The sequence below is a fragment of the Ranitomeya variabilis genome, chromosome 4 (assembly GCF_051348905.1).
Source record: "Ranitomeya variabilis isolate aRanVar5 chromosome 4, aRanVar5.hap1, whole genome shotgun sequence".
In the NCBI taxonomy this organism is placed as follows: Eukaryota; Metazoa; Chordata; class Amphibia; order Anura; family Dendrobatidae; genus Ranitomeya; species Ranitomeya variabilis.
The window spans coordinates 676,111,056-676,255,234 of NC_135235.1; the positions used below are offsets into that span (position 1 = coordinate 676,111,056).

At 45.3% G+C, this 144,179-nt stretch overlaps 3 protein-coding genes across 4 annotated transcripts in view; all 3 read left to right on the forward strand.

Annotated features, from left to right (window-relative positions):
• Positions 1-30,913: 30,913 nt before the first annotated feature.
• LOC143766318 (uncharacterized) lies at positions 30,914-43,121 on the forward strand. Its single transcript, XM_077253905.1, has 4 exons — positions 30,914-31,257; positions 31,341-31,438; positions 32,616-32,706; positions 41,296-43,121. Exons 1-4 carry the CDS (start codon positions 31,173-31,175, stop codon positions 42,891-42,893), a joined length of 1,872 nt encoding a protein of 623 aa, XP_077110020.1. The 5' UTR covers positions 30,914-31,172; the 3' UTR covers positions 42,894-43,121.
• Positions 43,122-58,965: 15,844 nt separating this feature from the next.
• Positions 58,966-98,941, forward strand: LOC143766314 (uncharacterized). Its single transcript, XM_077253898.1, has 7 exons — positions 58,966-58,999; positions 86,386-86,535; positions 86,665-86,844; positions 86,928-87,051; positions 87,135-87,232; positions 88,412-88,502; positions 97,087-98,941. Exons 2-7 carry the CDS (start codon positions 86,458-86,460, stop codon positions 98,655-98,657), a joined length of 2,142 nt encoding a protein of 713 aa, XP_077110013.1. The 5' UTR covers positions 58,966-58,999; positions 86,386-86,457; the 3' UTR covers positions 98,658-98,941.
• A 39,830-nt stretch (positions 98,942-138,771) lies between these two features.
• Positions 138,772-144,179, forward strand: part of LOC143766316 (uncharacterized) — a 49,682-nt gene continuing 44,274 nt past the window's right edge. The window contains exons 1-6 of one of the 2 annotated variants that reach the window (XM_077253901.1): positions 138,778-138,923; positions 139,053-139,232; positions 139,316-139,439; positions 139,523-139,620; positions 140,823-140,913; positions 142,334-142,387. In XM_077253901.1, coding sequence (XP_077110016.1) covers positions 138,843-138,923; positions 139,053-139,232; positions 139,316-139,439; positions 139,523-139,620; positions 140,823-140,913; positions 142,334-142,387 — 628 coding nt within the window. In that variant the 5' untranslated portion in view covers positions 138,778-138,842. Of the gene's footprint in view, positions 138,924-139,052; positions 139,233-139,315; positions 139,440-139,522; positions 139,621-140,822; positions 140,914-142,333; positions 142,388-144,179 lie in introns of both variants that reach the window. The other variant, XM_077253903.1, reaches the window with a different exon arrangement.

The window sequence follows — 144,179 nt, forward strand, 5'->3', positions numbered from 1 at the left end:
AGTACTGTATTTACAGCCCATCTTTGTGGGTTTTAGTTTTGTGGCAGCGATGGAAGGTGTTCTTGGGAGGATTGCTAGTTTGGTTACCGACGTTATCTTTGAGACGAATCGCCTGGATATCATAGTGCGGGAGAAGGAGGCGGCAGCGGAAAGGCGTAGGATGCTTCTGCAGCAACGGAGACGGAGACGACTGTGGATTCATCCGATTAATCAACTACGGATGACCCGGGGTGTCCAGTCCACTCTCTACCTGGAGTTGCGGCACAATCCACACAAATTCCACAACTACGTGCGGATGAGGATTGAACATTTCGATTTTTTGCTTGCAAAAATGGAGGATGTCATCCGAAGACAGGATACAAGGATGAGGCTTGCCATCACACCGGCGGCTGATGGTGACCCTGCGGTAAGCCTCTTTTTTTAATTTCATTGCTGATATTGGATGTTATATTACACGCTGCAGACAATACTGCGCTGCCATATTGCGCACTATTTTCTGCAGCATGTAGTTTTGGTTTTCTTGGCGGACATTCCACTGCTTTATTTAAATGTCATTGCTGATATTGAATGTTTTTCTGCATTTTTTTTTTTTTTTGGGGTTTTTTGGGTTTGATGACATGCAACTGCTTTTTTTCTGTCATTGGTCATTTTGAATGTTATATTACACGCTGCAGACAATACTGCGCTGCCATATTGCGCACTATTTTCTGCAGCATGTAGTTTTGGTTTTCTTGGCGGACATTCCACTGCTTTATTTAAATGTCATTGCTGATATTGAATGTTAGATAACAGACTGCAGAAAATACTGCGCTGAAATATTGCGTTGCATTTTCTGCATTTTTTTTTTTTTGTTTTGTTTTTTGGGTTTGATGACATGCAACTGCTTTTTTTCTGTCATTGGTCATTTTGAATGTTATACAGGTCCTTCTCAAAAAATTAGCATATAGTGTTAAATTTCATTATTTACCATAATGTAATGATTACAATTAAACTTTCATATATTATAGATTCATTATCCACCAACTGAAATTTGTCAGGTCTTTTATTGTTTTAATACTGATGATTTTGGCCTACAACTCCTGATAACCCAAAAAACCTGTCTCAATAAATTAGCATATCAAGAAAAGGTTCTCTAAACGACCTATTACCCTAATCTTCTGAATCAACTAATTAACTCTAAACACATGCAAAAGATACCTGAGGCTTTTAAAAACTCCCTGCCTGGTTCATTACTCAAAACCCCCATCATGGGTAAGACTAGCGACCTGACAGATGTCAAGAAGGCCATCATTGACACCCTCAAGCAAGAGGGTAAGACCCAGAAAGAAATTTCTCAACAAATAGGCTGTTCCCAGAGTGCTGTATCAAGGCACCTCAATGGTAAGTCTGTTGGAAGGAAACAATGTGGCAGAAAACGCTGTACAACGAGAAGAGGTGACCGGACCCTGAGGAAGATTGTGGAGAAGGACCAATTCCAGACCTTGGGGAACCTGAGGAAGCAGTGGACTGAGTCTGGTGTGGAAACATCCAGAGCCACCGTGCACAGGCGTGTGCAGGAAATGGGCTACAGGTGCCGCATTCCCCAGGTAAAGCCACTTTTGAACCATAAACAGCGGCAGAAGCGCCTGACCTGGGCTACAGAGAAGCAGCACTGGACTGTTGCTAAGTGGTCCCAAGTACTTTTTTCTGATGAAAGCAAATTTTGCATGTCATTCGGAAATCAAGGTGCCAGAGTCTGGAGGAAGACTGGGGAGAAGGAAATGCCAAAATGCCTGAAGTCCAGTGTCAAGTACCCAGTCAGTGATGGTGTGGGGTGCCATGTCAGCTGCTGGTGTTGGTCCACTGTGTTTCATCAAGGGCAGGGTCAATGCAGCTAGCTATCAGGAGATTTTGGAGCACTTCATGCTTCCTGGCACCTGCTCACAGTGCCAAAACCACTGGTAAATGGTTTACTGACCATGGTATTACTGTGCTCAATTGGCCTGCCAACTCTCCTGACCTGAACCCCATAGAGAATCTGTGGGATATTGTGAAGAGAAAGTTGAGAGACGCAAGACCCAACACTCTGGATGAGCTTAAGGCCGCTATTGAAGCATCCTGGGCCTCCATAACATCTCAGCAGTGTCACAGGCTGATTGCCTCCATGCCACGCCGCATTGAAGCAGTCATTTCTGCCAAAGGATTCCCGACCAAGTATTGAGTGCATAACTGAACATTATTATTTGATGGTTTTTTTGTTTGTTATTAAAAAACACTTTTATTTGATTGGACGGTTGAAATATGCTAATTTATTGAGACAGGTTTTTTGGGTTATCAGGAGTTGTAGGCCAAAATCATCAGTATTAAAACAATAAAAGACCTGACAAATTTCAGTTGGTGGATAATGAATCTATAATATATGAAAGTTTAATTGTAATCATTACATTATGGTAAATAATGAAATTTAACACTATATGCTAATTTTTTGAGAAGGACCTGTATTACACGCTGCAGACAATACTGCGCTGCCATATTGCGCACTATTTTCTGCAGCATGTAATTTGGGTTTTCTTGGCGGACATTCCACTGTTTTTTTACACTGGTTTCATGCTGGTTTTATTGGGTGTCCCGTCCTTAAAAAAAAAATAACAGTGCCATATTAAAACTTGTTGGTCTGTGCAATTTTTTCTAACATTTTTTTTTTTTTTTTTTTTAAAGTTTCCTAGCTACGGGTGAATCTATGACTTCGCTCCATTATCAGTTCAGGCTGGGCATTTCAACTATCTCTGGAATAGTGAAGGACACATGTCGGGCTGTTTGGACCACTTTGCAACCAGAGTATATCCCCCAACCATCCATGGAAATCTGGTTGCGAAGTGCTGAAGAGTTTCTGCAAATTTGCAATTTCCCTAATTGTGTGGGTGCAGTTGACGGGAAACATATAAGGATTGCGAAACCGGCAGGAACAGGATCGGAGTATTATAATTATAAGAAGTATTTCTCCATCGTCCTTATGGCTATTGCAGACGCCAACTGCAGGTTCCTTGCCGTGGACATCGGAGCATATGGACGGTCCAACGATTCGCAAGTTCTTAAAAACTCACCAATGGGTCGTTGTCTTTATGGAGAGAGCTACGATTTCCAGCCAGACCACTGCCAGGAACAAATGACCCAGCCCTGGAATATGTTTTTGTAGGTGATGAAGCCTTTCAACTGTCGCCGCACCTACTGAAACCGTACAGTAGCCGGAACTTAAACCATACCAAGCGGGTCTTTAATTACCGGCTTACTAGAGCACGAAGAGTAGTGGAGTGTTCCTTTGGCATATTGACGGCGAAGTGGCGAGTTCTGCTGACGGCTATCAAGCTGAAAACAACAACTATAGACGAGGTAGTTAAAGCCTGTGTGGTGCTCCACAACTTTGTCCTGTCAAAGGAGCCCGTTTCTTTGGATGATGAAGAGTTGGAGACCACCTTGTGGGACTACCGCAGCAGCTCGGTTCGCTCTACAAGTTCAGTTACAAGGATGAGGGACCAGTTTGCCGATTATTTTGTCTCACCTGTCGGGCGGATCCCGTGGCAAGACATGATTGTGTAACCTGTTTCCCATGTGTAACCTGTTTCCCATGTGTTTTGTTTATGTAAAAAAAGTGTTTCAGCCCCCCCCCAAAAAAAGGCCCAAAAGCGTGGTTTTCTTGCTAGTAAAACCATTATGTTATACCTTTTACATGTCTGGTGTTTGTTTTTATTAAACCTTTTTTTATTATATTACCTTATTAAATCCACACACACACAAAGAGTAGAATTGTAATCAGAAATTTATTTTATCTCTTTTTTTTTTTTTTGTTTTGCAAAAAAAATATATTTTTATTTTCCAACTTTTTTTTTGAAAAATTTGAACATTTTTTATAATATTATTTACATTAATAACACTTTACAAATTTTCAAAGTGTTGGGTGGAGATATGAGAGGAGGAGGGGCAGGAAGGTTGGACCACGTCGATAGGTGGGGAAACCCTACTTGTTTGGGGTGCAGTGGAAGGGGGGGTTAAACCAAGAGGCTGACCAGAGGGGGGTGGTGTTGGGGTAGGGGGAAGAGAAAAGTTGAGTAAGGAAAACATTGAGGAAGTAATTTGGTCTGGGGGCCGGGATTGTTGTGGGGACTGGGTCGGGTATTGTGACTGGGTAGGGTAGTGGGACTGGCGTGGGGTTTGGTAATGGTGCTGGTGTGGGGATTGGAGCTGGGTTTGGTAATGGTGCTGGTGTGGGTATTGGGGCTGGGTTTGGTAATGGGGGGTATGGTGTGGAAATGGGGCCTGGGGTGGAATTGGAGTGGAGGTGTGGGGAGGTGTGTGGGTCGATTCATTAATGGCCTGCAGTGCAGCATTATGGCAGGTATTCATTACCCGCATCTGTTGCTCAAAAGAAAGCTTCTCCATGCTCATGAGCATGGATTGGAAAAAAAGGTTGGCCGGATCGGGACTTACAGCTGAATGCAGCCTATCCAAGCGACTGCTGGTTTCACGGCTTGTTTCACTGATGCGTGATTGCACCATGTTGAAACCAGCAGTCACTTGCTCTCCCAAAGCATAGCTCCTTTCCTGACCCCTCTGTCGCTGCCGCCACGAACCTAATGGTGGTGTCGAGGTGGCAGGATCAGAGGGGTGGGGTAAAGGGAACGCTAACTGTTCAGCATCAGATGCGAGCAATGAAGCCTGCAATAATGCTCCACTGCTTGGGGCGGATGAAGTGGAGGGGACAGAGGGGTCAGAGGAGGGGACAGAGGGGTCAGAGGAGGGGACAGAGGTGTGGGGCCTACCGACGTGGCCCTCAGTGGCGGACTCAGGAGGGATCGCTCCAGAGGGAGCAGAGGAAGATGCAGGCGCCCGGTGGCTGGAGAAGGTGCTGTGAAAGAAAAAAAAAAAAAATTAATACATTGGAATGAAAAAGCCCTGACTGAAAGCAAACTAAGTAGACAGGTTAACATGGTTATTAGTGGGCTGTAGAATACTTACACTCTGCTTAGCATGGTTCGCCTCAGGAAGGAGAGGGCCTGGCCATATTTATATTTGCTCCTCTTCCTTCCTGCAGAGCCACTCGGGGCCTGCATCTCATCGTTGAATTCCCTCTTAAAGCGATCCCTCAGTGACCGCCACCGCTTCCTAATCTTTCCAACTGTGAAGACAAGAATCAAAAGAAAAAACAAAAAATTGGTAAATGCAATACATTACAGTCAGCTCAAAACATCACTGGAAAGTGAATACTTACCTAGTTTGCTCTGCTGCTGAGGATGAAGGCTCTCCCGCCTTGGAAACAGGTTGCGACACACTTCGTCCCAGAGCCGACGGGTGACACCGGTATCAGCATGCCTGCGGTCAGCCATGTTCCACAGCGGCTCCCGCTCGCGAACCTCCTCAATTACCGTATTTTACGCTTTGTAAGACGCACTTTATTTCCCCCAAATTTGGGGGGGAAATGTGGGTGCGTCTAACAAAGCGGATATACCGCTTACCATTGCAGGCTGGGATGAGGGGGTGTCCGCCGCCGCTACCGCCCGCCGCCGCTGTCGCCCGCCGCCGCTGTCGCCCGCCGCCGCTGCCGGGGATGTCCGCTGCTGCCCCGGGTGATGCTGGAGGCTCCGGTGCTGCGGGGGGCTCTGGCGACATTTTGTGAAAGAGCAGAGCCCCCCCGGCAGTTCGTCCATGCATTCCAGTATGACTAACTCCGGGAAAATGGCCGCCGGAATCTCGGGAGATGAGATTTCAGCACTGAGATCTCATCTCTCGAGATTCCGGCGGCCATTTTCCCGGAGTCAGTCATATAGGAACGCATGGACGAACTGCTGGGGGCTCTGGTCTTTCACAAAATGTCGCCAGAGCCCCCCGCAGCACCAGAGACAGCCCTGGAGACAGCCCTGCAGCACCAGAGCCCCCTGCAGCACCAGAGCCAGCCCTGCAGCGCCAGAGCCAGCCCTGCAGCGCCAGAGCCAGCCCTGCAGCGCCAGAGCCAGCCCTGCAGCACCAGAGCCAGCCCTGCAGCACCCCTCATCCCAGCCTGCAGCACAGCAGCCCTCATGCAGCACCGAAGCCCCCCTGCAGACCCCATCATCCCAGCCTGCAGCAATGCTCCACTCCTGCCTCCAGCAACGACCCTGGGACCCTGATCCACCGCAGCCACAACCCCTGGTAAGTAATAAGACGCATGGATTATAAGACGCCCCACCAATTTATTAAAAAAAGTTTTTTCCTATTTTTCTCCTCAAAATTTGGGGTGCGTCTTATAATCCGGAGCGTCTTACAAAGCGAAAAATACGGTAGATTATCAATGTCGATGTCATCGTCTTCATCGTCATCTACTGCGGGAGCACGCTGTGAAGCCTGTGCCAAAAAAAAGGAAGAAGAAAAACAAACTTATTAGTACACTGAAACACTAAGTACCAATAGAATCCCCCTCCCAAAAAAAAAACAAAAAAAAAACTCACTGATGGCCGACCGCGGCGACGAGTCCGCCGACTCTGGGATTGTCTGGGAGAACCTTCAGCGGCAGCAGCAGGAGCAGCAGCAGCAGCAGCCTGAAATAAAGGAAACAAATTCTCAGTAATGTAGGCATATATTTTCTGTGTTTAGTTATGTATGAAAATCTGTTTTGTGTATGGTGCAGTGTGATGTGCGAAAAAACTGTTTCACCACTACTTACACTTGGTTCCTCCTCCACTAGCATCTCTCCACCCGTCTCGCCCCCTTCTGACAGCTCCTCATCTGATTCAGCTTCCTGTTGAAACATAATTTATGCATGTGGTTAGACATCAAAATGTAATTTTAAAAAACCAAAAAAAAATAAACCCATTTTTTGCGTTAACTTTTACCGATACACGCTGTTGCTGTGGAGGAGGGCTGTCAGAAGAGGACATTGTTTTGTGGTCCTGGTGGGCAGCGGCTGTGGTCCTGGTGGGCAGCGGCTGTGGTCCTGGTGGGCAGCGGCTGTGGTCCTGGTGTTTCTGTAAGTTAAAGAGACACTTGCAATCTGCTCGACACATTGAAGTAGCAGATTGTGGGTCTTCAAAACTTACTTCTAACACTTAGCTGTGGTCCTGGTGGGCAGCGGCTGTGGTCCTGGTGGGCAGCGGCTGTGGTCCTGGTGGGCAGCGGCTGTGGTCCTGGTGGGCAGCAGCTGTGGTCCTGGTGTTTCTGTAAGTTAAAGAGACACTTGCAATCTGCTCGACACATTGAAGTAGCAGATTGTGGGTCTTCAAAACTTACTTCTAACACTTAGCTGTGGTCCTGGTGGGCAGCGGCTGTGGTCCTGGTGGGCAGCGGCTGTGGTCCTGGTGGGCAGCGGCTGTGGTCCTGGTGGGCAGCGGCTGTGGTCCTGGTGTTTCTGTAAGTTAAAGAGACACTTGCAATCTGCTCGACACATTGAAGTAGCAGATTGTGGGTCTTCAAAACTTACTTCTAACACTTAGCTGTGGTCCTGGTGGGCAGCGGCTGTGGTCCTGGTGGGCAGCGGCTGTGGTCCTGGTGGGCAGCGGCTGTGGTCCTGGTGTTTCTGTAAGTTAAAGAGACACTTGCAATCTGCTCGACACATTGAAGTAGCAGATTGTGGGTCTTCAAAACTTACTTCTAACACTTAGCTGTGGTCCTGGTGGGCAGCGGCTGTGGTCCTGGTGGGCAGCGGCTGTGGTCCTGGTGGGCAGCGGCTGTGGTCCTGGTGGGCAGCGGCTGTGGTCCTGGTGTTTCTGTAAGTTAAAGAGACACTTGCAATCTGCTCGACACATTGAAGTAGCAGATTGTGGGTCTTCAAAACTTACTTCTAACACTTAGCTGTGGTCCTGGTGGGCAGCGGCTGTGGTCCTGGTGGGCTGGTCAGTGGCTGCGGTCCTGGTTTATCTGTTAATATGTATAATGGATCTATAGTTAGACCACCCCCTGAACTAGGTAATGTTCAATGATAAACACCCTACTGAAATGATGTCAGAAATGTTCATACAGGTGAACAACAAAAACCCCCAAAAAGTTGCACGTTATACCATTCATTTCCATGTCCCAAAAAATAAAATTTTAAAATGTTAACACTATGAAAAAATATATTTGACACATTTTATTTAAAAAAAATAACCTCCCCCCCCCCCCCCAAAAAAAAACAAAACAAAAAACTTTACAAGTTAACCTTTATTAAAAAAATGAGCCCTCAACCAACCCTGTATTGCATGTGTAACCATTGGTACATACACCAGTTTTAAATTTACCTTTATGAAATAATACTACGGACATTTTTTTAAAACACATTTTATTATTATTTTTTTTTTTCTCTCTTTTTTTAAAAATCACAATTAGGAGCTGACATGCTCTTTATTTTAAATACAAGTACTTCAACTGCTAATGGTTATAACAGTAATTAAAATAAAATCAACACTTTTATTAAATAGAAAAACCCCACACTCACACATTCAAACCACAAGCTGCAGACCGCTAGACTTTTTTAAAAAACACATCAGATTTAAAAAAAAAAAAAAAAAAAACACATTTAAACCACATGCTGCACAGACCACTATACAGTCCATACATCAGAAAAAGGCAAATAACCAATTACAGCATGGACAAATGCACATGCAATCAACAAGACGTACACAAAAAACATGCATGGTATGTTTCCACATTCCGGATTGCATCAGAATTTGGTCAGGATTTCCCATCAGTATTTGTAAGCCAAAACCAGGAGTGTAAAAATTAGGTAAAGTATAATAGGAAAACAGGCACACTTTTGCTTTTATCACCCACTCCTGATTTTGGCGTACAAATACTGATGGAAAATCCTGACCACATCCTGATGCAATCCTGCACATGGACACATACCCTCCCACATGAACAGGCATAAAATTGGCAAAGGCATAATATGGTGCAGGCACATGATACAAAATCACACAGCCGTAAAAAAATACACACATACACATGCACGCACATAGCTTTATGCAAATACACATATGTACAACAAAGGCAGAAAGGTGAACCCAATCAGAAGACGCATACACACACACACATACAAAAGGCTGACAATCCTTTGGCTGAAGCAGCAGGTCTTCACAGTGGCTGGAATCAGGCTGCATCTGGACTCTAGCATGGCACTGGCTGGTGCAGGACGATGGCAGGCCTCAGGTTCTCTTCAGGTTTTAAGCTCTTTCTGTAGTCAGTACCTCATATACACACACAAATGCACAGGCACACAGATGCACACAAAAATTGCAATACTCACACTGGCTCTATGGTGGCTGGCTCCTGTGGCTGGAGTCCTGTGGCTGGCTCGGGTCTTGTGGCTGGCTGGGGTCCTATGTCTGTCTCCTGTGGCTGGCTCTATGGTGGCTGGCTCCTGTGGCTGGCTGGGGTCTTGTGGCTGGCTGGGGTCCTGTTGCTGGCTGGGCTCTTGCTGGCAGTCTTCTCTCTGGCTCTTGCTGGCAGTCTTCTCTCTGGATCTTGCTGGCATATGTGGGGTTGAAGGCCCAGGCCAGGTTTATATAGATTTGGGGGTGTCTGACCAATTGGCAACAAAATACTTCTTCTGAGCATGCTCAGTGTAAAAAAAACGTATTGCAGCGCTGTATTGCGTCGTACGACGTGTCCCGACGCATCCGTCGCTCATAGGCTTCCATTGCAGCCAACGACGTATGCCGCAGGATGCGTCGCGACACGTTTTTTAGGCGGAGACAAAAAACGTTACAATCTACGTTTTTTTGAGACGACGTGTCGCCAAATTTCGACGCATCCGTCGTAAAACGTACACGACGTATGCCAATCCGTCGCCATATGTCGCCAATACAAGTCTATGGGAAAAAAACGCATCCAGCAAAAAGTTTTGCTGGATGCGTTTTTTCTGAAAAAAGACGTTTTGAAACGTAATGCAGTTAACGCTAGTGTGAAAGTAGCCTTAGACTTTTACTTTTGGGGTTATTTGAAGCAACATGTGTACATTGAACGTATCAACGACATTAATCACTTAAAACAGAGAATCACAGATGTTATTCACTCTGTTACACCAGACATCCTTACCCGTGTGTGGCAAGAACTTCACTATCGTTTGGATGTGTGTAGGGCAATAAATGGAGCCCTCATCAAATTGCACTGAATATGTATGAAAGTGGGAGAGTTTTTCTTTAATTTGGAGCAGATTTCACACTTCTATCGTCTTTTGTTGCTTTCCATTGTCTGGTCAAAAGTGCACCATGACTTTATGGACACACTGTATATGAATTTCATTTTTTGTATTGAAGAACTGAAGTAAATTAACTTTTTGATGATATCACTTGTAGGATGGGTCCCATATATTGTTCCGTACAGTATAAGTCCCATATAATGCTCTATACAGTATAATGAGTCCCATATATTGCTCCATATACAATGGGCCCCATATGATCCAGTATATGATGGGCTCCATATATGATGTGCCAGTGTGTGATGGTCCCCATATATTGCTCCATACACACGCAAAAAAATGAAATACCACTTCTCGCTAGCTGCTGCTCTGCTTCGGACTCCTTGGCTTCTTCTGGCTCTCTGCACTGTTCAGGCAGAGGGCGCACAGACTTGACGTCATCGCGCCCTTTGACCTGAATGTAACAGTCAGAGGACATGGAAGATGCCACAGCGGTAGAGCAGGGAGAGGAAAGTATCGCAAATGCCGGGGCCCTGAGCAAGCGGAAAGGCTCACTTGCGGGTTCTGGCACATGCACCAGGACTCCATAGTCCGCCAGTGTTCCCAATGGCAAGTGAGCCCCCCTGCCTGCTCAGGGCTCCAGCACTTGCCCGGGTGCTGATGCCGGCCATTGTTTCCACAATACCGTCATGCCCCTTACGCAATATGTTCTTACAATACTGCCATCCCCTCCACACAGTATAATGTTCTCACAGTACTGTCATCCCCTCGCAGGCAGTATAATCTCACAGTACCTGCATTACTTCCATACAGTATAATGTTCCCACAGTACCGCCATCAGCCCATACACAGTATAATGTTCCGAAAATACCGCCATTCCACACTGCAGAGTGTAATGCTCCCACAGTAGCACCATCCTTTCCACACAGTATATAGTTGCTAAAAAACTGTCAGCCCCCACACACAGCATAAATAATGTTCTTACAGTACTGTCACACACATTATAATAATTTCACAGTACTGCCATCCTCCCACACACAGTATAACATTCCAACATTACCACCATTCCGCCATATACAGTATTATGTTCCCACAGTACCATAATTACACCATGCATGGTATAATATTCCCACAATACCACCAAGCACCCCCCACACAGTATACAGTATACTCTTCACCACAAACAATATAATGTTCCCACAATACCGCCATTCCCACACACTGCACACCCATTCCCCCACATACAGTATAATGTTCCCACAGTGTCGTCATCCCCCACGCACAGTGTAAAGTGTTGTGAATTCTGCTCTTGGGCTCCCTCCGGTGGTTATAAGTGGTACTGCTGCTGTCTTTGGATCGCAGCAGTTATCAGGTGTGTCCACTCATTGCAATTTTGACTGGGCTATTTAGTCTTGCTGGATCCTTCAGTCAGTGCCAGTTGTCCATTGTTTTTGGAGGATTCACATCTCTGCCTGGTTTCTCCTGCTATGCTGTCCAAATCAACAAAGATAAGTTCTGGCCTTGTTTTTGCAGTCCACATGCTGTGGGCCTTATAGTTCAGTGCATTTCTATGTTTTTTCTTGTCCAGCTTTGTCTGTGTAAGGATTTATTCAGCCAAGCTGGAATCTCTGGAGATGCAGATTTACCCTCCATATCTTTAGTTAGATGTGGAGATTTTGTATTTTCTGTGGTGGATATTTTCTAGTGTTTTAATACTGACCGCACAGTACTCTGTCCTGTCCTTTCTATTTAGCTAGAGTGGCCTCCTTTGCTAAATCCTGTTTTCAGTCTGCGTATGTTATTTCCCTCTCCTCTCACAATCAATATCCGTGGGGGGCTGTCTATTCTTTGGGGATTTTCTCTGAGGCAAGATAGTTTTCCCGTTTCTATCTTTAGGGGTATTTAGTCCTCCGGCTGTGTCGAGGTGTCTAGGCCGTGTTAGGAACATCCCACGGCTACTTCTAGTTGCGGTGTTAAGTTCAGGGTCTGCGGTCAGTACAGGTACCATCTTCTCCAGAGTTCGTCTCATGCTGCTCCTAGGCCACCAGATCATAACAGTAAAGTTACTATAGCACCACTATCCTTTCACACACAGTATAATGTTTCTATAAGACTATCTCCCACAAATAATATAATATTCCCACTGTGCCACCATTCCCTACACACAATATAATGTTCTCACAATACTGCGATCCCCCACACATAATAAAATGCTTTACAGTACCGTGATCTGCTTCCCACAGTATAATGTTCCCACAATACTGCCATCATGACAACATTGGGTCACCATGGCAACGATGGGGACCCCGTGTCACGCCGCGGGGTCTCTGATCCAAACGCGGCCCTCTGCCAGCTCCCAAAATGCTGCGTTCAGTCGCAGAATTTAGGGGGTTAAAGTGCCGGGAGCGGTGCATGACCGCTCCTGGCACTTAGTGCTGGGTGTCAGCTGTCAGAATCAGCTGACACGGCGGCGTTCACCTGCGTACCCCTCGTGTGCACGGGCAATCGCAATGACGTAATAATCAGTTCCTGGTCAGATAGGCACAGGGTCGCATTATTATGACAAATGTTAGAAAGGGGTTAACCAAAATGGTTTAGAATATAGATATGGTCATTTATTTTTTTAAAAATTGACTTCCAACACTTTTGCATATACTACTTTTTCATCACAACTGTGACAGTCACTGGTAATGTAATAGAGGGGAGATATGTTTCACCACGCCTAATGACATCAGTGTTATAAAATCCAGAGTTGTATTTCCTCCAGCACAGTAAGTATTGCGAGGGCTAAGTTATGTTATTGGGTGGTTTTTAGGGGGATATTCATAGAGCGGGTGGGAGAGTGCCCCCCATATCTCCCGCTACAGAGCTAGCACCATGGTGTGCTGACAGGACCTTGGTGAGGTCACAGTTGTGATCAGTCAGTGGAGGAGTCACATGGTCCGGGCTTAAATGACCGGAGGAGAGAGCTTTCAGTGTGTGGGCCTGGAGAAGGATCACTGCAGGAAAGTGCTCCATGGACTCCAGAAACTGAGCTGTGTGTGTTCGGTCAGCCGTGAGCAGGAGTGACCCTGCTCACAGATGGACAGTGTTTGTTCTGCCACCATTTTGTTTTGTTTCCTGTTTTGCTCAGTGGGCTGTGTTTTCTTTACTACCCCCCTTGGCTTATGCTGCCTGTAATAAATCAAAGGAAGTTCTTAAAGCTGCAGTGTACCCATGTCTACCTCCAAGTGCAGCCGAGAAAGCCACTCTACCACACATCATCGAGTGTATTTAAAGGGAACCTGTCACCTCCCCCCAGGCATTTTTAACTAAAAGAGCCACCTTGTGCAGCAGTAATACTGCATTCTGTCAAGGTGGCTCTTTTATTTGGGGTCCCTTCCAACGCTGCAATATTCGTTTTTAGAATTTGCCCCTCATACCTGCAGTTTTTTAGAGGGGCATGTCTTTTCCCCCCTGACACAAATGCCTCCCAGCCATCACTCAGGGCCTCCAGGCTCCGCCTCCATTTCCTTCCTCAACGTCCCCGGCGCCTACGCTGTAAGTTCCCATCATGTTATGGGAGTCGAAGGGCAGCGCAAACTACGCATGCCAGAAATAAAAACTTACAGCACAGCCCTGAGTGACGGCTGGGAGGCGTATGTGTCAGGGGGAAAAGACATGCCTCCCCTGACAAATTGCAGGTATGAGGGGCATATTCTAAAAACGAATATTGCAGCGTTGGAAGGGACCCAAAATAAAAGAGCCACCTTGACAGAATGCAGCATTAGTGCTGCACAAGGTGGCTCTTTTAGTTAAAACCGCCTTGGGGGGTGACAGGTTCCCTTTAATTGTTTACAATGCCATAGCTTAGTATCCTCTAGCATAACCTCTTGCTTTAATTACAGCATCACACCAATCGGGCATTGAAGGTACTAGGGCATTCAAGACATCTTGAGGGATCTTGCTCCATTCCATTTAAAAAGCTGCGAACAATCTTTATTGCTGTGGGTGCAGGTCCCAAATCGTCACTCTAACTCATTACAAAGGTGCTCTATTGGGTTTAAATCAGGTGTTTGGCATGACCATAGCAACAGGCGAATGTCTTTCTTTGCTAGTTTGTAAGCTTGCGAGCAGGGCCCTCACTCCTCCTGGTATCTGTTTTGAACTGTGATTTCTGTTATGCTGTAATGTCTATTGTCTGTACAAGTCCCCTCTATAAGTTGTAAAGCGCTGCGGAATATGTTGGCGCTATATAAATAAAAATTATTTTTATTATTATTATTGCTATCCAATTTTGTGTGTGCGTAGGATCATTGTCTTGCTGGAATTTCCAGCCTTTGCCTACTTTGTTTTTACCATGTGGCAGTATTACATTCTCCAGTATATCCTTGTACTTAGTATCTTTCTTATTTCCATCAATTCTATGCAAATTCAATGGCAAATGCAGAAAAGCAGCCTGAAGCCATGGCATTGCCACCACCATGCTTCACTTTAGGTGTTTAGTGCCTTACATCATTACATTTTCCAATTTTGTGGTATATATAGTGCTTGTCATCACTACCAAACAGACTGAACTTGGATTCATCCGACCACAACACCTAAGACCAATCTGTCTCTTTCCATTGGCTGTGTTCTTTGGCAGTCTCAAGTCGGACCTTTCGGTTCTTTGCAGAGATGAAAGGCTTCTTGACTGTAACTCGTGCATTCAACCCTACTGCTGTTAGCCATCGCACCACAGTTAGGCAACTTACTTTGACCCCATAGTCTTCATTCATTTTGTGCAAAATCTGTACAGCACTTTTATGGACATCAGATACTGACTTTTTCTTAATAATGTGATCAACTTTGGACTAAGTTTTCCATGGTCATCCACCTCTAAATTTGTCAGCTGCTTTATAACCTTCTTTTCTCTAGTCACATTACAGCATAGGAGGATGTCTCCATTCCCTAATGGGGGACAGGACGCACGAGAGGTTAAAAGCCCCTCCTCCCTCTAAATCGCCAGTGTCTTTCCTGTCCCCCATAGGGCATGGATAGGTTCTCGTATGCTGCGTGGCCGGCGACTGCAGTGTGCCTGGTTTTTCCTGTCGGTCAGTGGTGGTCGGGGCTCTGCATTCCTCCTCTTCATGCTACTCCCGTCTCCCCTGGACTCGGGACCTTCCTGGCCCACCTGCGCCTCTGTGGAGGTAAAGCAGGCCAGTGATCCCCGGAGGTGGCCTCCATGAGCTCACCGCCTCATCCTCCTCTCCTGTGCGGCTTTCGGCGTCCCGGAAGTGACGTCATTGTTGCACGCGCATCACTTCCGGTCCTGCGCCCTCTGCTGAAACGCACGCTAGAGCGCATCGACTTCCTGGTCTGGCATCCTAGCGCCCCAGGACTACCGATGCCGCACAGATCTTGCCTTTCCACTTGGAGGCCTGCTCCAGGACCCGGGGAGGATGAGGGGAACCTGATTCACCTGCGCTGGGGGCTGGATTTATTCCTATATAAACCAGCCTGAAGACACCTCCAGGAAAGACTGATCCCTGTCACAATGGATGGTGCATCTGCAGAGCCCAGTGCTGCCCCTGCTCCAGTAAGTCCGTTGCGGGGTGGGTCCGAGGCTAGGATTAGTGGGGCCCTTCTGATCCTTACACCACTCTCCCTCTCTTTTCAGGGAGACAAGTCGGCCCAGAAAATCCCGCCCAAAAAGACGCCTAAATGTGCAATCTGCAATGTAAAGCTTCCCTCTCTATGGGAGAAGAAGCTGTGTCAGGGATGCACGGATAAAGTTGTCAGAGCCGAGCAGCCTTCCCTCCTTGACAAAATCCAGGCCTTAGTCAAGCATAAATACAAACTTCTCTAGCTGCCTTCAATCCTCCTCCACAGCTGCAGGGTCCTTCTCCTTCTTAAAAAAGAAAAATACAATTTCAGGACTCGGCCTCCGAATCCAATCACTCTTTTTCATCCTCTTCTGAAAAATAGGGTGAATCTTCATCTCCTAAATTTACGGAAGCAAGAAAATATTATTTCTCCTCTGATTATACTGAAGAGTTGACTATGGCTGTACGTAACACGATGGGGTTACAAGAGGAATCTATTCCTCAATCTATACAGGACGAAATGTTTTGAGGATTGAGGTCAGAGAGACAAATGGGTTTTCCGGTACATAAAAATGTCCTGGATTTAATTTCTCAGGAGTGGGAGCTCCCCGAGAAACGCCTATTCACCCCCTCTGAAATGAAACACAGGTTTCCCCCTAGAGGCAGGTTCCCTTTCATGGGACATACCTAAAGTGGACATTCAGGTGGCGAGGGTTGCAATGAAAACCTCTCTCCCCTTTGAGGACTCCTCACAATTGAGAGATCCGCTAGACAGAAAGATTGAAAGCTTATTAAAAAAGTCATGGGAAACTTCCACCTCGGGGTTAAAATCTAATATTGCTGCCACCTTTGTTGCCAGAGCCCTGTCTCGTTGGATGGACGAGCTGGAAAAGCACATTGCTCAGGGTACCTCCAGAGGGGAACTATTGGACTCTCTTCCCATGCTCCAAAAAGCCTCAGCTTTCTTAGCGGACGCCTCTATGGAGTCTATTAGAATTGCGACAAGATCTTTAGTTCAATCTAATTCTGCCCGCAGGGCCCTCTGGCTTAAAATGTGGAGTGGCGACGTCACCTCCAAAATTAAACTATGCTCAATTCCCTTTAAAGGTGGTTATCTTTTCGGGCCTGCTCTGGATGAAATTCTGGAAAAGGCCACAGATAGAAAAAAGGCCCGTCCAGAACAGAAGCCGGTCAGAAGAGGGTTTTTTCGTGCCCCCCAGTCTTAATACCCCTCAATCAAGAGGTAAAGGGAAAACTGGGCGATGGAGTTATGCTAAGGGCAAAGGGAAAAATATCCTCATTCCCCAGCAGCAGCAACAGCAGCAGCCACAGCAGGATAAATGATTCCGTTCCGGTGGGGGGAGGCTCGCAAACTTCATCCATCATTGGTGGCCATTACCAACTGTCAGTGGGTTCTCAGTGTTATTCAGGAGGGCCTTCTCATAGAATTCATATCTTCCCCCCTCAGAATCTGAGGATTACTTCTCTGACCTCTCAGGGAGCACATACAATGATGATGACAGGCCTGAGGGACCTCCTAAAATCAAATGCGATCTCCCCAGCACCCCCCGAAGAATGGGGTTCAGGCCACTACTCTTGTCTATTCCTGGTAAAAAAAAAGCATCAGGCGAGGCGCGAGTCATAATAAACCTAAAAGATCTCAACCGTCATATCCTTTACCGCCATTTCAAAATGGAATCGGTGAAATCTGCTATCCCCCTGATAGGTCAAAATTATTTCATGGCAACTATCGACCTAAAGGATGCTTACTTTCATGTGCCGATTCATCCCCGACACAGAAAGTATCTCAGGTTTGCAATACAGTTCCACCAAGGAGTGAATTATTTTCAATTCAACGTCCTCCCTAATTTTGCATACTTCCTTCCAGGGATGCTGGAATCAAGCAGCAACCACCAGATCCTCCAATTTCAGGGAGTTGAAAGCAGTGGAGGAAGCCCTCCTAGCCGCAAGCGGCCTAATATCGGGGAATCACGTAAAAATTTACTCGGACAACACGACAGCTGTTGCTCACCTCCAACATCAGGGGAGCTCAAAGTTCAACAGTTTAAAAAACATCTCAAGCCAAATATTCTGTTGGGCAGAAAAACACCTTCTCTCTCTCTCTCTCACAGCCGTCCACTTTAAAGGGTCTTCCAACCTGAAGGCGGACATTCAGCCAGGAGAATTGAGCCTGAACAGAAGAATCTTCAGGATGTTGGTAGACAGATGGGGTCTACCAGAGGTAGATTAATTCGCCTCAGACTAAAATTCACAGGTCAAAGCCTTTTTTTCCCTGAACCCCAGGGACAATTCCAAAGGAGTGGATGCTGTGGTCCAGGCATGGAACTTCTGATTGGCCTACGCCTTCCCGCCGATCCCAATATAAGCGAAAACCCTTTGAAAGATCCGAGAGGAACAGGTGCCAACCATCCTAGTTGCTCCGGTATGGTCAAAGAGAAGCTGGTACAATCTTATTATCGAACTACAGGTAGTTGGTCCAGTTCCCGCCGATCCCAATATAAGCAAAAACCCTTTGAAAGATCCGAGAGGAACAGGTGCCAACCATCCTAGTTGCTCCGGTATGGTCAAAGAGAAGCTGGTACAATCTTATTATCGAACTACAGGTAGTTGGTCCAGTTCACCTGCCAGTAGATGCCGACCTTCTCCTCCAGGGGCCCTTCCAGCACCAGAATTCCCAAAAATTGAACATAGCGGCCAGGTTACTGAGGCCTAGGTCCTAAGGGCTACAGGGCTGTCGGGTGCTGTAATCTCTACTTTGCAAAAATCCAGGAAGCTTGTCACTAATGCAATCTATGCTAAAGTGTGGAAGACATTCTCGGCTTTCTGTCTACCTAATAAACCAGATCCACTCCATCCGAATATATCTCAAATATTGGACTTCCTTCAGCGTGGGTTAGAGTTGGGCCTTAGGCCCAGCACGCTAAAGGTTCAAGTGTCTGCTCTCAGCGCCGTTTGTGACCAGGATGTGGCCAATCACCGTTGGATCAGAATATTCATGGTATCATCTCTAAGATGGCAGCCTAGCAAACAGCCCATGATACCCTCATGGGACTTGAATCTAGTCCTCAGGGGACTCACACAAGCACCGTTTGAGCCTTTAACTTCCTGTTCTCCGCAACACCTGTCATACAAAGCTGCCTTCCTGGTAGCAATTACCACAGCAAGACGTGTGGGGGAGCTGCAAGCCTTATCGGTTAGAGAACCCTACTTGATAATAACAGATGACTCTATAATTCTCCGGCTTGATCCATCTTTTCTGCCGAAGGTGGTGTCTGATTTTCACCGTTCTCAGAACATTATTCTTCCTTCCTTCCTTCTGCCAGAACCTGGCAAACCCAAGAGAAAGAAGAGTTCCATTCTCTCGGTTAGACGGACCATTTTACACTATCTTGAACAAACTAGCTCTTTCAGACTTGATCAAAACCTGTTTGTCCATCTGTCGGGTCAGAATAAAGGAAGGAACGTGGCAAAAAGTACTATTTCTAGTTGGATCAAAAGAGCCATACATGAAACCTATCTGGCCCAGAACTTGACTCCTCCAATCAAGGTCAAAGCCCTTTCTACAAGGTCTACTTCAGTGTCATGGGCAGAAAGAGCAGGTGCTTCCATCGAGCAGATCTGCAGGGCCGCAACATGGCCTTCACCACATACCTTTACCAAACACTACAGATTGGACTTATTGTCCAATAGGGATCTAGTCTTTGGGCGGAAAGTTCTCCAGGCTATTGTTCCCCCATAGTGCAGAATTGGTTGGTACTCCTCCTATGCTGTCGTGGAAGGTGACTAGAGAAAATAGAATTAGACTTACCGGTAATTCGGTTTCTAGGAACCTTTCACGACAGCACTAATTCCCTCCCTTTCCTTGGATTAATCCTGGGTTCATTAAGGTAGCTAGTGCTATGGTATCCATTGTAAGTCACTGGCGATTTGGAGGGAAGAGGGGCTGTTGTGGAAGGTTCCTAGAAACCGAATTACCGGTAAGTCTAATTCTATTTTTCTTTTTTTATTATACGTGATACTTGACTCTGAGAACAGTTGTATTCCATAGCTACTTCTTTTTGGCCTGACCACTCTCAAAATAATAAGCTTTCTGACATCTGGTGATAAATTTGGCTTTGCTTTTCCATGTTTTAACCTAAAAACACACAAACAAAAAAAATTTTTCGACTGCCCAAGACAAAATGTGGAAAACATTTGGCCAACAAATATTGAAAACTAACACATACAAAGATAAAACAATGTCAAACTTGATTTTTTATCCTTATAGCTGACAACCATTTGTAAAATCACCAGGAAAATGGCATCACGACAGCCAGACAGACGTGATCACACTTTAAAAAGATGCAAAACTTTTGGTCGCTACTGTGTGTATATATATGTACATATATATATTGCCTTGCAAAAGTATTCGGCCCCCTGGAACTTTTCAACCTCTTCCCACATATCATGCTTCAAACATAAAGATACCAAATGTAAATTTTATTTTTGGTGAAGCGTCAACAACAAGTGGAACACAATTGTGAAGTTGAACGAAATTTATTGGTTATTTAAAATTTTTGTGGAAATTCAAAAACTCTAAAGTGGGGCGTGCAATATTATTTGGCCCCTTTATCTTTTTGCTGGGATTACAGCTGCAAGTCGCTTGGGGTATGTCTCTATCAGTTTTGCACATCGAGAGACTGAATTTCTTGCCCATTCTTTCTTGGCAAACAGCTCGAGCTCAGTGAGGTTTGATGAAGATCGTTTGTGCTTTCACACTCGTGGTAGCATGAGACGGACTCTACAACCCACACAAGTGGCTCAGGTAGTGCAGCTCATCCAGGATGGCACATCAATGCGAGCTGTGGCAAGAAGGTTTGCTGTGTCTGTCAGCGTAATGTTCAGAGGATGAAGGCGCTTCCAGGAGACAGGTCAGTACACCAGGAGGTGTAGGAGGGCAACAACCCAGCAGCAGGACTGCTACCTCAGCCTTTGTACAAGGAGCAACAGGAGCAGCACTGCCAGAGCCCTGCAAAATGATCTCCAGCAGGCCACAAATGTGCATGTGTCTGCACAAATGGTTAGAAACCAACTCCATGAGGATGGTCTGAGTGCCTGATGTCCACAGATGTGGGTTTTGCAGCCCAACACCGTGCAGGACATTTGGCATTTGCCACAGAACACCAGATTTGGCAAATTCACCACAGGCGCCCTGTGGTCTTCACCAATGAAAGCAGGTTCACACTGCGCACATGTGACAGAGTCTGGAGACACTGTGGAGAGCAATCTGCTGCCTGCAACATCCCTCAGCATGACCGGTTTGGCAGTGGGTCAGTAATGGTGCGGGGTGGCATTTCTTTGGAGTGAAGCACAGCCCTCCATGTGCTCGCCAGAGGTAGCCTGACTGCCATTAGGTATCGAGATGGGATCATCAGACCCCTTGTGAGACCATATGCTGGTGCGGTTGGCCCTGGGTTCCTCCTAATTCAGGACAATGCCAGACCTCATGTGGATGGAGTGTGTCAGCAGTTCCTGCAAGATGAAGGCATTGAAGCTATGGACTTGCCTGCCCATTCCCCAGACCTGAATCCGATTGAACACATCTGGAACATCATGTCTCAGGACATCATGTCTCGCACCATCCACCAACATCACGTTGCACCACGGACTGTCCAGGAGTTGGCGGATGCTTTAGTCCAGGTCTGGGAGGAGATCCCTCAGGAGACCATCTGCTCATCAGGAGCATGCCCAGGCTTTGTAGGGAGGTCATACAGGCACGTGGAGGCCACACACACTACTGAACATCATTTCCTTGTCTTGAGGCATTTCCACTGAAATTGGATCAGCCTGTATCTTCATTTTCCACTTTGATTTTGAGCATCATTCCAACTCCAGACCTCCGTGGGATATTACCTGTGATTTACGTTGATCATTTTAATGTTTTATTGTTCTCAACACATTCCACTATGCAATGAATAAAGATTTACAACTGTAATATTTCACTCAGTGATATCTAGGAAGCGGGATTTAAGTGTTCCCTTTATTTTTTTCAGCAGTATGTATGTATGTGTGTGTGTGTGTATGTATATGTGTTGTGAGGCTGTGGCCTCTGATACAGCTAGGGGGCGCTGTTTGTACTCCCCAGAATGTGCATGCAGACGGATGAAGTCCAGAGGTGTGCATGAGAGTCACGGAATTCCGGTCCGGGTTTTCCATGTGGCTAAAGGCCACAGGTTTGTGTGTGTTTAAAAACCCTGCAGTAAGGGGTATGGGTGTGTCGGGTCGTGTCAGGTGTGCGAGGTGGACGTCAGTGTCAGTCTGGTGTGTGCTGGTCTGCAGAGTGCATGGAGGCCAGCAGAGCCAGCACCCAAGGCAGCTGAATAGCCTGGCACCCGCAGCGTACACAGAGATGCAAGTCGTCCATGGTACTGGTCTCGGATGTGGAGAGTCCTGTTCCCGGAGGTGGATGTCCTGTGCCCGTAGGAGTCGGATGTGGACAGTCCTGTGCCCGGAGGTGGATGTCCTGTGCCCGAAAGAGGACTAGCATGTGTAACAATTGCAAACAGGTGGATATGGTGCCCGGCTGCTATCCGGAGGATATCCTGAACGGTGTACGACTGTGTGAGTAAAGAGTCTGTAAAGAGACTGTGATACAGCGATGCAGGACACCCACGAGAACTAGTCAGAGGAGGGCTGGCGTGTGCAGTGTCTGCAACATATGAGGCTGTGTGTATGGAGACGTATAGAGGCTGAGATGGCGTGCGATCGCCCAGAGAAACTGGACAAGGGAAGTCTGGCCTGTTTAGGGACCGCAAATCTAAAGCCATGTGATATGTATTGCTTTGAACCGGTGTAAACTGGTCACTGATAATATCCACTGAAGTTATATGCATTTATGTGAATTGGACTTTAACCCCTTCCCGACCCATGACGCCTATGCGGCGTCATGGAATGATCGCGTCCCTGCAGATCGGGTGAAGGGGTTAACTCCTATTTTACCCGATCTGCAGGGAGAGGGGGAGTGGTACTTCAGCCCAGGGGGGGTGGCTTCACCCCCCCGTGGCTACGATCGCTCTGATTGGCTGTTGAAAGTGAAACTGCCAATCAGAGCGATTTGTAATATTTCACCTAAAAAACTGGTGAAATATTACAATCCAGCCATGGCCGATGCTGCAATACCATCGGCCATGGCTGTAAAACCTTAAGTGACCCCCCCCACCCCACCGATCGCCCCCCCACCGCTCCGTTATGGGGTCCGGTCCCCTCCGTCCTGTGCTCCGCTCCCCCGTCCTCCTGCCCGCTCCCCCCCTGCTCCTATGTCACCCCCCGGTGCTCCGACGCCCCCCCTGTGCCCCGATCTCCCCCCCCTTATACTTACCGAGGCTCCCGGTGTCGGTCCGTCTCCTCGCTGGGCGCCGCCATCTTCCAAAATGCAAAATGCAAGCCGGCAGATTCATTACAGGTACATTTTGATCGCTGTGGTAGGTTCTATCACAGCGATCAAAATAAAAAAATAATAAATAAACCCCCCCCTTTATCACCCCCATAGGTAGGGACAATAATAAAATAAAGAAAATATTTTTTTTTCTTTTTCCACTAGGGTTAGGGGTAGGGTTAGGGTTACGGGTAGGGTTAGGGTTAGGGGTAGGGTTATGGCATGTGCACACAGAGCGGATCGGCAGCGGATTGGCCGCGGATCCGCAGCGGATCGGCAGCAGATCCGCAGCGGATCGGCCGCGGATCCGCAGCGGATTGGCCGCGGATCCGCAGCGGATTGGCCGCGGATCCGCAGCGGATTGGCCGCGGATCCGCAGCGGATTGGCCGCTGCGAATTCGAAGCAGTTTTCCATCAGGTTTACAGTACCATGTACACCTAAGGAAAACCAAATCCGCTGTGCCCATGGTGCGGAAAATTCCATGCAGAAACGCTGCATTGTATTTTCCGCAGCATGTCAATTCTTTGTGCGGATTCCGCAGCGTTTTACACCTGTTCCTCAATAGGAATCCGCAGGTGAAATCCGCACAAAAAAACACTGGAAATCTGCTGTAAATCCGCATGTAAAACGCAGTGCCTTTTACCTGCAGATTTTTCAAAAATCGTGCGGAAAAATCTCACATGAATCCGCAACGTGGGCACATAGCCTTAGGGTTAGGGTTGGAATTAGAGTTAGGGTTGGAATTAGGGATAGGGTTGGAAATAGGGTTAAGATTAGGCTTGTGGTTAGGGTTACGGATAGGGTTAGGGGTGTGTTGGGGTTACAGTTGTGGTTAGGGTTGGGATTAGGGTTACGGTTGGGATTAGGGTTAGGATTAGGGTTGGAATTAGGGTTACGGGTGTGTTGCGGTTAGGGTTGTGGTTAGGGGTGTGTTGGGGTTAGGGTTGTGATTAGGGTTATGGCTACAGTTGGGATTAGGATTAGGGGTGTGTTGGGGTTAGTATTGAGGGGTTTCCACTGTTTAGGCACATCAGGGGTCTCCAAACGCAACATGGCGCCACCATTGATTCCAGCCAATCTTGCGTTCAAAAAGTCAAATGGTGCTCCCGCCCTTCCAAGCCCCGACGTGCGCCCAAACAGTGGTTTACCCCCACATTTGGGGTACCAGCGTACTCAGGACAAACTGGGCAACAACTGTTGGGGTCCAATTTCTCCTGTTACCCTTGCAAAAATAAAAAATTACTTGCTAAAACATAATTTTTGAGGAAAGAACAATTATTTTTTATTTTCACGGCTCTGCGTTATAAACTTCTGTGAAGCACTTGGGGGTTCAAAGTGCTCACCACACATCTAGATAAGTTCCCTTGGGGGTCTAGTTTCCAAAATGGAGTCACTTGTGGGGAGTTCCTACTGTTTAGGCACATCAGGGACTCTGCAAACGCAACCTGATGCCCGCAGAGCATTCCATCAAAGTCTGCATTTCAAAACGTCACTACTTCCCTTCCGAACCCCGATGTGTGCCAAAACAGTGGTTTACCCCCACATATGGGGTATCAGCGTACTCAGGAGAAACTGTACAACAACATTTGGGGTCCAATTTCTCCTGTTACTCTTGCAAAAATAAAAAAATTGTGGGCTAAAAAAATATTTTTGAGGAAAGGAAACACATTTTTTATTTTCACGGCTCTGCGTTATAAACTTCTGTGAAGCACTTGGGGGTTCAAAGTGCTCACCACACATCTAGATTAGCTCCTTGGGAGGTCTAGTTTCCAAAATGGGGTCACTTGTGCGGGAGCTCCAATGTTTAGGCACACAGGGGCTCTCCAAACGCGACATGGTGTCCGCTAATGATTGGAGCTAATTTTCCATTCAAAAAGCCAAATGGCGTGCCTTCCCTTCCGAGCCCTGCCGTGCGCCCAAACAGTGGTTTACCCCCACATATGGGGTATCATCGTACTCAGGACAAACTGGACAACAACATTTGGGGTCCAATTTCTCCTATTACCCTTGGGAAAATAAAAAATTCTGGGCTAAAAATCATTTTTGAGGAAAGAAAAATTATTTTTTTATTTTCACGGCTCTGCGTTATAAACTTCTGTGAAGCACCTGGGGGTTATAAGTGCTCACTATGCATCTAGATAAGTTCCTTGGGGGGTCTAGTTTCCAAAATGGGGTCACTTGTAGGGGAGCTCCAATGTTTAGGCACACAGGGGCTCTCCAAACGCGACATGGTGTCCGCTAACGATTGGAGCTAATTTTCCATTCAAAAAGTCAAATGGCACGCCTCCCCTTCCGAGCCTTGCCGTGCGCCCAAACAGTGGTTTACCCCCACATATGGGGTATCATCGTACTCAGGACAAACTGGACAACAACATTTGGGGTCCAATTTCTCCTATTACCCTTGGGAAAATAAAAAATTCTGGGCTAAAAATCATTTTTGAGGAAAGAAAAATTATTTTTTTATTTTCACGGCTCTGCGTTATAAACTTCTGTGAAGCACCTGGGGGTTATAAGTGCTCACTATGCATCTAGATAAGTTCCTTGGGGGGTCTAGTTTCCAAAATGGGGTCACTTGTAGGGGAGCTCCAATGTTTAGGCACACAGGGGCTCTCCAAACGCGACATGGTGTCCGCTAACGATTGGAGCTAATTTTCCATTCAAAAAGTCAAATGGCACGCCTCCCCTTCCGAGCCTTGCCGTGCACCCAAACAGTGGTTTACCCCCACATATGAGGTATCGGCATACTCAGGAGAAATTGCCCAACAAATTTTAGGATCCATTTTATCCTGTTGCCCATGTGAAAATGAAAGAATTGAGGCTAAAAGAAATTTTGTGTGAAAAAAAAGTACTTTTTCATTTTTGCGGATCAATTTGTGAAGCACCTGGGGGTTTAAAGTGCTCACTATGCCTCTAGATGAGTTCCTTGGGGGGTCCTGGGAAAAGTTCCCACGCTCGAGTTCATATGAGGACATCCAGCAGGGGGCGCATCACCGCCACTCAAGGTAACTACAGGACATTCCCCTGCACTCCATTCATTCCTTGGTGTTTTACAGCCACAAGCACTGCATTAGCACAGCTCCTGGCTGTAAAATGATTTAACCCCTTCAGATGGATTTACATCGTGGGATGTGACTGATCATCGGAAGGTATGGGATATTGTTGATTTTTTATTTTTACTTTTTTACAGAACGAGGGTCTTCAGGTGGATTAAGAGTCTAATAAAATATTACAATTCCCTGTGTCTTTATTTCATTAAAGTACTTTTAAATAATGTGTGTGTGTTTTATTAACCATTTCGAATTATTGGATTAATAATGGATAGGTGTCATAATTGACGCCTCTCCATTATTAATCTGGCTTAATGTCACCTTACAATAGAAAGGTGACATTAACCCTTCATTACCACATATCCCACCGCTACATGGGAGTGGGAAGAGAGTGGCCAAGTGCCAGAATAGGCGCATCTTCCAGATGTGCCTTTTATGGAGTGGCTGGGGGAAGATGTTTGTAGCCAGGGGGGGCCAATAACCATGGACCCTCTCTAGGCTATTAATATCTGCCCTCAGTCACTGGCTTTACCACTCTGGCGGAGAAAATTGCGCGGGAGCCCACACCAATTTTTTTTCTGCGATTTAACCATTTAATTTAATAGCTAGAGCCCCCAAATTTGACACACAGACACTTCTTACATTAGTGAAGAGGAATATGTAATAAAAGAAGGGATAAGAGATGGTTTACTGTATGTAAACCATGTCTCATATCCTGTCGGGTTTGTGAAGGAGAGAGCAAAAGCCGGCAATTGAATTAGCGGCTTTTATGCTATCTAGCGCTGCATTAAAAATAAATATACATATATAGGTGTCTCACTGATTATATGTGTATATATATATATATATATATATATATATATATATATATATATATATATATATATATACACAGTGGGGCAAACAAGTATTTAGTCATTCAGCAATGGTGCAAGTTCCACCACTTAAAAAGATGAGTGGCGTCTGTAATTTACATCATAGGTAGACCTCAACTATGGGAGACAAACTGAGAAAAAAAAAATCCAGAAAATCACATTGTCTGTTTTTTTTATCATTTTATTTGCATATTATGGTGGAAAATAAGTATTTGGTCAGAAACAAAATTTCATCTCAATACTTTGTAATATATCCTTTGTTGGCAATGACAGAGGTCAAACGTTTTCTGTAAGTCTTCACAAGGTTGCCACACACTGTTGTTGGTATGTTGGCCCATTCCTCCATGCAGATCTCCTCTAGAGCAGTGATGTTTTTGGCTTTTCGCTTGGCAACACGGACTTTCAACTCCCTCCAAAGGTTTTCTATAGGGTTGAGATCTGGAGACTGGCTAGGCCACTCCAGGACCTTGAAATGCTTCTTACGAAGCCACTCCTTCGTTGCCCTGGCGGTGTGCTTTGGATCATTGTCATGTTGAAAGACCCAGCCACGTTTCATCTTCAATGCCCTTGCTGATGGAAGGAGGTTTGCACTCAAAATCTCACGATACATGGCCCCATTCATTCTTTCATGTACCCGGATCAGTCGTCCTGGCCCCTTTGCAGAGAAACAGCCCCAAAGCATGATGTTTCCACCACCATGCTTTACAGTAGGTATGGTGTTTGATGGATGCAACTCAGTATTCTTTTTCCTCCAAACACGACAAGTTGTGTTTCTACCAAACAGTTCCAGTTTGGTTTCATCAGACCATAGGACATTCTCCCAAAACTCCTCTGGATCATCCAAATGCTCTCTAGCAAACTTCAGACGGGCCCGGACATGTACTGGCTTAAGCAGTGGGACACGTCTGGCACTGCAGGATCTGAGTCCATGGTGGCGTAGTGTGGTACTTATGGTAGGCCTTGTTACATTGGTCCCAGCTCTCTGCAGTTTATTCACTAGGTCCCCCCGCGTGGTTCTGGGATTTTTGCTCACCGTTCTTGTGATCATTCTGACCTCACGGGGTGGGATTTTGCGTGGAGCCCCAGATCGAGGGAGATTATCAGTGGTCTTGAATGTCTTCCATTTTCTAATTATTGCTCCCTCTGTTGATTTCTTCACTCCAAGCTGGTTGGCTATTGCAGATTCAGTCTTCCCAGCCTGGTGCAGGGCTACAATTTTGTTTCTGGTGTTCTTTGACAGCTCTTTGGTCTTCACCATAGTGGAGTTTGGAGTCAGACTGTTTGAGGGTGTGCACAGGTGTCTTTTTATACTGATAACAAGTTTAAACAGGTGCCATTACTACAGGTAATGAGTGGAGGAAAGAGGAGACTCTTAAAGAAGAAGTTACAGGTCTGTGAGAGCCAGAAATCTTGATTGTTTGTTTCTGACCAAATACTTATTTTCCACCATAATATGCAAATAAAATGATAAAAAAAACAGACAATTTGATTTTCTGGATTTTTATTTCTCAGTTTGTCTCCCATAGTTGAGGTCTACCTATGATGTAAATTACAGACGCCTCTCATCTTTTTAAGTGGTGGAACTTGCACTATTGCTGAATGACTAAATACTTTTTTGCCCCACTGTATATCTGTATATATATAATTGTCTAAGGGTTTTTCCGTCTGTCTGTCTGTCTGTCTGTCTGTCTGTCTGTCTGTCCTGGAAATCCCGCGTCTCTGATTGGTCGAGGCCGCCAGGCCTCGACCAATCAGAGACGGGCACAGCATGGCGACGATGATGTCATAAAGGTTGCCTCGACCAATCAGCGATGGGCACAGTCTGCCGCCAGGCCTCGACCAATCAGCGACGGGCACAGTATCGACGTAGATGTCATAATGGTTGCCATGGCGACGATGATGTCATAAAGGTTGCCTCGACCAATCAGCGATGGGCACAGTCTGCCGCCAGGCCTCGACCAATCAGCGACGGGCACAGTATCGACGTAGATGTCATAATGGTTGCCATGGCGACGATGATGTCATAAAGGTTGCCTCGACCAATCAGCGACAGGCACAGTCTGCCGCGAATTCTGGAATCATCATTGTCCATATACTACGGGGACATGAATATTCTAGAATACCCGATGCGTTAGAATCGGGCCACAGTCTAGTATATATATATATATATATATATATATATATATATATATATATACACATATACATACACACACACACACACACACACACACACACACACACACACACACACGTTCTATGTGTATATATCTACTCTATTCTAACCTGTCAGTGTGATTTTACTGTACACCGCGCTGAATTACCGGCTTTTCAAAGGACACCGGTGTGTAAAAATCGGACAGTACTCGCATGGTGCGAGTGCTGTGCGATTTTTTTTTTTTTTCTCGCACCCATTGACTTGTATTGGCGAGTCTCGTCCGAGAATCGCAGCAATACGCAGCATGCTGCGATTTTTTTCTCAGTCCGATTTCGGCTGAGAAAAAAAATCGCAAATGAAAAGACACCTATTAAATAACATTGGTCCGAGTGCAATCCGATTTTTTATCGGATTGCACTCGTCCGTTTTCCTCGCAAGTGGAAATGAGCCCTTACTTTTAGGATACTAGTCAGATGCCTCTCTCTCTCTCAGCCAAACCAGATCTCACACTTTGCGCTGACGAGGGGCAGTACCCTGTAACACTGTGTCTGCAAATTGAGAGTTTGCTTTTGGCTTTTATCCTAAGTCATGTGACAAGGCTCATTATAAAGTCGATATTGCCTTTTAGGATTGCTACTTCATATAGGTGACACAAGAGTTCTCTCTGAAGAGAGAATTTACCACATAAAGTTACACTGGTCAGAATTGTAAAATTTGACCTGGTCATGAAGGTGGAAACATGCTTTGGGGGGTAAAGGGGTTAATATTTTCTTTTTTTTACTGGTGCTTTTCTTGTAATATAAGAAAGCTTAAGGCCAGAAATAAACCCCATAAAACACTGTGCATGGAGACTTTGGGATCAGATAATTTCTGTCCTCGATGTGTGTTCAAACAAAACAGCTTTTATAAAAGCCTCTAACTTCTGTGTGTTAATCAGACATGAGATCCAACGTGATAGAAGATTACAGTGCGGGGAAGACGGGAAACCTTCATATAGACGGCCGGTGGTGATGGAGTCAGTGACGGACTCTGGACAAATATGTTTCTAGAGCCGTAGTAGGAGATGAAGATGTCGTCCTCATTATGAAGTAGTTATTTCTCCTGTCACGTGTAATGAATATCTCCTGCAGTATTGCTAATGCCGATTCCAGTGTCGGTAAATGAGATGAGAATTAGCGTTATGGAAGATGAGTCTATGAGAAACGTATTCAGCTGCCGACTCCGAGGAAGAAACTGCTTGTTGTCTGTGGCCTAAAATATATAGGTTTTATTAGTAGATATAAAGAAGAAAACTAAATACTGTAAAATAATAAATCTTCTCATATGTTTCCCTTATTATTTCCAGTAATTGCATTATTAGACAGGATTTTTATGATCCTCTTTTCATTCAGGTCTCTACAATATCGGATCCTCTCAGTAAAGATCTTCTATAGAAGAGAATTTTCCTGATTTACCCATCAATGATGGATATGGACAGAGACAAGATGGCGGAGAGGCTATTACACCTCACCCTAGAGATCCTCTTCCGGCTTACTGGAGAGGTGAGAGATTCTGATGATGTCACATTACATCATTCTTATCTGTGGTAATAACAGATGGACAGAACTGGAGAGGTGAGGACTCTGGAAATGTCTGTAGTGAGACTTATTAATGTGTCTCTCCATAACCAGGATTACACAGTAGTGAAGAAGACCTCTAGTGAGCGCTGTCAGGACCCTGTGTCTGAGGGGTGGGGAAGACCCCTGAGCCCAATCATGGGGCCTCCACCTCACTCCCTGATACATGAGGACATTATTAATCAGAAGATCCTAGGACTCACCTACAAGATGATTGAGCTGCTGACTGGGGAGGTGACATTGCTGGGAATTCTGGGACATTATACAGAAATGCTATGAAAGGATTGGGGTGATGATGGTATCATTGTATATGTCAGGTTCCTGTAAGGTGTCAGGATGTCACCATCTATTTCTCCATGGAGGAGTGGGAGTATTTAGAAGGACATAAAGATTTGTACAAGGATGTCATGATGGAGGTTCCCCAGCCCCTCACATCAACAGGTAATAGACAGGACTAAATACAGACGACCTATTATTATCTTTATGTAAAGAATGAATTCAGTCCCTGTATGTGTTTCCTCCAGTTCTATCCAGTAAGAGGACAGCACCAGAGAGATGTCCCCATCCTCTTCTTCCACAGGACTGTAAACAAGAAGATCCCAATGTTCCTCAGGATCACCAGGTAGATGGAGAGAAAGTGTCATAAGTAGAAATAAGTGAATTTCTTTGGGTCCCTGCTTATTCTGCAAGCTATAGCACTTAGGCTAGGTTCACATTGCGTTAATGCAGCCCGTTCAACACATGCGTTAAAACGGGCTTTGTTAGCACAAGTGCCGACTTGCTAGCGCAGATAGCTAGCAGATGCTCTATCGGACCCGGAAACGTTGCAGCCCACGTCCCAGGGTCCGTCACTCAATGACGGCACATCGCTAGCGCACGCCCATTATGGGCGTGCGCTAGCGATGCGCCCGAAATAGAGCTGAATGGCAGCATTAACGGACTGCGTTACACCACGTTGTACCTCAGTGTAATGCAGTCAGTCTAACGGACTGCTAAAAAGCAATCTGAACCTAGCCTTACTGAAAAAGCTGCAGAGGGAACTCTGCTTCCTGTATCTCGCCGACTGATCAGCTGTTCGGCTCTGCAGCGGCATGTGTGTGTGACAGTCATACACATGCATGGAGAGCCCAACAAACAGGTTCTCCATTCATGTGTCGTGTCTGTCACACAGCCACCGTATACAATTAAGAAGAATACTTGGCACTCAACTTTGGAAGATGATTTTATGTTTAATGCAGTCAGAAATCAAAACGTTTCGGCCTGGTTTGGCCTTCATCAGTTACAGACTGCACAGTATGGGCGTAGTCTTGTCCAATTTAGTGAGTCATACAGTGGTAAAAGGATCACTTTAAATGAGCGCTGTGGAAACTGTGACTATCAGTGTCAGAAGGATGAACACTGCCGGCCGGGCCTGTGATAAGAGACTGCGCGCAAGTGTCCTGCAGCAACGTGGTATCCACTGCTAGTCAGCTGTCACACAGCCACAACACATGAAGCTGTAGAGCCAAACAGCTGATCAGCCGTCGCAATCCAGGAAGCCGGGTTCCCTCTGCAGCTTATTCGGTAAGCGCTATAGCTTGCCGAATAAGCAGAGACCCAAAGAAATTTGCACATCTCTAGTCATGAGATCTCCCCTATGATGTGTATATGGCTGTGAAGGTCTTGTGCTCAGTCTTGTTTTATTCACCAGTATTATATGTTTTAAACTTGTGTAATGAGAACGGTGGAGATGGCAGGATTAGAGCTGATCATTGATGTAACTTCTCATCTGTCTGTGACTTTTACAATATTTGTTTCAGGGTGAAAATATAACCCATGTTAATACTACTGAGACATACGTGAGGAGTGGTGAGCAGTGTAAAGAGGAGATTCCTACAGATAACCGCCCAGGTGAGTAGTAACCACTAAATACAGGTAAGCTAGGGATTGTTCTCAGTGCAGAGCTGTGGCTACTTTATCAGTGGTGTAGTCCGGACATATCAATCGTGTGATCACCAATTTGCCTCCAGACCAGAGCATTCTCTTCCACCTCAAACTGTTCAAATGATTTTGGGCATTGAAAATCCTTCCATAGAACTTACAACCTGGAAGATCAACCTACCCCCTGGATTTAGAAGACATTGACTTTTACCTGCCCAGATCTGTAAACTACAAAGCCAAATGACAGCGTACGTAAAAGGTCCTGACAAGCTAGAAAATCACTTGAAAAATATTATGATGGGCCTCTAAGAGAAAGCAGAGGGTAATGATGCTATTGGCTTCCTGAAATCCAGATATCTCATTGGATGAATCTACCTTCTCTATGTCTTTTTTTACAGGATGATTGTGTATGGTAGTTTGATTGTGGTGGGATTGGCCTACCCCACCTATGTGAGTCTTTAACTGCCTGGTAGTCTTTAAAAAAGACACATGTGCAGTCTGTGATTTAATAGTATAGAAAAAAGAAAATGATTCAGTTCACCCTTGTGATGGTATTCTCACAGCCCATGAGATATTTGATCCGAGCACAGAAACGTCTCTGCTTGACGCCAGATACTTGTGCATGAAAATCAAGGTACCCAGCTCAGGAAATAAAAAAGTCTTTATTTGGACAAATGTAAAAAGTAAGCTGCTTGACAAACCAGTGCATACTGGAGGAAGGAATGTCTTGAATAACTGGACGACACGTTTCAAACACGTGTAGTGCTCTTAGTCCTCAGTTTTTTATTAGTATACCCAAGTCTTTTTCACACGTGCTGAGGCTTAGTTCTATTCCTCCAATTCTATAGATGTAATTTTGGCTTTTCTTGCCCAGATATAGAGTCATGCATTTCTCCCTGTTAAATAACCATTCTATTAGTCGCTGCCCATTGTTCAAGCTTATCTAGATCCTTCTAAATTCTTTCTCTGTTTTCTCTAGTCTTAGCTATCCCTCCTACCCTTGTATAGTCTGCAAATTTGATAAGTTTACCTTTAGTTCCCTTTTCTAGATCATGTACAAAAATGTTGAACAACAGAGAGACCAGGACAGAACTTTGTGGTACTCCACTTAAAGCACTCTTCCAATTGGATGTACAACCATTTATCACCACTCTTTGAGTATGATTACTGAGCCAGTTATGAATAAACCTAACTGTAGCCTTGTCAATCCCATACTTGTTCATTTTTTCAATAAAGATAGTATGAGATACTTTATCAAATGCTTTTCTGGAGTTGAGATATACTATATCTATGGTATTTTCCTGATCCAATTTGTTCAAAGATCTTTCCTATGAAGACCCACTGGCCTGTAAATTTCTGACTTAACCTTCTTACCTTTTTTTGAAGATAGAGACAACAATTGCCCTTCTCCAATCTTCTGGGACCTTTTCTGTTCTCCAGGAATTTTCAAGGATTCCGGCTAGTGGTTCTGCATTTTCCTCTGCTAACTTTTTCAGTACCCTAGGATGTAATTCACCTGGACCAGGAGATTTAAATTAGCAAAGTGTTCCCTCACCATCTCGCTGTTTATAGGTAGTGTGGATTATTTTATTCCTTCGATAGCACCGTGAAGATCAGTTGATGTTACAATTGCTTTCTTAGAGAACACATTCAAAATAGAAATTTAAAAGTTTCTCAACATAATTTTTGACCATTCATCGTTTTCATCCTGTAAAAATCCTATAGCATCTTTGACTTTTATTTTGCTCTTGACATACATACAAAATAATTTTTTATTGCTTTTGATCTCCCTTGCAAGCCTTACTTCATTACTGATTTTGGCTCTTCTAACTTTTGCCCTGCGTTCCCTGCAGACAGCATTATATTCTTCTTTAGATATGCCCCCCCCAGCCATTGGACCTTTCCTACCCTCTTTATGAGTCCATTCGTATCTGCCTTTCTGAAATCCAACCTTAGTCTGAGTCCTCACTGGTCTTCCTCCTATTCCTCTTTTAATCCAAAACTCGAGGATAGCATGATCGCTGACTCCTACATTCCCGGCCATCTTTACCTCCTCAACCATTTCCTCCTTCTTGGTAAAAATTAGGTCCAATATTGCAGATCCTTAACCCTTTGGCGACTGCCGATACGCCTCTTAATGGTTGCAGTTAAGGGTACTTATTCCTCAGCGCCGCTTTTTAACGGCACTGAGAAATAAGTGTACAGCGCCCCCCAGCGTTGGAAATTCTCCGGGGTCTCCGCTACCGTGTGTAGCGGAGACCCCGGAGAAAATGGTTTTTACTGACCCCAGTGTTGCGATCCCCTTTATTTATGGAATAACTGCGACCGCAAAAAAATAAAGTCTGATTTCCCTTTTAATTTTGCTCTCCACTGATGTGAACTAGCATATGAGAGGGAAATGGGGTCCTCCGAGCCCCAACGGTATGTCCAGTGTCCCTGGACCCTCATGCCTTCCCTCGGTCCTGTCCCCCAGCCGCCGGTGTCTTCTTCCGGGAAGAAAATGGAGGGCGCATGCGCAGTGCATTTGCTGAGATCTGCCGGCCGGCACCCGGCAACAATAGGAAATCTTTCCCATGTGATGGGGTCTATCACAGTGATCAAAATAAAAAAAAATAGTAAATCAAATTCCCCTTTATCACCCCCTTAGTTAGGCAAAAATAATAATAAATAAAGTTATTTATTCCATTTTTCCGCTAGGGTTCAGGTTGGAGCTATGGTTAGGTTTGGGGTTAGGGTTGGGCTAAGGTTAGGGTTGGGCTAGGGTTATGGTTGGGGCTAGGGTTAGGATTGGGGCTAGAGCTAGGGTTAAGGTTGGGCTAGGGTTGGTGTTGGTGTTAGGGTTGGGCTAAGGTTAGGGTTGGGCTAGGGTTAGGGTTGTACTTAGAGTTGGGGTTATGGTTTGGATTATGATTAGGGTTGAGATTAGGGTTAGGGTTGTGATGGGGTTAGGGTTGTGGTTTGTGTTTATGGTTGCGGTTTTGGTTTGAATTATGGTTAGGGTTGAGATTAGGGTTAGGATTGTGGTTAGGGTTGGGATTAGGGTTAGGGGTGTGTTGGGATTAGTTTTGCAGTTAGAATTGGGGGGTTTCCACTGTTTAGGTACATCAGGGGGTCTCCAAAAGTGACTTGGCACCCACCATTTATTCCAGCCAATTTTGCGTTCAAAAAGTCAAATGGTGCTCCCTGCCATGCGCTCAAACAATGGCTTTCCCCCACATCTGGGATATCTGTGCACTCAGGAGAAATTGCACAACAAATTTTGTGGTTGATTTTGTTGCTGATACCTTTGTGAAAATAAAAAATTTGGTTTCAACGTAAATTTTATGTGAAAAAAGTAATATGTTCATGACTCATGAAAGCTTACAATCTACAATGAGGTGGGAGGAGACAAGGTACAGGGGCTTATGTACAATGATGGTCCAGCCATCTTTAGGGAGTGGGGGGTAGATAAAGGCTGCATGAGCTAGTCACCAGCCAGTATTTGTGGTGCTATTGGTGCAGTGGAGTTTGATGAAGGGTTATTCTCAGATAGTGAATGTGCTATACACACACACACATACACATACTTCGATTAGGGAATGTGATAGGCCGCTCTAAACAGATGTGTTTTTAGGGAGCGTGTAAAACTGTGTAAGTTGTGGATAATCCTAAATTCTTGGGTTAGAGCATTCTAGAGGATTGGCGTGACACGGGAGAAGTCTTGGAGCCGGGAGTGGGAGGTACAGAGAAGTGGGAATGTTAGTCGAAAGTCACTTGGAGAGCATAACGAGTGGGTAGGCTGATAAACAGAAATGGGGAAGAGATGTAGGGGGGTGCCGCACTGTGGAGAGCTTTGTGGGTGAGAACAAGCAGTTTGAATTGGATCCTATAATGACTGAGCAGCCAGTGGAATGACGCGTCCGAGTACCGATTAGCCAGATGGACGACCTTGGCTTCTGCATTAAGGATGGACTGGAGAGAGGAAAGTCGAGTGAGGGGGAGGCCAATTAATAGAGCATTACAGTAGTCCAGGCGGGAGTGGATCAGGGCAATGGTGAGGGTCTTTGTTGCTTCCATAGTGAGAATGGACACAAGAGCGGGCAAGAGATTAGATATGGGAGGTGAAGGAAAGATTGGTGTCAAACATAACACCCAGACAGCGCGCCTGCTGCATTATTATGGTGCCACCCACTTAGAGGGAGATGTCAGATTTAGGGAGGTTAGTAGACGACGGGAGTTGAAGTTCAGTTTTGGAAACGTTTAGTTTCAGATAGAGAGCGGACATGATGTGCGGCCAAACAGTCACTGATGTTCTGTAATACAGCAGGGGTAAGATCAGGGGATGACACGTATACTTGTGTGTCATCAGCATAAAGATGGTACTGAATGCCAAATCTGCTGATGGTCTGTCCAATTGGGGCCGTGTAGAGAGAGAAGAGAAGGCAAAGTGGAGCCTTCGAACGATACACTGAAGCAGCCGTCAGAAAGATAGGAAGAGAACTAGGAGAGAGCAGTGTCCTTTATGCCTATTGATTGGAACATAGAGAGTAGGAGATGGAGGTCAAGAAGAATGAGCAGAGAGTGGTCACCATTACATTTTGCTGTCAGAAGGTCGTTAGTCACTTTGAGTGCGGTTTCTGTAGAATGTTGGGGGTGGACGCCAGATTGTGATGCATCTAGGAGAGAGAGAGTGGAAAGGTAATGGGTAAGCGGGGAGTAGACCAGGCGCTCCAAGAGTTTAGAGACGAATGGGAGGTTGGAGAATGGTCAGTAGTTGTTGGTGAAGGATGGGTCAAGAAAGGTTTTTTTTTTCTTTTTTTAAATGGAGTAATGATAAAGTGTTTGAAGTTGAAGGAGGAGGGGAAAATACCAGAAGAGAAGGAGAGATTGAAGATTGTAGTTAGGTGAGCAGTGACTAGAGATGAGCGAATATCTTCGACTGCCTCCTTATTCGGCAAGCTATATTTCTTACCGAAGAAGCTGCAGTGGGAATCCGGATGGCTGGAATGCTCAGATAATCAGGTGTCCGGTGCCACAGCTGCATGTGTCGCGGCTGTGTCACAGTCACAACACATGCATGGAGAGCCTGAGTGTTGTGACTGTCACAAAGCCGCAACACATGCAGCTGTGGCGCCAGACACCTGATTATTGGAGCGCTCCAGGCATCCGGGTTCCCGCTGCAGCTCTTCGGTAAGCGCTATAGCTTGCCGAATTAGGAGTCAACTTAAGATATTCACTCATCTCTACTAGTGATGACAGGAGAGAGAGCCTGGAGGACATGTGATGGAATGGGGTCAGTAGTGCATGTAGTCAGATGAGAGAAGAGAGGAGCCTGGAGACTTCTTCTTCTGTGATTGGATCAAATGTGGAGAGTGAGCCAGAGGAGATGTGGAGAGGGACTGGAGTTGTGGCTATTGGTGTCTGGGATATTCCCTATTTTCTCTATAAATTTAGAGGCCAGGTCATGAGGACAGATGTCTGTGATAGGGACCTCTGTCTTTGGACTGAGGAGGAGTGAAAGGTGTCAAAAAGTTTTTTGGGTTGATAGTGAGGAGATCAGGGTGGTGAAGTAGGTCTGTTTGTCGATATGAAGGGCAGAGTTATAGGTTCTTAGCATAAGTTTGTAGTGGATGAAGTTTTCTGGTGTGAGTTTTCCTTCATAAGCGTTCAGCATTCCTAGAACATCACTGGAGAAATCGAGTTTGCAATGTGAACCAGGGCTGTTTTACTCTGTTTGGAAGTTCTAAGGGTGAAGGGCGATACTTGGTCCATGGTGCTTCAGAGAGTGTCTTAGTGGCTGAACACAGCCTGTGCCTCCCAAAGCTTCTGGTTCCAACGTCTCCTCCATTATCAGCGCTGCCTGCAGAATGACTAAGGTTGCGTCTTGTGACAGAAACAGACGTCACAGGAGCAGATCCCAGATGAGATGAGACGCACCATTTCAAAATCCCTTATATGACAAAATGGCAGAAAACCAGAGCAGTAGAAATCTCTACAAAGTGACTCCATTTTGGAAATTATAACCATCAGTGAATTAATCTATAGGAATAGTGACTATTTTAATTCCACAGCCATTTTCTGGAAATTAGCATGCAGTGGATGTTGGAGAGTGAAAATTGCACATTTGCCATTCTATTACCCAACACATAATGCCCAGATTGTGCTCCAGGAGACACACACATCGTAAAATAAAGTGGGTTCTTATTATAGTAATGCCAAATACATGAATGCTAAAAGAGGTTTGGGCACACTCCAAGGCTCAGAAGCGAGGTGGAGATTTGACTTTAAGAGAACAGATATTGCTGGATTGGCTTATGGAAGCCATGTTACTTTTGAAGAGCATTTGAGAAACTAATAATTTGGAAACCTCTGTTTTTCCACTGACAAATGATGGACCTGAGTGAGCAGTGTAGGACTGGGGTGCCAAAGGTCCACCTGTAACCTACTCCAGGGCCCCACCTTTCAACTACATTCAAATGTGACATTATTCTCAATTGCAAATTTATATTACAATGAACTGGGTAGATTGTTAAATGAATAAAGTGCTGCCTTTGTCTGTACTTAATGATTCAACTATGTTGTGCCAAGTACTGCTCATATACAGTGGGTACGGAAAGTATTCATACCTCTTTAAATTTTTCACTCTTTGTTTCATTGCAACCATTCTGTAAATTTAAAAAAAGTTCATTTTTTTCTCATTAATGTACACTTTGCACCCCATCTTGACTGAAAATTGACAAGAATGTAATAATTTTTGCAAATGTATTAAAAAAGAAAAACTGAAATATCACATGGTCATAAGTATTCAGACCCTTTGCTCAGTATTGAGTAGAAGCACCTTTTGAGCTAGTACAGCCATGAGTCTTCTTGGGAATGATGCAACAAGTATTTCACACCTGAATTGGGGGATCCTCTGCCATTCTTCCTTGCAGATCCTCTCCAGTGCTGTCAGGTTGGATGGTGAACATTGGTGGACAGCCATTTTCAGGTCTCTCCAGAGATGCTCAATTGGGTTTAGGTCAGAGCTATGGCTGGGCCAGTCAAGAATGGTAACAGAGTTGTTCTGAAGCCACTCCTTTGTTATTTTAGCTGTGTGTTTAGGGTCATTGTCTTGTTGGAAGGTGAACCTTCAGCCAAGTCTGAGGTCCAGAGCACTCTGGAAGAGGTTTTCATCCAGGATATCTCTGCGTGGCCGCATTTATGTTTGCTTCAATGACAACCAGTCGTCCTGTCCTGCAGCTGAAAAACACCCCCATAGTATGATGCTGCCACCACCATGTTTCACTGTTGGGATTGTATTGGGCAGGTGATGAGCAGTGCCTAGTTTTCTCCACACATACCGCTTAGAATTATCACTAAAAAGGTCTATCTTCGTCTCATCAGACCAGAGAATCTTATTTCTCATAGTCTGGGAGTCCTTGTGTTTTTTTTTAGCAAACACTATGCAGGCTTTCATTTGTCTTGCACTGAGGAGAGTCTTCTGTTGGGCCACTCTGCCATAAAGGCCCGACTGGTGGATAGCTGCAGTGATAGGTGACTTTGTCTGCATCTTTAGAGCTCAGCCACAGTGATCTTGGGGTTCTTCTTTACCTCTCTCACCAAGGCTCTTCTCCCACGATTGCTCAGTTTGGCTGAACGGCCATGTCTAGGAAGTCTTCTGGTGGTCCCAAACTTCTTCCATTTTAAGGTATATGGAGGCCATTGCGCTCTTAGGAACCTGGAGTACTGCAGAAATTCTGTTGTAACCTTTGCTAGATCTGTGCCTTGTCACAATTCTGTCTGTGAGCTTCTTGTCCAGTTCCTTTGACATCATGTTTCTCATTTGGTCTGACATGCACTGTGAGCTGTGAGGTCTTATATGGACAGGTGTGTGCCTATCCAAATCAAGTCCTGTCGGTTTATTTAAACACAGCTGGCCTCCAATGAAGGAGTAGAACCATCTCAAGGAGGATCACAAGGAAATGGACAGCATGTGACTTAAATATGAGTGTGAGCAAAGGGTCTGAATACTTATGACCATGTGATATTTGTTTTTCTTTTTTAATAAATTTGCACAAATGTCTACATTTCTGTTTTCTTCAGTCAAGATGGGGTGCAGAGTGTACATTAATGTGATAAAAATGACATTTTTTTGAATTTACCAAATGACTGCAATGAAACAGAGTGAAAAATTTAAAGGGGTCTGAATACTTTCTGCACCCACTGTAAGTGGGTGATGGGCCACTCTTTCACAGGAGCCCATTGGAGGATTCTCCTATGGGCCAGTGCTAGCCTGTTAGTGAGAACATGCTTTTTTGTGATATTAGTAGATGTTTTTATTGGTATTATTCTTGCCTATATAACATTTTTTGGTGGCTTTTTATTCCTTATTTGGGAGGCAGAATGAACAAACAGCAGAACACCACGCTCTACTGGATCATTCTATGAGGTTTTCTATTAGAACTGTCATTGTCTTGGTGAATAATTCAGTATTTTTACATACCTTGCCATTTCTTTAAACAGTTTAAGTAGAAATGCTGTATAATATAGAATTCAAGGATATTTTATTCAAAAATAATAATTGTTTTTTTTTCTTGGCAGATGAATGTACCAGGAGATCAGAGGGACAGCTGACCTCTTCAACTTTTAAATCAGATGATATTGAGATCCCACAGAATACAATTGAAATGAATGCTATTACTCCAGATATACCATCGTCTTCTCACAGCAAAGATCTGCTATCTGATCCTATGAAACAAGTCCTGTCTTCTGATTCATTACTGACTACTAAGGAAAATCAAAGTCACAAAATAAGCATTGAAAAAAAAACTGCTCCTAAAGCAAAGTCCTTTTCACTTTCAGAATATGGAAACAATTTTCTCCTTGAACAGTCTTTTCTTGAACATCAAAAAATTTGCACAGCAGAGAAAAGATTTTCTTGTTCCAAGTGTGGGAAATGTTTTAACCGGAAAGCAGATCTTGTTAGGCATGAGAGAATTCACACTGGTGAGAAGCCTTTTCCATGTTCAGTATGTAGGAAATGCTTTACACAGAAATCAGCTCTTGTTACACATCAGAAAACACACACAGGGGAGAAACCTTTTTCATGTTTAGAATGTGGGAAATGTTTTAAGCAGAAATGGGATCTTGTTAATCACCAGAGAACTCACACAGGGGAGAAGCCATTTTCCTGTTCAGTATGTAGGAAATACTTTACACATAAATCAACTCTTGTTACACATCAGAGAACACACACAGGGGAGAAGCCATATTCATGTTCAGAATGTGGAAAATGTTTTAACCGAAAATCAGATATTGTTAAGCACCAGAGGACTCACACAGGGGAGAAGCCATTTTCATGTTCTGAATGTGGGAAATGTTTTATCCAGAAAAGTATTCTTGTCATACACCAAAGAACTCACACAGGAGAGAAACCTTTTTCATGTTCAGTATGTGGGAAATGTTTTAACAACAAATCAGATTTGGTGAAGCACCAGAGAATTCACACTGTGGAAAAACCTTATTCATGTTCAGAATGTGGGAAAAGCTTTAACAAGAAATTAGATTTTGTTAAGCACCAAATAACTCACACAGGAGAGAAGCCTTTCTCATGTTCAGAATGTGGGAAATGTTTTAACAACAAATCAGATTTGGTGCAGCACCAGAGAATTCACACAGGGGAAAAACCTTATTCATGTTCACATTGTGGGAAATGTTTTAGCAAGAAATTAGACCTTGTTAAGCATCATATAAAGCACACAGGGGAGAAGTCTTTTTCATGTTCAGAATGTGGGAAATGTTTTAACAACAAATCAGATTTGGTGAAGCACCAGAGAATTCACACAGGGGAAAAACCTTATTCATGTTCAGAATGTGGGAAAAGCTTTAACCAGAAATCAAGTCTTATCAAACACCATAGAACTCACACAGGGGAGAAGCCATATTCATGTTCAGAATGTGGGAAATATTTTAACCATAAATGGAATCTTGTTATACACAAAAGAACTCACACAGGGGAGAAGCCTTTTTCATGTTCTGAATGTTTGAAATGTTTTTACAAGAAATCAGATTTTGTTATACACAAAAGAACTCACACAGGGGAGAAGCCTTTTTTATGTTTAGAATGTGGGAAATATTTTAACCATAGATCAAATTTTGTTAAGCACCAAAGAACTCACGCAGGGGAGAAGCCTTTTTAATGTTCAGAATGTTGGAGATGTTTTAACTAGAAATTGCTTCTTGATAGCCACAAGAGAACCCACACAGTGGAGAATACTTTTTCCAGTTCAGAATGTGGAAAATGTTTTATGAAGAAATCATTTCTTCTTAGCCACCAAAGAATTCACACAGGGGAGAAGAAGTTTGATGTTCTTAATGTGGGAAATCTTTTACATAGTAATCAACTCTAAATAAACAACTGAGAAATCATACAGAGTTAAAGTCTTTTTCATATTCAGTGCTAGTTGGAAGAACGAGGCTAAGTGCCAGAATTGGCGCATCTTAGAGATGCACCTTTTCTGGGGTGGCGGAGAGCTGATGTTTTTAGCCTGGGGGGCAGTATCCATGGCCCCTTTCCTAGGCTATTAATATCAGCCCAAAGCTGTCTGCATAGCCTTTTGCTGGTTATTAATTATGGGGGGACCCTACATCATGTTTTTTAGGGTCCCCCATTTTAATAGCCAGAAAAGGCTAAGTATACAGTTGTGTGCTGATATTAATAGCCTGAGAAGCTCCATGGGTATTACCCCCTTCCCTAGGCTATTAATATCAGCCTGCAGCTCTCTGCATAGCCTTTGCTGGTTATTAATTATAGGGAGACCCTACATCATTTTTTTTAGGGTCCCCCATTTTAATAGCAAGTAAAGGCTAAGTATACAGTTGTGAGCTGATATTAATAGCCTGAGAAGCTCCATGGTTATTACCCCCTTCCAAGGCTATAAACATCGGCTCCCAGCTGTCGGCTTTCCCTCCACTTGTTACGAAAATTTTAATTTTATTAATTAAATACATGTACAGTAAGCTGCAAACACACTGTACTAATTGTATTTGTCAGTGACATTTATATATCTACCTATTCTTCATGTATTTATGTAATCCATCTCTTCTGTCGGCTCCTGTTGTGATTTTACACTAGGTGGCAGATGATTTGCCAGCTTTTCTTCTATCTGTCTATATCTATATATATGTGTGTCACTGACATCTATATATCTATGTATTCTATGTGTATATATCTATTCTAACCTGTCACTCTGTGATTTTACTGTATGTAGCACATGAATTGCCGGCTTTTATTTTATCTTTTACCGAATGTTACCGACTTTTTCCGATTTTAAGAAAAATGCTCGTGTTACCGATCACGAATCCGAATCTACCATATTTGTGCCGAATTTATGTTTGGCAACATTTTCCAAACATATTCGTTCATATCTATTATAGAGGCCTGATCCAGAGGCCACCAAAAATTCTTCTCTTTCTAGTGTCATACAGTAGGGGACCTGATTTTAAAATAGTTTGTAGCATCTAATGTGTTATAGAGGCCTGAGCCAGAGGATACAAAATAATTCTTGTGTTCTTAACGTCATACAGTAGGCGACATCTGACTTTCAAATTGTTTGTAGCATATCTTCTTTGTCATAGAGGCATCATCCACACTCAAACAATTCTTTCTTCTGTGACTAACACGATACAGCACGCCATATTTCACCTTGGCATTTACTGCCTCTGAAATTCAGCTGTTTGCAGAGGTGGTGAAGAGTTTAAAATCTTAATTTTTTATTGCAAATACTGTGCTATTACCACACTATCTCAGCAACATGACTGGGAAAATGTGAGGCTGCGTTAGAAGAATTAGGCTTGATGTTCAAGGTGTACGTGAGGTAGGTGGTAAGGTTAGTGAACCAATAACGTCACATCCTATGCAAAGACATCTGGCAACTTCTGTTACTGGATGGGCTACTCCACTACCTTTCTTCAGCAGATGCACAGCGGTATGCCTTGTTGATGAGGCCCAGAAAGAGCATCTGCTTGAGTGGATGGCAAGCGCAGCTTCAAGTGGTCTCTCCTCCTCTTCCTCCACCTTAACCTCACAACCAGTACAGTACACAGGGATGGCACCCAAATTCTTCTTGCTTCCCCCCGCATCCCAACCCTCCAACCTTACAACTGACTGTACAGAACCACAGATAAGTGAGTCTGAAGAGCTGTTCACACATTCTATGTAATACGGAGAAATGTTCCCAAAATAGTGATCCGTAGGCAGGGTGTGTCAGCGTATTTTGCGCATGGCATCCTCCGTATGTAATCCGTATGGCATCCGTACTGCGATATTTTCTCGCAGGCTTGCAAAACCGACATCTAATGGATTTATGTGCTCAAATGTTCGGGAAAACATATATACAGTATATATATACACTCACCGGCCACTTTATTAGGTACACCATGCTAGTAACGGTTTGGACCCCCTTTTGCCTTCAGAACTGCCTCAATTCTTCGTGGCATAGATTCAACAAGGTGCTGGAAGCATTCCTCAGAGATTTTGGTCCATATTGACATGATGGCATCACACAGTTGCCGCAGATTTGTCGGCTGCACATCCCAAAGATGCTCCATACAAGGCAGGATGGATCCATGCTTTCATGTTGTTTACGCCAAATTCTGACCCTAACATCCGAATGTCGCAGCAGAAATCGAGACTCATCAGACCAAGCAACGTTTTTCCAATCTTCTACTGTCCAATTTCGATGAGCTTGTACAAATTGTAGCCTCAGTTTCCTGTTCTTAGCTGAAAGGAGTGGTACCCGGTGTGGTCTTCTGCTGCTGTAGCCCATCTGCCTCAAAGTTCGACGCACTGTGCGTTCAGAGATGCTCTTAGGCCTACCTTGGTTGTAACGGGTGGCGATTTGAGTCACTGTTGCCTTTCTATCAGCTCGAACCAGTCTGCCCATTCTCCTCTGACCTCTGGCATCAACAAGGCATTTCCGCCCACAGAACTGCCGCTCACTGGATTTTTTTTCTTTTTCGGACCATTCTCTGTAAACCCTAGAGATGGTTGTGCGTGAAAATCCCAGTAGATCAGCAGTTTCTGAAATACTCAGACCAGCCCTTCTGGCACCAACAACCATGCCACGTTCAAAGGCACTCAAATCACCTTTCTTCCCCATACTGATGCTCGGTTTGAACTGCAGGAGATTGTCTTGACCATGTCTACATGCCTAAATGCACTGAGTTGCCGCCATGTGATTGGCTGATTAGAAATTAAGTGTTAACAAGAAGTTGGACAATGGACAGGTGTACCTAATAAAGTGGCCGGTGAGTGTATATATATATATATATATATATATATATATATATATACCGTATTTTCCGGCGTATAAGACGACTGGGCGTATAAGACGACCCCCCAACTTTTCCAGTTAAAATGTAAAATCTCCTTAAAAGTCGGGGGTCTTCTTATAAACCGTGTCGTCTTATAGGACCGGTAACTAATGTGCCTTTTGGGGGGGGGGGAGTGGGCCTGATGATGACGAGGGGGCGTCTCACAGGAAAGTGAGTATCCCCCATTACCTCATTGTATCGCTGCAGCGTGGGGTCTCTGCTGGGAGCGGCGGCTGCTGCTCCTCATTGTGCAGCGTGGGTGCTGTGCTGTGGCGGCTCCTCTTCTTCAGTGTGGGGCCTCTGTGCAGCTGGGCGGCGGCGGCGGCGGCTTATCTTCAGGCAGTCGGGGCTCCTCCGGTATCTCCTTAAAGCCCGGAGGCCCTGCCGGCAACTCCATCGGTGCAATGCAGTGGCCTTCAGGAACATGGCCGCTGCTCAGATTCAGATCTCGTCCCGAGATCTCGGGAGACGAGATCTGAATCTGAGCAGCGGCCATTTTCCCGGAGACAGCTCCATTGCTGCTATGCGGTGGCCCGGCCGCTGGGGGCTGCGCATGCTCAGATTCAGATCTCTGAATCTGAGCAGCGGCCATGTTCCCGGAGGCCACTGCATTGCACCGATGGAGTTGCCGGCAGGGCCTCCGGGCTTTAAGGAGATACCGGAGGAGCCCCGACTGCCTGAAGATAAGCCGCCGCCGCCGCCCAGCAGCATTGAGGCCCCACACTGAAGAAGAGGAGCCGCCGCCCCACGCACAGCACAGCAGCCGCCGCCGCTCCCAGCAGAGACCCCACGCTGCAATGATACAATGAGGTAATGGGGGATACTCACTTTCCTGTGAGACGCCCCCTCGTCGTCATCAGGCCCACTCCCCCCCCACCCACCATATACACCCGGCAATGCGATACCCGGCGTATAAGACGACCCCCGACTTTTAAGATGATTTTCAGGGGTTAAAAAGTCGTCTTATACGCCGGAAAATACGGTATATATGTCATTGAGACACATATATATATATAGTCTGTATTTATATTTACTACAGCGCGATATCTGTGAAAAGCCGGTAATTCAATTGCCGGCTTTTCATTTCTCCTTCCCAAACCCGACAGGATATGAGACATGGTTTACATACAGTAAACCATCTCATATCCCCATTTTTTTTGCATATTCCACACTACTAATGTTAGTAGTGTGTATGTGCAAAATTTGGGCGCTGTAGCTGCTAAAATAAAGGGTTAAATGGCGGAAATAATTGGCGTGGGCTCCCGCGCAATTTTCTCCACCAGAGTGGTAAAGCCAGTGACTGAGGGCAGATATTAATAGCCTAGAGAGGGTCCATGGTTATTGCCCCCCCGTGGCTAAAAACATCTGCCCCCAGCCACCCCAGAAAAGGCACATCTGGAAGATGCGCCTGTTCTGGCACTTGGCCACTCTCTTCCCATTCCCGTGTAGCGGTGGGATATGGGGTAATGAAGGGTTAATGCCACCTTGCTATTGTAAGGTGACATTAAGCCAGATTAATAATGGAGAGGCGTCAATTATGACACCTATCCATTATTAATCCAATTGTTTGAAAGGGTTAAAAAACACACACACACGATTTAAAAGTATTTTAATGAAATAAACACAGCGGTTGTTTTAATATTTTATTGCTCTCTCAATCCATTTGCAGACCCTCGCTTGGCAAAACAATAAACCCACAATATACATACCTTCTGCTGACCTGTCACGTCCCACGAGGTAATCCATCTGAAGGGGTTAAAATAATTTACAAGCAGGAGCCCTGCAAATGCAGCTGTGCTCGTGCTTGTAATTCCCCGGCGAATGAAGGAAATGTAGGTCATTGACCTACATTTCCTTCAGTCGCGGTGATGCGCCCCCTGGTGTATGTCCTCATATGACCTGGAGCGTGGGAAAAAGTTCCCAGGCTGCAGTTCATGAGAACATCCAGCAGGGGCGCTTAATATCTGCCGTCAGTCACTGGCTTTACCACTCTGGCGGAGAAAATTGCGCGGGAGCCCACGCCAATTTTTTCCGCGATTTAACCCTTTATTTTAGCAGCTACAGTGCACAAATTTTGCACATACACACTACTAACATTAGTAGTGTGGAATATGCAAAAAAAAAAGGGGATATGAGATGGTTTACTGTATGTAAACCATGTCTCATATCCTGTCGGGTTTAGGCAGGAGAAATGAAAAGCCGGCAATTGAATTACCAACTTTTCACTAACACTGCTGCGTATTTCTCGCAAGTCACACTGCTGGTCCGTGTGGAATCCGTATTTTTCTCGCCCCCATAGACTTTCATTGGCGATTTTTTTTGCGCAATACGCTGACAAACGCAGCATGCTGCGATTTTGTACGGCCGTAGAAAGCCGTATAATACTGAACCGTAATATACGGCTAATAGGAGCAGCCCCATTGAGAATAATTGTGCCGTTTATTTTGCGAGTTTTACGGACGTATTTTCTGCGCTCTTACGTCCGTAAAACTCGCCAGTGTGACGCCGGCCTAAGGAGTCCAATGGGGAAGGCATTCTACTGTATGGAGGCCAATGGGGAGTGCATTCGACTCTATGGAGTTCGATGGAGAGGGCAATCTACTGCATGCAGTCCAATGGGGAGTGCATTCTACTGCATGCAGTCCGATGGGGAGTGCATTTTACTGTATGGAGTCCAATGGAGAGTGCAATCTACTGTACTGAGACCGATGGGGAATGCATTCGACACTATGGATTTCGATGCAGAGTGCAATCTACTGTATAGAGTCCGATGGGGAGTGCATTCTCCTGCATGCAGTCCGATGGGGAGTGCATTCTACTGTATGGAGTCCAATGGGGAGTGCAATCTACTGTATTGAGTCCGATGGGGAGTCTGAAACTTTTCAGAATTTGCACTAAGTCCAAAAATCGCCTTATTTTGGATTTAATTCAACTTTCCGCCAGTGAAACCTAAACTTTGCCCCCCACTTTGGACACTGCCTCAGGGTACTCCATAGGACACTCCCCACTGGACTCCTTACAGTTGAATGCACTCCCCATCAGACTCAATACAGTAGATTGCACTCTCCATCGAACTCCATACAGTAGAATGCACTTCCCATTGGACTGCATGCAGTAGAATGCACTTCCCATTGGACTGCATGCAGTAGAATGCACTCCCCATCGGACTGCATGCAGTAGAATGCACTCCCCATCGGACTGCATGCAGTAGAATGCACTCCCCATCGGACTGCATGCAGTAGAATGCACTCCCCATCGGACTGCATGCAGTAGAATGCACTCCCCATCGGACTGCATGCAGTAGAATGTATAACCCTAACCCCTGACCCTAACCCTAAACCTAACCCTACTGCATGCAGTCTGATGGGGAGTGCATTCTACTGTATGGAGTCCGATGGGAAGTGCAATCTACTGTATGGAGTCCGATGGGGAGAGCAATCTACTGTATGGAGTCCGATGGGGAGTGCATTCTACTGTAGGGAGTCTGATGGGTAGTGCAATCTACTGTATGAAGTCTGATGGGAAGTGCATTGTTCTATCCGGAGTCCAATGAGGAGTGCCTTCTACTGTATGGATTCTGGTGGGGAATGCATTCGACTGTATGGATTTTGATGGAGAGTGCAATCTACTGTATAGAGTCCGATGGGGAGTGCATTCTACTTTAAGGAGGCCAATGGGGAGTGCATTCGACTGTATGGATTTCGCTGGCGAGTGCAATCTACCGTATTGAGTCTGATGGAGAGTGCAATCTACTGTATGGAGTCCTATGGGGAGTGCAATCTACTGTATTGAGTCCTATGGAGAGTGCAATCTACTGTATGGAGTCCTATGGGGAGTGCAATCTACTGTATGGAATCCTAAGGGGAGTGCAATCTACTGTATGGAGTCCTATGGGGAGTGCAATCTACTGTATGGAGTCTGATGGGGAGTGCAATCTACTGTATGGAGTCTGATGGGTAGTGCAATCTACTGTATGAAGTCTGATGGGAAGTGCATTCTTCTATCCGGAGTCCAATGAGGAGTGCCTTCTACTGTATGGAGTCTGATGGGGAGTGCAATCTACTGTATGGAGTCCTATGGGGAGTGCAATCTACTGTATGGAGTCCGATGGGGAGTGCATTCTACTGCATGCAGTCTGATGGGGAGTGCATTCTACTTAATGGAGTCCGATGGGGAGTGCATTCTACTGCATGCAGTCCGATGGGGAGTGCAATCTGCTGTATGAAGTCTGATGGGGAGTACAATCTACTGTACTGAGTCCAATGGGGAGTGCATTCGGCAGTATGGATTTCAAAGGGGAGTGCATTCTACTGCATGCAGTCCAATGGGGAGTGCATTCTACTGTATGGAGTCCGATGGGGAGTGCATTCTACTGCATGGAGTCCGATGGGGAGTGCATTCTACTGTATGGAGTCCGATGGGGAGTGCATTCTACTGCATGGAGTCCGATGGGGAGTGCATTCTACTGTATGGAGTCCGATGGAGAGTGCAATCTACTGTATTGAGTCCGATGGGGAGTGCATTCAACTGGAAGGAGTCCAATGGGGACGGCATTCGACTGTATGGAGTCCGATGGAGAGTGCAATCTACCTATCATGCAGTAGAATGCACTCCCCATCTGACTCAATACTATAGATTCCACTCTCCATCGGACTGAATGCAGTAGAATGCACTGCCCATCGGACTGCATGCAGTAGAATGCACTCCCCATCGGACTGCATGCAGTAGAATGCACTCCCCATCGGACTACATGCAGTAGAATGCACTCCCCATCGGACTGCATGCAGTAGAATGTATAACCCTAACCCCTGACCCTAACCCTAAACCTAACCCTACTGCATGCAGTCTGATGGGGAGTGCATTCTACTGTATGGAGTCCGATGGGAAGTGCAATCTACTGTATGGAGTCCGATGGGGAGAGCAATCTACTGTATGGAGTCCGATGGGGAGTGCATTCTACTGTAGGGAGTCTGATGGGTAGTGCAATCTACTGTATGAAGTCTGATGGGAAGTGCATTGTTCTATCCGGAGTCCAATGAGGAGTGCCTTCTACTGTATGGATTCTGGTGGGGAATGCATTCGACTGTATGGATTTTGATGGAGAGTGCAATCTACTGTATAGAGTCCGATGGGGAGTGCATTCTACTTTAAGGAGGCCAATGGGGAGTGCATTCGACTGTATGGATTTCGCTGGCGAGTGCAATCTACCGTATTGAGTCTGATGGAGAGTGCAATCTACTGTATGGAGTCCTATGGGGAGTGCAATCTACTGTATTGAGTCCTATGGAGAGTGCAATCTACTGTATGGAGTCCTATGGGGAGTGCAATCTACTGTATGGAATCCTAAGGGGAGTGCAATCTACTGTATGGAGTCCTATGGGGAGTGCAATCTACTGTATGGAGTCTGATGGGGAGTGCAATCTACTGTATGGAGTCTGATGGGTAGTGCAATTACTGTATGAAGTCTGATGGGAAGTGCATTCTTCTATCCGGAGTCCAATGAGGAGTGCCTTCTACTGTATGGAGTCTGATGGGGAGTGCAATCTACTGTATGGAGTCCTATGGGGAGTGCAATCTACTGTATGGAGTCCGATGGGGAGTGCATTCTACTGCATGCAGTCTGATGGGGAGTGCATTCTACTTAATGGAGTCCGATGGGGAGTGCATTCTACTGCATGCAGTCCGATGGGGAGTGCAATCTGCTGTATGAAGTCTGATGGGGAGTACAATCTACTGTACTGAGTCCAATGGGGAGTGCATTCGGCAGTATGGATTTCAAAGGGGAGTGCATTCTACTGCATGCAGTCCAATGGGGAGTGCATTCTACTGTATGGAGTCCGATGGGGAGTGCATTCTACTGCATGGAGTCCGATGGGGAGTGCATTCTACTGTATGGAGTCCGATGGGGAGTGCATTCTACTGCATGGAGTCCGATGGGGAGTGCATTCTACTGTATGGAGTCCGATGGAGAGTGCAATCTACTGTATTGAGTCCGATGGGGAGTGCATTCAACTGGAAGGAGTCCAATGGGGACGGCATTCGACTGTATGGAGTCCGATGGAGAGTGCAATCTACCTATCATGCAGTAGAATGCACTCCCCATCTGACTCAATACTATAGATTCCACTCTCCATCGGACTGAATGCAGTAGAATGCACTGCCCATCGGACTCAATACAGTAGATTGCACTCTCATGGCTCTCAGGCAGTGGTGGTATTTTAGTCCTATTTCTGGGATTTCAGCCTGAGAGCCATAGAATCCTGCACCTTATTTGGTGAAATTTGGCAGGCTCTCAGGCAGAGTGGTGGTATTTTAGTCCTATTTCTGGGATTTCAGCCTCATTCTACTGCATACAGTCCGATGGGGAGTGCATTCTACTGTATTGAGTCCGATGCGGAGTGCATTCTACTGGATGCAGTCTGATGGGGGGTGCATTCTACTGTATTGAGTCCGATGCGGAGTGCATTCTACTGGATGCAGTCTGATGGGGGGTGCATTCTACTGTATTGAGTCCGATGCGGAGTGCATTCTACTGCATACAGTCCGATGGGGGGTGCATTCTACTGTATTGAGTCCGATGCGGAGTGCATTCTACTGGATGCAGTCTGATGGGGAGTGCATTCTACTGTAAGGAGTCCAAAGGGGAAGGCATTTTACTGTATAGATAGATAGATAATATATATATAGATAGAAAGATAGTTTTTTATGTTATACTACTTGGCAGATTCTCGGGCATTGCACCTTGTTATCCTGGACTTTAATACCAGAAGTCCCACCAGGGGCACCAATGTCTGATTTGGACAGCAGTTTTGAAAAGACAGTTTGAGGCCTGCGGCAGATTTTCGGGTTCTGAAACCCCACAACTAAGCAGCAGAAGGTACCAGGCAAACCAAATTTGGCAGAAATATTGTCCAGGATGCCACTACACACAGAGACATCACTTTTCCCCCTGCTGCCCAGGGAATTTGAATTCAGGGGGTTAGAGCGTGGCTGTCCATGGATAAAAATGGTCATGGTGGTCCAGGCTTGAGGGGGAACAAATGCCCAACAGAGCACCTCACAGCCCCAAGAACTGTTCCCTCACCTCAGTCTGGTAATTCGCTTTCAAATGACCCCCCAATAGCCCCTCATGCATTACCAGAAGTCCCACCAGGCGCCCCAATGTCTGATTTGGACAGCAGGTTTGAAAAGACATTTTGAGGCCTGCGGCTGATTTTGGGGTTCTGAAACCCCACAACTACCCAGCAGAAGGTACCAGCCAAACCAAACTTGGCAGAAATATTGTCCAGGATGCCACCTACACACAGAGACATCAATTTTTTGTTTGCAGACTTCACCCACACTTAGGTCTCTGTCTTGGGGTACTTTACAACATATTGACGCCCCCCTAGACTGGAAGTAGGGGAAATGTGAGCTTTTTCACAAAATCAGGATTTTCTCAACATTTTTCTAAGTGTCAAGGATGCTTTCAGGAAAGCTTCCCCAGCAGTCTGCTGGGGAATGCATTCTACTGCATGCAGTCCGATGAGGAGTGCATTCTACTGTATGGAGTCCGATGGGGAGTGGATTCTACTGCATACAGTCCGATGGGGAGTGCATTCTACTGCATAAAGTCTGATGGGGAGTGCATTCTACTGTATGGAGTCCGATGGGGAGTGCATTCTCCTGCATACAGTCCGATGGGGAGTGCATTCTACTGTATTGAGTCCGATGGGGAGTGCATTCTCCTGCATACAGTCCGATGGGGAGTGCATTCTACTGCATGCAGTCTGACGGGAAGTGCATTCTACTGTATGGAGTCTGATGGGGAGTGCATTCTGCTGCATACAGTCCGATGGGGAGTGCATTCTACTGTATGGAGTCCGATGGGGAGTGCATTCTACTGCATGCAGTCTGATGGGGAGTGCATTCTACTGTATTGAGTCCGATGGGGAGTGCATTCTACTGTATTGAGTCCGATGGGGAGTGCATTCTACTGTATGGAGTCCGATGGGGAGTGCATTCTACTGCATGTAGTCCGATGGGGAGTGCATTCTACTGTATGGAGTCCGATGGGGAGTGCATTCTACTGTATGGAGTCCGATGGGGAGTGCATTCTACTGCATACAGTCTGATGGGGAGTGCATTCTACTGCATGCAGTCTGATGGGGAATGCATTCTACTGCATGCAGTCTGATGGGGAGTGCATTCTACTGTATGGAGTCCGATGGGGAGTGAATTCTACTGCATGTAGTCCGATGGGGAGTGCATTCTACTGTAGTGAGTCCGATGAGGAGTGCAATCTACTGCATGTAGTCTGATGGGGAGTGCATTCTACTGTATGGAGTCTGATGGGGAGTGCATTCTACTGTATGGAGTCTGATGGGGAGTGCATTCTACTGCATGTAGTCCGATGGGGAGTGCATTCTACTGTAGTGAGTCCGATGAGGAGTGCAATCTACTGCATGTAGTCTGATGGGGAGTGCATTCTACTTTATGGAGTCCGATGGGGAGTGCATTCTACTGCATGTAGTCTGATGGGGAGTGCATTCTACTGTATGGAGTCTGATGGGGAGTGTATTCTACTGTATGGAGTCCGATGGGGAATGTATTCTACTGTATGAAGTCCGATGGGGAATGTATTCTACTGTATGGAGTCCGATGGGGAGTGCAAATCTACTGTAAAACTGGAGGAGGGGTCAGGTAACTCCTCAAATTGCATCTGACCTGCCCCAAAAACATTCAGGTGTCACACTACTTGTGTTCAGAGAAAAGCAAAGAGAAATATCGGTCATACACAGATTTCACAGAGATGCATTGTGCAGACCCACTGCTGCAAAAATTAGAAGCCTGGAGCTATGGGGAGGAAATACAGAGCAATGCAATGCACTGAGAGCGGACTATACTGCCATCTGGTGTGTATTTTTATACTACACTCTAGCAGATTTGTTTCCACAGTATATGCTGTTCACTCTACAATATTGAAATAAAATACAGGATTTAAGTGAAAATACACTGTAGGGGGCATGTCAGTTTTATTTGGTCAGTTTTTCATATCAGTTACTGTAAGCCAATAACCAAAAAACAGGAATGCATGAAAAATACAGAAGTGGTGACCTGGGGAGGCAGTATTTAGTACTTTAGGCAGCTGCACCCCCAAAATTAGTCATCTCAAATGTACCCCAAAATGTGTCATTTATAGAAATAATCACTTGGGGGAGATAAAAAATAGGATTCAGCATAATAGGGGCTGTTGAAGGTAGTATTTAGCACTTTGGGGGATGTACTTTGAATTGTACACAGGGAAGGAAACACATTCAGCAATTTCAAAAGATTTGGGGGACTATTTGTTATGTGTACGGAATTGCGCAAAATAAGTTTGGCGCAGTAAAATCATATGCAGAACTCAACTTTCCATTGTATAATTGCACACTGCACAGGGAAGGAAACACATTCGTCAACTTTAAAAATCATTTGGGGCAGTACTGTCATTTGTACGGAATTGCGCAAAACAGGTTTGGCACAGTAAAATGCAATGTGAAATGCAACATTGTGTCACCCAAACGCACACTGCACAAGGTAGGAAGTACATTTAGTAATTTAAAAACATTTGGGGCAGTATTGGCATGTGCACGGAATTGAGCGAAACAAGTTTGGCGCAGCAAAATCATACGAGAAACTCAACTTTGTATTACATAATTGCACACTGCACAGGGAAAGAAACACATTCATCAAGTTTAAAATATTTAGGGCTGTACGGTCATGTTTATGGAATTAAGCGAAACAAGTTTGGCGCAGTGAAAAGATATCAGAAACTCAACTTTGCATTGCATAATTGCTCACTGCATAGGAAAGAAAACACATTCATCAACTTGAAAAGATTTAGGGCAGTACTGCCATGTGTACGGAATTGTGCCAAACAGGTTTGGCGCAGGAAAACCGTATGTGCACAATGTGTCACACAATTGCGCATTGCACAAGGTAGAAAGCATATTTAGTAATTTAAAAACGTGTGGCAGTATTGTCATATGCAAGGAATTGAGCGAATCAAGTTTGGCGCAGTAATATCGTATGCGAAACACACTTTATACAAGACAATTATGCACTACCAAAGGGTAAGAAACAAAATTGTGGCAGCATTGTAAAAAATCTGAACATTGAAATTTCTGTCTATACACCTATAAAGCAGCATCCCATGAGTTATAAGCTTGTGATTGTACGGCTGCAAAAAAGATTCACCTTTGAAACCCACAGGCTGCAAAAAGTAAACCCTGAAGCCCACGGGCTGCAAAAAGTGAACCCTGAAGCCCTAGGGCTGAAACTGAGTGAGGCCAGAAGCCATATGGCTGACAGGGTCAGCCTCGGATGGCCTCACTCTGGGATTCTGGGAGGCTTTTTATAGCCTCATTATGGAGCCATCCTCTGTCGCTTATACTCTGACCCTTGGCCGAGTGTGTGTGACCCCCCATAAAATGTAATACAGCCCCCCATAGACTATAATGCAGTCCCCATAGAATATAATACAACTACCCTAGAATGTAATACAGCCCCCCATAGAATGTAGTACAGCCCCCCATAGAATATAATGCAGCCCCCCATAGAATGTAATACAGCCCCCATAGAATATAAAACAGAACCCCATAGACTATAATACAGCCCCCCTAGAATGTAATAGAGCCCCCCAGAGAATATAATACAGTCCTCATAGAATATAATACAGCACCCCATAGAATATAATATAGCACCCCATAGAATATAATACAGTCCCCATAGAATATAATACAACTACCCTAGTATGTAATACAGCCCCCCTAGAATGTAGTACAGCCCCCCATAGAATGTAATACACCCCCCATAGAATATAATACAGTCCCCTTAGACTATAATACAGCCCCCCATAGAATGTAATACAGCCCCCATAGAATATAAAACAGAACCCCATAGACTATAATACAGCCACCCTAGAATGTAATACAGCCCCCCACAGAATATAATACAGCCCCCATAGAATATAATACAGCACCCCATAGAATATAATACAGCACCCCATAGAATGTAATACAGCCCCCCATAGACCATAATACAGTCCCCATAGAATATAATACAACTACTCTAGAATGTAATACAGCCCCCCATAGAATGTAGTACAGCCCCCCATAGAATATAATGCAGCCCCCCATAGAATGTAATACAGCCCCCCATAGAATATAAAACAGAACCCCATAGACTATAATACAGCCCCCCTAGAATGTAATAGAGCCCCCCAGAGAATATAATACAGTCCTCATAGAATGTAATACAGCCCCCCATAGAATATAATACAGCACCCCATAGAATATAATACAGCACCTCATAGAATATAATACAGCCCCCATAGAATATAATACAGCCCCCCATAGACTATAATACAGCCACCCTAGAATATAATACAGCCCCCATAGAATATAATACAGCACCCCATAGAATGTAATACAGCCCCCCATAGACCATAATACAGTCCCCATAGAATATAATACAACTACCCTAGAATGTAATACAGCCCCCCATAGAATGTAATACACCCCCCATAGAATATAATACAGTCCCCTTAGACTATAATACAGCCCCCCATAGAGTGCAATACAGCCCCCCATCGAATATAATGTAGCCGCACCTCCCCCCCCCCAAGAATGGCTCCAAAGTCCAGTACTCACTCATTGATAGATTAAAACAAAACTAAAAAACTACACACTCCTCACCTCTCTTCGTGCCCCGCTCTGCTCTCGGCTCCTGTCTCAGGGATGCAGTCTGCCCAGGACACAGCAGGTAGTTACATCATCGTGCACTTGTAGTGTCAGAGGCAGAGGGGAATGATGGGAGAGGGAGTGTCCGCTGATGCTTTCTCCTCCATCATTGCATTGAACTGTACAGGCGTCATAGACGCCGGTATAGTGGAATGCGTCGGCGCTGGCAGGGGGAGTTGGCACAGGAGGGGGTGAGTTGGTGCTCGTGGCAGGCGACTGGCTGGGGGGCCCCTGGGGGAGTGGGGGTCCTAGGCAGCTGCCTTCTGTAATGCCGGCCCTGCATACACACGGCTCTGCTCCGTACACCTCGTACACACACGGCTCCGCTCCGTACACCTCGTACACACACAGCTCTGCTCCGTACACCTCGTACACACACGGCTCCGCTCCGTACACACACGGCTCTGCTCCGTACACCTCGTACACACACGGCTCTGCTCCGTACACCTCGTACACACACGGCTCTGCTCCGTACACCTCGTACACACACGGCTCTGCTCCGTACACCTCGTACACACACGGCTCCGCTCCGTACACCTCGTACACACACGGCTCCGCTCCGTACACCTCGTACACACACGGCTCTGCTCCGTACACCCCGTACACACACGGCTCCGCTCCGTACACCCCGTACACACACGGCTCCGCTCCGTACACACACGGCTCTGCTCCGTACACCTCGTACACACACGGCTCTGCTCCGTACACCTCGTACACACACGGCTCCGCTCCGTACACCTCGTACACACACGGCTCTGCTCCGTACACCTCGTACACACACTGCTCCGCTCCGTACACCTCGTACACACACGGCTCTGCTCCGTACACCTCGTACACACACGGCCCTGCTCCGTACACCTCATACACACACGGCTCTGCTCCGTACACCTCGTACACACACGGCTCCGCTCCGTACACCTCGTACACACATGGCTCTGCTCCGTACACCTCGTACACACACGGCTCTGCTACATCCACCCTGTAAACCCCTCCTGACCCCACACATAAACTTCCCCTCATCCAGCACCATGACAACCAGCACAGCAGAGTCCTACATACACTGAGGCCCCTGATCATGTGACCCCTGACTCCTCCCCTCCTATGACCTCATCACAGGTCCTGTGCGCACAGAGCAGCCATATATGTGGTGTGCGGCTCTGCAGGTGGAGGTAGGTGCTGGAGATTCCCCATTACTGGGTGCGGGGGACATTAACCCGTTCAGCACTGAGACTCTTTCTGTGTTTCTGTTCTGTTTCCTGTAATAGATACATACGACCCAACTATGGGAGACAGGAAGTGAGGGAATGGATTGTTCTCCTAGTACAGGGCCCCTTTCCTGGCCCCACACAGTATAATGCTCCCACAGTACCACCATTCCCTCCACACAGTATAATGCTCCCACAGTACCACCATTCCCTCCACACAGTATAATGCTCCCACTTGCAGGGTCGGCTCCAGGTTTTCGTGGCCCCGGGAGAGTCTCAGTAGCCTCTTTAACACTCACCACAATTCATGATGCACAGACACGGCAGAGAAACATAGGTATAGTACAAGGCCAAAGATTTCACTTCTTACACTACATGAGTGATATCTATTGTAAATTCTATAATAGGTCAGACACTGGACGGTATAGTCCTCCATACAGTATCATGGGCACCTTGGACCTCTGGGCAACAGTCCAGATCTTTTTCTCCTTGGCCCATGTAAGACTTCTGGCATCATCTGTAGGTCATGAGTGGCTGGACACAAGGAATGTGACACTATAGCCCATGTCCTGGATACGTCTGTGTGTGGTGGCTCTTGAAGCGATGACTCCGGCAGCAGTCCACTCCTTGTGAATCTCCCCCAAATTTTTCAATGGCCTTTTAACAATCCTTTCAAGACTGTGGATATCCCGGTTGCTTGTGCTCCTTTTTCTACCACAATTTTTCTTTTCACTCAATTTTCCATTAATATGCTTGGATACAGCGCGCGGGGTCTGGGTGAAAATGTGTAAATAGGTAAAGGAAAGATCTATATCTTGGTACCGTGTTCAAAATATTTATTAACGATCTGGTGGAAGGTTTACACAGTAAAATATCGATGTTTGCAGATGATGCAAAACTATGTAAAGCAGTTAATACAAGAGAAGATAGTATTCTGCTACAGATGGATCTGGATAAGTTGGAAACTTGGGCCGAGAGGTGGCAGATGCGGTTTAACAATGATAAATGTAAGGTTATACACCTGGGAAGAAGGAATCAATATCACCATTACACACTGAACGGGAAAGCACTGGGTAAATCTGACATGGAGAAGGGCTTGGGGATCCTAGTTAATGATAAACTTACCTGGAGCAGCCAGTGCCAGGCAGTGGCTGCCAAGGCAAACAGGATCATGGGGTGCATTAAAAGAGGTCTGGATACACATGATGAGAGCATTATACTGCCTCTGTACAAATCACAAGTTAGACCGCACATGGAGTACTGTGTACAGTTTTGGGCAGGAAGGATATAATGGAACTAGAGGGAGTATAAAGGAGAGCAACAAAATTAATAAAGGGGATGGGAGAATTACAATACCCAGAGAGGTTAGGAAAACTAGGATTATTTAGTCTAGAAAAAAGATGACTGAGGGGCGATCTAATAACCATGTATAAGTATATAAGGGGACAAAACAAATATCTCTCAGTGGATCCGTTTATACCAAGGAAGGTGATGGTCAAAAGGGGGAATTCTCTGCGTGTGGAGGAGAGAAGGTTTTTCCACCAACACAGAAGAGGATTCTTTACTGTTAGGGCAGTGAAAATCTGGAATTCCTTACCTGAGGAGGTGGTGATCGTGAACTAAGTGGAGGGGCTCAAGAGAGGCCTGGATGTCTTCCTGGAGTGTAACAATATTGTATCTTACAGTTATTAGGTTCTTTAGAGGGACGTAGAGCTGGAGATTTATTCTAACGGAATGTAGGCTGAACTGGATGGACAAATGTGTTTTTTTGTCCTTGCTATGTTACTATGTATGATACAGCACTCTGTGAACAGCGAGATTCTTTACCAATGACCTTTTGTGGCATACCCTCCTTGTGGAGTGTGTCAATGACTGCCTTCTGGACATCTTGATCAGTGTAAAAATGGATCCAGCTCACACACCAGGGTGTTGATAAAAATATTTAATTCGGATTTATTTGGAGAAATTCTTTTTAAAATGGTACAACATCAATTAGGATGTCTCGTACAACGTTGTAAATATAAACTAGGGGGTGATGTACAAGAATCATACGCGTATCGATCAATAATATTCTTGAACACTGGTCACATGGCAGAATACCCCACTGAAAATTTAAAGGGAACCTGTCACCCCGTTTTTTCAGTATGAGATAAAAATACTGTTAAATAGGGCCTGAGCTGTGCTTTACAATAGTGTATTTTGTGTACCCTGATTCCCCACCTATGCTGCCGAAATACCTTACCAAAGTCGCCATTTTTGCCTGTCAATCAAGGGGGTCTGGTCAAATGGGCGTGGTGAAATCGCTGTTTCTCCCCCAGATCTTGCTTATCTTTCAGTTGGTGGCATAGTGGTTTGCGCATGCCCAACAGCCGAATCCACTGCACAGCTGAAGAAAAAGAGCGCGATCTGCGCTATTCAACGGATTATCGCTGGCGGATGCCATCTTCCTGAGGCCACGCGTGCACAGATGGTAGTGCTCGGCTTCCCGGGGCTTCAGGAAAATTGCCGCGGGAAGCCGCTCATGCGCAGATGGAGATCGCGGCGGCAATTTTCCTGAAGCCGAGATGCGAACTAACCATCTGCTCACTCTTTCTATCCTCCTTCTCCTAGTCGCTGGAGACATCTCTCCAAACCCCGGCCCCCCATGTTATAGCCAGTCCAACCTCCCAACTGCTACACCCAGAAACCCCTCTAACCTTATTAATATTCCATGCATGCCTTCTGTCTCTTTCAATTGTGCCCTTTGGAATTCTCGCTCTGTGTGTAATAAACTCTCCTTCATTCATGACTTCTTCCTTTCTAATTCTCTTAATCTCCTGGCTCTTACTGAAACCTGGATCCAGCAGTCAGACACCACTGCTGCTGCTGCTCTCTCATATGGTGGACTACACTTTTCTCAGGTTTGCTGAACATCATAGCACCTGCATCTGTATATCAATGGTTCCTGTTCTGACTGCCTCCTGATGAACCGTAGTTCGGGGAAACGCGTCGAGGCGACTACTGGGAAGCTAAGTGTTTCATCTGGGGTTATGACCCCCTCTTTGCTATCCACAATAATTTGTTACTGATATCAGACTGTACATGGTGTGTGCCATTGTCAACTATCCATATCTTAAAGGCAACAATTGAAAGCCGCATGCCACAGGGCCAGAATGCTGCACTGACTGTGCTATTGAGGTTACCATTGAGTTTACCTTGCCTGAGGCTTAAGTGAGGCTGTTTTGTGTACAGTTTAGTATATATATATCTTTTTTGAACCATTTTTTTGTATCATTGGATTATTATTCCCCGTGTCACTATTGTCCTTGATGCATCAAACTATTTTTTGAGATACCAGTATATTTATAGACTAATAGGTAAGATGCTATGAGCGAACACAGATTTGCATCCACAATAGTGCCCATTCGCAATACCTATATAATCATTGTTGGACAATTGAACAATATCGGGGTTTTTATTCTGTGCACCTAGCGTGGCTTCTCTACACTATATTTCATCTCTTTTTATTGCTCATTGTTTTCTCACCTTCAGTGCAATAGTTGGTTAATAGGGTGAGCAGTGGATAGCCGCCGTCGAGTGGGGGCGCCAGAATCGTCTCTATCAGGGTGCCAACCTCCACTGCTAGGAAGGGAGAGCAGTCTAGTGTAGGGACATATGATAGGACAGGTGCACAGTCTGATCCTGTTTAGGATTTATTTCACTGGGATATTGGAATTTTTAGATTAATATATTAATAAAAAGATTTTTAAGGGATTACATGTTCACATAGTTTATTATTTTTCCCTTTTTCTACTACTTAATTGGTTTAGAGAGTTATGTGACCAGTTGACCAGTGTTCAAGAACTTTATTGTTCGAAATGCGTATGGTTCTTCTTATACATCACCCCTATTTTATGTTTGCAATGTTGTGTGAGACGTCCTAATTGATGTTGTACCATTTTAAAAATAATTTATCCAAATAAAGCTGAAAGATTTTTATCAACACCCTGGTGTGTGAGCTGGATCCTTTTTCACACTGCTCAAGTTGCCAAGTGCTGTGCAGCAGCACTTTTGGACATCTGTCAAGTCAGCAGTCTTTCCTATGATTGTGGAGCCTACTGAAACAGACTAAGGGACCTTTAGGGTATGTGTCCACGTTCAGGATTGCATCAGGATTTGGTCAGGAATTTTCATCAGTATTTGTAAGCCAAAACCAGGAGTGGAACAATTAGAGGAAAAGTATAACAGAAACATATGCACCACTTCTGCATTTATCACCCACTCCTGGTTTTGGCTTACAAATACTGATGAAAAATCCTGACCAAATCCTGATGCAATCCTGAATGTGGACACATACCCTTAAGGCCCCGTCTCACATAGCGAGATCGCTAGCGAGATCGCTGCTGAGTCACAAGTTTTGTGACGCAACAGCGACCTCAGTAGCGATCTCGCTATGTTTGACACGTACCAGCGACCCGGCCCCTGCTGTGAGATCGCTGGTCGTGTCGGAATGGCCTGGACCTTTTTTGGTCGTTGAGGTCCCGCTGACATCGCTGAATCGGTGTGTGTGACATGGATTCAGCGATGTCTTCGCTGGTAACCAGGGTAAACATCGGGTTACTAAGCGCAGGGCCGCGCTTAGTAACCCGATGTTTACCCTGGTTACCATCGTAAATGTAAAAAAAACAAACAGTACATACTCACCTTTTGGTGTCCTTCAGGTCCCTTGCCGTCTGCTTCCTGCACTGACTGACTGCCGGCCGTACAGTGAGAGCAGAGCGCAGCGGTGACGTCACCGCTGTGCTGTGCTTTCACTTTACGGCCGGCAGTCAGTCAGTGCGGGAAGCAGACGGCAAGGGACCTGACGGACACCGAAAGGTGAGTATGTACTGTTTGTTTTTTTTGGTAACCAGGGTAAACATCGGGTTACTAAGCGCGGCCCTGCGCTTAGTAACCCGATGTTTACCCTGGTTACCAGCGAACCTCGGCATCGTTGGTCGCTGGAGAGCTGTCTGTGTGACAGCTCCCCAGCGACCACACAACGACTTACCAACGATCACGGCCAGGTCGTATCGCTGGTCGTGATCGTTGGTAAATCGTTTTGTGAGACGGTACCTTTAGGGTATGTGTCCACGTTCAGGATTGCATCAGGATTTGGTCAGGCTTTTATGCAGGTAAAATCCTGACCAAATCTGCACCTGAGGTCACTGGAGGGTCACATGCGTTGTCCTTGCGTTTTTTATGCAATGCAAGGACATGCAGCATTCTAAAAAACCGCAACGCATGTGCGTTTTCGCGGGTCTGCCGCATGCGTTTTTTCCTGCATAGTGGAGACGGGATTTCATTAAATCCCCTCCACTATGCTGCAACATCTGGACGCTGCGTTTTTGACGCTGTGGCTCAACGCTACGTCAAAAAAGCAGCGTTTCCTGAATGTGGAAACATACCCTCAGGAAGCCTTTGCGTGTCTTGTTAATCTAATTTACTGAGATAATGATTTTTGGGGTTTCATTGACTGTAAGCCATAATCATCAACATTAACAGAAATAAACACTTGAAATAGATCACTCTGTAATAACTATATACTGTAATACAGTGTGTCCGTAAAGTCATGGTGCACTTTTGGTGCCCTTTCTCTGGCCCAATCATATCAGACCTGTTCATGAGTAGAGATAACAAGAATCAAACAACACAAACTCATTTAAAGGGCCACTGTCACCCCCTCCAGCCGTTATAAACTAAAAGAGCCACCTTGTGCAGCAGTAATGCTGCAGTCTAACAAGGTGGCTCTTTTAGTATTTGATTCATTTATTACCTCAATAAAGCGTTTTAAAAATTGGCCACACATACCAGATATTGTACCAGGAGGCGGTCCGAAGCGTCCTGTATGAATCCCCCAACTGCCGTCACTCTTCTCTTCAGGGCCGATGGTACCCGCCCCCTTCGCGTTGTTGCTTCTTAAATCCGGCGCCTGCGCTGTGCGTGCCTGCCTGGGGCCTGCGCAGTGTTCTTTGTCAGTCACATCTCAGATGCTGGGTGCCTAACTGCGCAGGTGCAGGCAGTGCGGCCGCCCTGTTACTGAATCCCCGCCCCGCACTGTTATTCATTATGCGGGGCTGGCATTCCTGGGCATGCGCACTGCGCTGTTCAGGCGTTCCCCCATCTCGGACGCTCTCCCATCTCTGACGCTCCCCCGCCTTCCCAGGAACCCCAGCCCCGCACTGTGCATAATGAATAACACAGTGCGGGGCGGGGATTCAGTAACAGGGCGCAGTCAGGCACCCGGCATCTGAGATGTGACTGACAAAGAACACTGCGCAGGCCCCAGGCAGGCACGCACAGCGCAGGCGCCGGATTTAAGAAGCAACAACGCGAAGGGGGCGGGTACCATCGGCCCTGAAGAGAAGAGTGACGGCAGTTGGGGGATTCATACAGGACGCTTCGGACCGCCTCCTGGTACAATATCTGGTATGTGTGGCCAATTTTTAAAACGCTTTATTGAGGTAATAAATGAATCAAAAACTAAAAGAGCCACCTTGTTAGACTGCAGCATTACTGCTGCACAAGGTGGCTCTTTTAGTTTATAACGGCTGGGGGGGGTGACAGTGGCCCTTTAAGCTGTAGCTGAGCCCCCAGTCAGATTAACCTCTGATAAACTGAACTCTGGTTAATGCACTGCCAGGTCTGTGACATCATGCAACTACAAGCTTATGCCAGCAGTGTGGTTTTCCATGCCAGTCGAGATGTGGACGGTAGAGAGGAAAGTTTAGTGTGTTCTGTGAGATTAACAATGATACAAGATTTTTGCAGAAGATTGTGTTTAGCGATGAGGCGACCTTCCATATCTGTGGACATCTTCATCGCCATAATGGCCTAATATGGGCTGCTGAACATCCTCATGCCTATGTTGAGTACGAACGTAACACCCCTAAAGTGAACATGTGGTGTGACCTGATGCATGATAAGATGTTAAGCCCATTTTTTTTCGCAGAGCAGTCTGTGATGGCAAACACGTATCTTTGACATGTTGGAATTGTATGCAGTACCACAATTTCCAGAAGGTGTCATCTTCTCCACACTACGCCACCATTGTTCGTGAGTTTCTGGATAGAACATTCCCCCGGCGGTGGATAGGCAGCGGTTCTGTCAAGCCATAGCCACCACGATCCCCGGATCTGACACTCTTAGACTTTTACTTTTGGGGTTATTTGAAGCAACATGTGTACATTGAACGTATCAACGACATTAATCACTTAAAACAGAGAATCACAGATGTTATTCACTCTGTTACACCAGACATCCTTACCCGTGTGTGGCAAGAACTTCACTATCGTTTGGATGTGTGTAGGGCAATAAATGGAGCCCTCATCAAATTGCACTGAATATGTATGAAAGTGGGAGAGTTTTTCTTTAATTTGGAGCAGATTTCACACTTCTATCGTCTTTTGTTGCTTTCCATTGTCTGGTCAAAAGTGCACCATGACTTTATGGACACACTGTATATGAATTTCATTTTTTGTATTGAAGAACTGAAGTAAATTAACTTTTTGATGATATCACTTGTAGGATGGGTCCCATATATTGTTCCGTACAGTATAAGTCCCATATAATGCTCTATACAGTATAATGAGTCCCATATATTGCTCCATATACAATGGGCCCCATATGATCCAGTATATGATGGGCTCCATATATGATGTGCCAGTGTGTGATGGTCCCCATATATTGCTCCATACACACGCAAAAAAATGAAATACCACTTCTCGCTAGCTGCTGCTCTGCTTCGGACTCCTTGGCTTCTTCTGGCTCTCTGCACTGTTCAGGCAGAGGGCGCACAGACTTGACGTCATCGCGCCCTTTGACCTGAATGTAACAGTCAGAGGACATGGAAGATGCCACAGCGGTAGAGCAGGGAGAGGAAAGTATCGCAAATGCCGGGGCCCTGAGCAAGCGGAAAGGCTCACTTGCGGGTTCTGGCACATGCACCAGGACTCCATAGTCCGCCAGTGTTCCCAATGGCAAGTGAGCCCCCCTGCCTGCTCAGGGCTCCAGCACTTGCCCGGGTGCTGATGCCGGCCATTGTTTCCACAATACCGTCATGCCCCTTACGCAATATGTTCTTACAATACTGCCATCCCCTCCACACAGTATAATGTTCTCACAGTACTGTCATCCCCTCGCACGCAGTATAATCTCACAGTACCTGCATTACTTCCATACAGTATAATGTTCCCACAGTACCGCCATCAGCCCATACACAGTATAATGTTCCGAAAATACCGCCATTCCACACTGCAGAGTGTAATGCTCCCACAGTAGCACCATCCTTTCCACACAGTATATAGTTGCTAAAAAACTGTCAGCCCCCACACACAGCATAAATAATGTTCTTACAGTACTGTCATCTTCCCACACACATTATAATAATTTTACAGTACTGCCATCCTCCCACACACAGTATAACATTCCAACATTACCACCATTCCGCCATATACAGTATTATGTTCCCACAGTACCATAATTACACCATGCATGGTATAATATTCCCACAATACCACCAAGCACCCCCCACACAGTATACAGTATACTCTTCACCACAAACAATATAATGTTCCCACAATACCGCCATTCCCACACACCGCACACCCATTCCCCCACATACAGTATAATGTTCCCACAGTGTCGTCATCCCCCACGCACAGTGTAAAGTGTTGTGAATTCTGCTCTTGGGCTCCCTCCGGTGGTTATAAGTGGTACTGCTGCTGTCTTTGGATCGCAGCAGTTATCAGGTGTGTCCACTCATTGCAATTTTGACTGGGCTATTTAGTCTTGCTGGATCCTTCAGTCAGTGCCAGTTGTCCATTGTTTTTGGAGGATTCACATCTCTGCCTGGTTTCTCCTGCTATGCTGTCCAAATCAACAAAGATAAGTTCTGGCCTTGTTTTTGCAGTCCACATGCTGTGGGCCTTATAGTTCAGTGCATTTCTATGTTTTTTCTTGTCCAGCTTTGTCTGTGTAAGGATTTATTCAGCCAAGCTGGAATCTCTGGAGATGCAGATTTACCCTCCATATCTTTAGTTAGATGTGGAGATTTTGTATTTTCTGTGGTGGATATTTTCTAGTGTTTTAATACTGACCGCACAGTACTCTGTCCTGTCCTTTCTATTTAGCTAGAGTGGCCTCCTTTGCTAAATCCTGTTTTCAGTCTGCGTATGTTATTTCCCTCTCCTCTCACAATCAATATCCGTGGGGGGCTGTCTATTCTTTGGGGATTTTCTCTGAGGCAAGATAGTTTTCCCGTTTCTATCTTTAGGGGTATTTAGTCCTCCGGCTGTGTCGAGGTGTCTAGGCCGTGTTAGGAACATCCCACGGCTACTTCTAGTTGCGGTGTTAAGTTCAGGGTCTGCGGTCAGTACAGGTACCATCTTCTCCAGAGTTCGTCTCATGCTGCTCCTAGGCCACCAGATCATAACAGTAAAGTTACTATAGCACCACTATCCTTTCACACACAGTATAATGTTTCTATAAGACTATCTCCCACAAATAATATAATATTCCCACTGTGCCACCATTCCCTACACACAATATAATGTTCTCACAATACTGCGATCCCCCACACATAAAATGCTTTACAGTACCGTGATCTGCTTCCCACAGTATAATGTTCCCACAATACTGCCATCATGACAACATTGGGTCACCATGGCAACGATGGGGACCCCGTGTCACGCCGCGGGGTCTCTGATCCAAACGCGGCCCTCTGCCAGCTCCCAAAATGCTGCGTTCAGTCGCAGAATTTAGGGGGTTAAAGTGCCGGGAGCGGTGCATGACCGCTCCTGGCACTTAGTGCTGGGTGTCAGCTGTCAGAATCAGCTGACACGGCGGCGTTCACCTGCGTACCCCTCGTGTGCACGGGCAATCGCAATGACGTAATAATCAGTTCCTGGTCAGATAGGCACAGGGTCGCATTATTATGACAAATGTTAGAAAGGGGTTAACCAAAATGGTTTAGAATATAGATATGGTCATTTATTTTTTTTTAAATTGACTTCCAACACTTTTGCATATACTACTTTTTCATCACAACTGTGACAGTCACTGGTAATGTAATAGAGGGGAGATATGTTTCACCACGCCTAATGACATGAGTGTTATAAAATCCAGAGTTGTATTTCCTCCAGCACAGTAAGTATTGCGAGGGCTAAGTTATGTTATTGGGTGGTTTTTAGGGGGATATTCATAGAGCGGGTGGGAGAGTGCCCCCCATATCTCCCGCTACAGAGCTAGCACCATGGTGTGCTGACAGGACCTTGGTGAGGTCACAGTTGTGATCAGTCAGTGGAGGAGTCACATGGTCCGGGCTTAAATGACCGGACGAGAGAGCTTTCAGTGTGTGGGCCTGGAGAAGGATCACTGCAGGAAAGTGCTCCATGGACTCCAGAAACTGAGCTGTGTGTGTTCGGTCAGCCGTGAGCAGGAGTGACCCGCTCACAGATGGACAGTGTTTGTTCTGACACCATTTTGTTTTGTTTCCTGTTTTGCTCAGTGGGCTGTGTTTTCTTTACTACCCCCCTTGGCTTATGCTGCCTGTAATAAATCAAAGGAAGTTCTTAAAGCTGCAGTGTACCCATGTCTACCTCCAAGTGCAGCCGAGAAAGCCACTCTACCACACATCATCGAGTGTATTTAAAGGGAACCTGTCACCTCCCCCCAGGCATTTTTAACTAAAAGAGCCACCTTGTGCAGCAGTAATACTGCATTCTGTCAAGGTGGCTCTTTTATTTGGGGTCCCTTCCAACGCTGCAATATTCGTTTTTAGAATTTGCCCCTCATACCTGCAGTTTTTTAGAGGGGCATGTCTTTTCCCCCCTGACACAAATGCCTCCCAGCCATCACTCAGGGCCTCCAGGCTCCGCCTCCATTTCCTTCCTCAACGTCCCCGGCGCCTGCGCTGTAAGTTCCCATCATGTTATGGGAGTCGAAGGGCAGCGCAAACTACGCATGCCAGAAATAAAAACTTACAGCACAGCCCTGAGTGACGGCTGGGAGGCGTATGTGTCAGGGGGAAAAGACATGCCTCCCCTGACAAATTGCAGGTATGAGGGGCATATTCTAAAAACGAATATTGCAGCGTTGGAAGGGACCCAAAATAAAAGAGCCACCTTGACAGAATGCAGCATTAGTGCTGCACAAGGTGGCTCTTTTAGTTAAAACCGCCTTGGGGGGTGACAGGTTCCCTTTAATTGTTTACAATGCCATAGCTTAGTATCCTCTAGCATAACCTCTTGCTTTAATTACAGCATCACACCAATCGGGCATTGAAGGTACTAGGGCATTCAAGACATCTTGAGGGATCTTGCTCCATTCCATTTAAAAAGCTGCGAACAATCTTTATTGCTGTGGGTGCAGGTCCCAAATCGTCACTCTAACTCATTACAAAGGTGCTCTATTGGGTTTAAATCAGGTGTTTGGCATGACCATAGCAACAGGTGAATGTCTTTCTTTGCTAGTTTGTAAGCTTGTGAGCAGGGCCCTCACTCCTCCTGGTATCTGTTTTGAACTGTGATTTCTGTTATGCTGTAATGTCTATTGTCTGTACAAGTCCCCTCTATAAGTTGTAAAGCGCTGCGGAATATGTTGGCGCTATATAAATAAAAATTATTATTATTATTATTATTGCTATCCAATTTTGTGTGTGCGTAGGATCATTGTCTTGCTGGAATTTCCAGCCTTTGCCTACTTTGTTTTTACCATGTGGCAGTATTACATTCTCCAGTATATCCTTGTACTTAGTATCTTTCTTATTTCCATCAATTCTATGCAAATTCAATGGCAAATGCAGAAAAGCAGCCTGAAGCCATGGCATTGCCACCACCATGCTTCACTTTAGGTGTTTAGTGCCTTACATCATTACATTTTCCAATTTTGTGGTATATATAGTGCTTGTCATCACTACCAAACAGACTGAACTTGGATTCATCCGACCACAACACCTAAGACCAATCTGTCTCTTTCCATTGGCTGTGTTCTTTGGCAGTCTCAAGTCGGACCTTTCGGTTCTTTGCAGAGATGAAAGGCTTCTTGACTGTAACTCGTGCATTCAACCCTACTGCTGTTAGCCATCGCACCACAGTTAGGCAACTTACTTTGACCCCATAGTCTTCATTCATTTTGTGCAAAATCTGTACAGCACTTTTATGGACATCAGATACTGACTTTTTCTTAATAATGTGATCAACTTTGGACTAAGTTTTCCATGGTCATCCACCTCTAAATTTGTCAGCTGCTTTATAACCTTCTTTTCTCTAGTCACATTACAGCATAGGAGGATGTCTCCATTCCCTAATGGGGGACAGGACGCACGAGAGGTTAAAAGCCCCTCCTCCCTCTAAATCGCCAGTGTCTTTCCTGTCCCCCATAGGGCATGGATAGGTTCTCGTATGCTGCGTGGCCGGCGACTGCAGTGTGCCTGGTTTTTCCTGTCGGTCAGTGGTGGTCGGGGCTCTGCATTCCTCCTCTTCATGCTACTCCCGTCTCCCCTGGACTCGGGACCTTCCTGGCCCACCTGCGCCTCTGCGGAGGTAAAGCAGGCCAGTGATCCCCGGAGGTGGCCTCCATGAGCTCACCGCCTCATCCTCCTCTCCTGTGCGGCTTTCGGCGTCCCGGAAGTGACGTCATTGTTGCACGCGCATCACTTCCGGTCCTGCGCCCTCTGCTGAAACGCACGCTAGAGCGCATCGACTTCCTGGTCTGGCATCCTAGCGCCCCAGGACTACCGACGCCGCACAGATCTCGCCTTTCCACTTGGAGGCCTGCTCCAGGACCCGGGGAGGATGAGGGGAACCTGATTCACCTGCGCTGGGGGCTGGATTTATTCCTATATAAACCAGCCTGAAGACACCTCCAGGAAAGACTGATCCCTGTCACAATGGATGGTGCATCTGCAGAGCCCAGTGCTGCCCCTGCTCCAGTAAGTCCGTTGCGGGGTGGGTCCGAGGCTAGGATTAGTGGGGCCCTTCTGATCCTTACACCACTCTCCCTCTCTTTTCAGGGAGACAAGTCGGCCCAGAAAATCCCGCCCAAAAAGACGCCTAAATGTGCAATCTGCAATGTAAAGCTTCCCTCTCTATGGGAGAAGAAGCTGTGTCAGGGATGCACGGATAAAGTTGTCAGAGCCGAGCAGCCTTCCCTCCTTGACAAAATCCAGGCCTTAGTCAAGCATAAATACAAACTTCTCTAGCTGCCTTCAATCCTCCTCCACAGCTGCAGGGTCCTTCTCCTTCTTAAAAAAGAAAAATACAATTTCAGGACTCGGCCTCCGAATCCAATCACTCTTTTTCATCCTCTTCTGAAAAATAGGGTGAATCTTCATCTCCTAAATTTACGGAAGCAAGAAAATATTATTTCTCCTCTGATTATACTGAAGAGTTGACTATGGCTGTACGTAACACGATGGGGTTACAAGAGGAATCTATTCCTCAATCTATACAGGACGAAATGTTTTGAGGATTGAGGTCAGAGAGACAAATGGGTTTTCCGGTACATAAAAATGTCCTGGATTTAATTTCTCAGGAGTGGGAGCTCCCCGAGAAACGCCTATTCACCCCCTCTGAAATGAAACACAGGTTTCCCCCTAGAGGCAGGTTCCCTTTCATGGGACATACCTAAAGTGGACATTCAGGTGGCGAGGGTTGCAATGAAAACCTCTCTCCCCTTTGAGGACTCCTCACAATTGAGAGATCCGCTAGACAGAAAGATTGAAAGCTTATTAAAAAAGTCATGGGAAACTTCCACCTCGGGGTTAAAATCTAATATTGCTGCCACCTTTGTTGCCAGAGCCCTGTCTCGTTGGATGGACGAGCTGGAAAAGCACATTGCTCAGGGTACCTCCAGAGGGGAACTATTGGACTCTCTTCCCATGCTCCAAAAAGCCTCAGCTTTCTTAGCGGACGCCTCTATGGAGTCTATTAGAATTGCGACAAGATCTTTAGTTCAATCTAATTCTGCCCGCAGGGCCCTCTGGCTTAAAATGTGGAGTGGCGACGTCACCTCCAAAATTAAACTATGCTCAATTCCCTTTAAAGGTGGTTATCTTTTCGGGCCTGCTCTGGATGAAATTCTGGAAAAGGCCACAGATAGAAAAAAGGCCCATCCAGAACAGAAGCCGGTCAGAAGAGGGTTTTTTCGTGCCCCCCAGTCTTAATACCCCTCAATCAAGAGGTAAAGGGAAAACTGGGCGATGGAGTTATGCTAAGGGCAAAGGGAAAAATATCCTCATTCCCCAGCAGCAGCAACAGCAGCAGCCACAGCAGGATAAATGATTCCGTTCCGGTGGGGGGAGGCTCGCAAACTTCATCCATCATTGGTGGCCATTACCAACTGTCAGTGGGTTCTCAGTGTTATTCAGGAGGGCCTTCTCATAGAATTCATATCTTCCCCCCTCAGAATCTGAGGATTACTTCTCTGACCTCTCAGGGAGCACATACAATGATGATGACAGGCCTGAGGGACCTCCTAAAATCAAATGCGATCTCCCCAGCACCCCCCGAAGAATGGGGTTCAGGCCACTACTCTTGTCTATTCCTGGTAAAAAAAGCATCAGGCGAGGCGCGAGTCATAATAAACCTAAAAGATCTCAACCGTCATATCCTTTACCGCCATTTCAAAATGGAATCGGTGAAATCTGCTATCCCCCTGATAGGTCAAAATTATTTCATGGCAACTATCGACCTAAAGGATGCTTACTTTCATGTGCCGATTCATCCCCGACACAGAAAGTATCTCAGGTTTGCAATACAGTTCCACCAAGGAGTGAATTATTTTCAATTCAACGTCCTCCCTAATTTTGCATACTTCCTTCCAGGGATGCTGGAATCAAGCAGCAACCACCAGATCCTCCAATTTCAGGGAGTTGAAAGCAGTGGAGGAAGCCCTCCTAGCCGCAAGTGGCCTAATATCGGGGAATCACGTAAAAATTTACTCGGACAACACGACAGCTGTTGCTCACCTCCAACATCAGGGGAGCTCAAAGTTCAACAGTTTAAAAAACATCTCAAGCCAAATATTCTGTTGGGCAGAAAAACACCTTCTCTCTCTCTCTCACAGCCGTCCACTTTAAAGGGTCTTCCAACCTGAAGGCGGACATTCAGCCAGGAGAATTGAGCCTGAACAGAAGAATCTTCAGGATGTTGGTAGACAGATGGGGTCTACCAGAGGTAGATTAATTCGCCTCAGACTAAAATTCACAGGTCAAAGCCTTTTTTTCCCTGAACCCCAGGGACAATTCCAAAGGAGTGGACGCTGTGGTCCAGGCATGGAACTTCTGATTGGCCTACGCCTTCCCGCCGATCCCAATATAAGCGAAAACCCTTTGAAAGATCCGAGAGGAACAGGTGCCAACCATCCTAGTTGCTCCGGTATGGTCAAAGAGAAGCTGGTACAATCTTATTATCGAACTACAGGTAGTTGGTCCAGTTCCCGCCGATCCCAATATAAGCAAAAACCCTTTGAAAGATCCGAGAGGAACAGGTGCCAACCATCCTAGTTGCTCTGGTATGGTCAAAGAGAAGCTGGTACAATCTTATTATCGAACTACAGGTAGTTGGTCCAGTTCACCTGCCAGTAGATGCCGACCTTCTCCTCCAGGGGCCCTTCCAGCACCAGAATTCCCAAAAATTGAACATAGCGGCCAGGTTACTGAGGCCTAGGTCCTAAGGGCTACAGGGCTGTCGGGTGCTGTAATCTCTACTTTGCAAAAATCCAGGAAGCTTGTCACTAATGCAATCTATGCTAAAGTGTGGAAGACATTCTCGGCTTTCTGTCTACCTAATAAACCAGATCCACTCCATCCGAATATATCTCAAATATTGGACTTCCTTCAGCGTGGGTTAGAGTTGGGCCTTAGGCCCAGCACGCTAAAGGTTCAAGTGTCTGCTCTCAGCGCCGTTTGTGACCAGGATGTGGCCAATCACCGTTGGATCAGAATATTCATGGTATCATCTCTAAGATGGCAGCCTAGCAAACAGCCCATGATACCCTCATGGGACTTGAATCTAGTCCTCAGGGGACTCACACAAGCACCGTTTGAGCCTTTAACTTCCTGTTCTCCGCAACACCTGTCATACAAAGCTGCCTTCCTGGTAGCAATTACCACAGCAAGACGTGTGGGGGAGCTGCAAGCCTTATCGGTTAGAGAACCCTACTTGATAATAACAGATGACTCTATAATTCTCCGGCTTGATCCATCTTTTCTGCCGAAGGTGGTGTCTGATTTTCACCGTTCTCAGAACATTATTCTTCCTTCCTTCCTTCTGCCAGAACCTGGCAAACCCAAGAGAAAGAAGAGTTCCATTCTCTCGGTTAGACGGACCATTTTACACTATCTTGAACAAACTAGCTCTTTCAGACTTGATCAAAACCTGTTTGTCCATCTGTCGGGTCAGAATAAAGGAAGGAACGTGGCAAAAAGTACTATTTCTAGTTGGATCAAAAGAGCCATACATGAAACCTATCTGGCCCAGAACTTGACTCCTCCAATCAAGGTCAAGGCCCTTTCTACAAGGTCTACTTCAGTGTCATGGGCAGAAAGAGCAGGTGCTTCCATCGAGCAGATCTGCAGGGCCGCAACATGGCCTTCACCACATACCTTTACCAAACACTACAGATTGGACTTATTGTCCAATAGGGATATAGTCTTTGGGCGGAAAGTTCTCCAGGCTATTGTTCCCCCATAGTGCAGAATTGGTTGGTACTCCTCCTATGCTGTCGTGGAAGGTGACTAGAGAAAATAGAATTAGACTTACCGGTAATTCGGTTTCTAGGAACCTTTCACGACAGCACTAATTCCCTCCCTTTCCTTGGATTAATCCTGGGTTCATTAAGGTAGCTAGTGCTATGGTATCCATTGTAAGTCACTGGCGATTTGGAGGGAAGAGGGGCTGTTGTGGAAGGTTCCTAGAAACCGAATTACCGGTAAGTCTAATTCTATTTTTCTTTTTTTATTATACGTGATACTTGACTCTGAGAACAGTTGTATTCCATAGCTACTTCTTTTTGGCCTGACCACTCTCAAAATAATAAGCTTTCTGACATCTGGTGATAAATTTGGCTTTGCTTTTCCATGTTTTAACCTAAAAACACACAAACAAAAAAATTTTTTCGACTGCCCAAGACAAAATGTGGAAAACATTTGGCCAACAAATATTGAAAACTAACACATACAAAGATAAAACAATGTCAAACTTGATTTTTTATCCTTATAGCTGACAACCATTTGTAAAATCACCAGGAAAATGGCATCACGACAGCCAGACAGAAGTGATCACACTTTAAAAAGATGCAAAACTTTTGGTCGCTACTGTGTGTATATATATGTACATATATATATTGCCTTGCAAAAGTATTCGGCCCCCTGGAACTTTTCAACCTCTTCCCACATATCATGCTTCAAACATAAAGATACCAAATGTAAATTTTATTTTTGGTGAAGAGTCAACAACAAGTGGAACACAATTGTGAAGTTGAACGAAATTTATTGGTTATTTAAAATTTTTGTGGAAATTCAAAAACTCTAAAGTGGGGCGTGCAATATTATTTGGCCCCTTTATCTTTTTGCTGGGATTACAGCTGCAAGTCGCTTGGGGTATGTCTCTATCAGTTTTGCACATCGAGAGACTGAATTTCTTGCCCATTCTTGCTTGGCAAACAGCTCGAGCTCAGTGAGGTTTGATGAAGATCGTTTGTGCTTTCACACTCGTGGTAGCATGAGACGGACTCTACAACCCACACAAGTGACTCAGGTAGTGCAGCTCATCCAGGATGGCACATCAATGCGAGCTGTGGCAAGAAGGTTTGCTGTGTCTGTCAGCGTAATGTTCAGAGGATGAAGGCGCTTCCAGGAGACAGGTCAGTACACCAGGAGGTGTAGGAGGGCAACAACCCAGCAGCAGGACTGCTACCTCAGCCTTTGTACAAGGAGGAACAGGAGCAGCACTGCCAGAGCCCTGCAAAATGATCTCCAGCAGGCCACAAATGTGCATGTGTCTGCACAAATGGTTAGAAACCAACTCCATGAGGATGGTCTGAGTGCCTGATGTCCACAGATGTGGGTTTTGCAGCCCAACACCGTGCAGGACATTTGGCATTTGCCACAGAACACCAGATTTGGCAAATTCACCACAGGCGCCCTGTGGTCTTCACCAATGAAAGCAGGTTCACACTGCGCACATGTGACAGAGTCTGGAGACACTGTGGAGAGCAATCTGCTGCCTGCAACATCCCTCAGCATGACCGGTTTGGCAGTGGGTCAGTAATGGTGCGGGGTGGCATTTCTTTGGAGTGAAGCACAGCCCTCCATGTGCTCGCCAGAGGTAGCCTGACTGCCATTAGGTATCGAGATGGGATCATCAGACCCCTTGTGAGACCATATGCTGGTGCGGTTGGCCCTGGGTTCCTCCTAATTCAGGACAATGCCAGACCTCATGTGGATGGAGTGTGTCAGCAGTTCCTGCAAGATGAAGGCATTGAAGCTATGGACTGGCCTGCCCATTCCCCAGACCTGAATCCGATTGAACACATCTGGAACATCATGTCTCAGGACATCATGTCTCGCACCATCCACCAACATCACGTTGCACCACGGACTGTCCAGGAGTTGGCGGATGCTTTAGTCCAGGTCTGGGAGGAGATCCCTCAGGAGACCATCTGCTCATCAGGAGCATGCCCAGGCTTTGTAGGGAGGTCATACAGGCACGTGGAGGCCACACACACTACTGAACATCATTTCCTTGTCTTGAGGCATTTCCACTGAAATTGGATCAGCCTGTATCTTCATTTTCCACTTTGATTTTGAGCATCATTCCAACTCCAGACCTCCGTGGGATATTACCTGTGATTTACGTTGATTATTTTAATGTTTTATTGTTCTCAACACATTCCACTATGCAATGAATAAAGATTTACAACTGTAATATTTCACTCAGTGATATCTAGGAAGCGGGATTTAAGTGTTCCCTTTATTTTTTTCAGCAGTATGTATGTATGTGTGTGTGTGTGTATGTATATGTGTTGTGAGGCTGTGGCCTCTGATACAGCTAGGGGGCGCTGTTTGTACTCCCCAGAATGTGCATGCAGACGGATGAAGTCCAGAGGTGTGCATGAGAGTCACGGTATTCCGGTCCGGGTTTTCCATGTGGCTAAAGGCCACAGGTTTGTGTGTGTTTAAAAACCCTGCAGTAAGGGGTATGGGTGTGTCGGGTCGTGTCAGGTGTGCGAGGTGGACGTCAGTGTCAGTCTGGTGTGTGCTGGTCTGCAGAGTGCATGGAGGCCAGCAGAGCCAGCACCCAGGGCAGCTGAATAGCCTGGCACCCGCAGCGTACACAGAGATGCAAGTCGTCCATGGTACTGGTCTCGGATGTGGAGAGTCCTGTTCCCGGAGGTGGATGTCCTGTGCCCGTAGGAGTCGGATGTGGACAGTCCTGTGCCCGGAGGTGGATGTCCTGTGCCCGAAAGAGGACTAGCATGTGTAACAATTGCAAACAGGTGGATATGGTGCCCGGCTGCTATCCGGAGGATATCCTGAACGGTGTACGACTGTGTGAGTAAAGAGTCTGTAAAGAGACTGTGATACAGCGATGCAGGACACCCACGAGAACTAGTCAGAGGAGGGCTGGTGTGTGCAGTGTCTGCAACATATGAGGCTGTGTGTATGGAGACGTATAGAGGCTGAGATGGCGTGCGATCGCCCAGAGAAACTGGACAAGGGAAGTCTGGCCTGTTTAGGGACCGCAAATCTAAAGCCATGTGATATGTATTGCTTTGAACCGGTGTAAACTGGTCACTGATAATATCCACTGAAGTTATATGCATTTATGTGAATTGGACTTTAACCCCTTCCCGACCCATGACGCCTATGCGGCGTCATGGAATGATCGCGTCCCTGCAGATCGGGTGAAGGGGTTAACTCCTATTTTACCCGATCTGCAGGGAGAGGGGGAGTGGTACTTCAGCCCAGGGGGGGTGGCTTCACCCCCCGTGGCTACGATCGCTCTGATTGGCTGTTGAAAGTGAAACTGCCAATCAGAGCGATTTGTAATATTTCACCTAAAAAACTGGTGAAATATTACAATCCAGCCATGGCCGATGCTGCAATACCATCGGCCATGGCTGGAAAACCTTAAGTGACCCCCCCCCCACCCCACCGATCGCCCCCCCACCGCTCCGTTATGGGGTCCGGTCCCCTCCGTCCTGCCCGCTCCCCCCCTGCTCCTATGTCACCCCCCGGTGCTCCGACGCCCCCCCCGTGCCCCGATCTCCCCCCCCTTATACTTACCGAGGCTCCCGGTGTCGGTCCGTCTCCTCGCTGGGCGCCGCCATCTTCCAAAATGCAAAATGCAAGCCGGCAGATTCATTACAGGTACATTTTGATCGCTGTGGTAGGTTCTATCACAGCGATCAAAATAAAAAAATAATAAATAAACCCCCCCCTTTATCACCCCTATAGGTAGGGACAATAATAAAATAAAGAAAATATTTTTTTTTCTTTTTCCACTAGGGTTAGGGGTAGGGTTAGGGTTACGGGTAGGGTTAGGGTTAGGGGTAGGGTTATGGCATGTGCACACAGAGCGGATCGGCCGCGGATCGGCCGAGGATCCGCAGCGGATCCGCAGCGGATCGGCCGCGGATCGGCCGCGGATCCGCAGCGGATCGGCCGCGGATCGGCCGCGGATCCGCAGCGGATCGGCAGCAGATCCGCAGCGGATCGGCCGCGGATCCGCAGCGGATTGGCAGCGGATTGGCCGCGGATCCGCAGCGGATTGGCCGCGGATCCGCAGCGGATTGGCCGCTGCGAATTCGAAGCAGTTTTCCATCAGGTTTACAGTACCATGTACACCTAAGGAAAACCAAATCCGCTGTGCCCATGGTGCGGAAAATTCCATGCAGAAACGCTGCATTGTATTTTCCGCAGCATGTCAATTCTTTGTGCGGATTCCGCAGCGTTTTACACCTGTTCCTCAATAGGAATCCGCAGGTGAAATCCGCACAAAAAAACACTGGAAATCTGCTGTAAATCCGCATGTAAAACGCAGTGCCTTTTACCTGCAGATTTTTCAAAAATCGTGCGGAAAAATCTCACATGAATCCGCAACGTGGGCACATAGCCTTAGGGTTAGGGTTGGAATTAGAGTTAGGGTTGGAATTAGGGATAGGGTTGGAAATAGGGTTAAGATTAGGCTTGTGGTTAGGGTTACGGATAGGGTTAGGGGTGTGTTGGGGTTACAGTTGTGGTTAGGGTTGGGATTAGGGTTACGGTTGGGATTAGGGTTAGGATTAGGGTTGGAATTAGGGTTACGGGTGTGTTGCGGTTAGGGTTGTGGTTAGGGGTGTGTTGGGGTTAGGGTTGTGATTAGGGTTATGGCTACAGTTGGGATTAGGATTAGGGGTGTGTTGGGGTTAGTATTGAGGGGTTTCCACTGTTTAGGCACATCAGGGGTCTCCAAACGCAACATGGCGCCACCATTGATTCCAGCCAATCTTGCGTTCAAAAAGTCAAATGGTGCTCCCGCCCTTCCAAGCCCCGACGTGCGCCCAAACAGTGGTTTACCCCCACATTTGGGGTACCAGCGTACTGAGGACAAACTGGGCAACAACTGTTGGGGTCCAATTTCTCCTGTTACCCTTGCAAAAAGAAAAAATTACTTGCTAAAACATAATTTTTGAGGAAAGAACAATTATTTTTTATTTTCACGGCTCTGCGTTATAAACTTCTGTGAAGCACTTGGGGGTTCAAAGTGCTCACCACACATCTAGATAAGTTCCCTTGGGGGTCTAGTTTCCAAAATGGAGTCACTTGTGGGGAGTTCCTACTGTTTAGGCACATCAGGGACTCTGCAAACGCAACCTGATGCCCGCAGAGCATTCCATCAAAGTCTGCATTTCAAAACGTCACTACTTCCCTTCCGAACCCCGATGTGTGCCAAAACAGTGGTTTACCCCCACATATGGGGTATCAGCGTACTCAGGAGAAACTGTACAACAACATTTGGGGTCCAATTTCTCCTGTTACTCTTGCAAAAATAAAAAAATTGTGGGCTAAAAAAATATTTTTGAGGAAAGGAAACACATTTTTTATTTTCACGGCTCTGCGTTATAAACTTCTGTGAAGCACTTGGGGGTTCAAAGTGCTCACCACACATCTAGATTAGCTCCTTGGGAGGTCTAGTTTCCAAAATGGGGTCACTTGTGCGGGAGCTCCAATGTTTAGGCACACAGGGGCTCTCCAAACGCGACATGGTGTCCGCTAATGATTGGAGCTAATTTTCCATTCAAAAAGCCAAATGGCGTGCCTTCCCTTCCGAGCCCTGCCGTGCGCCCAAACAGTGGTTTACCCCCACATATGGGGTATCATCGTACTCAGGACAAACTGGACAACAACATTTGGGGTCCAATTTCTCCTATTACCCTTGGGAAAATAAAAAATTCTGGGCTAAAAATCATTTTTGAGGAAAGAAAAATTATTTTTTTATTTTCACGGCTCTGCGTTATAAACTTCTGTGAAGCACCTGGGGGTTATAAGTGCTCACTATGCATCTAGATAAGTTCCTTGGGGGGTCTAGTTTCCAAAATGGGGTCACTTGTAGGGGAGCTCCAATGTTTAGGCACACAGGGGCTCTCCAAACGCGACATGGTGTCCGCTAACGATTGGAGCTAATTTTCCATTCAAAAAGTCAAATGGCACGCCTCCCCTTCCGAGCCTTGCCGTGCACCCAAACAGTGGTTTACCCCCACATATGAGGTATCGGCATACTCAGGAGAAATTGCCCAACAAATTTTAGGATCCATTTTATCCTGTTGCCCATGTGAAAATGAAAGAATTGAGGCTAAAAGAAATTTTGTGTGAAAAAAAAGTACTTTTTCATTTTTGCGGATCAATTTGTGAAGCACCTGGGGGTTTAAAGTGCTCACTATGCCTCTAGATGAGTTCCTTGGGGGGTCCTGGGAAAAGTTCCCACGCTCGAGTTCATATGAGGACATCCAGCAGGGGGCGCATCACCGCCACTCAAGGTAACTACAGGACATTCCCCTGCACTCCATTCATTCCTTGGTGTTTTACAGCCACAAGCACTGCATTAGCACAGCTCCTGGCTGTAAAATGATTTAACCCCTTCAGATGGATTTACATCGTGGGATGTGACTGATCATCGGAAGGTATGGGATATTGTTGATTTTTTATTTTTACTTTTTTACAGAACGAGGGTCTTCAGGTGGATTAAGAGTCTAATAAAATATTACAATTCCCTGTGTCTTTATTTCATTAAAGTACTTTTAAATAATGTGTGTGTGTTTTATTAACCATTTCGAATTATTGGATTAATAATGGATAGGTGTCATAATTGACGCCTCTCCATTATTAATCTGGCTTAATGTCACCTTACAATAGAAAGGTGACATTAACCCTTCATTACCACATATCCCACCGCTACATGGGAGTGGGAAGAGAGTGGCCAAGTGCCAGAATAGGCGCATCTTCCAGATGTGCCTTTTATGGAGTGGCTGGGGGAAGATGTTTGTAGCCAGGGGGGGCCAATAACCATGGACCCTCTCTAGGCTATTAATATCTGCCCTCAGTCACTGGCTTTACCACTCTGGCGGAGAAAATTGCGCGGGAGCCCACACCAATTTTTTTTCTGCGATTTAACCATTTAATTTAATAGCTAGAGCCCCCAAATTTGACACACAGACACTTCTTACATTAGTGAAGAGGAATATGTAATAAAAGAAGGGATAAGAGATGGTTTACTGTATGTAAACCATGTCTCATATCCTGTCGGGTTTGTGAAGGAGAGAGCAAAAGCCGGCAATTGAATTAGCGGCTTTTATGCTATCTAGCGCTGCATTAAAAATAAATATACATATATAGGTGTCTCACTGATTATATGTATGTATATATATATATATATATATATATATATATATATATATATATATATACAGTGGGGCAAACAAGTATTTAGTCATTCAGCAATAGTGCAAGTTCCACCACTTAAAAAGATGAGAGGCGTCTGTAATTTACATCATAGGTAGACCTCAACTATGGGAGACAAACTGAGAAAAAAAAAATCCAGAAAATCACATTGTCTGTTTTTTTATCATTTTATTTGCATATTATGGTGGAAAATAAGTATTTGGTCAGAAACAAAATTTCATCTCAATACTTTGTAATATATCCTTTGTTGGCAATGACAGAGGTCAAACGTTTTCTGTAAGTCTTCACAAGGTTGCCACACACTGTTGTTGGTATGTTGGCCCATTCCTCCATGCAGATCTCCTCTAGAGCAGTGATGTTTTTGGCTTTTCGCTTGGCAACACGGACTTTCAACTCCCTCCAAAGGTTTTCTATAGGGTTGAGATCTGGAGACTGGCTAGGCCACTCCAGGACCTTGAAATGCTTCTTACGAAGCCACTCCTTCGTTGCCCTGGCGGTGTGCTTTGGATCATTGTCATGTTGAAAGACCCAGCCACGTTTCATCTTCAATGCCCTTGCTGATGGAAGGAGGTTTGCACTCAAAATCTCACGATACATGGCCCCATTCATTCTTTCATGTACCCGGATCAGTCGTCCTGGCCCCTTTGCAGAGAAACAGCCCCAAAGCATGATGTTTCCACCACCATGCTTTACAGTAGGTATGGTGTTTGATGGATGCAACTCAGTATTCTTTTTCCTCCAAACACGACAAGTTGTGTTTCTACCAAACAGTTCCAGTTTGGTTTCATCAGACCATAGGACATTCTCCCAAAACTCCTCTGGATCATCCAAATGCTCTCTAGCAAACTTCAGACGGGCCCGGACATGTACTGGCTTAAGCAGTGGGACACGTCTGGCACTGCAGGATCTGAGTCCATGGTGGCGTAGTGTGGTACTTATGGTAGGCCTTGTTACATTGGTCCCAGCTCTCTGCAGTTTATTCACTAGGTCCCCCCGCGTGGTTCTGGGATTTTTGCTCACCGTTCTTGTGATCATTCTGACCTCACGGGGTGGGATTTTGCGTGGAGCCCCAGATCGAGGGAGATTATCAGTGGTCTTGAATGTCTTCCATTTTCTAATTATTGCTCCCTCTGTTGATTTCTTCACTCCAAGCTGGTTGGCTATTGCAGATTCAGTCTTCCCAGCCTGGTGCAGGGCTACAATTTTGTTTCTGGTGTTCTTTGACAGCTCTTTGGTCTTCACCATAGTGGAGTTTGGAGTCAGACTGTTTGAGGGTGTGCACAGGTGTCTTTTTATACTGATAACAAGTTTAAACAGGTGCCATTACTACAGGTAATGAGTGGAGAAAAGAGGAGACTCTTAAAGAAGAAGTTACAGGTCTGTGAGAGCCAGAAATCTTGATTGTTTGTTTCTGACCAAATACTTATTTTCCACCATAATATGCAAATAAAATGATAAAAAAACAGACAATTTGATTTTCTGGATTTTTATTTCTCAGTTTGTCTCCCATAGTTGAGGTCTACCTATGATGTAAATTACAGACGCCTCTCATCTTTTTAAGTGGTGGAACTTGCACTATTGCTGAATGACTAAATACTTTTTTGCCCCACTGTATATCTATATATATATAATTGTCTAAGGGTTTTTCCGTCTGTCTGTCTGTCCTGGAAATCCCGCGTCTCTGATTGGTCGAGGCCGCCAGGCCTCGACCAATCAGAGACGGGCACAGCATGGCGACGATGATGTCATAAAGGTTGCCTCGACCAATCAGCGACGGGCACAGTCTGCCGCCAGGCCTCGACCAATCAGCGACGGGCACAGTATCGACGTAGATGTCATAATGGTTGCCATGGCGACGATGATGTCATAAAGGTTGCCTCGACCAATCAGCGACAGGCACAGTCTGCCGCGAATTCTGGAATCATCATTGTCCATATACTACGGGGACATGAATATTCTAGAATACCCGATGCGTTAGAATCGGGCCACAGTCTAGTATATATATATATATATATATATATATATATATATATACACATATACATACACACACACACACACACACACACACACACACACACACACACACGTTCTATGTGTATATATCTACTCTATTCTAACCTGTCAGTGTGATTTTACTGTACACCGCGCTGAATTACCGGCTTTTCAAAGGACACCGGTGTGTAAAAATCGGACAGTACTCGCATGGTGCGAGTGCTGTGCGATTTTTTATTTTTTTTTTTCTCGCACCCATTGACTTGTATTGGCGAGTCTCGTCCGAGAATCGCAGCAATACGCAGCATGCTGCGATTTTTTTCTCAGTCCGATTTCGGCTGAGAAAAAAAATCGCAAATGAAAAGACACCTATTAAATAACATTGGTCCGAGTGCAATCCGATTTTTTATCGGATTGCACTCGTCCGTTTTCCTCGCAAGTGGAAATGAGCCCTTACTTTTAGGATACTAGTCAGATGCCTCTCTCTCTCTCAGCCACACCAGATCTCACACTTTGCGCTGACGAGGGGCAGTACCCTGTAACACTGTGTCTGCAAATTGAGAGTTTGCTTTTGGCTTTTATCCTAAGTCATGTGACAAGGCTCATTATAAAGTCGATATTGCCTTTTAGGATTGCTACTTCATATAGGTGACACGAGTTCTCTCTGAAGAGAGAATTTACCACATAAAGTTACACTGGTCAGAATTGTAAAATTTGACCTGGTCATGAAGGTGGAAACATGCTTTGGGGGGTAAAGGGGTTAATATTTTCTTTTTTTTTACTGGTGCTTTTCTTGTAATATAAGAAAGCTTAAGGCCAGAAATAAACCCCATAAAACACTGTGCATGGAGACTTTGGGATCAGATAATTTCTGTCCTCGATGTGTGTTCAAACAAAACAGCTTTTATAAAAGCCTCTAACTTCTGTGTGTGAATCAGACATGAGATCCAACGTGATAGAAGATTACAGTGCGGGGAAGACGGGAAACCTTCATATAGACGGCCGGTGGTGATGGAGTCAGTGATGGACTCTGGACAAATATGTTTCTAGAGCCGTAGTAGGAGATGAAGATGTCGTCCTCATCATGAAGTAGTTATTTCTCCTGTCACGTGTAATGAATATCTCCTGCAGTATTGCAATTGCCGATTCCAGTGTCGGTAAATGAGATGAGAATTAGCGTTATGGAAGATGAGTCTATGAGAAACGTATTCAGCTGCCGACTCCGAGGAAGAAACTGCTTGTTGTCTGTGGCCTAAAATATATAGGTTTTTATTAGTAGATATAAAGAAGAAAACTAAATACTGTAAAATAATAAATCTTCTCATATGTTTCCCTTATTATTTCCAGTAATTGCATTATTAGACAGGATTTTTATGATCCTCTTTTCATTCAGGTCTCTACAATATCGGATCCTCTCAGTAAAGATCTTCTATAGAAGAGAATTTTCCTGATTTACCCATCAAAGATGGATATGGACAGAGACAAGATGGCGGAGAGGATATTACACCTCACCCTAGAGATCCTCTTCCGGCTTACTGGAGAGGTGAGAGATTCTGATGACGTCACATTACATCATTCTTATCTGTGGTAATAACAGATGGACAGAACTGGAGAGGTGAGGACTCAGGAAATGTCTGTAGTGAGACTTATTAATGTGTCTCTCCATAACCAGGATTACACAGTAGTGAAGAAGACCTCTAGTGAGCATTGTCAGGACCCTGTGTCTGAGGGGTGGGGAAGACCCCTGAGCCCAATCATGGGGCCTCCACCTCACTCCCTGATCCATGAGGACATTATTAATCAGAAGATCCTAGGACTCACCTACAAGATGATCGAGCTGCTGACTGGGGAGGTGACATTGCTGGGAATTCTGGGACATTATACAGAAATGCTATGAAAGGATTGGGGTGATGATGGTATCATTGTATATGTCAGGTTCCTGTAAGGTGTCAGGATGTCACCATCTATTTCTCCATGGAGGAGTGGGAGTATTTAGAAGGACATAAAGATTTGTACAAGGATGTCATGATGGAGGTTCCCCAGCCCCTCACATCAACAGGTAATAGACAGGACTAAATACAGACGACCTATTATTATCTTTATGTAAAGAATGAATTCAGTCCCTGTATGTGTTTCCTCCAGTTCTATCCAGTAAGAGGACAGCACCAGAGAGATGTCCCCATCCTCTTCTTCCACAGGAATGTAAACAAGAAGATCCCAATGTTCCTCAGGATCACCAGGTAGATGGAGAGAAAGTGTCATAAGTAGAAATAAGTGAATTTCTTTGGGTCCCTGCTTATTCTGCAAGCTATAGCACTTAGGCTAGGTTCACATTGCGTTAATGCAGCCCGTTCAACACATGCGTTAAAACGGGCTTTGTTAGCACAAGTGCCGACTTGCTAGCGCAGATAGCTAGCAGATGCTCTATCGGACCCGGAAACGTTGCAGCCCACGTCCCAGGGTCCGTCACTCAATGACGGCACATCGCTAGCGCACGCCCATTATGGGCGTGCGCTAGCGATGCGCCCGAAATAGAGCTGAATGGCAGCATTAACGGACTGCGTTACACCACGTTGTACCTCAGTGTAATGCAGTCAGTCTAACGGACTGCTAAAAAGCAATCTGAACCTAGCCTTACTGAAAAAGCTGCAGAGGGAACTCTGCTTCCTGTATCTCGCCGACTGATCAGCTGTTCGGCTCTGCAGCGGCATGTGTGTGTGACAGTCATACACATGCATGGAGAGCCCAACAAACAGGTTCTCCATTCATGTGTCGTGTCTGTCACACAGCCACCGTATACAATTAAGAAGAATACTTGGCACTCAACTTTGGAAGATGATTTTATGTTTAATGCAGTCAGAAATCAAAACGTTTCGGCCTGGTTTGGCCTTCATCAGTTACAGACTGCACAGTATGGGCGTAGTCTTGTCCAATTTAGTGAGTCATACAGTGGTAAAAGGATCACTTTAAATGAGCGCTGTGGAAACTGTGACTATCAGTGTCAGAAGGATGAACACTGCCGGCCGGGCCTGTGATAAGAGACAGTGCGCGCAAGTGTCCTGCAGCAACGTGGTATCCACTGCTAGTCAGCTGTCACACAGCCACAACACATGAAGCTGTAGAGCCAAACAGCTGATCAGCCGTCGCAATCCAGGAAGCCGGGTTCCCTCTGCAGCTTATTCGGTAAGCGCTATAGCTTGCCGAATAAGCAGAGACCCAAAGAAATTTGCACATCTCTAGTCATGAGATCTCCCCTATGATGTGTATATGGCTGTGAAGGTCTTGTGCTCAGTCTTGTTTTATTCACCAGTATTATATGTTTTAAACTTGTGTAATGAGAACGGTGGAGATGGCAGGATTAGAGCTGATCATTGATGTAACTTCTCATCTGTCTGTGACTTTTACAATATTTGTTTCAGGGTGAAAATATAACCCATGTTAATACTACTGAGACATACGTGAGGAGTGGTGAGCAGTGTAAAGAGGAGATTCCTACAGATAACCGCCCAGGTGAGTAGTAACCACTAAATACAGATAAGCTAGGGATTGTTCTCAGTGCAGAGCTGTGGCTACTTTATCAGTGGTGTAGTCCGGACATATCAATCGTGTGATCACCAATTTGCCTCCAGACCAGAGCATTCTCTTCCACCTCAAACTGTTCAAATGATTTTGGGCATTGAAAATCCTTCCATAGAACTTACAACCTGGAAGATCAACCTACCCCCTGGATTTAGAAGACATTGACTTTTACCTGCCCAGATCTGTAAACTACAAAGCCAAATGACAGCGTACGTAAAAGGTCTTGACAAGCTAGAAAATCACTTGAAAAATATTATGATGGGCCTCTAAGAGAAAGCAGAGGGTAATGATGCTATTGGCTTCCTGAAATCCAGATATCTCATTGGATGAATCTACCTTCTCTATGTCTTTTTTTACAGGATGATTGTGTATGGTAGTTTGATTGTGGTGGGATTGGCCTACCCCACCTATGTGAGTCTTTAACTGCCTGGTAGTCTTTAAAAAAGACACATGTGCAGTCTGTGATTTAATAGTATAGAAAAAAGAAAATGATTCAGTTCACCCTTGTGATGGTATTCTCACAGCCCATGAGATATTTGATCTGAGCACAGAAACGTCTCTGCTTGACGCCAGATACTTGTGCATGAAAATCAAGGTACCCAGCTCAGGAAATAAAAAAGTCTTTATTTGGACAAATGTAAAAAGTAAGCTGCTTGACAAACCAGTGCATACTGGAGGAAGGAATGTCTTGAATAACTGGACGACACGTTTCAAACACGTGTAGTGCTCTTAGTCCTCAGTTTTTTATTAGTATACCCAAGTCTTTTTCACACGTGCTGAGGCTTAGTTCTATTCCTCCAATTCTATAGATGTAATTTTGGCTTTTCTTGCCCAGATATAGAATCATGCATTTCTCCCTGTTAAATAACCATTCTATTAGTCGCTGCCCATTGTTCAAGCTTATCTAGATCCTTCTAAATTCTTTCTCTGTTTTCTCTAGTCTTAGCTATCCCTCCTACCCTTGTATAGTCTGCAAATTTGATAAGTTTACCTTTAGTTCCCTTTTCTAGATCATGTACAAAAATGTTGAACAACAGAGAGACCAGGACAGAACTTTGTGGTACTCCACTTAAAGCACTCTTCCAATTGGATGTACAACCATTTATCACCACTCTTTGAGTATGATTACTGAGCCAGTTATGAATAAACCTAACTGTAGCCTTGTCAATCCCATACTTGTTCATTTTTTCAATAAAGATAGTATGAGATACTTTATCAAATGCTTTTCTGGAGTTGAGATATACTATATCTATGGTATTTTCCTGATCCAATTTGTTCAAAGATCTTTCCTATGAAGACCCACTGGCCTGTAAATTTCTGACTTAACCTTCTTACCTTTTTTTGAAGATAGAGACAACAATTGCCCTTCTCCAATCTTCTGGGACCTTTTCTGTTCTCCAGGAATTTTCAAGGATTCCGGCTAGTGGTTCTGCATTTTCCTCTGCTAACTTTTTCAGTACCCTAGGATGTAATTCACCTGGACCAGGAGATTTAAATTAGCAAAGTGTTCCCTCACCATCTCGCTGTTTATAGGTAGTGTGGATTATTTTATTCCTTCGATAGCACCGTGAAGATCAGTTGATGTTACAATTGCTTTCTTAGAGAACACATTCAAAATAGAAATTTAAAAGTTTCTCAACATAATTTTTGACCATTCATCGTTTTCATCCTGTAAAAATCCTATAGCATCTTTGACTTTTATTTTGCTCTTGACATACATACAAAATAATTTTTTATTGCTTTTGATCTCCCTTGCCTTACTTCATTACTGATTTTGGCTCTTCTAACTTTTGCCCTGCGTTCCCTGCAGACAGCATTATATTCTTCTTTAGATATGCCCCCCCAGCCATTGGACCTTTCCTACCCTCTTTATGAGTCCATTCGTATCTGCCTTTCTGAAATCCAACCTTAGTCTGAGTCCTCACTGGTCTTCCTCCTATTCCTCTTTTAATCCAAAACTCGAGGATAGCATGATCGCTGACTCCTACATTCCCGGCCATCTTTACCTCCTCAACCATTTCCTCCTTCTTGGTAAAAATTAGGTCCAATATTGCAGATCCTTAACCCTTTGGCGACTGCCGATACGCCTTTTAATGGTTGCAGTTAAGGGTACTTATTCCTCAGCGCCGCTTTTTAACGGCACTGAGAAATAAGTGTACAGCGCCCCCCAGCGTTGGAAATTCTCCGGGGTCTCCGCTACCGTGGGTAGCGGAGACCCCGGAGAAAATGGTTTTTACTGACCCCAGTGTTGCGATCACCTTTATTTATGGAATAACTGCGACCGCAAAAAAATAAAGTCTGATTTCCCTTTTAATTTTGCTCTCCACTGATGTGAACTAGCATATGAGAGGGAAATGGGGTCCTCCGAGCCCCAACGGTATGTCCAGTGTCCCTGGACCCTCATGCCTTCCCTCGGTCCTGTCCCCCAGCCGCCGGTGTCTTCTTCCGGGAAGAAAATGGAGGGCGCATGCGCAGTGCATTTGCTGAGATCTGCCGGCCGGCACCCGGCAACAATAGGAAATCTTTCCCATGTGATGGGGTCTATCACAGTGATCAAAATAAAAAAAAATAGTAAATCAAATTCCCCTTTATCACCCCCTTAGTTAGGCAAAAATAATAATAAATAAAGTTATTTATTCCATTTTTCCGCTAGGGTTCAGGTTGGAGCTATGGTTAGGTTTGGGGTTAGGGTTGGGCTAAGGTTAGGGTTGGGCTAGGGTTATGGTTGGGGCTAGGGTTAGGATTGGGGCTAGAGCTAGGGTTAAGGTTGGGCTAGGGTTGGTGTTGGTGTTAGGGTTGGGCTAAGGTTAGGGTTGGGCTAGGGTTAGGGCTGTACTTAGAGTTGGGGTTATGGTTTGGATTATGATTAGGGTTGAGATTAGGGTTAGGGTTGTGATGGGGTTAGGGTTGTGGTTTGTGTTTATGGTTGCGGTTTTGGTTTGAATTATGGTTAGGGTTGAGATTAGGGTTAGGATTGTGGTTAGGGTTGGGATTAGGGTTAGGGGTGTGTTGGGATTAGTTTTGCAGTTAGAATTGGGGGGTTTCCACTGTTTAGGTACATCAGGGGGTCTCCAAAAGTGACTTGGCACCCACCATTTATTCCAGCCAATTTTGCGTTCAAAAAGTCAAATGGTGCTCCCTGCCATGCGCTCAAACAATGGCTTTCCCCCACATCTGGGATATCTGTGCACTCAGGAGAAATTGCACAACAAATTTTGTGGTTGATTTTGTTGCTGATACCTTTGTGAAAATAAAAAATTTGGTTTCAACGTAAATTTTATGTGAAAAAAGTAATATGTTCATGACTCATGAAAGCTTACAATCTACAATGAGGTGGGAGGAGACAAGGTACAGGGGCTTATGTACAATGATGGTCCAGCCATCTTTAGGGAGTGGGGGGTAGATAAAGGCTGCATGAGCTAGTCACCAGCCAGTATTTGTGGTGCTATTGGTGCAGTGGAGTTTGATGAAGGGTTATTCTCAGATAGTGAATGTGCTATACACACACACACATACACATACTTCGATTAGGGAATGTGATAGGCCGCTCTAAACAGATGTGTTTTTAGGGAGCGTGTAAAACTGTGTAAGTTGTGGATAATCCTAAATTCTTGGGTTAGAGCATTCTAGAGGATTGGCGTGACACGGGAGAAGTCTTGGAGCCGGGAGTGGGAGGTACAGAGAAGTGGGAATGTTAGTCGAAAGTCACTTGGAGAGCATAACGAGTGGGTAGGCTGATAAACAGAAATGGGGAAGAGATGTAGGGGGGTGCCGCACTGTGGAGAGCTTTGTGGGTGAGAACAAGCAGTTTGAATTGGATCCTATAATGACTGAGCAGCCAGTGGAATGACGCGTCCGAGTACCGATTAGCCAGATGGACGACCTTGGCTTCTGCATTAAGGATGGACTGGAGAGAGGAAAGTCGAGTGAGGGGGAGGCCAATTAATAGAGCATTACAGTAGTCCAGGCGGGAGTGGATCAGGGCAATGGTGAGGGTCTTTGTTGCTTCCATAGTGAGAATGGACACAAGAGCGGGCAAGAGATTAGATATGGGAGGTGAAGGAAAGATTGGTGTCAAACATAACACCCAGACAGCGCGCCTGCTGCATTATTATGGTGCCACCCACTTAGAGGGAGATGTCAGATTTAGGGAGGTTAGTAGACGACGGGAGTTGAAGTTCAGTTTTGGAAACGTTTAGTTTCAGATAGAGAGCGAACATGATGTGCGGCCAAACAGTCACTGATGTTCTGTAATACAGCAGGGGTAAGATCAGGGGATGACACGTATACTTGTGTGTCATCAGCATAAAGATGGTACTGAATGCCAAATCTGCTGATGGTCTGTCCAATTGGGGCCGTGTAGAGAGAGAAGAGAAGGCAAAGTGGAGCCTTCGAACGATACACTGAAGCAGCCGTCAGAAAGATAGGAAGAGAACTAGGAGAGAGCAGTGTCCTTTATGCCTATTGATTGGAACATAGAGAGTAGGAGATGGAGGTCAAGAAGAATGAGCAGAGAGTGGTCACCATTACATTTTGCTGTCAGAAGGTCGTTAGTCACTTTGAGTGCGGTTTCTGTAGAATGTTGGGGGTGGACGCCAGATTGTGATGCATCTAGGAGAGAGAGAGTGGAAAGGTAATGGGTAAGCGGGGAGTAGACCAGGCGCTCCAAGAGTTTAGAGACGAATGGGAGGTTGGAGAATGGTCAGTAGTTGTTGGTGAAGGATGGGTCAAGAAAGGTTTTTTTTTTTCTTTTTTTAAATGGAGTAATGATAAAGTGTTTGAAGTTGAAGGAGGAGGGGAAAATACCAGAAGAGAAGGAGAGATTGAAGATTGTAGTTAGGTGAGCAGTGACTAGAGATGAGCGAATATCTTCGACTGCCTCCTTATTCGGCAAGCTATATTTCTTACCGAAGAAGCTGCAGTGGGAATCCGGATGGCTGGAATGTTCAGATAATCAGGTGTCCGGTGCCACAGCTGCATGTGTCGCGGCTGTGTCACAGTCACAACACATGCATGGAGAGCCTGAGTGTTGTGACTGTCACAAAGCCGCAACACATGCAGCTGTGGCGCCAGACACCTGATTATTGGAGCGCTCCAGGCATCCGGGTTCCCGCTGCAGCTCTTCGGTAAGCGCTATAGCTTGCCGAATTAGGAGTCAACTTAAGATATTCACTCATCTCTACTAAGTGATGACAGGAGAGAGAGCCTGGAGGACATGTGATGGAATGGGGTCAGTAGTGCATGTAGTCAGATGAGAGAAGAGAGGAGCCTGGAGACTTCTTCTTCTGTGATTGGATCAAATGTGGAGAGTGAGCCAGAGGAGATGTGGAGAGGGACTGGAGTTGTGGCTATTGGTGTCTGGGATATTCCCTATTTTCTCTATAAATTTAGAGGCCAGGTCATGAGGACAGATGTCTGTGATAGGGACCTCTGTCTTTGGACTGAGGAGGAGTGAAAGGTGTCAAAAGGTTTTTTGGGGTTGATAGTGAGGAGATCAGGGTGGTGAAGTAGGTCTGTTTGTCGATATGAAGGGCAGAGTTATAGGTTCTTAGCATAAGTTTGTAGTGGATGAAGTTTTCTGGTGTGAGTTTTCCTTCATAAGCGTTCAGCATTCCTAGAACATCACTGGAGAAATCGAGTTTGCAATGTGAACCAGGGCTGTTTTACTCTGTTTGGAAGTTCTAAGGGTGAAGGGCGATACTTGGTCCATGGTGCTTCAGAGAGTGTCTTAGTGGCTGAACACAGCCTGTGCCTCCCAAAGCTTCTGGTTCCAACGTCTCCTCCATTATCAGCGCTGCCTGCAGAATGACTAAGGTTGCGTCTTGTGACAGAAACAGACGTCACAGGAGCAGATTCCAGATGAGATGAGACGCACCATTTCAAAATCCCTTATATGACAAAATGGCAGAAAACCAGAGCAGTAGAAATCTCTACAAAGTGACTCCATTTTGGAAATTATAACCATCAGTGAATTAATCTATAGGAATAGTGACTATTTTGATTCCACAGCCATTTTCTGGAAATTAGCATGCAGTGGATGTTGGAGAGTGAAAATTGCACATTTGCCATTCTATTACCCAACACATAATGCCCAGATTGTGCTCCAGGAGACACACACATCGTAAAATAAAGTGGGTTCTTATTATAGTAATGCCAAATACATGAATGCTAAAAGAGGTTTGGGCACACTCCAAGGCTCAGAAGCGAGGTGGAGATTTGACTTTAAGAGAACAGATATTGCTGGATTGGCTTATGGGAGCCATGTTACTTTTGAAGAGCATTTGAGAAACTAATAATTTGGAAACCTCTGTTTTTCCACTGACAAATGATGGACCTGAGTGAGCAGTGTAGGACTGGGGTGCCAAAGGTCCACCTGTAACCTACTCCAGGGCCCCACCTTTCAACTACATTCAAATGTGACATTATTCTCAATTGCAAATTTATATTACAATGAACTGGGTAGATTGTTAAATGAATAAAGTGCTGCCTTTGTCTGTACTTAATGATTCAACTATGTTGTGCCAAGTACTGCTCATATACAGTGGGTACGGAAAGTATTCATACCTCTTTAAATTTTTCACTCTTTGTTTCATTGCAACCATTCTGTAAATTTAAAAAAAGTTCATTTTTTTCTCATTAATGTACACTTTGCACCCCATCTTGACTGAAAATTGACAAGAATGTAATAATTTTTGCAAATGTATTAAAAAAGAAAAACTGAAATATCACATGGTCATAAGTATTCAGACCCTTTGCTCAGTATTGAGTAGAAGCACCCTTTTGAGCTAGTACAGCCATGAGTCTTCTTGGGAATGATGCAACAAGTATTTCACACCTGAATTGGGGGATCCTCTGCCATTCTTCCTTGCAGATCCTCTCCAGTGCTGTCAGGTTGGATGGTGAACATTGGTGGACAGCCATTTTCAGGTCTCTCCAGAGATGCTCAATTGGGTTTAGGTCAGAGCTCTGGCTGGGCCAGTCAAGAATGGTAACAGAGGAGTTCTGAAGCCACTAATTTGTTATTTTAGCTGTGTGTTTAAGGTCATTGTCTTGTTGGAAGGTGAACCTTCAGCCAAGTCTGAGGTCCAGAGCACTCTGGAAGAGGTTTTCATCCAGGATATCTCTGCGTGGCCGCATTTATGTTTGCTTCAATGACAACCAGTCGTCCTGTCCTGCAGCTGAAAAACACCCCCATAGTATGATGCTGCCACCACCATGTTTCACTGTTGGGATTGTATTGGGCAGGTGATGAGCAGTGCCTAGTTTTCTCCACACATACCGCTTAGAATTATCACTAAAAAGGTCTATCTTCGTCTCATCAGACCAGAGAATCTTATTTCTCATAGTCTGGGAGTCCTTGTGTTTTTTTTTAGCAAACACTATGCAGGCTTTCATTTGTCTTGCACTGAGGAGAGTCTTCTGTTGGGCCACTCTGCCATAAAGGCCCGACTGGTGGATAGCTGCAGTGATAGGTGACTTTGTCTGCATCTTTAGAGCTCAGCCACAGTGATCTTGGGGTTCTTCTTTACCTCTCTCACCAAGGCTCTTCTCCCACGATTGCTCAGTTTGGCTGAACGGCCATGTCTAGGAAGTCTTCTGGTGGTCCCAAACTTCTTCCATTTTAAGGTATATGGAGGCCATTGCGCTCTTAGGAACCTGGAGTACTGCAGAAATTCTGTTGTAACCTTTGCTAGATCTGTGCCTTGTCACAATTCTGTCTGTGAGCTTCTTGTCCAGTTCCTTTGACATCATGTTTCTCATTTGGTCTGACATGCACTGTGAGCTGTGAGGTCTTATATGGACAGGTGTGTGCCTATCCAAATCAAGTCCTGTCGGTTTATTTAAACACAGCTGGCCTCCAATGAAGGAGTAGAACCATCTCAAGGAGGATCACAAGGAAATGGACAGCATGTGACTTAAATATGAGTGTGAGCAAAGGGTCTGAATACTTATGACCATGTGATATTTGTTTTTTTTTAATAAATTTGCACAAATGTCTACATTTCTGTTTTCTTCAGTCAAGATGGGGTGCAGAGTGTACATTAATGTGATAAAAATGACATTTTTTTGAATTTACCAAATGACTGCAATGAAACAGAGTGAAAAATTTAAAGGGGTCTGAATACTTTCTGCACCCACTGTAAGTGGGTGATGGGCCACTCTTTCACAGGAGCCCATTGGAGGATTCTCCTATGGGCCAGTGCTAGCCTGTTAGTGAGAACATGCTTTTTTGTGATATTAGTAGATGTTTTTATTGGTATTATTCTTGCCTATATAACATTTTTTGGTGGCTTTTTATTCCTTATTTGGGAGGCAGAATGAACAAACAGCAGAACACCACGCTCTACTGGATAATTCTATGAGGTTTTCTATTAGAACTGTCATTGTCTTGGTGAATAATTCAGTATTTTTACATAGCTTGCCATTTCTTTAAACAGTTTAAGTAGAAATGCTGTATAATATAGAATTCAAGGATATTTTATTCAAAAATAATAATTGTTTTTTTTCTTGGCAGATGAATGTACCAGGAGATCAGAGGGACAGCTGACCTCTTCAACTTTTAAATCAGATGATATTGAGATCCCACAGAATACAATTGAAATGAATGCTATTACTCCAGATATACCATCGTCTTCTCACAGCAAAGATCTGCTATCTGATCCTATGAAACAAGTCCTGTCTTCTGATTCATTACTGACTACTAAGGAAAATCAAAGTCACAAAATAAGCATTGAAAAAAAAACTGCTCCTAAAGCAAAGTCCTTTTCACTTTCAGAATATGGAAACAATTTTCTCCTTGAACAGTCTTTTCTTGAACATCAAAAAATTTGCACAGCAGAGAAAAGATTTTCTTGTTCCAAGTGTGGGAAATGTTTTAACCGGAAAGCAGATCTTGTTAGGCATGAGAGAATTCACACTGGTGAGAAGCCTTTTCCATGTTCAGTATGTAGGAAATGCTTTACACAGAAATCAGCTCTTGTTACACATCAGAAAACACACACAGGGGAGAAACCTTTTTCATGTTTAGAATGTGGGAAATGTTTTAAGCAGAAATGGGATCTTGTTAATCACCAGAGAACTCATACAGGGGAGAAGCCATTTTCCTGTTCAGTATGTAGGAAATACTTTACACATAAATCAACTCTTGTTACACATCAGAGAACACACACAGGGGAGAAGCCATATTCATGTTCAGAATGTGGAAAATGTTTTAACCGAAAATCAGATATTGTTAAGCACCAGAGGACTCACACAGGGGAGAAGCCATTTTCATGTTCTGAATGTGGGAAATGTTTTATCCAGAAAAGTATTCTTGTCATACACCAAAGAACTCACACAGGAGAGAAACCTTTTTCATGTTCAGTATGTGGGAAATGTTTTAACAACAAATCAGATTTGGTGAAGCACCAGAGAATTCACACTGTGGAAAAACCTTATTCATGTTCAGAATGTGGGAAAAGCTTTAACAAGAAATTAGATTTTGTTAAGCACCAAAGAACTCACACAGGAGAGAAGCCTTTCTCATGTTCAGAATGTGGGAAATGTTTTAACAACAAATCAGATTTGGTGCAGCACCAGAGAATTCACACAGGGGAAAAACCTTATTCATGTTCACATTGTGGGAAATGTTTTAGCAAGAAATTAGACCTTGTTAAGCATCATATAAAGCACACAGGGGAGAAGTCTTTTTCATGTTCAGAATGTGGGAAATGTTTTAACAACAAATCAGATTTGGTGAAGCACCAGAGAATTCACACAGGGGAAAAACCTTATTCATGTTCAGAATGTGGGAAAAGCTTTAACCAGAAATCAAGTCTTATCAAACACCATAGAACTCACACAGGGGAGAAGCCATATTCATGTTCAGAATGTGGGAAATATTTTAACCATAAATGGAATCTTGTTATACACAAAAGAACTCACACAGGGGAGAAGCCTTTTTCATGTTCTGAATGTTTGAAATGTTTTTACAAGAAATCAGATTTTGTTATACACAAAAGAACTCACACAGGGGAGAAGCCTTTTTTATGTTTAGAATGTGGGAAATATTTTAACCATAGATCAAATTTTGTTAAGCACCAATGAACTCACGCAGGGGAGAAGCCTTTTTAATGTTCAGAATGTTGGAGATGTTTTAACTAGAAATTGCTTCTTGATAGCCACAAGAGAACCCACACAGTGGAGAATACTTTTTCCAGTTCAGAATGTGGAAAATGTTTTATGAAGAAATCATTTCTTCTTAGCCACCAAAGAATTCACACAGGGGAGAAGAAGTTTGATGTTCTTAATGTGGGAAATCTTTTACATAGTAATCAACTCTAAATAAACAACTGAGAAATCATACAGAGTTAAAGTCTTTTTCATATTCAGTGCTAGTTGGAAGAGCGAGGCTAAGTGCCAGAATTGGCGCATCTTAGAGATGCACCTTTTCTGGGATGGCGGAGAGCTGATGTTTTTAGCCTGGGGGGCAGTATCCATGGCCCCTTTCCTAGGCTATTAATATCAGCCCAAAGCTGTCTGCATAGCCTTTTGCTGGTTATTAATTATGGGGGGACCCTACATCATGTTTTTTAGGGTCCCCCATTTTAATAGCCAGAAAAGGCTAAGTATACAGTTGTGTGCTGATATTAATAGCCTGAGAAGCTCCATGGGTATTACCCCCTTCCCTAGGCTATTAATATCAGCCTGCAGCTCTCTGCATAGCCTTTGCTGGTTATTAATTATAGGGAGACCCTACATCATTTTTTTTAGGGTCCCCCATTTTAATAGCAAGTAAAGGCTAAGTATACAGTTGTGAGCTGATATTAATAGCCTGAGAAGCTCCATGGTTATTACCCCCTTCCAAGGCTATAAACATCGGCTCCCAGCTGTCGGCTTTCCCTCCACTTGTTACGAAAATTTTAATTTTATTAATTAAATACATGTACAGTAAGCTGCAAACACACTGTACTAATTGTATTTGTCAGTGACATTTATATATCTACCTATTCTTCATGTATTTATGTAATCCATCTCTTCTGTCGGCTCCTGTTGTGATTTTACACTAGGTGGCAGATGATTTGCCAGCTTTTCTTCTATCTGTCTATATCTATATATATGTGTGTCACTGACATCTATATATCTATGTATTCTATGTGTATATATCTATTCTAACCTGTCACTCTGTGATTTTACTGTATGTAGCACATGAATTGCCGGCTTTTATTTTATCTTTTACCGAATGTTACCGACTTTTTCCGATTTTAAGAAAAATGCTCGTGTTACCGATCACGAATCCGAATCTACCATATTTGTGCCGAATTTATGTTTGGCAACATTTTCCAAACATATTCGTTCATATCTATTATAGAGGCCTGATCCAGAGGCCACCAAAAATTCTTCTCTTTCTAGTGTCATACAGTAGGGGACCTGATTTTAAAATAGTTTGTAGCATCTAATGTGTTATAGAGGCCTGAGCCAGAGGATACAAAATAATTCTTGTGTTCTTAACGTCATACAGTAGGCGACATCTGACTTTCAAATTGTTTGTAGCATATCTTCTTTGTCATAGAGGCATCATCCACACTCAAACAATTCTTTCTTCTGTGACTAACACGATACAGCACGCCATATTTCACCTTGGCATTTACTGCCTCTGAAATTCAGCTGTTTGCAGAGGTGGTGAAGAGTTTAAAATCTTAATTTTTTATTGCAAATACTGTGCTATTACCACACTATCTCAGCAACATGACTGGGAAAATGTGAGGCTGCGTTAGAAGAATTAGGCTTGATGTTCAAGGTGTACGTGAGGTAGGTGGTAAGGTTAGTGAACCAATAACGTCACATCCTATGCAAAGACATCTGGCAACTTCTGTTACTGGATGGGCTACTCCACTACCTTTCTTCAGCAGATGCACAGCGGTATGCCTTGTTGATGAGGCCCAGAAAGAGCATCTGCTTGAGTGGATGGCAAGCGCAGCTTCAAGTGGTCTCTCCTCCTCTTCCTCCACCTTAACCTCACAACCAGTACAGTACACAGGGATGGCACCCAAATTCTTCTTGCTTCCCCCCGCATCCCAACCCTCCAACCTTACAACTGACTGTACGGAACCACAGATAAGTGAGTCTGAAGAGCTGTTCACACATTCTATGTAATACGGCCGTAATACGGAGAAATGTTCCCAAAATAGTGATCCGTAGGCAGGGTGTGTCAGCGTATTTTGCGCATGGCATCCTCCGTATGTAATCCGTATGGCATCCGTACTGCGATATTTTCTCGCAGGCTTGCAAAACCGACATCTAATGGATTTATGTGCTCAAATGTTCGGGAAAACATATATACAGTATATATATATATATATATATATATATATATATGTCATTGAGACACATATATATATATATAGTCTGTATTTATATTTACTACAGCGCGATATCTGTGAAAAGCCGGTAATTCAATTGCCGGCTTTTCATTTCTCCTTCCCAAACCCGACAGGATATGAGACATGGTTTACATACAGTAAACCATCTCATATCCCCATTTTTTTTGCATATTCCACACTACTAATGTTAGTAGTGTGTATGTGCAAAATTTGGGCGCTGTAGCTGCTAAAATAAAGGGTTAAATGGCGGAAATAATTGGCGTGGGCTCCCGCGCAATTTTCTCCACCAGAGTGGTAAAGCCAGTGACTGAGGGCAGATATTAATAGCCTAGAGAGGGTCCATGGTTATTGCCCCCCCGTGGCTAAAAACATCTGCCCCCAGCCACCCCAGAAAAGGCACATCTGGAAGATGCGCCTGTTCTGGCACTTGGCCACTCTCTTCCCATTCCCGTGTAGCGGTGGGATATGGGGTAATGAAGGGTTAATGCCACCTTGCTATTGTAAGGTGACATTAAGCCAGATTAATAATGGAGAGGCGTCAATTATGACACCTATCCATTATTAATCCAATTGTTTGAAAGGGTTAAAAAACACACACACACGATTTAAAAGTATTTTAATGAAATAAACACAGCGGTTGTTTTAATATTTTATTGCTCTCTCAATCCATTTGCAGACCCTCGCTTGGCAAAACAATAAACCCACAATATACATACCTTCTGCTGACCTGTCACGTCCCACGAGGTAATCCATCTGAAGGGGTTAAAATAATTTACAAGCAGGAGCCCTGCAAATGCAGCTGTGCTCGTGCTTGTAATTCCCCGGCGAATGAAGGAAATGTAGGTCATTGACCTACATTTCCTTCAGTCGCGGTGATGCGCCCCCTGGTGTATGTCCTCATATGACCTGGAGCGTGGGAAAAAGTTCCCAGGCTGCAGTTCATGAGAACATCCAGCAGGGGCGCTTAATATCTGCCCTCAGTCACTGGCTTTACCACTCTGGCGGAGAAAATTGCGCGGGAGCCCACGCCAATTTTTTCCGCGATTTAACCCTTTATTTTAGCAGCTACAGTGCACAAATTTTGCACATACACACTACTAACATTAGTAGTGTGGAATATGCAAAAAAAAAAGGGGATATGAGATGGTTTACTGTATGTAAACCATGTCTCATATCCTGTCGGGTTTAGGCAGGAGAAATGAAAAGCCGGCAATTGAATTACCAACTTTTCACTAACACTGCTGCGTATTTCTCGCAAGTCACACTGCTGGTCCGTGTGGAATCTGTATTTTTCTCGCCCCCATAGACTTTCATTGGCGATTTTTTTTGCGCAATACGCTGACAAACGCAGCATGCTGCGATTTTGTACGGCCGTAGAAAGCCGTATAATACTGAACCGTAATATACGGCTAATAGGAGCAGCCCCATTGAGAATAATTGTGCCGTTTATTTTGCGAGTTTTACGGACGTATTTTCTGCGCTCTTACGTCCGTAAAACTCGCCAGTGTGACGCCGGCCTAAGGAGTCCAATGGGGAAGGCATTCTACTGTATGGAGGCCAATGGGGAGTGCATTCGACTCTATGGAGTTCGATGGAGAGGGCAATCTACTGCATGCAGTCCAATGGGGAGTGCATTCTACTGCATGCAGTCCGATGGGGAGTGCATTTTACTGTATGGAGTCCAATGGAGAGTGCAATCTACTGTACTGAGACCGATGGGGAATGCATTCGACACTATGGATTTCGATGCAGAGTGCAATCTACTGTATAGAGTCCGATGGGGAGTGCATTCTCCTGCATGCAGTCCGATGGGGAGTGCATTCTACTGTATGGAGTCCAATGGGGAGTGCAATCTACTGTATTGAGTCCGATGGGGAGTGCAATCTACTGCATGCAGTCTCATGGCCAGTGCATTCAACTGTATGGAGTCCGATGGGAAGTGCAATCGACTGTATTGAGTCCGATGGGGAGTCTGAAACTTTTCAGAATTTGCACTAAGTCCAAAAATCGCCTTATTTTGGATTTAATTCAACTTTCCGCCAGTGAAACCTAAACTTTGCCCCCCACTTTGGACACTGCCTCAGGGTACTCCATAGGACACTCCCCACTGGACTCCTTACAGTTGAATGCACTCCCCATCAGACTCAATACAGTAGATTGCACTCTCCATCGAACTCCATACAGTAGAATGCACTTCCCATTGGACTGCATGCAGTAGAATGCACTTCCCATTGGACTGCATGCAGTAGAATGCACTTCCCATCGGACTGCATGCAGTAGAATGCACTCCCCATCGGACTGCATGCAGTAGAATGCACTCCCCATCGGACTGCATGCAGTAGAATGCACTCCCCATCGGACTGCATGCAGTAGAATGCAGTCCCCATCGGACTGCATGCAGTAGAATGTATAACCCTAACCCCTGACCCTAACCCTAAACCTAACCCTACTGCATGCAGTCTGATGGGGAGTGCATTCTACTGTATGGAGTCCGATGGGAAGTGCAATCTACTGTATGGAGTCCGATGGGGAGAGCAATCTACTGTATGGAGTCCGATGGGGAGTGCATTCTACTGTAGGGAGTCTGATGGGTAGTGCAATCTACTGTATGAAGTCTGATGGGAAGTGCATTGTTCTATCCGGAGTCCAATGAGGAGTGCCTTCTACTGTATGGATTCTGGTGGGGAATGCATTCGACTGTATGGATTTTGATGGAGAGTGCAATCTACTGTATAGAGTCCGATGGGGAGTGCATTCTACTTTAAGGAGGCCAATGGGGAGTGCATTCGACTGTATGGATTTCGCTGGCGAGTGCAATCTACCGTATTGAGTCTGATGGAGAGTGCAATCTACTGTATGGAGTCCTATGGGGAGTGCAATCTACTGTATTGAGTCCTATGGAGAGTGCAATCTACTGTATGGAATCCTAAGGGGAGTGCAATCTACTGTATGGAGTCCTATGGGGAGTGCAATCTACTGTATGGAGTCTGATGGGGAGTGCAATCTACTGTATGGAGTCTGATGGGTAGTGCAATCTACTGTATGAAGTCTGATGGGAAGTGCATTCTTCTATCCGGAGTCCAATGAGGAGTGCCTTCTACTGTATGGAGTCTGATGGGGAGTGCAATCTACTGTATGGAGTCCGATGGGGAGTGCATTCTACTGCATGCAGTCTGATGGGGAGTGCATTCTACTTAATGGAGTCCGATGGGGAGTGCATTCTACTGCATGCAGTCCGATGGGGAGTGCAATCTGCTGTATGAAGTCTGATGGGGAGTACAATCTACTGTACTGAGTCCAATGGGGAGTGCATTCGGCAGTATGGATTTCAAAGGGGAGTGCATTCTACTGCATGCAGTCCAATGGGGAGTGCATTCTACTGTATGGAGTCCGATGGGGAGTGCATTCTACTGCATGGAGTCCGATGGGGAGTGCATTCTACTGTATGGAGTCCGATGGGGAGTGCATTCTACTGCATGGAGTCCGATGGGGAGTGCATTCTACTGTATGGAGTCCGATGGAGAGTGCAATCTACTGTATTGAGTCCGATGGGGAGTGCATTCAACTGGAAGGAGTCCAATGGGGACGGCATTCGACTGTATGGAGTCCGATGGAGAGTGCAATCTACCTATCATGCAGTAGAATGCACTCCCCATCTGACTCAATACTATAGATTCCACTCTCCATCGGACTGAATGCAGTAGAATGCACTGCCCATCGGACTCAATACAGTAGATTGCACTCTCATGGCTCTCAGGCAGTGGTGGTATTTTAGTCCTATTTCTGGGATTTCAGCCTGAGAGCCATAGAATCCTGCACCTTATTTGGTGAAATTTGGCAGGCTCTCAGGCAGAGTGGTGGTATTTTAGTCCTATTTCTGGGATTTCAGCCTCATTCTACTGCATACAGTCCGATGGGGAGTGCATTCTACTGTATTGAGTCCGATGCGGAGTGCATTCTACTGTATTGAGTCCGATGCGGAGTGCATTCTACTGGATGCAGTCTGATGGGGAGTGCATTCTACTGTAAGGAGTCCAAAGGGGAAGGCATTTTACTGTATAGATAGATAGATAATATATATATATATAGATAGAAAGATAGTTTTTTATGTTATACTACTTGGCAGATTCTCGGGCATTGCACCTTGTTATCCTGGACTTTAATACCAGAAGTCCCACCAGGGGCACCAATGTCTGATTTGGACAGCAGTTTTGAAAAGACAGTTTGAGGCCTGCGGCAGATTTTCGGGTTCTGAAACCCCACAACTAAGCAGCAGAAGGTACCAGGCAAACCAAATTTGGCAGAAATATTGTCCAGGATGCCACTACACACAGAGACATCACTTTTCCCCCTGCTGCCCAGGGAATTTGAATTCAGGGGGTTAGAGCGTGGCTGTCCATGGATAAAAATGGTCATGATGGTCCAGGCTTGAGGGGGAACAAATGCCCAACAGAGCACCTCACAGCCCCAAGAACTGTTCCCTCACCTCAGTCTGGTAATTCGCTTTCAAATGACCCCCCAATAGCCCCTCATGCATTACCAGAAGTCCCACCAGGCGCCCCAATGTCTGATTTGGACAGCAGGTTTGAAAAGACATTTTGAGGCCTGCGGCTGATTTTGGGGTTCTGAAACCCCACAACTACCCAGCAGAAGGTACCAGCCAAACCAAACTTGGCAGAAATATTGTCCAGGATGCCACCTACACACAGAGACATCAATTTTTTGTTTGCAGACTTCACCCACACTTAGGTCTCTGTCTTGGGGTACTTTACAACATATTGACGCCCCCCTAGACTGGAAGTAGGGGAAATGTGAGCTTTTTCACAAAATCAGGATTTTCTCAACATTTTTCTAAGTGTCAAGGATGCTTTCAGGAAAGCTTCCCCAGCAGTCTGCTGGGGAATGCATTCTACTGCATGCAGTCCGATGAGGAGTGCATTCTACTGTATGGAGTCCGATGGGGAGTGGATTCTACTGCATACAGTCCGATGGGGAGTGCATTCTACTGCATAAAGTCTGATGGGGAGTGCATTCTACTGTATGGAGTCCGATGGGGAGTGCATTCTCCTGCATACAGTCCGATGGGGAGTGCATTCTACTGTATTGAGTCCGATGGGGAGTGCATTCTCCTGCATACAGTCCGATGGGGAGTGCATTCTACTGCATGCAGTCTGATGGGGAGTGCATTCTACTGCATGCAGTCTGACGGGAAGTGCATTCTACTGTATGGAGTCCGATGGGGAGTGCATTCTACTGCATGCAGTCTGATGGGGAGTGCATTCTACTGTATTGAGTCCGATGGGGAGTGCATTCTACTGTATTGAGTCCGATGGGGAGTGCATTCTACTGTATGGAGTCCGATGGGGAGTGCATTCTACTGTATGGAGTCCGATGGGGAGTGCATTCTACTGCATACAGTCTGATGGGGAGTGCATTCTACTGCATGCAGTCTGATGGGGAGTGCATTCTACTGTATGGAGTCCGATGGGGAGTGCATTCTCCTGCATACAGTCCGATGGGGAGTGCATTCTACTGTATGGAGTCCGATGGGGAGTGCATTCTACTGCATACAGTCTGATGGGGAGTGCATTCTACTGCATAAAGTCTGATGGGGAGTGCATTCTACTGTATGGAGTCCGATGGGGAGTGCATTCTCCTGCATACAGTCCGATGGGGAGTGCATTCTACTGTATTGAGTCCGATGGGGAGTGCATTCTCCTGCATACAGTCCGATGGGGAGTGCATTCTACTGCATGCAGTCTGATGGGGAGTGCATTCTACTGCATGCAGTCTGACGGGAAGTGCATTCTACTGTATGGAGTCCGATGGGGAGTGCATTCTACTGCATGCAGTCTGATGGGGAGTGCATTCTACTGTATTGAGTCCGATGGGGAGTGCATTCTACTGTATTGAGTCCGATGGGGAGTGCATTCTACTGTATGGAGTCCGATGGGGAGTGCATTCTACTGTATGGAGTCCGATGGGGAGTGCATTCTACTGCATACAGTCTGATGGGGAGTGCATTCTACTGCATGCAGTCTGATGGGGAGTGCATTCTACTGTATGGAGTCCGATGGGGAGTGCATTCTACTGCATACAGTCTGATGGGGAGTGCATTCTACTGCATGCAGTCTGATGGGGAATGCATTCTACTGTATGGAGTCCGATGGGGAGTGCATTCTACTGCATACAGTCTGATGGGGAGTGCATTCTACTGCATACAGTCTGATGGGGAGTGCATTCTACTGCATGCAGTCTGATGGGGAGTGCATTCTACTGCATGTAGTCCGATGGGGAGTGCATTCTACTGTATGGAGTCCGATGGGGAGTGCATTCTACTGTATGGAGTCCGATGGGGAGTGCATTCTACTGCATACAGTCTGATGGGGAGTGCATTCTACTGCATGCAGTCTGATGGGGAATGCATTCTACTGCATGCAGTCTGATGGGGAGTGCATTCTACTGTATGGAGTCCGATGGGGAGTGAATTCTACTGCATGTAGTCCGATGGGGAGTGCATTCTACTGTAGTGAGTCCGATGAGGAGTGCAATCTACTGCATGTAGTCTGATGGGGAGTGCATTCTACTGTATGGAGTCTGATGGGGAGTGCATTCTACTGTATGGAGTCTGATGGGGAGTGCATTCTACTGCATGTAGTCCGATGGGGAGTGCATTCTACTGTAGTGAGTCCGATGAGGAGTGCAATCTACTGCATGTAGTCTGATGGGGAGTGCATTCTACTGTATGGAGTCCGATGGGGAGTGCATTCTACTGCATGTAGTCTGATGGGGAGTGCATTCTACTGTATGGAGTCTGATGGGGAGTGTATTCTACTGTATGGAGTCCGATGGGGAATGTATTCTACTGTATGGAGTCCGATGGGGAATGTATTCTACTGTATGGAGTCCGATGGGGAGTGCAAATCTACTGTAAAACTGGAGGAGGGGTCAGGTAACTCCTCAAATTGCATCTGACCTGCCCCAAAAACATTCAGGTGTCACACTACTTGTGTTCAGAGAAAAGCAAAGAGAAATATCGGTCATACACAGATTTCACAGAGATGCATTGTGCAGACCCACTGCTGCAAAAATTAGAAGCCTGGAGCTATGGGGAGGAAATACAGAGCAATGCAATGCACTGAGAGCGGACTATACTGCCATCTGGTGTGTATTTTTATACTACACTCTAGCAGATTTGTTTCCACAGTATATGCTGTTCACTCTACAATATTGAAATAAAATACAGGATTTAAGTGAAAATACACTGTAGGGGGCATGTCAGTTTTATTTGGTCAGTTTTTCATATCAGTTACTGTAAGCCAATAACCAAAAAACAGGAATGCATGAAAAATACAGAAGTGGTGACCTGGGGAGGCAGTATTTAGTACTTTAGGCAGCTGCACCCCCAAAATTAGTCATCTCAAATGTACCCCAAAATGTGTCATTTATAGAAATAATCACTTGGGGGAGATAAAAAATAGGATTCAGCATAATAGGGGCTGTTGAAGGTAGTATTTAGCACTTTGGGGGATGTACTTTGAATTGTACACAGGGAAGGAAACACATTCAGCAATTTCAAAAGATTTGGGGGACTATTTGTTATGTGTACGGAATTGCGCAAAATAAGTTTGGCGCAGTAAAATCATATGCAGAACTCAACTTTCCATTGTATAATTGCACACTGCACAGGGAAGGAAACACATTCGTCAACTTTAAAAATCATTTGGGGCAGTACTGTCATTTGTACGGAATTGCGCAAAACAGGTTTGGCACAGTAAAATGCAATGTGAAATGCAACATTGTGTCACCCAAACGCACACTGCACAAGGTAGGAAGTACATTTAGTAATTTAAAAACATTTGGGGCAGTATTGGCATGTGCACGGAATTGAGCGAAACAAGTTTGGCGCAGCAAAATCATACGAGAAACTCAACTTTGTATTACATAATTGCACACTGCACAGGGAAAGAAACACATTCATCAAGTTTAAAATATTTAGGGCTGTACGGTCATGTTTATGGAATTAAGCGAAACAAGTTTGGCGCAGTGAAAAGATATCAGAAACTCAACTTTGCATTGCATAATTGCTCACTGCATAGGAAAGAAAACACATTCATCAACTTGAAAAGATTTAGGGCAGTACTGTCATGTGTACGGAATTGTGCCAAACAGGTTTGGCGCAGGAAAACCGTATGTGCACAATGTGTCACACAATTGCGCATTGCACAAGGTAGAAAGCATATTTAGTAATTTAAAAACGTGTGGCAGTATTGTCATATGCAAGGAATTGAGCGAATCAAGTTTGGCGAAGTAATATCGTATGCGAAACACACTTTATACAAGACAATTATGCACTACCAAAGGGTAAGAAACAAAATTGTGGCAGCATTGTAAAAAATCTGAACATTGAAATTTCTGTCTATACACCTATAAAGCAGCATCCCATGAGTTATAAGCTTGTGATTGTACGGCTGCAAAAAAGATTCACCTTTGAAACCCACAGGCTGCAAAAAGTAAACCCTGAAGCCCACGGGCTGCAAAAAGTGAACCCTGAAGCCCTAGGGCTGAAACTGAGTGAGGCCAGAAGCCATATGGCTGACAGGGTCAGCCTCGGATGGCCTCACTCTGGGATTCTGGGAGGCTTTTTATAGCCTCATTATGGAGCCATCCTCTGTCGCTTATACTCTGACCCTTGGCCGAGTGTGTGTGACCCCCCATAAAATGTAATACAGCCCCCCATAGACTATAATGCAGTCCCCATAGAATATAATACAACTACCCTAGAATGTAATACAGCCCCCCATAGAATGTAGTACAGCCCCCCATAGAATATAATGCAGCCCCCCATAGAATGTAATACAGCCCCCATAGAATATAAAACAGAACCCCATAGACTATAATACAGCCCCCCTAGAATGTAATAGAGCCCCCCAGAGAATATAATACAGTCCTCATAGAATGTAATACAGCCCCCATAGAATATAATACAGCACCCCATAGAATATAATATAGCACCCCATAGAATATAATACAGCCCCCATAGAATGTAATACAGTCCCCATAGAATATAATACAACTACCCTAGTATGTAATACAGCCCCCCTAGAATGTAGTACAGCCCCCCATAGAATGTAATACACCCCCCATAGAATATAATACAGTCCCCTTAGACTATAATACAGCCCCCCATAGAATGTAATACAGCCCCCATAGAATATAAAACAGAACCCCATAGACTATAATACAGCCACCCTAGAATGTAATACAGCCCCCCACAGAATATAATACAGCCCCCATAGAATATAATACAGCACCCAATAGAATATAATACAGCACCCCATAGAATGTAATACAGCCCCCCATAGACCATAATACAGCCCCCCATAGACCATAATACAGTCCCCATAGAATATAATACAACTACTCTAGAATGTAATACAGCCCCCCATAGAATATAATGCAGCCCCCCATAGAATGTAATACAGCCCCCCATAGAATATAAAACAGAACCCCATAGACTATAATACAGCCCCCCTAGAATGTAATAGAGCCCCCCAGAGAATATAATACAGTCCTCATAGAATGTAATACAGCCCCCCATAGAATATAATACAGCACCCCATAGAATATAATACAGCACCTCATAGAATATAATACAGCCCCCATAGAATATAATACAGCCCCCCATAGACTATAATACAGCCACCCTAGAATATAATACAGCCCCCCACAGAATATAATACAGCCCCCATAGAATATAATACAGCACCCCATAGAATATAATACAGCACCCCATAGAATGTAATACAGCCCCCCATAGACCATAATACAGTCCCCATAGAATATAATACAACTACCCTAGAATGTAATACAGCCCCCCATAGAATGTAATACACCCCCCATAGAATATAATACAGTCCCCTTAGACTATAATACAGCCCCCCATAGAGTGCAATACAGCCCCCCATCGAATATAATGTAGCCGCACCTCCCCCCCCCCCAAGAATGGCTCCAAAGTCCAGTACTCACTCATTGATAGATTAAAACAAAACTAAAAAACTACACACTCCTCACCTCTCTTCGTGCCCCGCTCTGCTCTCGGCTCCTGTCTCAGGGATGCAGTCTGCCCAGGACACAGCAGGTAGTTACATTATCGTGCACTTGTAGTGTCAGAGGCAGAGGGGAATGATGGGAGAGGGAGTGTCCGCTGATGCTCTCTCCTCCATCATTGCATTGAACTGTACAGGCGTCATAGACGCCGGTATAGTGGAATGCGTCGGCGCTGGCAGGGGGAGTTGGCACAGGAGGGGGTGAGTTGGTGCTCGTGGCAGGCGACTGGCTGGGGGGCCCCTGGGGGAGTGGGGGTCCTAGGCAGCTGCCTGCTGTAATGCCGGCCCTGCATACACACGGCTCTGCTCCGTACACCTCGTACACACACGGCTCTGCTCCGTACACCTCGTACACACACGGCTCTGCTCCGTACACCCCGTACACACACGGCTCCGCTCCGTACACCTCGTACACACACGGCTCCGCTCCGTACACACACGGCTCTGCTCCGTACACCTCGTACACACACGGCTCTGCTCCGTACACCTCGTACACACACGGCTCCGCTCCGTACACCTCGTACACACACAGCTCTGCTCCGTACACCTCGTACACACACGGCTCTGCTCCGTACACCTCGTACACACACGGCTCTGCTCCGTACACCTCGTACACACACTGCTCCGCTCCGTACACCTCGTACACACATGGCTCTGCTCCGTACACCTCGTACACACACGGCTCTGCTCCGTACACCTCGTACACACATGGCTCTGCTCCGTACACCTCGTACACACACGGCTCTGCTCCGTACACCTCGTACACACTCGGCTCTTCTCCGTACACCTGGTACACACACTGCTCCGCTCCGTACACCTCGTACACACATGGCTCTGCTCCGTACACCTCGTACACACACGGCTCTGCTACATCCACACTGTAAACCCCTCCTGACCCCACACATAAACTTCCCCTCATCCAGCACCATGACAACCAGCACAGCAGAGTCCTGCATACACTGAGGCCCCTGATCATGTGACCCCTGACTCCTCCCCTCCTGTGACCTCATCACAGGTCCTGTGCGCACAGAACAGCCATATATGTGGTGTGCAGCTCTGCAGGTGGAGGTAGGTGCTGGAGATTCCCTATTACTGGGTGCGGGGGGGGACATTAACCCGTTCAGCACTGAGACTCTTTCTGTGTTTCTGTTCTGTTTCCTGTAATAGATACATACGACCCAACTATGGGAGACAGGAAGTGAGGGAATGGATTGTTCTCCTAGTACAGGCCCCTTTCCTGGCCCCACACAGTATAATGCTCCCACTTGCAGGGTCGGCTCCAGGTTTTCGGGGGCCCCGGGAGAGTCTCAGTAGCCTCTTTAACACTCACCACAATTCATGATGCACAGACACGGCAGAGAAACATAGGTACAGTACAAGGCCAAAGATTTCACTTCTTACATTACATGAGTGATATCTATTGTAAATTCTATAATAGGTCAGACACTGGACGGTACAGTCCTCCATACAGTATCATGGGCACCTTGGACCACTGAGCAACAGTGCAGTTCTTTTTCTCCTTGGCCCATGTAAGACTTCTGGCATCATCTGTAGGTCATGAGTGGCTGGACACAAGGAATGTGACACTATAGCCCATGTCCTGGATACGTCTGTGTGTGGCGGCTCTTGAAGCGATGACTCCGGCAGCAGTCCACTCCTTGTGAATCTCCCCCAAATTTTTCAATGGCTTTTTTTAACAATCCTTTCAAGACTGCGGCTATCCTGGTTGCTTGTGCTCCTTTTTCTAACACACTTTTTCTTTTCACTCAATTTTCCATTAATATGCTTGGATACAGCGTGCGGGGTCTTGGTGAAAATGTGTGTAAATGGGTGAAGGAAAGATCTATATCGTGGTACCGTGTTAGCCAGTGGATAGGGACCAGAGTAGTCTTGAAAGCTTGCACTTTGTTACCATCTTTTCAGTTAGCTGTTAAAAAGTATCAACCACTGAGGACTCTCAATTCTAAATATTTTTGTAAGTGGGTAAGTAACTGGCTTAGTGATAGAAAGCAGAGGGTGGTTATAAATGGTATAGTCTCTAACTGGGTTGCTGTGACCAGTGGGGTACCGCAGGGGTTGGTGCTGGGACCTGTTCTCTTCAACATTTTTATTAACGATCTGGTAGAAGGTTTACACAATAAAATATCGATGTTTGCAGATGATACAAAACTGTGTAGCAGTCAATACAAGAGAAGATAGTATTCTGCTACAGATGGATCTGGATAAGTTGGAAACTTGGGCCGAGAGGTGGCAGATGCGGTTTAACAATGATAAATGTAAGGTTATACACCTGGGAAGAAGGAATCAATATCACCATTACACACTGAACGGGAAAACACTGGGTAAATCTGACAGGGAGAAGGGCTTGGGGATCCTAGTTAATGATAAACTTACCTGGAGCAGCCAGTGCCAGGCAGCAGCTGCCAAGGCAAACAGGATCATGGGGTGCATTAAAAGAGGTCTGGATACACATGATGAGAACATTATACTGCCTCTGTACAAATCACAAGTTAGACCGCGCATGGAGTACTGTGTACAATATTGGGCAGGAAGGATATAATGAAACTAGAGGGAGTACAAAAGAGGGCAACAAAATTAATAAAGGGGATGGGGGAACTACAATACCCAGAGAGGTTAGGAAAATTAGGATTATTTAGTCTAGAAAAAAGACGACTGAGGGGCGATCTAATAACCATGTATAAGTATATAAGGGGACAATACAAATATCTCGCTGAGGATCTGTTTATACCAAGGAAGGTGACGGGCACAAGGGGGCATTCTTTGCATCTGGAGGAGAGAAGGTTTTTCCACCAACATAGAAGAGGATTCTTTACTGTTAGGGCAGTGAGAATCTGGAATTCCTTGCCTGAGGAGGAGGTGATGGCGACCTGAGTCAGGGGGTTCAAGAGAGGCCTGCATTTCTTCCTGGAGCGTAACAATATTGTATCTTACAGTTATTAGGATCTTCAGAAGGACGTAGATCTGGGGATTTATTCTGACAGAATATAGGCTGAACTGGATGGACAAATGTGTTTTTTTGTCCTTGCTATCTTACTATGTATGATACAGCACTCTGTGAACAGCGAGATTCTTTACCAATGACCTTTTGTGGCGTACCCTCCTTGTGGAGTGTGTCAGTGACTGCCTTCTGGACATCTTGAACAGTGTGAAAATGGATCTAGGGTGTTGATAAAAATCTTTCATTCGGCTTTATTTGGAGAAATTCTTTTTAAAATGGTACAACATCAATTCGGACGTCTCAGACAACGTTGCTAATATAAACTAGGGGGTGATGTATAAGAAGAACCATACGCTTTTCGATCAATAATATTCTTGAACACTGGTCACATGGCAGAATACCCCGCTGAAAATTTAAATAAACTCCTACTTAATGAAATAGAACACACATGAGGAAATCATAGCAATGCAAATTAAAAACACACAAGCTGCACAAGAAATACTTCAAAAGACATATGAGATGTGATAATAATGTTATATCTAGTTACACTCATAAGAGTTTAATTGTAGCAGACTCGTTGGATTGGATATTTTTTGTAACACATTTATATTCACTATTTGTTCAAGTATGCTTTTGGTATATATTGTTCAGTGCGGTATTTGCAAGACTCTAACCCACCCATATCTCTGTGATGTCTTTTGAAGTATTTCTTTGTGTAGCTTTTGTGTGTTTTCAATTTGCATTGCCATGGTTTCCTCATGTGTGTTCTATTTCATTAATTAAGTAGGAGTGTATTTAAAAATTCAGTGGGGCATTCTGCCATGTGACCAGTGTTCAAGAACTTTATTGTTCGAAACGCGTATGGTTCTTCTTATACATCACCCCTATTTTATAATAATAATAATAATAATAATTTTATTTATATAGCGCCAACATATTCCGCAGCGCTTTACAACTTATAGAGGGGACTTATACAGACAACAGACATTACAGCATAACAGAAATCACAGTTCAAAACAGATACCAGGAGGAATGAGGGCCCTGCTGCTCGCAAGCTTACAATCTATGAGGAAAAGGGGAGACACAAGAGGTGGATGGTAACAATTGCTTTAGTTATTTGGACCAGCCATAGTGTAAGGCTCGGGTGTTCATGTAAAGCTGCATGAACCAGTTAACTGCCTAAGTATGTAACAGTACAGACACAGAGGCTATTAACTGCATAAAGTGTATGAGAACATGATGGAGGAACGTGATTATGTTGTTGTTTTTTATTAATAGGCCACACAGGGATAATTAGGTTAATGCGTTGAGGCGGTAGGCCAATCTGAACAAATGAGTTTTTAGTGCACGCTTAAAACTGTGGGGATTGGGGATTAATTGTATTAACCTAGGTAGTGCATTCCAAAGAATCGGCGCCGCACGTGTAAAGTCTTGGAGACGGGAGTGGGAGGTTCTGATTATTGAGGATGCTAACATATATATTATATTTGCAATGTTGTGTGAGACGTCCTAATTGATGTTGTACCATTTTAAAAATAATTTATCCAAATAAAGCCGAAAGAAAGATTTTTATCAACACCCTGGTGTGTGAGCTGGATCCTTTTTCACACTGCTCAAGTTGCCGAGTGCTGTGCAGCAGCACTTTTGGACATCTGTCAAGTCAGCAGTCTTTCCTATGATTGTGGAGCCTACTGAAACAGACTAAGGGACCTTTAGGAAGCCTTTGCGTGTCTTGTTAATTATTCTAATTTACTGAGATAATTACGTTTAGGTTATCATTGGCTGTAAGCCATAATCATGAACATTAACAGAAATAAACACTTGAAATAGATCACTCTGTAATAACTATATAATACAGTGTGTCCGTAAAGTCATGGTGCACTTTTGGTGCCCTTTCTCTGGCCCAATCATATCAGACCTGTTCATGAGTAGAGATAACAAGAATCAATCAAACAACACAAACTTATTTAAGCTGAGCCCCCAGTCAGATTAACCTCCGATAAACTGAACTCTGATTAATGCACTGCCAGGTCTGTGACATCATGCAACTACAAGCTTATGCCAGCAGTGTGGTTTTCCATGCCACTCGAGATGTGGACAGTACAGAGGAAAGTTCAGTGTGTTCTGTGAGATCGACAATGATACAAGATTTTTGCAGAAGATTGTGTTTAGCGATGAGGCGACCTTCCATATCTGTGAACATCTTCATCGCCATAATGGCCTAATATGGGCTGCTGAACATCCTCATGCCTATGTTGAGTACGAACGTAACACCCCTAAAGTGAACATGTGGTGTGACCTGATTCATGATAAGGTGTTAGGCCCATTTTTTTTCACAGAGCAGTCTGTGATGGCAAACACGTATCTTTGACATGTTGGAATTGTATTAAGTGCCACAATTTCCAGAAGGTGTCATCTTCTCCACACTACGCCACCATTGTTCGTGAGTTTCTGGATAGAACATTCCCCAAGCGGTGGATAGGCAGGGGTTCTGTCAAGCCATAGCCACCACGATCCCCGGATCCGACGCCCTTAGACTTTTACTTTTGGGGTTATTCGAAGCAACATGTGTACATTGAACGTATCAACGACATTAATCACTTAAAACAGAGAGTCACAGACGTTATTCACTCTGTTACACCACACATCCTTACCCGTGTGTGGCAAGAACTTCACTATCGTTTGGATCTGTGTAGGGCAATAAATGGAGCCCACATCAAACTGCACTGAATATGTATGAAACTGGGAGAGTTTTTCTTTAAAGGGAACGTGTCACCCCGTTTTTTCCGTATGAGATAAAAATACCGTTAAATAGGGCCTGAGCTGTGCGTTACAATAGTGTATTTTGTGTACCCTGATTCCCCAACTATGCTGCCAAAATACGTTACCAAAGTTGCCGTTTTCGCCTGTCAATCAGGCTGGTCTGGTCAAATGGGCGTGGTGACATCGCTGTTTCTTCCCCCAGATCTTGCTTATTTTTCCGTTGGTGGCTTAGTGGTTTGCGCATGCCCAACTGCCGAATCCACTGCACAGGTGAGGAAAAAGAGCGCGATCTGTGCTATTCCCCTGGTGATCGGTGGGGGCGGCCATCTTCCTGAGGCCGCGCGTGCGCAGATGGAGCGCTCTGCTGCCCGGGGCTTCAGGAAAATGGCCGCGGGATGCCGCGCGTGCGATCGCGGCGGCCATTTTCCTGAAGCCGAGATGCGAACTCGGCTTCAGGAAAATGGCCGCCGCGATCTCCATCTGCGCACGCACGGCATCCCGCGGCCATTTTCCTGAAGCCCCGGGCAGCAGAGCGCTCCATCTGCGCACGCGCGGCCTCAGGAAGATGGCGCCCCCACCGATCACCAGGGGAATAGCGCAGATCGTGCTCTTTTTCCTCACCTGTGCAGTGGATTCGGCAGTTGGGCATGCGCAAACCACTAAGCCACCAACGGAAATATAAGCAAGATCTGGGGGAAGAAACAGCGATGTCACCACGCCCATTTGACCAGACCAGCCTGATTGACAGGCGAAAACGGCAACTTTGGTAACGTATTTTGGCAGCATAGGTGGGGAAAAAGGGAACACAAAATACACTATTGTCCAGCACAGCTCAGGTCCTATTTAACGGTATTTTTATCTCATACGGAAAAAACGGGGTGACAGGTTCCCTTTAATTTGGAGCAGATTTCACATTTCTATCGTCTTTTGTTGCTTTCCATTGTCTGGTCAAAAGTGCACCATGACTTTATGGACACACTGTATATGAATTTCATTTTTTGTATTGAAGAACTGAAGTAAATTAACTTTTTGATGATAGCACTTGTAGGATGGGCCCCATATATTGTTCCATACAGTATAAGTCCCATATAATGCTCTATACAGTATAATGAGTCCCATATATTGCTCCATATACAATGGGCCCCATATGATCCAGTATATGATGGGCTCCATATATGATGTTCTAGTGTTTGATGAGCCCCATGTATGATGCTCCAGTGTATGATGGGCCCCATATATGATGCACCATTGTGTGATGGTCCCCATATATTGTTCCCTACACATGCAAAAAAAATGAAATACTCACAACTTCTCGCTGGCTGCTGTTCTGCTTCGGACTCCTCGGCATCTTCTGGTTCTGCACTGTTCAGGCAGAGGGCGCACAGACTGGACGTCATCGCGCCCTCTGACCTGAATGTAACAGTCAGAAGACATGGAAGATGCCGCAACGGTAGAGCAGGGAGAGGAAAGTATCGCAAGTGCCAGGGCCATGAGCAAGCGGAGGGGCTCACTTGCGTGTACTGGCACGTGCACCAGGACTCCATAGTCCGCCGGTGTCCCTAATGGCAAGTGAGCCCCCCTGCCTGCTCAGGGCTCCAGCACTTGCCCAGGTGCTGATGCCGGCCATTGTTCCCACAATACCGTCATGCCCCTTACACAATATGTTCTTACAATACTGCCATCCCCTCCACACAGTATAATGTTCTCACAGTACTGTCATCCCCTCACATGCAGTATAATCTCACAGTACCTGCATTCCTTCCATACAGTATAATGTTCCCACAGTACCTCCATCAGCCCATACACAGTATAATGTTCCGAAAATACCGCCATTCCACACTGCAGAGTATAATGCTCCCACAGTAGCACCATCCTTTCCACACAGTATATAGTTGCTACAAAACTGTCAGCCCCCACACACAGCATAAATAATGTTCTTACAGTACTGTCATCTTCCCACACACAGTATAATAATTTCACAGTACTGCCATCCTCCCACACACAGTATAACATTCCAACATTACCACCATTCCAGCATATACAGTATTATGTTCCCACAGTACCATAATTACACCATGCACAGTATAATATTCCCACAATACCACCAAGCACCCCCCACACAGTATACAGTATACTCTTCACCACAAACAATATAATGTTCCCACAATACTGCCATTCCTACACACCGCACACCCATTCCCCTACATACAGTATAATGTTCCCACAGTGTCGTCATCCCCCACGCACAGTGTAAAGTTACTATAAGACTATCTCCCACAAATAATATAATATTCCCACTGTGCCACCATTCCCTACACACAATATAATGTTCTCACAATACTGCGATCCCCCACACATAGTAAAATGCTTCACAGTACCGCGATCTGCTTCCCACAGTATAATGTTGATACAATACTGCCATCATGACAACATTGGGTCACCATGGCAATGATGGGGACCCCGTGTCATGCCGCGGGGTCTCTGATCCAAACGCAGAGGGGCTGACAGCCCTCTGCTGGCTCCCAAAATGCTGCGTTCAATTGCAGAATTTAGGGGGTTAAAGTGCCGGGAGCGGTGCATGACCGCTCCTGGCACTTAGTGCTGGGTGTGAGCTGTCAGAATCAGCTGACACACGGCGGCGTTCGCCTGCATACCCCTCGTGTGCACGGGCAATCGCAATGACGTAATAATCAGTCCCTGGTCAGATAGGCCCGGGGCACAGGGTCGCATTATTATGACAAATGTTAGAAAGGGGTTAACCAAAATGCTTTAGAATATGGATATGGTCATTTATTTTAAAAAAAATTGACTTCCAACACTTTTGCATGTACTACTTTTATATCACAACTGTGACAGTCACTGGTAATGTAATAGAGGGGAGATATGTTTCACCACGCCTAATGACATCAGTGTTATAAAATCCAGAGTTGTATTTCCTCCAGCACAGTAAGTATTGCGAGGGCTAAGTTATGTTATGGGTGGTTTTTACGGGGACATTCTTAGAGCGGGTGGGAGAGTGCCCCCCATATCTCCCGCTACAGAGCTAGCACCATGGTGTGCTGAGAGGACCTTGGTGAGGTCACAGTTGTGATCAGTCAGTGGAGGAGTCACATGGTCCGGGCTTAAATGACCGGAGGAGAGAGTTTTCAGTGTGTGGGCCTGGGGAAGGATCACTGCAGGAAAGTGCTCCATGGACTAGAGAAACTGAGCTGTGTGTGTTCGGTCAGCCGTGAGCAGGAGTGACCCTGCTCACAGATGGACAGTGTTTGTTCTGACACCATTTTGTTTTGTTTCCTGTTTTGCTCAGTGGGCTGTGTTTTCTTTACTACCCCCCTTGGCTTATGCTGCCTGTAATAAATCAAAGGAAGTTCTTAAAGCTGCAGTGTACCCATGTCTACCTCCAAGTGCAGCCGAGAAAGCCACTCTACCACACATCATCGAGTGTATTTAAAGGGAACCTGTCACCTCCCCCCAGGCGTTTTTAACTAAAAGAGCCACCTTGTGCAGCATTAATACTGCATTCTGTTAAGGTGGCTCTTTTATTTGGGGTCCCTTCCAACGCTGCAATATTCGTTTTTAGAATTTGCCCCTCATACCTGCAGTTTGTCAGAGGGGCATGTCTTTTCCCCCCTGACACAAATGCCTCCCAGCCATCACTCAGGGCCTCCAGGCTCCGCCTTCAATTTCCATATCATGTGATGGGAGTCGAAGGGCAGCGAAAACTGCGCATTCCAGAAAAAAACTTACAGCGCAGGCTCCGGGGACGTTCAGGAAGGAAATGGAGACGGTACACAGAGGCCCTGAGTGACGGCTGGGAGGCATTTGTGTCAGGGGGGAAAAGACATGCCCCCCTGACAAACTGCAGGTATGAGGGGCAAATTCTAAAAACGAATATTGCAGCGTTGGAAGGGACCCCAAATAAAAGAGCCACCTTGACAGAATGCAGCATTAGTGCTGCACAAGGTGGCTCTTTTAGTTAAAACCTCCTGGGGGGGTGACAGGTTCCCTTTAATTGTTTACAATGCCATAGCTTAGTATCTTCTAGCATAACCTCTTGCTTTAATTACAGCATCACACCAATCGGGCATTGAAGGCACTAGGGTATTCAAGACATCTTGAGGGATTTTACTAAGCTGCAAACAGCTTATTGCTGTGGGTGCGGGTCCCAAATCGTCACTCTAACTCATTACAAAGGTGCTCTATTGGGTTTAAATCAGGTGATTGGCATGACCATAGCAACAGGCGAATGTCTTTCTTTGCTAACCAATTTTTTACTAAATTGGATGTGTGTCTGGCCGCTCTCAAAATAATAACCTTTTTGACATCTGGTGATAAATTTTGTTTTGTTTTTGCCATATTTTAACCTAAAAACACACAAACAAAATTGTTTTTCGACTGCCCAAGACAAAATGTGAAAAACATTTGGCCAACAAATATTGAAAACTAACATATAAAAAGATAAAACAATGTCAAACACGATTTTTATCCTTATAGCTGACAACCATTTGTAAAATCACTAGGAAAATGGCAGCACAACAGCCAGACGGAAGTAATCACACTTTAAAAAGATGCAAAAATTTTGGTCGCTACTGTGGGTGTGTGTGTGTGTGTGTGTGTGTGTATGAATATATCTATATATGTGTGTATATATATATATATATATATATATATATATATATATATATATATATATATATATATATATATATATATATATATGTTGCCTTGCAAAAGTATTCGGCCCCCTGGAACTTTTCAACCTCTTCCCACATATCATGCTTCAAGCATAAAGATACCAAATGTAAATTTTTGGTGAAGAATCAAAAACAAGTGGAACACAATTGTGAAGTTGAACTCAATTTATTGGTTATTTAAAATTTTTGTGGATATGCAAAAACTGAAAAGTGGGGAGTGCAATATTATTCGGCCCCTTTAACTTTTTGCTGCGATTACAGCTGCAAGTCGCTTGGGGTATGTCTCTAGCAGTTTTGCACATCGAGAGACTGAAATTCTTGTGCATTCTTGCTTGGCAAACAGCTCGAGCTCAGTGAGGTTTGATGGAGATCGTTTGTGAACAGCAGTTTTCAGCTCTTTCCACAAATTCTCGATTGGAATCAGGTCTGGACTTTGACTTGGCCATTCTAACACCTGGATACGTTTATTTGTGAACCATTCCATTGTAGATTTTGCTTTATGTGTGGGATCATTGACTCGTTGGAAGTCAAATCTCCATCCCAGTCTCAGGTCTTTTGCAGACTCCAACAGGTTTTCTTCAAGATTGGTCCTGTATTTGGCTCCATCCATCTTCCTATCAATTTTAACCATCTTCCCTGTCCCTGCTGAAGAAAAGCAGGCCCAAACCTTGATGCTGCCACCACCATGTTTGACAGCGGGGATGGTGTGTTCAGGGTGATGAGCTGTGTTGCCTTTACGCAAACATATCGTTTGGCATTGTTGCCAAAAAGTTCGATTTTGGTTTCATCTGACCAGAGCACCTTCTTCCACATGTTTGGTGTGTCTCCCAGGTGGCTTGTTGCAAACTTTAAACAACACTTTTAATAGATATGTTTGAGAAATGGCTTTCTTCTTGCCACTCTTCCATAAAGGCCAGATTTGTGCAGTGTGCGACTGTTGTCCTATGGACAGACTGTCCCACCTCAGCTGTAGATCTCTGTAGTTCATCCAGAGTGATCATGGGCCTCTTGGCTGCATTTCTGATCAGTCTTCTCCTTGTTTGAGATGAAAGTTTAGAGGGATGGCCGGGTCTTGGTAGATTTGCAGTGGTATGATACTCCTTCCATTTCAATATGATCGCTTGCACAGTGCTCCTTGGGATGTTTAAAGTTTTGGAAATCATTTTGTATCCAAATCCGGCATTAAACTTCACCACAACAGTATCACGGACCTGCCTATTGTGTTCCTTGGTCTTCATGATGCTCTCTGTGCTTCAAATAGAACCCTGAGACTACCACAGAGCAGGTGCATTTATACGGAGATTTAATTTCACACAGGTGGATTACATTTATCATCATTAGGCATTTAGGACAACATTGGATCATTCAGAGATCCACAATGAACTTCTGGAGTAAGTTTGCTGCACTGAAAGTAAAGAGGCCGAATAATATTGCACGCCCCACTTTTCAGTTTTTGAATTTCCACAAAAATTTAAAATAACCAATAAATTTTGTTCAACTTCACAATTGTGTTCCACTAGTTGTTGATTCTTCACCAAAAATTTACATTTGGTATCTTTATGTTTGAAGCATGACATGTGTGAAAAGGTTGAAAAGTTCCAGGGGGCTGAATACTTTCGCAAGGCATTGTGTATCTATCCATCCATCCATCCATCCATCCATCTAGATAGATAGATAGATATATATATATATATATATATATATATATATAGATAGATAGATAGATAGATAGATATATTCTCTGCTCAGAAAAATAAAGGGAACACTTAAACAACAGAACATAACTCCAAGTAAATCAAATGTCTGTGAAATCAAACTGTCCACTCAGGAAGCAACACTGTTTGACATTCAGAACCTATAGAGACCAATGGAGTATGACGCCCCAAAAGATTACAATAATATACATAGTATAGTGACAAAAACAATTCATTTTATTAGTACATACAAAAGATCATAAAAACACAGTAGAATGGTAGAAACTTGGTGATGACAAAGTACAAGGACATGGCAGTACCAAAGAGAAAGTTCCAAGCAATCCAAAAAGGAATATAGACCAAACAGGGAAAGTGTCAGACCTCACTTCAAAGGCCCTGACCCATACGGTGTACAGATACGTATCCCAAAGATGGCGTGCAAAAGAGCCAAAAGTATCATAGGTAACACGACAATATGTAGTCAATTGTAACCAGGCCCATGTGCCACCATCCCATAGTAAAGTGCCAAGTGCATATGGTCAGTATTCTCAATGGTGCTTACCCATATGGAAAAGGTATCTGCCAGGTACGTAGCCCCGACGTACGTTTCGCTTTTGATTACGAGCCTCCCGAAGAAGCTAACAATTGACTACATATTGTCGTGTTACCTATGATACTTTTGGCTCTTTTGCACGCCATCTTTGGGATACGTATCTGTACACCGTATGGGTCAGGGCCTTTGAAGTGAGGTCTGACACATTCCCTGTTTGGTCTATATTCCTTTTTGGATTGCTTGGAACTTTCTCTTTGGTACTGCCATGTCCTTGTACTTTGTCATCACCAAGTTTCTACCATTCTACTGTGTTTTTATGATCTTTTGTATGTACTAATAAAATGAATTGTTTTTGTCACTATACTATGTATATTATTGTAATCTTTTGGGGCGTCATACTCCATTGGTCTCTATAGGTTCTATTGTTAAAGGGAGTTGTCCCAGGATCCTGGTATTACTTAGACATTCATCCCCATTTGGATGTGAATAGGTGTCTATGATATGTCGGTTATTGTTGAAACTGTTTGACATTCAATTTCACATGCTGTTGTGCAGATGGAATAGACAATAGATGGAAATTATTGGCAATTATCAAGACACACTCAATAAAGGTGTGGTTCTGTGTTATGATCCGGTGACCTTGGAGCCGCATGAGACTTTCTCAGGAGTAGGTGGAACCTGTACTGACCGCAAACCCTAAACTGTCACCGCAACTAGAAGTAGCCGTGGGGTGTGCCTAACACATCCTAGACACCTTGACACAGCCGGAGGACTAAATACCCCTATAGATGGAAATGGGAATTCTATCTTGCCTCAGAGCAGAACCCCAAAGGATAGGCAGCCCCCCACAAATATTGACTGTGAGTATTAGAGGAAAGACACACGCAGGCAGAAATCAGGATTTAGCAAAAGAGGCCACACTAGCTAAATAGGAAAGGATAGGACAGAATACTAAGCGGTCAGTATTAAAACCCTAAAAATATCCACAGCAGATAATACAAAAATTCCACCATCTAACTAAAGACATGGAATGTATATCTGCATCTCCTGAGAATCCAACTAGACTGAAATATCCAAACACAGTCTAAGCTGGACAAGAAAAAACATTGAATAGTACTGAATAGTAAAGCCCACAGCATGTGTGCTGTAGAAACAAAACCAGACACTTATCTTTGCTGATTTGGCAGCAGGGCAGGAGGAACCAGACAGAGATGCAAAACCTCCAAGAACAATGGACAACTGGCAAGGGCTAATGAATCCTGCACACCTAAATATCCCAGTCAGAGCTGCAATCAGCAGGGACACCTGCCCAGGACTGCAACCCAGGGACAACTGCATTACTACCAACAACCACCGGAGGGAACCCAAGAGCAGAATTCACAACAGTTCTGCAGGTCGGGACCACAGACCACATCTCAGTACCAATGCTTTCTGGCTGATGTTTTGGTCACTTTTGAATGTTGGTTGTGTTTTCACACTTGTGGTAGCATGAGACGGACTCTACAACCCACACAAGTGGCTCAGGTAGTGCAGTTCATCCAGGATGGCACATCAGTGCGAGCTGTGGCAAGAACGTTTGCTGTGTCTGTCAGCGTAATGTTCAGAGGCTGGAGGCGCTACCAGACGTGGAGGGGGCCATAGGAGGGCAACAACCCAGCAGCAGGACCGCTACCTCAGCCTTTGTGCAAGGAGGAACAGGAGGAGCACTGCCAGAGCCCTGCAAAATGATCTTCAGCAGGCCACAAATGTGCATGTGTCTGCACAAACGGTTAGAAACTGACTCCATGAGGATGGTCTGAGTGCCTGATGTCCACAGATGGGGGTTGTGCTCACAACCCAACACCATGCAGGACACTTGGCATTTGCCACAGAACACCAGATTTGGCAAATTCACCACTGGCGCCCTGTGGTCTTCACCGATGAAAGCAGGTTCACACTGAGCACATGTGACAGAGTCTGGAGACACAGTGGAGAGCAATCTGCTGCCTGCAACATCCTTCAGCATGACCGGTTTGGCAGTGGATCAGTAATGGTATGGGGTGGCATTTCTTTGTAGGGCCGCACAGCCCTCCATGTGCTCACCAGAGGTAGCCTGACTGCCATTAGGTACCGAGATAAGATCCTCAGAGCCCTTGTGAGACCATATACTGGTGCGGTTGACCCTGGGTTCCTCCTAATGCAGGACAATGTCAGACCTCATGTGGCTGGAGTGTGTCAGTAGTTCCTGCAAGGTGAAGGCATTGAAGCTATGGACTTGCCTGCCCATTCCCCAGACCTGAATCCGATTGAACACATCTGAGACATCATGTCTCAGGACATCATGTCTCGCACTATCCACCAACATCACGTTGCACCACAGACTGTCCAGGAGTTGGCGGATGATTTAGTCCAGGTCTGGGAGGAGATACCTCAGGAGACCATCTGCTCATCAGGAGCATGCCCAGGCTTTGTAGGGAGGTCATACAGGCACGTGGAGGCCACACACACTACTGAGCATCATTTCCTTGTCTTGAGGTATTTCCACTGAAATTGGATCAGCCTGTAACTTCATTTTCCACTTTGATTTTGAGCATCATTCCAACTCCAGACCTCTGTGGGATATTACCTGTGATTTAAGTTGATCATTTTTATGTTTTATTGTTCTCAACACATTCCACTATGTAATGAATAAAGATTTACAACTGTAATATTTCACTCAGTTATATCTAGGTTGTGGGATTTTAGTGTTCCCTTTATCTATATCTATATATATATATATATATATCTATATATATGAGGCATCGTGAATACTCACTAATCCCGCCCCCTGCACAGTAGCTCCGCCCCACACATCACAACACATAATCCCGCCCCTCCACCACATTACCACACACAATCCTGCCCCCACCACATCACCACACAATCCTGCCCCCCACCACATCACCACACATAATCCCTCCCCCCACCTCATACCACACATAATCCCGCCCCCCACCACATCACCACACATAATTCCGCCCCCCCACCACATCACTCATAATCCCGCCCCCCACCACATCACCACACATAGTTCCCCCACCACATCACCACACATAATCCCGCCCCCCACCACATCACTCATAATCCCGCCCCCCACCACATCACCACACATAGTTCCCCCCACATCAGCACCCATAATCCCGCCCCCCCACCACATCACCACACATAATCCCCCCACCACATCACCACACACAATCCTGCCCCCCACATCACCACACAATACCACCCCCCACCACACAATCCCGCCCCCCACCACATCACACACAATCCGCACATCACCACACACAATCCGGCCCCCCCACCACATCACCACACAAACCCGCCCCCCCACCACATAACCACACATAATCCCGCCCCCATCACATCACCACACATAATCCCACCCCTCCACCACATCACCACACATAATCCCCCCACCACATCAAAACACAATCCCGCCCCCCCACCACATCACCACGCATAATCCCACCACATCAACACACATAATCCCGCCCCCCCCCACATCACCACACATAATCCCGCCCCCCCACCACATCACCACACAATTCCGCCCCCCCACCACATCACCACACAATTCCGCCCCCCACCACATCACCACACATAATCCCGCCCCCCCACCAAATTACCAGATAATCCCACCCCCCACATTACCACACATAATCCCGACCCCCCACCACATCACCACACATAATCCCGACCCCCCACCACATCACCACACATAAAAATCACCTCACACAATCCCGCCCCCACTACATTACCACACACAATCCGCACCACATCACCACACACAATCCCGCCCCACACCACATCACCACACATAATCCCGCCCCCCCACCACATCACCACACATAATCCCGCACATCACCACACATAATCCTGCCCCCCACATCACCACACAATCCCACCCCCCACCACATCACCACACATAATCCCGCCCCCCCACCACATCACCACACACAATCCGCACATCACCACACACAATCCCGCCCCCCACCACATCATCACACATAATCCCACCCCTCACCACATCACCACACATAATCCCGCCCCACATCACATCACCACACATAATCCCGCCCCCCAAAACATCACACATAATCCCGCCCCCACCACATTACCACACATTATCCCGCCCCCCCACCAAATTACCACACATAATCCAGACCCCCACCACATCACCACTCATAATAATCACCACACACAATCCCGACCACTACCACATTACCACACACAATCCGCACCACATCACCACACACAATCCCGCCCCCCACCACATTACACATAATCCTGCCCCCACCACATCACCACACAATCCCGCCCCCCCACCAAATTATCACACATAATCCCGCCCCCCACCACATTACCACACATAATCCCGCCCCCCACCACAACACCACACATAATACCGCCCCCCACTACAAATAATCCCGCACCCCCACCACTACACATAATCCTGCCCATCCCGCCCCCCACTACATCACCACACATAATCCCACCCCCCCACATCACACACAATCCCGCCCCCCCACCACATCAGCGCACAATCCTGCCCCCCACCACATCACCACACATAATCCTGCCCCCCACCACATCACAACACAATCCCGCCCCCCCACCACATCCCTACACACAATCCCGACCCCCACCACATCACCACACAATCCCACCCCCCACCACACTATCCCGGCCCCCCACCACATCACCACACACAATCCGCACCACATCACCACACACAATCCCGCCCCCCCACCACTTCACCACACAATCCCGTCCCCCCACATCACCACACATAATCCCGCCCCCCACCACATCACCACACATAATCCCGCCCCCCATCACATCACCACACATAATCCCACCCCTCCACCACATCACCACACATAATCCCCCCCACCACATCACCACACATAATCCCCCCACCACATCACCACACATAATCCCGCCCCTCCACCACATCACCACACATAATCCCCCCCACCCCACACCACACATAATCCACCCCCCACCACATCACCACACATAATCCTGCCCCCACCACATCACCACACATAATCCCGCCCCCCACCACATCACCACACATAATCCCGCCCCCCAGCACATCACCACACATAATCCCGCCCCCCACCACATCACCACACATAATCCCGCCCACCACATCACACATAATCCCACCCCCCACCACATCACCACACATAATCCCGCCCCCCACCACATCACCACACATAATCCCACCACCCACCACATCACCACACATATTCCCGCCCCTCCACCACATCAACACACATAATCCCACCTCCGTACCACATTACCACACACAATCCCGTTCCCCCACCACATTACCACACATAATCCCGCCCCCCCCACCACATCACCACACATAATCCCGCCCCCCTACATTACCACACGAGGCTCCGTCCCCACACATTACCACACGAGGCTTCGTCCCCACACATTACCACACGAGACTCCGTCCTCACACATTACCACACGAGGCTCCGTTTCCCCACATTACGCCAAGCGTTAGCTGGCTGGAAATAGCTAGTATCTCTCTCTCTCTCTCTCTCTCTCTCTCTCTCTCTCTCTCTCTCTCTCTCTCTCTCTCTCTCTCTCTCTCTCTCTCTCTCTCTCTCTCTCTCTCTCTCTCTCTCTCTCTCTCTCTCTCTCTCTCTCTCTATATATATATATATATATATATATATATATATATATATAATAATCTTTATTATAAATAAAACACAAGGGATATGATCCCCATCACATACATAATACAGGAAAAAGAAACACACACCTGGTAGCCATATGTGTGTAGCATTAGTGAGCCAACAACAATTTTTGTTGGCTCACTAATGCTACACACATATGGCTACCAGGTGTGTGTTTCTTTTTCCTGTATTATGTATGTGATGGGGATCATATCCCTTGTGTTTTATTTATAATAAAGATTATTTCATGAATTGTTCAGTATACGCATTTTCTTTTTATATGATTTCAAGTATATAGCGTTGAACATGTATATATTTTCCGCTATTGTAGACGCCCTATGTATTTGCCACTGATGGCTAGTAGATTCAATATACATGCGTCTTATTTGTCAAAGGTAACCATTTGATTTTTCATATATATACATATGTATATGTATTTAAAACAACCAAAGCAAAAAGTAGAGCAGCACAGCCCTAGTGTCCAAGAGACATCAAATCTGTACTAATGACAGGATGACAGGTAACCCGATGATTATACGGAGGAGCTCGCATGATATAAAGAGTCAATCATGTGAAATCATAGAACAAACGCGGCAGCACTCATCGATCCTGTTCTATGATTTCACACATTATATAGATATAGAGAGAGAGAGATATCAATAGTATACTGCTCAAAAAAATAAAGGGTACACTGGAATATCACATCCTAGATATCATTGAATTCAATATTCCAGTTGCAAATCTTTATTCATTACATAGTGGAATGCTTTGAGAAAAACAAAAATTATCAATGTAAATCTATATGTATATATATTCTCCTTTTGTGGTTGGAGAGCCCAATTCCAGCTATTGCTGTTTGCCCTGTGATTTCTATGTACTCCACTGTGAATAGGATAATAGAGTATAATAAAGTTGTTATGGACGTGACTTAACATTGTGCAGTGACTCTGTTTTCCCTATAGTGTCGGATTTTTTTGTTGCTAGAACTGTGATATTTTTTTCCCTTTTTTTTATTTGGCAGAGAGCTATCTCTCCTGACTCCACCATACACACAAATATTCCAGCTTTCCTGTGGTCTGTATGAGGCCATGTGCACACGTTCAGAATTTTTCACGTTTTTTTCGCGTTTTTTCGCTATAAAAACGTGATAAAAACACGAAAAAAACGCTAACATATGCCTCCCATTATTTTCAGTGTATTCCGCATTGCGGAAAAAAAAGCAACATGTTCATTAAAATACGGAATTGCAGGGGATTCCGCACACCTAGGAGTCCATTGATCAGCTTACTTCCCGCACGGGGCTGTGCACACCATGCGGGAAGTAAGTAGATTATGTGCAGTTGGTACCCACGCACTGGGCACCATATAATTGGTCAAAAAATAAGAATTAAAATAAAAAATAGTCCTATACTCACCCTCGATGTCTTCCCGCCTCTCCGCTGCATGCTGCCGCTTCGGTTTCTGTAGCTGGTGTGCGGTGAAGGACCTGCGATGACGTCACTGTCTTGTGATTGGTCGTGAGCGGTCATGTGACCGCTCACGTGACCGCGACATCATGGAAGGTCCTGCGCGCACACACCAGCTATAGGAAGAGGAACGGACGTCGCTGAGGAGATCGTCTGGGTGAGTATAAGCATTTTTTTATTTTTTTTATTATTTTTAAACATTCTCTCTTTTACTATAGATGCTGCATAAGCTGCATCTATAGTAAAAAGATGGTCACACTTGTCAAACACTATGTTTGACAAGTGTGACCAACCTGTCAGTCAGTTTTCCAAGCGATGCTACAGATCGCTTGGAAAACTTTAGCATTCTGCAAGCTAATTACGCTTGCAGAATGCTAAAAAAAACGCGAAAAAAACGAAAAAAAAAAGGCAAAAAAAATGCGGATTTCTTGCAGAAAATTTCCGGTTTTCTTCAGGAAATTTCTGCAAGAAATCCGGACGTGTGCACATACCCTGAGAGAGTCATCTCCAGACTCCACTATCGGAGGATTATCTACAGGAAGAACAAACGGATTAGTCTCTGAAATTCAGGATGCCAGATGCTTCTCTGCCCTGACATCATCTGTCGGGAGTCCCCCAAATACATTATATAGTTGACCAAACCCCCAAAATCAGTGCTTTCATGCAACTTTAGCCTAATACGCATGGAGACGGTAAAAGGCAAGCCATGGGACGCTGCCTCTGGCCCGGCCTAATAGACCTTCGTACGTTGGAGGCCAAGACACCATTATTAGGCATGTAAGTATCCTAGTAACTAGGCCGCCCTATACTATCTAGTACTTGGGGGCGGAGGGCATTCAGCTGAACACTGTAACACCTTCTTAGATGCCATGTTTGTTTTCCTGTGATGGGGTAGTCCTTGGCATCATTGTGGATACAGCAGACACCCACTAGGGTCAACTGGTGGGGAAGTGTGGCCCTTATCAGGGTCACCAAACTTCCTGAGTCCAAGAATCCTGACACCAGCACCTCATTTGTCATGGGACATGCCTGCAGCCCCTCACCGGGCTGATAGGAGCAGCGCCTCCATAGGCTGTACTCCCCCAGCGGTGGCTCTACTACCCCTCTTTTGGGGCTCAGGCTCCCGCTGGGTGCCCCAGTGTGGGGATTTACCACCCCCTGGTTTTCTTAGGGACCTCTCGACCACCTGGTACTGTTCCACTAAGCTCACCAGTTCATCCACATTCCAGGGATCTCCCTGGGCAACCCAGGTCTGCACCAGCCTAGGAAAAGAGTGAACGAATCTGTCCATGACAACTCGCTTAACCATCTGGGCTGGAATGGAGGATTCCAGCTGAAACCATTTTTGCACAAGATGCAGTAGATCAAACATTTGGGATTGAGGTGACTAGTGCCCATAATATGCCCAGTGGCGAACCCTTTGTGCTCTGATGACAGTCACTCCCGCGTGTGGTAAAATTTCCATTTTTAGTTTGGCATACTCCTGCGCATCCTGTAACGCCAATTCATAATAAACCTATTGGGGCTCACCAGTTATATAGAGGGACAGCACCTCCCCCAGCTGCTCTGGTGGCAGCTTCTAAAACTCTGCTACCCGCTAAAACACATTCATCTCCCGGGGTCATTTTTTGCATCTCTTGTCTTACTGCCTTCCGGACGTATGTGTCGTCACCTGGACTTGTAGGAAGGGCTGCCAGTAGGGGCGTAACTACCGCGGTCGCAGCGGTCGCCATTGCGACCGGGCCCCGCAGGTCAGGGGCCCAGGGCCGGCCCCTGACCTGCGGGGCTGGACTGGCCATCGGGCACTTCTGGCAAATGCCAGAAGAGTCGGTGCCAGTAGTGGGCCGCCCGCTGTACTGTTCCCCCCTGCCAGTGCCGCCGCCGCCACATTTAACTATACCGGCGTCTATGACACCGGTATAGTTCAATGCAATGATGTCGGAGAGAGGGTCTCCTGACGCTCCCTCTCCCATCATTCCCCGCTCTGCCTCTGACAGTACACTGCGGGTGCGCGATGCTGTGTCCTGCGCAGACTGCAGCCACCGAGACAGGAGCAGGGACGAGCAGCGCGGGCAAAAGGAAAGGTGAGGAGAGTGTTTTTTTTTTTTTCTTTTTAACCGGACTGTGGGGCCATTATCGGGGGTGGTGGGATGAGATGTGGGCTGTGCTATATATACCCCTGTGCCGGCTGTGCTGTATACATCCCTGTGCGGGCTGTGCTGTATATACCCGTGCTGGCTGTGCTCTATATACCCCAGTGCGGGCTGTGCTGTATATATCCCTGTGCGGGCTGTGCTGTATATATCCCTGTGCGGGCTGTGCTGTATATATCCCTGTGCGGGCTGTGCTGTATATATCCCTGTGCGGGCTGTGCTGTATATATCCCTGTGCGGGCTGTGCTGTATATATCCCTGTGCGGGCTGTGCTCTATATACCCCTGTGCGGGCTGTGCTCTATATACCCCTGTGCGGGCTGTGCTCTATATACCCCTGTGCGGGCTGTGCTGTATATACCACTGTGCGGGCTGTGCTCTATATACCCCTGTGTGGGCTGTGCTCTATATACCCCTGTGCGGGCTGTGCTGGATATACCACTGTGCGGGCTGTGCTCTATATACCACTGTGCGGGCTGTGCTGGATATACCACTGTGCGGGCTGTGCTCTATATACCACTCTGCGGGCTGTGCTGGATATACCACTCTGCGGGCTGTGCTGGATATACCACTGTGCGGGCTGTGCTGGATATACCACGTGCGGGCTGTGCTGGATATACCACTGTGCGGGCTGTGCTGGATATACCACTGTGCGGGCTGTGCTGGATATACCACTGTGCGGGCTGTGCTGGATATACCACTGTGCGGGCTGTGCTGGATATACCACTGTGCGGGCTGTCCTGGATATACCACTGTGCGGGCTGTGCTCTATATACCACTGTGCGGGCTGTGCTGGCACCCAACACCATGTTGCAGTGCAGGAGATTCCTGCAACAGTCCGAGGCGTATCTAGGGGAATGTGGGGGGGGGGGGGCCCATTTGGAAGTTCGCACCGGGGCCCATAGCTTTGTAGTTACGCCACTGGCTGCCAGCCTTCCATGAACTACCTCTGCGAGAAGTCAGTCTGCTGCTGGTGTTGATGTTGGTGTTGATGTTGCATCTGCTGTATAAGCAGCTTACTGATCTCTTGTTGTGCCGTCTGTTGCTGTTGTAATTGCTGTTGAAGCTGTTGCTTCTGGGCTTGTACCATATGTTTGAGCAGGTCCTCCATTTTGCCTGACGTTGTACGCTAGCTTGTGGCCTCCTTCACCCAGGACATGCATTACCTCTTGTAGCCATCACACATGTTTTCTGGGATCTTTGCTCCCACTTCTAACACTACCTGTAGTAAATTGTCTCACTCAGCTGTACACAGAGGTAGACACTGGAACACTGAAGCTTTAGGAATGTCCTTGGTTTATAAGATGCTGCATAAAACAAAGTGAAGCACAATGTAAACACGGTCCTCTGCCCCCAAAAACGATAACAGTAGGCACAGTCCTTGTATTAACGGGGATCAGCCCATTTAGGGCTAGGAAGACTCATGGTTCAGGTATCAGCAAACCACAAACACTTCTCTGGAGTGTTCTTCTCCAGACAGTGAACACAGTGCATTTGGAGACCAACTATGTAAGCCCCAGACCACACTCTGGGGTGGAGATAAGGTGGACATCCTTCCACTAGCTCTACCAATTTCCACATAAATATATCAACAGTGACATCCTATATGTGCAGGGAAAGAAGACCTAAGTACAGGGCCCAACATTAGAGCCAAGAATATAATGTATGGTCCCCCTCACATATATGGACCATATTGGGATAAACTACAATAAACACTAAGCAAACAAAAAAGCACCACAGCAGTTTAAATATCCAAAGTAGCAAAAAGGTATATTTTATTTATAAAAAATAGAGAAACAGGTACATTTGAAAGCATGGGAACACATATAACAACACAGCACTATAGTGCCCAAAGAGAGCTATGGACGGTATCCATATAGTATATTAAAAAAAGGTAATGGTAGAAGCAAGGATTTAACATGGCGTAATCCCTTATGAAGCCATGCTTGGCTCCCCAGGTACTAGTAATAGGAAATACATAAGGCAATGTAGTGAATACGCTAGGATAGCAACATACCAGGGTATAATGTCCGTCACCACGCCGTCCACTGCGATCCCTGGGGGATTAGACACACTGAGATCCAACTGGATAAACACCACAACACTATTCAGTGTAATAAAGTCCAAATAATACAAAACTATATTGCAAAAATGTTTATTAATAATTACAAAAGATAGATGGCAGACACATGGCTAAAAATGACAGATCTTACCACACAGCGGTAAGGGAGCATGTGACCACCCTGGGAGACAACACTAAGTAACAAACGTTAATAGAAAGGCCATGAATAAGCAAAAGCCATAATGCACAGTGGCAGCGTCTCCAATCACATACCTGATGGCGCAGGGACACACACACTCACTCGCCCGCCCTCCCCAACGCGCGTTTCGGAAGTGGAAACTTCCTTCCTCAGGGGGTATGGGTAAGGGGCCGCAGGCACAAATAAATACAGCGCCAGACTGGAAGTGTACGCCAGCCGACAGGGGAAGCACCTCCCCTCCACAGGCACCGCACAATACAGCCGACGTCAGATCACATGGGGCCCCATGTGACCAAAACGTCAGACAGTAGGTGGAGCCAAGGGTAAGGCGGGGCAACACCCAACCCAGCAGCACACACAGGCAGCCATATTAGTATTGGGCAGAAGCCCTGTTTACATCCAGTGATAATTAATAACAGAAAAAAATACATAAGTACAATTGCGGTACAGTATTAACATCCAAGAGCTTCGATGCCCGGCGGCCGACAGGCGCATGTCACCCACCCAGAGGCGCCGCCATCACCATGGACGCCAGGACACATGAAACATGTGACCAGCGCGTCAGACAGCGGGCGGGGCCAGAGGGTCCGGCAAGCAGCGCCCCACAGCCGACGTGCCTCAACCACAGTGTTCAGCGTGAGCAGCAAAACAGAGTATGTATACAGGAGAGTACATGACATATTGCACACTAAGACCAAACAAAATTATAACACAACATATAAAATACATAGATACAGACATATAAAATACATAAATACGGACATTAGTAGCATGCAACCACCCCAACAATACAGCATAATAACAATAATAAAGTAGTAATAAGGTGATTGCAATGCAAAATATTAATACTTGTAATACATACATATAGCATTAACATGCATATCACGTGCAATCCATAAACAGCACAATAATGAACATAGTACCAAAAACACGTTTCACATAAGGAATATAATAATTGGACAACATGTGGAAAAAAGCAAAAAAACGCAACGACGAGTCCTAAACACATAGGATATAAACAGATGACATCACTTGGGCCACTTCTTTCCCATAGAATACATAACATATATGGCAGATGAAACATTGTCACTGAAATATAAGTAGAAGAAAAAACAGTTAAAAACAAATAAAACAATGTACATGGAAGAATCCGCATTTATTAGTGCACATCACCCAGGGGACCCCAAGAATGGGGCAAACGACAGGCACTCATTAAGACCGAACTATATATAGTGGGGGAAATAAGTATTTGATACACCTACAAAGAAAGGAGAGGTCTGTAATTTTTATCGTTGGTGCACTTCAACTGTGAGAGACAGAATCTTAAAATAAAAACCCAAAAATCACATTGTATGGATTTTACATAATTAATTTGCATATTATTGCATGAAATAAGTATTTGATCACGAAACAACCAGCAAGAATTCTGGCTCTCACTGACCCAAAAAAATCCAGCGAAGTCTGCACTCCCAAATCCATGGGCCACCCTCCCTTCTGCGCTCCACATTGTTCTTAAATCGCAATTAGCGTTCACATGTTTGGCATTTCTGTAACGATAAAAGCCCATTTAATTTACAGGTGCGTGTTTCCAGAAGTACAACAGCTGATTTTAAATTTTCATTCGGCAACATCCATTGCTATTTGTTTGTGGAAAACCACCCATGGGGTCAAAATCATCACCCCGATGGGGTATAATTTACAAAATGTGGTCACTTATGGGGGAATTCTGCTCTTCTATGACTTAGGGGCACTGTATATGGTGGCAAATAGCGCTCCGTCCCTCCAGAGTCTCGCCGTGTTGCTAAGGCTACTTTCCCACTAGCGTCGTGCACTGCACGTCACTATGCATCCTTTTTGTAGAAAAAAGGCATCCTGCAAAATTGCTTGCAGGATGCGTTTTTTCTCCATAGACTTGCATTAGCGACGCAGTGCGACGGATTGCCACACGTCGCAAACGTCGTGTTGCGTCGGACCGTCGGCACAAAAAAAGTTACATATAACGTTTTTTGGTGCGTCGTGTCCGCCATTTCCGACCGCGCATACGCTGTCGGAACTCCGCCCCCGCCTCCCCGCACATCACAATGGGGCCTCGGATGCGTTGTAAAACTGCATCCGCTGCCACCGTTGTGTTTTCTAATCACAGTTTGCGTCGCATTGCGACGTGCGTCGTACGACGCTAGTGTGAAAGTAGCCTAAGCCGTACTGTACAGACATATGTGGGGTATTTGCACGTTCAGTAGGAATTATATGACAAATTTTGGTGCCATTTTTACCCATTTCCCCATGTGAAAATGTAAAATCTGGGGCTAAAACCAAATTTTGTGCTAAAAATTTAATAATTTTTTGTTCACTGCCCAATTGGTATAAAAATTTGTGACACACCCAAGGAGTCAATATAATCACTGCACATCGAAGGGCAATGTTCCTCCATGCGGCGAGCAACATGTCAAGCCTAACATGCCTAGGAGCATTGCTCCCAGAGGAAAAGTGTCCTCACCTCGACATGTCAGACTTGAAGTGTTGCTCTCCTCAAGGAGGAATGTTACTTTTAGAATACTAGTCAGATGCCTCTCTCTCTCTCAGCCAAACCAGATCTCACACGCTGACGAGGGGCAGTACCCCGTAACACTGTGTCTGCAAATTGAGAGTTTGGTTTTGGCTTTTATCCTAAATCTTGTGACAAGGCTCATTAGGGAGTCGACATTGCCTTTTAGGATTGCCACTTCATATAGGTGACACTAGAGTTCTCTCTGAAGAGACAATTTACCACATAAAGTTACACTGGTCAGAATTGTAAAATTTGACCTGGTCATGAAGGTGGAAACATGCTTTGGGGGGTAAAGGGGTTAATATTTTCTTTTTTTTTCTGGTGTTTTTCTTGTAATATAAGAAAGCTTAAGGAAAGAAATAAAACACTGCACATGGAGACTTTGGGATCAGATCATTTCTGTCCTCGATGTTTGTGCAAACAAAACAGCTTTTATAAAAGCCTCAAACTTCAGTGTGTGAATCAGACATGAGATCTAACGTGATAGAAGATTACAGTGCGGGGAAGACGGGAAACCTTCATATAGACGGCCGGTGGTGATGGAGTCAGTGACGGACTGTGGACAAATATGTTTCTAGAGCCGTAGTAGAACATGAAGATGTCGTCCTCATCATGAAGTAGTTATTTCTCCTGTCACATGTAATGAATATCTCCTGCAGTATTTCTAATGCCGATTCCAGTGTCAGTAAATGAGACGAGAATTAGCGTTATGGAAGATGAGTCTATGCGAAACGTATTCAGCTGCCGACTCGGAGGAAGGAACTGCTTTTTGTCTGTGTCCTAAAATATATACGTTTTTATTAGTAGATGTAAAGAAGAAAACTAAATACTGTAAAATAATAAATCTTCTCATATGTTTCCCTTATTATTTCCAGTAATTGCATTATTACACAGGATTTTTATGATCCTCTTTTCATTCAGGTCTCTACAATATCGGATCCTCTCAGTGAAGATCTTCTATAGAAGAGAATTTTCCTGATTTACCCATCAATGATGGATATGGACAGAGACAAGATGGCGGAGAGGCTATTACACCTCACCCTAGAGATCCTGTTCCGGCTTACTGGAGAGGTGAGAGATTCTGATGACGCCACATTACATCATTCTTATCTATGGGAATAACAGATGGACAGAACTGGAGAGGTGAGGACTCTGGAAATGTCTGTAGTGAGATTTATTAATGTGTCTCTCCATAACCAGGATTACACAGTAGTGAAGAAGACCTCTAGTGAGCACTGTCAGGACCCTGTGTCTGAGGGATGGGGAAGACCCCTGAGCCCAATCATGGGGCCTCCACCTCACTCCCTGATACATGAGGACATTATTAATCAGAAGATCCTAGGACTCGCCCACAAGATGATCGAGCTGCTGACTGGGGAGGTGACATTGCTGGGAATTCTGGGACATTATACAGTAATGTTATGAAAGGATCGGGGTGATGATGGTATCATTGTATATGTCAGGTTCCTGTAAGGTGTCAGGATGTCACCATCTATTTCTCCATGGAGGAGTGGGAGTATTTAAAAGGACATAAAGATTTGTACAAGGACGTCATGATGGACGTTGCCCAGCCCTTCACATCACCAGGTAATAGACAGGACTAAATACAGACGACCTATTATTATCTTTATGTAAAGAACTAATTCAGTCCCTGTATGTGTTTCCACCAGATCTATCCAGTAAGAGGACAACACTAGAGAGATGTCCCCATCCTCTTCTTCCACAGGAATGTAAACAAGAAGATCCCAATGTTCCTCAGAATCACCAGGTAGATGGAGAGAAGGTGTCATAAGTAGAAATGAATGAATTTCTTTGGGTCCCTGCTTATTCTGCAAGCTATAGCACTTAGGCTAGGTTCACATTGCGTTAATGCAGCCCGTTCAACACATGCATTAAAAGGGATGTGTTAACGCAAGTGCCGACTTGCCGTCGTGCTAGCACAGATAGAGCTAGCAGATGCTCTATCTGCGCTAGTAGTGACGGACCCGGAAAAGCTGCAGCCCGCATCTCAGGGTCCGTCAATCAATGACTGCACATCGCTAGCGCACACCCATTATGGGCATGCGCTAGCGATGCGCCCGAAATAGAGCTCAATGCCAACGTTAACGGACTGCGTTACACCGCCTTTTTACCTCGGTGTAATGCAGTCAGTCTAACGGACTGCTAAAAAGCAATCTGAACCTAGCCTTACTGAAAAAGCTGCAGAGGGAACTCTGCTTCCTGTATCTCGCCGACTGATCAGCTGTTCGGCTCTGCAGCGGCATGTGTGTGTGACAGTCACAACACAAGCATGGAGAGCCCAACAAACAGGTTCTCCATTCATGTGTCGTGTCTGTCACACAGCCACCGTATACAATTAAGAAGAATACTTGGCACTCAACTTTGGAAGATGATTTTGTGTTTAATGCAGTCAGAAATCAAAACGTTTCGGCCTGGATTGGCCTTCATCAGTTAAAGACTGCACAGTATGGGCGTAGTCTTGTCCAATTTAGTGAGTCATACAGTGGTAAAAGGATCACTTTAAATGAGCGCTGTGGAAACTGTGACTATCGTCAGAAGGTTGAACACTGCCGGCCGGGCCTGTGATAAGAGACAGTGCTCGCAAGTGTCCTGCAGCAACGTGGTATCCCCTGCTAGTTAGCTGTCACACAGCCACAACACATGAAACTGTGGAGCCAAACAGCTGATCAGCCGTCGCAATCCAGGAAGCCGGGTTCCTTCTGCAGCTTATTTGGTAAGCGCTATAGCTTGCCGAATAAGCAGAGACCCAAAGAAATTCGCACATCTCTAGTCATGAGATCTCCCCTATGATGTGTATATGGCTGTGAAGGTCTTGTGCTCAGTCTCGTTTTATCCACCAGTATAATATGTTTTAAACTTGTGTAATCAGAAGAGTGGAGATGGCAGAATTAGAGCTGTTCATAGATGTAACTTCTCATCTGTCTGTGACTTTTACAATATTTGTTTCAGGGTGAAAATATAACCCATATTAATACTACAGAGACATACGTGAGCAGTGGTGAGCAGTGTAAAGAGGAGGTTCCTACAGATAACCGCCCAGGTGAGTAGTAACCACTAAATACAAATTAGCTAGGGATTGTTCTCAGTGCAGAGCTGTGGCTACTTTATCAGTGGTGTAGTCCGGCCATATTACAATCGCGTGATCACCAATTTGCCTCCAGACCAGAGCATTCTCTTCCACCTCAAACTGTTCAAATAATTTTGGGCATTGAAAATCCTTCTATAGAACTTACAACCTGGAAGATCCACCTACTCCCTGGATTTAGAAGACATTGACTTTTACCTGCCCAGATCTGTAAACTACAAAGCCAAATGACAGCGTACGTAGAATGTCTTGACAAGCTAGAAAATCACTTGAAAAATATTATGATGGGCCTGTAAGAGAAAGCAGACGGTAATGATGCTGTTGGCTTCCTGAAATCCAGATATCTCACTGGATGAATCTACCTTCTCTATGTCTTTTTTTACAGGATGATTGTGTATGGTAGTTTGATTGTGGTGGGATTGGCCTACCTCACCTATGTGAGTCTTTAACTGCCTGGTAGTCTTTAAAAAAGACACATGTGCAGTCTGTGATTTAATAGTATAGAAAAAAGAAAATGATTCAGTTCACCCTTGTGATGGTATTCTCACAGCCCATGAGAAATTTGATCTGAGCACGGAAACGTCTCTGCTTCGCGCCAGGTACTTGTGCATGAAAATCAAGGTATCCAGCTCAGGAAATAAAATCAAAAGTCTTTATTTGGACAAATTTAAAAAGTAAACTGCTTGACAAACCAGTGCATACTGGAGGAAGGAATGTCTTGAATAACTAGACACGTTTCGAACACATATAGTGCTCTTAGTCCTCAGTTTTTTATTAGTTTACCCCAAGTCTTTTTCACACGTGCTGAGGCTTAGTTCTATTCCTCCAATTCTATAGATGTAATTTTGGCTTTTCTTGCCCAGATATAGAATCTTGCATTTCTCCCTGTTAAATAACCATTCTATTAGTCGCTGCCCATTGTTCAAGCTTATCTAGATCCTTCTAAATTCTTTCTCTGTTTTCTCTAGTCTTAGCTGTCCCTCCTACCCTTGTATAGTCTGCAAATTTGATAAGTTTACCTTCAGTTCCCTTTTCTAGATCATGTATAAAAATCTTGAACAACAGAGAGACCAGGACAGAACTTTGTGGTACTCCACTTAAAACACTCTTCCAATTGGATGTACAACCATTTATCACCACTCTTTGAGTATGATTACTGAGCCAGTTATGAATAAACCTAACTGTAGCCTTGTCAATCCCATACTTGTTCATTTTTTTAATAAAGATAATATGAGATACTTTATCAAATGCTTTTCTGGAGTTGAGATATACTATATCTATGGTATTTTCCTGATCCAATTTGTTCAAAGATCTTTCCTATTAAGACTCACTGGCTTGTAAATTTCTGACTCAACCTTCTTTTTTTTTTTTGAAGATAGAGACAACATTTGCCCTTCTCCAATCTTCTGGGACCTTTTCTGTTCTCCAGGTATTTTCAGGGATTCCGGTTAGTGGTTCTGCATTTTCCTCTGCTAACTTTTTCAGTACCCTAGGATGTAATTCACCTGGACCAGGAGATTTAAATTAGCAAAGTGTTCCCTCACCATCTCGCTGTTTATAGGTAGTGTGGATTATTTTATTCCTTCGATAGCACCGTGAAGATCAGTTGATGTTACAATTGCTCTCTTAGAGAACACATTCAAAATAGAAATTTAAAAGTTTCTCAACATCATTTTTGACCATTCATCGTTTTCATCCTGTAAAAATCCTATAGCATCTTTGACTTTTATTTTGCTCTTGACATACATACAAAATCATTTTTTATTGCTTTTGATCTCCCTTGCAAGCCTTACTTCATTACTGATTTTGGCTCTTCTAACTTTTGCCCTGCAGGCAGCATTATATTCTTCTTTAGATATGCCCCCCAGCCATTGGACCTTTCCTACCCTCTTTATGAGTCCGTTCATATCTGCCTTTCTGAAATCCAACCTTAGTCTGAGTCCTCACTGGTCTTCCTCCTCTTCTTCCTCTTTTAATCCAAAACTCGAGGATAGCATGATCGCTGACTCCTACATTCCCGGCCATCTTTACCTCCTCAACCATTTCCTCCTTCTTGGTAAAAATTAGGTCCAATATTGCAGATCCTTAACCCTTTGGCGACTGCCGATACGCCTTTTATCAGTGGCAGTTAAGGGTACTTATTCCTCAGCGCAGCTTTTTAACGGCGCTGAGAAATACGTGTATAGCGCCCCCCAGCGTTGGAAATTCTCCGGGGTCTCCACTACCTTGTGTAGCGGAGACCCCAGAGAAAATGGTTTTTACTGACCCCAGTGTTGCGATCACCTTTATTCATGGAATAACTGCGACCGCAAAAAAATAAAGTCTGATTTCCCTTTTAATTTTGCTCTCCTCTGATGTGAACTAGCACATGAGAGGAGAGGGAAATGGGGTCCTCCGAGCCCCAATGGTACAGCCAGTGTCCTTGGACCCTCCTGTCTTCCCTCGGTCCTGTTCCCCAGCCGCTGGTATCTTCTTCCGGGAAGAAAATGGAGGGCGCATGCACAGTGCATTTGCTGAGATCTGCCGGCCGGCAACAATAGGAAATCTTTCCCATGTGATGGGGTCTATCACAGTGATCAAAATAAAAAAATAGTAAATCAAATTCCCCTTTATCACCCCCTTAGTTAGGCAAAAATAATAATAAATAAAGTTATTTATTCCATTTTTCCGCTAGGGTTCGGGTTGGAGCTAGGGTTAGGGTTGGGGCTAGGGTTAGGGTTGGGCTAAGGTTAGGGCTGGGCTAGGGTTACGGTTGGGGCTAGGGTTAGGGTTGGGCTAGAGCTAGGGTTAAGGTTGGGCTAGGGTTGGGGTTAGGGTTGGGCTATGGTTAGGGTTGGGCTATGGTTAGGGTTGGGCTAGGGTTAGAGTTAGATTAGGGATAGAATTGGGGCTAGGGTTAGGGTAGGGTTAGGGATGGGCTAGGGTTGTGGTTACGGTTGTGTTGGGTTTAGAGTTGTGGTTAGGGTTGTGCTTAGAGTTGGGGTTATGGTTTGGATTATGATTAGGGTTGAGATTAGGGTTAGGGTTGTGATGGGGTTAGGGTTTTGGTTTGGGTTTATGGTTGTGGTTTGAATTATGGTTAGGGTTGAGATTAGGGTTAGGATTGCAGTTAGAATTGGGGAGTTTCCACTGTTTAGGTACATCAGGGGGTCTCCAAAGGTGACTTGGCATCCACCATTTATTGCAGCCAATTTTGCGTTCAAAAAGTCAAACGGTGCTCC

What these genes read in the sequence shown, in the direction of transcription:
- LOC143766318 (XM_077253905.1), top strand. Translation starts at nt 31,173, where the DNA reads ATGGAGGAGTGGGAGTATTTAGAAGGACATAAAGATTTGTACAAGGAT. An exon ending in CCAGCCCCTCACATCAACAG is followed by an intron (nt 31,258 to 31,340) that starts GTAATAGACAGG and finishes TGTTTCCTCCAG; the next exon opens with TTCTATCCAGTAAGAGGACA. An exon ending in ATGTTCCTCAGGATCACCAG is followed by an intron (nt 31,439 to 32,615) that starts GTAGATGGAGAG and finishes TATTTGTTTCAG; the next exon opens with GGTGAAAATATAACCCATGT.
- LOC143766314 (XM_077253898.1), top strand. Translation starts at nt 86,458, where the DNA reads ATGGATATGGACAGAGACAAGATGGCGGAGAGGATATTACACCTCACC. An exon ending in TCGAGCTGCTGACTGGGGAG is followed by an intron (nt 86,845 to 86,927) that starts GTGACATTGCTG and finishes TGTATATGTCAG; the next exon opens with GTTCCTGTAAGGTGTCAGGA. An exon ending in TCCTACAGATAACCGCCCAG is followed by an intron (nt 88,503 to 97,086) that starts GTGAGTAGTAAC and finishes TTTTCTTGGCAG; the next exon opens with ATGAATGTACCAGGAGATCA.